Source organism: Halichoerus grypus, chromosome 3 (assembly GCF_964656455.1).
Source record: "Halichoerus grypus chromosome 3, mHalGry1.hap1.1, whole genome shotgun sequence".
Taxonomy (NCBI): Eukaryota; Metazoa; Chordata; class Mammalia; order Carnivora; family Phocidae; genus Halichoerus; species Halichoerus grypus.
In genome coordinates, this window is record NC_135714.1 from 149,853,037 (window position 1) to 149,997,215 (window position 144,179).

General features: G+C 42.8%; 1 protein-coding gene, 1 long non-coding RNA gene and 1 pseudogene across 2 annotated transcripts; 1 reads left to right on the forward strand and 2 right to left on the reverse strand.

Moving 5' to 3' along the window:
* Window positions 1–39,937: 39,937 nt before the first annotated feature.
* HAND2 (heart and neural crest derivatives expressed 2) lies at window positions 39,938–42,488 on the reverse strand. Its single transcript, XM_036075526.2, has 2 exons — window positions 41,863–42,488; window positions 39,938–40,487 (listed from the first exon to the last, which is right to left on the reverse strand). Exons 1-2 carry the CDS (start codon window positions 42,415–42,417, stop codon window positions 40,389–40,391), a joined length of 654 nt encoding a protein of 217 aa, XP_035931419.1. The 5' UTR covers window positions 42,418–42,488; the 3' UTR covers window positions 39,938–40,388.
* Window positions 42,489–43,538: 1,050 nt separating this feature from the next.
* On the forward strand, window positions 43,539–118,911 carry LOC118525026 (uncharacterized). Its single transcript, XR_013446190.1, has 6 exons — window positions 43,539–43,686; window positions 44,133–44,244; window positions 49,988–50,111; window positions 50,502–50,541; window positions 117,864–117,889; window positions 118,674–118,911. It is a non-coding gene; the product is annotated as an uncharacterized LOC118525026 (long non-coding RNA).
* Window positions 118,912–135,585: 16,674 nt separating this feature from the next.
* LOC118525018 (keratin, type II cytoskeletal 8 pseudogene) lies at window positions 135,586–137,037 on the reverse strand (annotated as a pseudogene).
* Window positions 137,038–144,179: the final 7,142 nt, after the last annotated feature.

Sequence of the window (144,179 nt, forward strand, 5' to 3'; positions counted from 1 at the left end):
TGATATTAATCTCAACACAGCTCTAACATCTTTACACAAGATGAAGCTCGACAGCAAAAGTTCAGAAACTTGGAAAAGTTCAGAAGACAGTTTGGGACATTAGCTTTTCTGAAATTCCAAATGAAGACAAACGAACTACGTTGCCCTGGATGGTTTCCCTTATTAATTAAGGGAGTCATTTGACAAAGGAAGCATATTTAAAATGACAAAATGAAACATAATTTTTTTCTCCTTCTTTGGTCAGTCTTTAAGATGCCAATTCTCGGTTAGTCAAAAGGCAATTGAGATGTCAAATACATTAGATTTTTGAAAAATCCCCCCTTACCACACATCACACACAGCACGCATTTGGGCTTTTTTACATCTTCAATTCTAATTGTTAATTATGATCACTGAGTATGCAAGACTGTTCTTTCACCATATGAAATAGCCTTGTTTCTGGTTAGTGGCAGAGCTGATTTTAGTGTCATTCTCAGAGGTAGGCTAAATGTCAGCCAAATTGGGACATTTAAGAGTGAGCAACAAATCAGCCCTGAAGCTGCATGACTTGAATGAGCATCCCCTCAGAGGCCCAGCCGAGGGCACGGCTGCGTCTTGGCAACCATGGCCCACGCGGGGAGTGGACAAGCGGGATTGTGCAACTTGGTAGGCTGTGCCGAGCACTCAGGGCATGCGCAGGAATTCGGCCTCCTAGGAATTAGAGGTGACCGTGGGAGAACATGAGGATGCGATTTTCCTGAATGCTCGCTCAAGAAATAAAAGCCATAGAGGGTCCTAAAACTCTAGCTCTAATCTGTTCTGAGTTAGCTGTGTAGAAACGGCTATCTGGGGACAGTGGAAGTCCAGAGGTATGTTCTATAGCAATCTAAAAACAGATAGACAACAGAAAGGATAAGCCACATTCTCATGTTGAAACACTGCAACTGCTTTCAATTAAGCAGGCCCTTTTGGAATCACATGCATTTTGTCAATAGTTCAGTTTTGCAAATGTTTGGCAATATGGTTTCATCTGACAAACTCTCAATAACGTATTTTTCCACTTTCTAAAGAAAGCACATGTAGAAAAGGGTGTCGAGTAACGTTAAAGAGTGTGTTTCAAAACCGTGGACACTAAGAAAACTAGTGCTGGTTCTCTCTCCAACTCTAACTCCTGCCATCCTGAGCCACGATTATAGGAGTCTAAAAACAATGCATGAGAAGATGGGGGAATGAAACAGAATGCCTGCCAAAAGGAGACAGAGCTAACAGCCGAGTGAACACAACCAACACAGGTTTTCCTAAAATCAGTGGGTTTAACTCGGACTGAGAGTTACTTTCATGTCTCTTTCATTTTACTGAGATGGACAACATCTATACACACACATACATTTCATCACCCACACTCCAATATCGACGCTGAAAACAACGTATACTGCACAAATTGCAGATTCATGCACGAGTGTTTACAGAAATTTAAAAAATAATCCAGTTACATTTCTGCTCCTACCAAAATTGTGCAATCTTTCTACACAACTCTGTTGACTTTCCTGGAGGAAAGAGAAGATTCCCACTGCTTCAAATTAAGGTCCACATATTAGCAGAGGAGTTATTGGTTATGACTGATGGGAAACAGATTGGGTATTCTTTCAATTAGAAATAAGTACATTCATTTTATAAATGGTTTGCCACAGGAAAGCAGGCATGTCAGACCTCAGGTGTACATTGCGATCGCTCTTCTACTCTTTCCTTAGAAATGCAGTAAAAACCACACCTAGTACTTTGAATGTTTTGATTTTGCAAGCAACACAATCTCCCAATTTCATCCTAAACCAACTGGCTGCTTTGATAGAGTTCAACCAGGACTGCACAAAGGACCAGGATCAAAAGAAGACAGTCTACCTCTTCATTTGAACTAAGTCAGTGTGAATTTATTTAAAACGTCAAACTTCATTTCTATAAAACAGGCTTGAAAAACAATATTGTTTGGTTAAGAAAGAGGTTAATGAGGAAAATGTAATCCCCACTCGAATGCCATTGGAATGCAAAGCCACATTTATTTGCATGTGTGGTATCTGTAAAAGGCCCAAGGAATTTTGTTTTTGGTGTTTTGAATTGTTTATAATGTATTCTCTTTTTATTCCATCTACTAACAATTCCCAGAAATGATGGAAATCAAAAGACAGAAAAATATAAATGCATTTGGCTTCTAAGAAAATTACCAGTTGCAACATCAGCTCTAGCCACAGTTCATAAAGCAGGTGATTATGGGGACAATAAAGAACAAGGTTATTAAATCAGAAAAAAAAAAAAAATCCCTCGAATCTTGCCAGTTCTGTGATAGTGTCTTAAAGTCTGACACTCCAAAATAGTCCATGCCAAAATTTGCAACAAAATTTCACTAAGGATGCTAATTTACAAGCATATAGTTTGGATATTCCAGGCTGCAAGACACAAAACACACTGGATAATTTCTTTGACCTTGTAATGTTTTATTACAGCATTTACCAAAGTGTCAAATAAAACAAATCTATTATTTTAAAATCAACACTGGAAAGGTCACTGACTTTTCAATAGACCAGTTTTTCATCACACTTTCAGATGATGTTCTTGCACATTTCAGGGTCAGGATCTGCTTCATTAAGAACACTGGGTTTCAAAACAAGCCCTTTTCCCTCAGGCCCAGCAGCCGGAGCAGAGCACTGTGCTGGGAGCCACAGGCCGTCAATTAACAATGAGCCAGGCCCTTGGAGCAAGGGATGTCTTGGCAGAAAGTCGGTCGTATTAACCTTCAAGCCTCGGTTCTCGTTTACCTTGGAGTTGCTTTCCTATCACAGCTATGTGCTAATAAATTACCTCTATTTAATGTAACCATTAGGATTACCATTATCTAAACTTATTTCAATGCCTTGATCTGTCACTTGAATGCTCCCCCACTTTCAAATATGCAAGAATACAAATGAGACAAAAATTAACATTTTTAAAAAAATTTTATTATGTTATGTTAGTCACCATACAATACATCATTTGTTTTTGATGTGGTGATCCACGATCCATTGTTTTCGTATAACGTAGGTACTGCATGGAGCACTGGGTGTTATACGAAAAATTAACATTTCTATGGCCTCTCTTGATATTTCTATTTCTGGCAAATTCTTTTAGAGACCTGGAGTGATAAAATTCTACAGTAACAAAATCCCTTCAGAAACCTCCAGTTCCCTTGCCTAAAGTTTTCCAGGGGTTGGATCTCCTTTGGAGTAACCCCTCCGGCCCCTGTGAGGGAGGAGGGGCGATTTGATTAGTGCCTTGGGAAGAAAGACCTGAGCACGCCCAGTCCAGCCCTTTGGGACCAAACTCTGGCCAGGACAAGAGGTGTGATATGTTAGGCTTCCAGAATGCCAGTTACTTCACAGAAGTAAGCTAACTAGTCCAGAATTAATATAAAAACATAAATGTTAGCAACATGTCCAGTCTGGATTCCGACAGCCCCGCTCCACCTTCTTCACTCTGCCTCTATCTGGAGCCACTTGTACACATCTGCATCATTGCTGACATGCGGTTAGAGGGACTAAGGACCAAAGACAGTCATTTCCACTCAGACATCATTGGGCCAGGGCCAGTCTCACGTGACCACAGCTGCAAGCCACAGAGTGGGTCTGTGTGTGCCTCCTGCAGTGGGCGGTACCATGTGTTTGTGAACAATGACAGTTACCAGAGCAATCAGTTCCTTCTGGACAAAAATTAGTTAAGTACATATATTCGGTCTCGTCTCTGCTCAAGAACTGATGAGTCAACGAATCAGCTCCTGAATAATATCTGCAGGGGCAGGGCCCTAAGGTGGGGTTTGGGCAACAAGGTGGGCAGAGGGGACGGCCCTACTCTGTGCTACAGCAGAAATTTGCAACATCCACTCAGCTCCCAGATCACACTGAGTGAAGCAGACTTGCCCAAGTAACTCATCATGCATTCTCAGGCTGGAAACTGAAACTCATTATCTTCCCTTAAATCGGTTATAACCTCATCATGGAGTGAGTGTCCAGATATTAGAGCACAGCACAGGACAGTAACAATCAAGTATCGAAATGGGCAGAGCAAACAGTCATTGAGCCTTAGTAAAATAATATTTGCCTGAACGCTCCAAAAATTGCTGTTTTCCCTGCTTTGCTGTGAAAATCAGAAGGGGGTACCAGCAGAAGTGAGGCTTTGTTGCGAGAGAGGCAGAACAAGATGACAGCGATTCAGCACGCTCATCTCTTCACCCTCCTGATTTCTGGATAGCAGGCAGGCTCGCTGGGATCAGGCTCCGCGCTCCCCAATTGCCCCCCGCTGAGGACAGTCATCTTACCACCTGCAGGGTCTCTACTACCCTCTCTGCCCACACAAATCCCGACCTCAAGTACGAAGCACCCAAACAGCCTCATTCCCTGGATCAGTCAGGGTTTAATACAGGAAAGAGAAGACAATCTAGATCTTTCGAGCTCAGAGGGATTTAATACAAGTTATCAAGTGGAAGGGTTGGAGGAGTAGAGTCAGGAGAAGCTGTCAGAGCCCCCATAACCACAAGGCTGATGACTAGACAGTGGACCATGGAATGCAGCCACTGCCCATACTCTGCCTTCCAGAGCCTTCTTGCGCACCCACAAGCTAAAGGAAGAGAGCGTGCTCCTCTTTTTTGCCTTTCAATCCTATGTGACTGCATTTCAGTATCAGAACCTAAAGTACACCTTGAATTCTAGCTGCAAAGGTGACTAGGAATTGGTTTTTACACTCCTAGGCCCTGTAATACACGGTGGTGGAGAAAATTAGGAGTGGAGAGCACATAGATAGTAACTAGCAGTCCTATGGGGACTCTATAGTGAATCACTTTTCTTCGTGGTCTGTCCAAGAATGAAGTGCCCGGAACCCATACTCTCCTGTGTCCCCCTCAAGATGGAGAGTCTCCAAACTAACCACTGAGAGCTGACATCGTTGCTGGAGTCACCCTCCTCCAGTTAGAATCCCCTGGCAGCCTTGAGTGTTGGTGGATTGGCTTTGGGGGAGGGGCTTGGGGGGGTTCATGGAATTAAGATGGCATTACAGAGTGTTTTCGTCTTGCCCTGCAAGCCACCTTCCTACTCCACACCCTTCTCAGAATTTCATGGAGCAGTGGTTCTCAAGGTCTGGTCCTGGGCCAGCAGCAGCAGCATCACTTGGGAACTTGTTAGAAAGGCAAATTCTTGGAGCACCTGGGTGGCTTAGTTGTTAAGCATCTGCCTTTGGCTCAGGTCACGGTCCCAGGGTCCTGGAATCGAGCCCCACATCGGCTCCCTGCCTAGCGGGGAGCCTGCTTCTCCCTCTCCCACTCCCCCTGCTTGTGTTCCCTCTCTCGCTGTCTCTCTTGCTGTCAAATAAATAAATAAAATATTTAAAAAAAAAAAAAAAGGCAAATTCTCAAGCCCCACCCCAGACCTTGTAAATCAAAACTAGATGCGGCACCCAGCAATCAGTGGTGTTAACAAGCCTCTCAGGTCACTCTGATGCATGCTAAAGTTTGAGAACAACTGCTATAGGGAATCAGACATTTCTGGAACAACAGAAAATGGAAAACAATGCCCGCTTGATTACTGGAGGCAAAAACAGCATATGTCTCAGCACAGAGCTCTAGTCAAGCTAAATGGAGCGTGTAGTAGGTCCCTCTCTTCCGAAGTCCAAAGCAACATCTCCCTAACCCGTGCTGACCACACGATGCAGGAACCCAAAGCCGTGACCAGCATGTTTCCAGGGAAGAGAAAAGAGGAAGGCCACACCCAAGCTGGGTCTTGGCTCACTAACAAGCTCTGGTATTTGGAGTGGGAAAGGGATGTCAACCCTTAGATGTCCTCCCTTAGGGCAGGCTGTACCTAGCAGGTCCACTTACCAGGAACTAGGAGAAGGAGCCAAAGGGAGCCATTGCCTTTAAACACAACATGACCTGGTTTCTAGTAAATATGTTCAATCGGCACCCTAAAACAGTGAGTGTAGTATCTGCTCTCTTCAACACTGAGACTGGGAAGAAGTGGAGGGACAAAAGCATTCCTTACCCCTCAACATCAATCATTAAGCTCCTAACTTGCTTCTCATGGTTCATGGCTATTCTACCTGCTCCTGTTAAGATAATGGGTCCCCATACCAAAGTATGTGACTCCAGCCATCCCTCCTCCCACCTTTTGGGAGACGGACCACCCTCCCACACCCAGTTTGAATAAGCAGCCTAATGCTTTGGTCTTTGCTCCAGGGTTCCTATGGTAATCTTCCTCTCTGAGGCCTGGGCTCCAGGTCTTTCTTTCTTGCTGGTCTTCTCCCTGGGGTCCTAGGCCTGACACAATCTCTAATCCAGTGTAACCTTCATAATCAGGAAAGAACCCACCATGTTGAGATTTTAAAATTGAATACCCTGGGGTTGGGGGACGGCTGGCTGAGTCAAGTAGAGCATGTGACTCTTGATCTCTGGGTTGTGAGTTCCAGCCCCACACCGGGCTTAGAGATTATTTAAAAAATAAAATAAATTTTTAATTAAAAACAGAGGCTTTCAAACTCCTTTTTAAAGGTAAACCATGATGAGAAAGACATTTTACCCTGTGATCCAGGACATAGGTACACAAAAATGGGGGAAAAACAATTTGTGAAAGAATACTTATTCTTTTCTATTTCATTAAAAAAAAGTACTGCTCAAATCCCACAGTGTCGATTTCATGAGTTACTAATGGTTAGCAACCTACAGTATGAGTAACACTGATTCGGAGCACACGCTGTAATAAACACACCACCAGCACCATATAAAAAGCAGCATTAATAGCACACTGTCATCATTATTAATGCTGCTGAGTGCTCTATGTGTTTGTATGTATGTTACTGTCATTTCAATTAAAATCTTAAAATTGCTATAGGCCATAATACCAACTCTACTCTTGGTGTTCCAGTGAATTTAAAAACAACAACAACAACAAACTTACTTTTATTGAATCATCTTAACTTCAAATATGGTGATGATTTGCAACAGCAGCTCATGCGTATGGCTAAATTTTCGTTACCGGATTAGTAGTTATTTTGTAAGTTTCAACATTTTTTATTCAGTGACGTTTGGTTTAGATCAAGTAAATCGATATACTCACATAATGGAGTTTCTCCCTTCTTCCTGTTAAATAACAGTAGTTCAAAGACTGGAAACATTTCAAGGATAAAAAAAATGGGGTTTGAAAATTGAAACGTGTGCCTTCCATAATAGACTCAGACCCTCAGCTGGCATACGAGGGAACCTCAAAGCCCTCCATTCACAGCTGGGAGGATTTCTACTCTTTTTTTTTTTAATAAACATGCACCTACTCTGTTACTTAGTAGTCGGTAGGCCACCACACACGACACCCAGAGACATGATCCTGCACCCATGGCTATGCGCACCCCGAGGCGCGAGCGCCCTCCCGGCCCCACGCGTCATCTGCTGCACAGACAGATACAGGATGCTGGCAGATTGGAACCGGCCTTAACCTCTCTCCTCGCTCTCCTTCCCCAAATCAAAAACCCACCGTAAACACCGCGAAGAGCCAGAAAACCTCATGGCTTTAATTATTTCCGTTCCCCAAGCTCCATGTGGCACACAGGACACCTCGTTTCCCTTTGGGCTTGCCGTCATGCTGAGAGGGGCGCGAAGAGAAAAGTACATGCCCCTTTCCGCAGAGCGGAGGGCGCAGAGCGAAAGCGCCAGCCTGAGGCTGTGCTCTTCCTCCATCTCTCCTCCCCACCCGGCGCGGCCAGGCGGATCCGCTGGCTCTCGCAGGGGTTGAGAGTTGGCGCCACCTGGCTTTTTAAGGAAGAACGGGATCAGGAGGTGGATGAGGTTGAAGAAGAGCCGGCGCGCTCCTCTGCACCGCGCGCCTGGGCGGCGTTTAGAAAGCCCTGGTGCGCCCCCCACTTCAAAGCCCCCAGGGCAGCCGGGCAGCTGGCAACTGCGCGCTACGGAAGGAGAGGCAATTACCCTGCCGGGAACTGAAAAGAACCGGGAACTGATGTGAGAATAGCGGATTCCACATTTAAGGCAGGTCCAATGTGCAGAAACAACTGTGGCAACGCAAAGCATTATACTTAAGCACGGGTCAGTTTACACCTTGGTCAGCTCCGGCTCGTTTGTAGCAATCACTTATTCTGTGCAAACTTCCCACGCCGACCCGTGGAAAAAGAAAGGAGACAGGAGAAAGGGCATCCGAGGGTTCTGATCTCCACTCGGTTGCAACATTGGGAAGAAGGCATGCTGTTAAACGAATCTTCGGTGTCTCCGTTTGTTCACGTGCAAAATGAGGAAAACAATGCCATCCGTCACTGCTCCAAGTGACCCATGTAAAAATAAAATGAAAACCTGCCGGGAATATGCTTCAATGTTACTGTTTGAGTAGGAAGGTACAGTAACAGTCATAGTAAAAATAGTAATGGGCTGTAATTACCCGTTCAGTGCTCTATAAATTTGCACTACTTGTATATGTGTCTTTGGATATAACGATTCCACAGAATGGTTGCTAATTGGAGGACACTGCTACAAACTGCTTTATCTAGAACCTGGGCTAGTTATCAAAAGTATTTATCCACCTATTCAGCAAGCCTTTTGAAGAGTGGAATCTAGAGAAAGGTGTGTTTGGAAACTGCTTTTCCATGTAACCATGAAGGTGCACAAACACAGACATATGGATGCATACAATAGGTGCACTTCAAGTGCACATGTGAAAATGTATACATGCATGGGAAACGTGGGTCTGTACTTATTATAACAATGACTGCGGTACAGCGCTACACAGTTTACAGAAGACTTGCATTCACTTTTCATTTAATCCTCACCATATCAGGGGGTGTTGTTAGTCCCCATCTTACAGATGAGAAGACTGAGGCTCAGAAAAATAACTTCCCCCAAATTTTGATGATATGAAGCTATGGAACCAGTCATTAATTCTAATTTTGGGTCATTCTCATATTCAGCAAACATGTGGATAAACCCTTACTGTGGGCCAGGCATGAAAGCCTTGTGGCCACAAAGATTAAAGATTTATTCCACTGCCCTCAAGGAACTCACATCGAGTGGAGAAGAGAAAGCAATTACAATCCTATAAAACTCTGTAAAACTCAGGAGAAAAACTCTGTAATCAGCCTGGGGCTTGGTGAAGGCTTCCAAGAAGAGAACACACAGGCTGAATCTTGAAGGACAAGCAGCAGGGTCTGATGAAGGAGGGAGCTGGGTACCAGGCAGAAAAACAACATGTGCAAAGACATAAAGGCAAAAACAAATAAACAAACAAAATCTCAATGCAGTCAATAGTAGGCATGAAGGGAAAGTGGTGAGAAAGGAGACTATAAAGAGCATTATACACTCAGCATTTGGGTTTTCCTGGTGTCTATGGGGAATGCATAAAAGATTTAAAGTAGGGCAATGACATGATCAAATTGCATTACATAAAGATCACTCCAGCTGCTGTGAGGACAGACTGGAGGGTATAATGTAGGAGAAATGATGGAACGATACAGGCAAAACTATTTGTCATTACTAAGGCAGGAGGTTGTGGGTGGAGGATTTGAGCTATTTAGGAGGAACTGGTGACAGTTGCCAGGTAGCTGGCCTCAGCTCCTGATTGGTGCTGGTGTGGCTCACAGAGACTAGTAGGAGAACAGACGCTGAGTATGCAACAGGGACTAGAAATCCAATCTGTTTTGAGCATAGTGGGTCTAACAAATCTAAGTCTGTCTACATGTAAATGACCTCCAATAGGCGGTTGGATATTCAGGTCTAGTATTCCGAAAAAAGGTCTGAATTGTAGACAAATACGTCGTTAACACCGAATGAAATCATAGGATGGTTAATAATAATTGCTAACATGCATTGAGTACTTGCTATATATCTGGCACTTTGGAAAGCACTTTTAGTAGATTTTCTCTCTTAATCCCCATAATGACTTCAGGAAGTCAGTATTATGATTATTGCTCAGGGAGAGGCTTTCACATAAGAAAAGGTCCAAAACAGGATCCTGAGGATGATGTTTAAGAGGAATGGCAGGAGACCTCTTTCTACAATATTGCACAGCTATAGCCACAAAGAACAATTTACATTATCAGCCGGATTTATTTATTTTAAAAATATTTTATTTATTTGCCAGAGAGACAGAGAGGGGACACAAACAGGGGGAGTGGCAGGCAGAGGGAGAAGCAGGCTCCCTGCCGAGCAAGGAGCCCAATGCGGGACTCGATCCCAGGACCCTGGAATCACGACCCCAGTCAAAGGCAGACACTTCACCAATGAGCCACCCAGGTGTCCCTACCAGCCAGATTTAAACACAAGAGGCGACATGTCGACCTCCAGTTGGCTGAATTTTCAGCTCCATCCTTTCTCTGCATGACTAGGACAACATCCTAGAGCGGCTGTCTGGACTGGGCAGCCCAATCCCATGCACCTAAGTCCCTGCTGAGGGAGATTCCCTCAAACCTGGTACTATGTGGGGTTCTTTTAGCCCCCAGGTCATCAAGGTTCCCAGCAGGAAGGTGAGAGAGGAAAAGACGGTTTCAGTGCAGAGAAACTTCCTATTGCACTCCATACCCAGGAAAAACACATCACAACTGCTCCTTCAAACACCCTGGATTCCAACCAGGCAGCATCAGGCTAGTCAAGGTCAACTTGGGCCAGGCAGGCAGGAGGGAGAATGTGCCCTAGACTTGATTTTCAATGTGGTAGACAGTTCCCCAAGTAATCTTATCACATCAAGAAGGTGCTCCCCCAAAGCAAGCAAGAACAGCTTTACTGTCTTATTCTTAATGGTGGATAATGTTAGCTCCTCCCTCAACTCACCCCCAACATTGATAATTTGGGAGTTTGTTGTGTGAGGGGAAAGGATCAGTTGAATAAAATTTTGAACACGGCCTTATTCTAACTATTATTTTGCCTCATTATTAAATCTGACTAGGGTTTATGTTGGATTCGAGACTGAAAACAAGTTAAGACTAGCTGCTATACTCCTCATTAGAGGAACCCTAACCTTTGTCCCAATGGGCCTTGAGGGCTCAAAGTCTCATGCAACAGAGCTGATAAACTTAAAGAACCACTGCCCAAGTAAAATGGTACTGACTTCCAGTTCTGCTTTAAATTCACCCTCCTGAACCCAAGACTGTTATATTCTGGCTAAGTTATTCCTGGTTTGAATGAGAAAGTGGGGCGGTGAATGTGGATGAATGGGTAGAAGGAAGCATCCTAAAGAACTGATCCATGCTGGAGGAGGTGGCGGGGGGGGGGGGGGGGCAGCGGAGCGGCCTAGCTTAGTCAGTAGAGCAGGCAACTCTCGATCTCAGGGTTGTGAGTTCAAGCCCCATGTTGGGTGTAGAGATTGCTTAAAAATGAAAAAAAAATCTTAAAAAAATTTTTTTAAAAAAACCTAATTGATCCACGCTCATCTAAACCTGCCGCAGAGACTGGTGGACCCCCATATCTGCAGTAACTCTCTTCAGGGAGTAGGAACTCTCTTCCTGAGCAGGAAGCTAACTAGGGCTCTCCAGCTGTGCAATGTGGGCATAGGGAAATCAGCTCTCTGGGCTCCAGGATGAAGGGGCAGAAGCATCTCTAAAGCACTTTGCAAGTTTAATATTCACTCAATACTAATACAAGAATAAGAAGGGTTCTAGCATTGACTCTTTTCCATCTGGTATGGGTAAGGGGTTCACTGTATGTTGATACATCAGAGAATATAAGAACAGAAATTGGATTTATGAACAGATCACCTAGATTAAAAATTAATATATATGTGTATATATTACCGACACATACACACGTGTGTACATATATACATATATGTATATATATAAAAGAGAGAGAGAGAAATAGATCCAGCAAAATTGACTGTTCAGGATATGCAGCAGGTTGATGGCAAAGCCAGGTCTAAAGTCCAGATTTTTGAACTACTTGTCAGGTAATTTGCCCACTGGTCTCTGTGTATAAGTCGTATAAGGCATCAGAACACTGGAAGATGTGATAAGATTCATGTTTAATCAGCTCCATGTGTGATGTATTTCCTTCCCCCACCATCATTAATATTGCATTAGAAAAAGCTGCAAGTTCTGGCGACAGCATGCTGCTTTTTAAATGGGAGCCCCAAGAATTTACCCCTGCTTTTAATACTAACCCTCCATGTAAATTTGCAGAAGGAGAGTATCATTTTTCAGAGGTGATGATAGGAATCCATTTAATGGGAGAAGCTAAAAGAAAGGAAATTATCCAGCTTGTCCTTCCCTTGAGGGTAATGTGAGGTAGTGAGCCTTGAGGCCACTAGGCATGGGAAAGAGGGCTCTTCCCCCAGCTCCACCCCAGCTGTGTGCCCTGAACAAGTAATTACCTTTCTGGGTCTCAGTTCATCTTCAGAGAAATTCAGAAGTTGAACTAGATCACATTAATGACCCCTGACATTCTGAGATTTCTTCTTGAGAAATTCCTGAAGCAAACTGCCGGAGCTTTTAGCCAGTTAGCTGTTCCCTGCCTCTCTCTGCTAAAAAATTTTAAAAACTGGGATAGTGGTCTACATAGTAACAGTAGTAGTAATAATAATAACAGCAGTTAAGAAGAAGAACTTTGCAACTAACTCTTGTTTAGACTTTAGTAAAAAAGTAGTTTGCAGGCTATTGCTTTCACTTAGTATGTTCAACATTCATTCAATAAATATTTAAGTGCCCCCTATTCGAGCACTGTACTAAGGGCCTGGGGATTCAGCCAGTGTAACTTGACCACATTAAGGAAGCACTAACAAGGAAACCTGCTTTTTGAGATATAATGCCAAAAGCGACCTACAGCCTCTGAATCTGATAATGCTTCACTCTGCCCCCGCGGGCTCTGGGTCCTGGGCGAGTCACGGCCTCCCCAGCCTGGCTTCTGCAGCCGGCCAGCCCATCTTCAAGGTTCCCGTTCTGGGCTACATTCAGTTCCTGAAAGGCCTCATTGATCGCCTCGGCACAGCCGCCAACTGCCTCCAGTGAACGCTCCACGTCCTAGGTAACCCGAGCCCGCGGCTCCCTCCCATTTGGGGAGAAAAAAAAAAAAGATGGGGGTGGTGGGATCGAAAAAGGAAAGGAGAAAAATACTGAGAAACATGTTTTGGCAGGCAAGGCCTTCGGAGACTACCATATGTGCTCCATATTGAGCAGCCCCTGGTCTTTGATGTTTTTTCTGAAAGTAAAGACATTACTCTTTCTCAAACTGTGCCTAAGTACTACAGACATTAAAACAATGAGGCCAGAACGAGCGGACCGGGCTCTAAGTGTTTAATTCGCCCTTCACCCAAGTGCTCGCCACCGGTTCGCTCCCCGGCGTGCACCCTGGCGCTGGCACGGCTGCCACCCCGTCCCGGCCCCATCCCCCCCGTTCAGGCCCGCGTTTGTCTGGATCCTAGCACACCTTCGCGCCAAGTTCGGAAGTAAGTACTTTCCCAAACGCCCGGCGCAAACTCCCCAGATGTTTCCTGCGTCACGGAAACGAGCCCAGGTTGGATCTGAGGCATTCTTACGACGGTGGGTCACGGGGCCCGCCCGGCGCCCGCGAGCCCGGCTCCCCCATGAGCTGCGGGGTGAGCCCGGGGGCCTCCCGCACCCCCCAGCGTTCGCTCTCACAGCGGCTCGCTGGGGAGAGGCCAACAAAGCGGGAAATTGGAGGGGTGAGCATTTTATTACTCGCAGAATTGTGAATCACAGCTGAAGAGCCCTAGTAAATTTACACTCTGATCTTTCGGGAGTTTATTAGTCACTCACGCGCCCATTGTAAATTCCTCCTTCTCTGTGACTCCCTCTACCCATGGCCAGACACCACGACGACCTTAAACGAGGGGCCTAAACCCACTCGGGGTCCCTCCGGGGAACGCGGAAGCCCCAGCGTGCCACCAGCGAGAGACCCAGAGGCGGGAAATTCCCCAGCGCGGGGTAGGAAGGTGGCGCGAACCCGGAACCCGCTCTCGCGCGACGCGCGGATTCGCCAACTGGGGTACCTCAAAGGTGGGCGGGACGAGGAGGGCTCACACGCGGGAAGAGCCGCGTCCGAGTTCCCGCTGCTTCCGGGTCTCAGCAAGCGCTTCCGGGGTGCGCGCCACGCGGCTGCTCTCTGCGCTTACGGATAATTACTAAAGGCCAAGGGGCCGCTTAACGCCAAGGGAGAACAGTAACGACTGTGGCCGATGATAAAGCCGGGGTGGGTGACACCAGGGCCCCCCTAAATAGTCGTAGTCAAGCCCCATGCTCGAGCACGTCCACATCTGCTCTCCGCCAACCAGAGAAGGGGATTTCCTGTAGGGGCTCGGAATGTCCCAGGATTGCGTGAAGCGGGGGGGGGGAACCAGAACGCCCACCTCAGCATCACGGTCCCACCCGTGGTCGCAGGGACTCGGACACGGCCCGCGGCGCCTCTACGCAGAAAAATTAGCTGGGTGCACGAGGAATGGCCCTTCTGTGCTCTGACTTCCAGGAGGGTCTCTGCTCCTGGTCATCTGGATTGAGTATGACTTAGTCGGGTGGGCTCAGCTGACCTCGACCCTCGAGGATGAGGAAAGGAACACTGCCAGGAAGAGGTCACAGTGATGCCGTGTCTGCAAATGGGACAGCTGGAGGGGGCTCCCTCGATGCCAAGATGAGGGTTAACCAGGAGGAATCGCTTGTGTTGGGACGCTGGGTTGAGATGTGAGAGCAGATCCTCGAGGTAATCTTGTATGTGAGCCTGAAATTAATTGAAAAGGCACAGGATACACATGTGCGTGCGCTTTTACTTACACTTGCTCTCAAATAATTGCCACCTTTCATTCGAAGCATCCGTTTTGTCAACCAGGATCTATTGTCTGAGCTCCTACTGTGTGCTCAGTATCTTTACCAGACCGTTTGGGAGATACAAGGCCACAGAAGACTAGGTTCTTGCTCGTGAACCTGGCTCAGGACTGGGAATTAGTGAAAGAGAAGGAGGTCGCCCATTAAAATTACTTCTTGTGCTGCACTTTTTTTTTCTGGAATGATTCAAGGGCACCCGGAGGAGAATATAATAATGTATTCTTGGACTTCAGGCTCAGCTTCCTTTTTCTGACCTTTCTTAACTCGGCTTTCCCTCCTCAAGAGATTTGGAATTCTCCTTAAGGAGGGTGTGTGGAGAAACTGCCAGCCCAGGTAAGTATGGGAGCCACATGGTCTCCTGAATGGAAAAAAGGAAATCATCTCCAAATGCAACCAGGCAGGTGGGGGTAGATCGAATCTGAAAGGGGATGGGAAGTCTGAACAACCCCCAAGGCAGCAGACTCCGTACCCAATGGTGAGGTGTGAGAAACAGTCAACATTTGGAGCAGTGGAGTCAGAAGAGTTTTGGCAGCTGTTAGATAACTTCCTGATCTACAATAAAGTTCATGTGACCGAGAGGATGTTTTCCGCAATTCCGTTGCCTGGCTACCTTCCTCTTTCTCCAAGTCTGCAAGTTTAAGAGATTTTTCTGGGTCCCAGTTGAATGGTGGTGCTGGCTGAATGCGTGCCCTGGAAGGGGTCCTGGCAGATGGCAACTGCTCAGGTTGGACAGGTGCAGTCCAAGTCTCACTGATTTGTTGCCTCCCCAGCTCTCACCTGCAAGGTGACATAGAGGCCCCCATTTTGGAATGGGGAACCCAGGTGCTCCCACCCCCCCTCCGTTTCCAGCCACCAATCTGTTTGTTGGACCCTATCCAGATAGTGCAAACTAAACATTTTCTTTTTTCTATGTAAAGTCCCAAGCGCCTTACTCAGCCCCGAGGTCCTCAGGCCAGAACAGCCAAGTTTCTGCAAGGCCATCTTCCATAATTAGTGCCTGACCACTATGGAAATATACACAAGACGTTTACTTTCTTTAGTGAAAAAAAAAAAAAAATGTAAAGGGAGCTCAGGAGCTCTTCAAGACTCCCTGGGAAGCATTGTTCATTGAGAGGGGCCCAGACACACCAACTTTGAACCTTCTTCCTCTGCCTGGGCAAAGGCTGGGAGAAGGGGTGGTATAGCCCAGGCCTGAGAGGCTTTCCACAGCCCAAATTCCTGGGTTCATCCTAGCAAAGGATCCTGCATGGCCAGTGCAGGCATCGCCGCCCCTCGGTCCCTGTGGCCAGCTAGTCCTCACATCCTTCCCACTCCCAGAACACTTAGTCAAGCACATGCGGACTGGCCCCCCAGGCAGGTGGGTAGCTGTGCTCCCCTGGCATCACAGGTCTGAATTTTTGCACGGATTCTGGCCTGCTTTGAGGGACCATCCTTTGGGTCTGTCAAATATGGGCTTCCCGGAAGTGTAGCTGGACGTTATTAGAACTAACTAAGGAGCAATAGCAAGAATATAAAACTCAAACCTTGCCACCAGAGTTGGAGAATGTAAATAGGGGCAAGATGGAGAATGCGCTGGTGAGATGCAGAGGGAAGGATTTGAAATTTGCAGAGTCGCCTAGTAGCTGGTGGGGGAGGGGGAGGGAGTCGATCAGCCTAGCAAGCCATACCTCCCGTGGGAAAGGGAGCTCTAAGTTTTGTCACATTTCTGGAGTTTCTATAGAGAAAATGCGTCCCCCCCCCCCAGGACAAATAAACGAATGCACAACGATGAGGATGATCAGGGCTAGGAATGGCACTTTCAAACCCCTTATTGGGCAAATGTCCTGGTTTTCAAAGGCAGAAACAAACTGTGAGGCCAAGTTGCTAGCTCGAGGTCACAAAACCAGTTAAGTCCAGAAGCCAGGACCCAACCCAGGTGTACCTGGCCAAGAAATGCACAAAGCACTTGCCTCTGACAGGGAGGTCAAGTGGGATCTTAGAGACCTAATTCTCCAGGAGTCTAGGATCTGTCCAAACTCCTGATGGATGTTGGGGGGTGGGGTTGGTCATCCTTAGCAAAGGAGAAACTTATCTTAAACCTACTGCTGGGGAGGAAGTAGGGGCAGTCTTCTTAAGTAGGCCAGGAGTGCCTCCCATTTTCTGCCAACCGTAAGCACTAATAGTCTAGTTGTTTCCTATAACTGCCTTCCAGCCCCATAAACTACAAACCCTGGAGCTCAGAGCCCACCTGCATGTACTTCTTCACGTGGCACAGAGTGGATACTGAAGAAGCAGCTATGGACTTGGTCAGTGGTGCAATCCCCTGGCTCATGGCTATCATGCTGAATCCAAGCTGTCCTGGTTTCTTCATTTGGATCCATTTCTTTTTGGTCTTGGCTTAAAAAATCAGTCTGGTCATTAATAACTGTAATAAGAGCACTCTGGCTCAAGTCACCTGGGGTGGCCTGGAGCCCAGAGGCTCCCCTGCGGTGCTGGGTGGCGGGCACTGGTGCCCCTCTGTATGGATGGGGGAGGGCCTCCACCTGACATACCCACACCTCCCAGGGCTTTTCTCACCTCACTCCCTGCTGCCATCTCCAGCTGTCCCTACCCACCGCCAGTGGGTAGAGCCCGGCTGGACACCGAACCCACTTGAATGTGCCCTTCCCAGGCAAAAACCCCCAGAGATTCTGAAGAAGGGAATTGGGTTCGAGAAACCAGTGGAGAAACCCGGTGGAGACAAATAAGCTTTAGCTTCAGTTGTTGGAAATTCAGGCAGAATTCCAAACACCCTTCCAATTTTGTGTACAAGTATTTTCCTTTTTCTTTCCCTCTCTTCCTACAGTTTCCTGTTTTTTTTAATACCTCTCTTCAATTTATTAATTTTTTTTTTTTTTTTTTTTTTAGAGTTTCCAGACTGCCAGTGTCTCTGAGAGGAGAGGAGATTTTATACCTGAGTCATGCCATTCTGGTCAGAGGAGGGAACACCAAGTTCAATTCAAATTGGCAACCTAATCCTAGTCCATGGTCAGTCTCTTCCAGTTGGTGTTCCTAAAGTCCAGTGTGGTGCCACTGGCCATAAGCCGCAGCAGAAACTATGGCAGAGTATGCTAGAGGAGAAATACATGAATGCAGTACAGCTTTCTTAACTTGATTTGTACTTGTCTGCCGTCTGCCTTGGTTGTCACCACTGAGCTAGAGAATCAATAGTTGTAAAATAAAACCAGGGGGAGGAGGCAGAGAGACTTAACTAGTTGGCACTTAGGAAATCACCATAGTCTCTCCCTCTCCCACCACAATGACTATAAAGTGAATTAATATACCCTGATAGTTCTTTTTTTTTTTTTAATCCTATTCAATGACCACTCATTTAGCTGCCTCCAGGTTTGGAAGAGTGCTCCAGGGGCAATTAAGGTCCAGAGGTCTTAGATTAACTGAAATTCAGGAAATGTACCTGATACCCCAGAAATTACCTTTCATGCCCAAAGTGAACAGAGAGCTCAACAGGAATGAATATAACTTTAGGGACTCTTTAAAACAATTTGTCCTGAATACCCACCTGGAATCTGTGTCCCATGCAGCAACTGACCAAAAGAGAAAAACGTGGTCATCTGGCTCCCTAATCCTCCTTGGTTGGGCCCAACATCAGGAGAGTAAAGAAGAAGGAAAATGGGGAAGTAAGTAGACATGGAGAGGATCTAGGCTAGGACTGTGTCTGTGTAAGAGAGGAAACAGAAAAGTTTCCCTAAGCAACTCCCAAACCACAGGCCTATGCACTCTCCTTCCTTGCTTTCTGACTTTGCCTGTTCTGTCTCAACCCTCCTACCTTCTGCAAATGCCTCAAATCCAAAATCTAAGGCATTTTCTCAAGAGTGTGAGCAAGCAGTCACCAGAAGCCTCTCTGTAGATGAAAAGTCCGTGATACCAAGAAGCAAATACTGAACCAGTGCTGAGAGGTGGGTGCACCAATAAGAATGTTTGGGTGGTGGAGCCCCTAGGGTTTCACTGCCAAAAGTTGAACCATGGGTTTCCAGAGCCCACACTCAGTCCTCCCCCAGCTTAGGGGTAGGTGGTCTCTTTTGCTCCCTGGACAAACTCTGGTCCTGACAAGTGGAGAAAGGTCTGAGGTGTCACTTGGAAGTTAGGAACCAAGGTAATTCCTTTCTTGGTCTCCCTGGGCTTCAAAGCCCTGGACTGAAGGGGAGTGCTTTGGGCTCAGTTTAGATGTTATTGGCAAGAACAGAAACTCAGGTCCAGTGAATCTGAGTTTAAGTCTTCTCAACCCTGGTGTGATGGGGCAAGAAAAGTGACTGCGAGGGACATATGTGTGACAGACTCTGGACTCCTCTGGTTGAGTAAGAGATTCCTGCTAACTTGGACTTCATCATGAACATTTTGGAGGAATAGGTATAGAGGTGCTACAGCTTAAAATGGTGTTCAAAGCTTCAATTCTTTAGAACTGGATTTTCCATCACTTAAATCACTCCCTGGGAATGTATATTAAAGGCTCATGGAAGACAGCTCATCTCCCTCTTCAAGGTCAACAAGAGACCTAGCCCAGGCTGCAGGACCTCTCATCATGTCATCAACTCTCAGGACATTGCTAGAAGCAAGAGCCTGGTAGTAAGGAAGCCTGGAGTTTGTTTGGATACACAGATCTATGGCTCTGGCCAGGTCCTCCCCCTCTCTACACCTGTTTCCTTGAAGGCACACACGGTTTGGAAATACTCCTCTTACAGTTTGTGAAGATTAAACATTATACAGCCTATAAAATGCTTGACAGTTAATAGGCTCTCATTAAAAGTAGTGCTTTCTCCCATGTTCTGGAAGTAGGGGCAGGCAGATTTTATTACTTCTCTTTATTTAAAAAAACATTTTTTTAAATTAAGTAAGCTCTATACCCAAGGTGGGGCTTGAACTCACTACCCCAAGATCAGGAGTCACATACTGTATGGACTGAGCCAGCCAGTCGCCCCTACCCCTCTTTTCTTGATGGAAGAACTGAGGAGAGAGGTCCTGGAGTAGCAGAGGACCACCCTTAACCTCCCTGACGTCTCAGATTAAGCCCCATGGCCACGGGCCTCAGTCCTGTGTGTCGGACTCTTAGTCCCTCCCCCCCCCCCCACAGTGTCTTCCAGGAGCCCAGGCCCAAGCCTAGGTGAGCGCCAGGACTGCGGTGCCTAGTGCACCAAATGGAGCCCAGTCTGCTCTAACTGGACTCTGAAAATCTCTTGTAGTGGTTGTAGGTCCCAGCGCAAGAGACTAAGTTCATTTGACAGCCAAAGGGCAAGCAACTCTTGGTGCAAAGAGTGGTGGCTTCCCCAGGCCAGCCTTGCTGCTTTGTCCTCTCCCGAGTGTTCATTACACTGACTGGGAACAGGAGTCTAATTTAATTTCCCCCACCCCCACCCCAGGCCCAGATTTATGGAGCAACCCCGGATTCTCAGAGCTGCTGCAAGGCTGCCCGATGGGGTGGGGGTGGGGGGAGCACTACGATTTGCTGTCTCAGAATCCCTTAATGCCCAAATGCTACCCGTTGGGCCTGGCGCTCCAGAACCAAGGGCCAGGAGGTGGTGCTTTTTATGCCGGACAGGCCTTACTCCTTGCTTAAGGCCAACGGACAAGACTTGTTCTTTAAAAAAACCGCCAATCTAGCCTCACACAATTACCAAAAGCCAGAACAGTCCCCAAATCTCCAGCCACCCCCCAAAACCGCCCCCACCACACCTGAGGGCCTCTAACCAGTGGCCACCCCCAGCACCACCTTACTAGGGTTTAGAAGTAGATCCCAGAGAGACGAGAAGAAGCCAACTACCCCACACGATGGGAGAGTAATATTCATTCCCATCACCGGGAGAAGGTGGATGATCTGCAGCGGTGGCGGGAGGGCTGGCTTGCTGCATGGAAGTATTTAGCAGGTTCAGTGCTATTACCGCCTAACAGGGTGCGAAAAGTAATATGAATGTGAAATAGTGTGGGAAAATGGAGAGGTTCCAAAGCAGGCAGCGAGGCTCCTTCGCCCTCTGGCCTGGACTTCCGAGTCCCCGCTGCCTCATGCGCGGCGCCAGGAGGCTCTGCTACTGGCCTGGGACCACTGAGAGAACTTGTGGGGCAGGAATTAAAGACCGAACGAGGGGGGCGGGGTGCAGAGAGACTACTACGGAAGGGGTGGGGGTGTTGGGGGTCAAGATGGCAGCATAGAGGAGAAACCCCAGTAAGTAAAGCCTTGAGGGCTCTCCCTTCCTCGCCGCCGAGGTCGACACTAGGCAGCTTCTTGGAACTTCACCACCTCTCTCCTAAACGTATGGAGAAAGACTGACTTTTTACTTGTTACTAATTTTATGAAACAACCTATCAATCGGCTGAGTAAAGCTGACAAGAGGTATGTGAGGGCTTTCTGCAGGAGGTGGGAGTGGAGGTGAAATGGCAAGGTCCTAGTTGATGGAAATTTCTCCAATCGATTCAGAACGCACAAACCCGACAAGCATCGCCACACTAGGTCCTGAAGACAAGGACTCCTCCTCGTGGTCCGACAATAATCCCCCCACCCTGGCACACGGAGGGGTTCAGACTTTTCTACCTTCCAGGCCTCAGCCCTCCCTAATTGCAGGACGCCCAAACCACAGACCGGCAAATGGGGGAGACAGACCACAGGCCCCGTCCCCGCGCTAGGTTGGTGCCCAAGCGACTTGTCCTGGGGCGATGGCAGCGCGCTCCAGGAAGACACTAGAGAAGACAGGGGTGTCCCCTGTACAGCGTCGAACTACCTCTCAACCCCCACTCCAACCCCCCCCCCACCACCCCCCGGAGCCGGGCTCTGGACCGTCGCCAGGTGTCTGTCCTCCAGACTCGAACCCTCTCTGCGACCACCAAGCAATGACTGCACGCAGGGCCCGGCTGGCTGGAGTAGCACTCGCGGCCCGGGAGGCCGAGGTGTGAATGCCTCCCTTTGGGATAGGTGCCACTGCACTTGGGCGCACTGTCAGTTTGGAAACGCTTCAGGCTCACATTTTCTGCGTTCAGGGCCTTGGTGCCGGAGAGAGAGCCGGCCTCCCTCTTGAGAAGGTTTCCCCAGACCAGACCGTTTCGGAGCAGTTGGGTGACGGTGTAGTTGGCCGCAGATGGTACCAGATTTGGAACAGACCCCTGGGATATTCTAATTCACCAGTACTAAGGCGTATTCAAGAACTGGTGGCCGCTGTCACCCTGGTTTTCTCATGCAAATCAATCGACGTGCTAATAAATCGAAGTTCCAGGATCTGATTTTGAGAGGGGCGCTAATGAAAGAGGAGGGTAGGTACGGGTGTGTGTGTGTGTGTGCGTGTGTGCGTGTGTGTGTGAGCGCGCAGGGACTGACAGAAGCAAACGCTCACGCGGCGGGAGGGTGGGCAAACACCAGGACGCGGGGGCCTCGTCCGCCCGCTAAAGCCTTCGCAAGTCTCCAACTCAGGCTTCTGTCTTCGAGGCCTGAAGCTCACGACTCGGGCCCCGCGTCCCTCCTCCCGGGAGCGGGAAGGACAGAATGCGGGGCTCGAGGTGGAGTCGTCGCCCGCGGCTCCAGCACATCGGCCCCCGGCCTCCTCCGAGGGCGCCGGCAGTGGGACCTGAGCTCGCACCTCCTCCCCCGGGCTCCGCGCGCCCCAGCCCTGCGCCTCCGGCCTGGCGGCGGCCGGCCAACTCGCCTTTCTTTCCTCCCTTCCCCCGTGAGCTCACTTCCTCCCCGCGCTGCTCCCTTGCGTCAACAGGAACGGGCTCCTGGGCCGGCCGAAGCCGCCGGGCGCACGGGACTCCGGCCGCGGCGCCTTCTCCGCGCCCCTGGACTTTTCTTGGGGCGACGTCCGTGGGCTGAGAGAAATCCTACTAGCAGGAAAGGAGAGGTCGAAACCTCTGCGAAGACAGGAAATGGCTTCATTCGTGGCCAAACTTAGAGCGCGGGCAGGAGCGCAGAGAGAGCGAGGCCTGGCCGGGGAGATCCATTGTGATACCCGCCTTGACTCGGGCCCAGCAGCCCGCGTCTCGCTGCTTTCTTTCTTTTTCTCCCCCGCCCCTTGTCCCCTTGTTTCTCCTTTAGTTTTCACATGTGTTAAAAAATTCATATGCAGACACGTTTAAAAAGCAATTTCGCATTTTAAAGTCGGCAGCAGCAGAGGGAGAATTACAAATAGGATTGGATTTAATTAGCTGGTAATTCTCCTCTCATGCCCCCATAATTAAACAGAGATTCTAGAGCTGCTTCAGGGCTCACAAGTGATTATTACAAGCATATTTTACATTTACATTAAAGTCCTGTCCCCGGGGTGTAATCCAAGATCTGGCTCCATTTATTCGGATTTCGAACCTGAGCGCTGAAGCCAGAACATTGCTCCCCAGCTATGTTGTGGGACGGCTTGTGGGGGCTGTTGTTTAGTTTCCTTGGCTGATTTTTAATTTTGTTCAGTTCTCTTTCCGGGACGTAAGGAAAGATAAACGAAGGCTGGGAGAGCCTCCAACCTCAGGTCCCACCGAGAACTCATGCCAAAAGAATTAAACAAAACAAAACAAACAAACAAACAAAAACCCACCCCTTTTAAAAGCGTGAAATTGTGCAAAGCTCAGAGCCACCTTGGTGTTTCCCCACCACACACACAGAGGGGGCACATCCAGCCCAAGTACGATCTTCAGCCCTGACAGCGGACCGGATCCGGTCACCCTACAGGGGGTCTCTGTTTCCCTATGGAGATCCGGAAGCCCCGTTTCGTGACTATTCAATCTCTCTACTCCCACGATCTCTTTCCCCCCATTTCATCTTCTTCTGTCGCGGTAAGGTACCAACCTTCCTCCCTCAACGATTCCCTGTGAATCGTCGCTAGTTCCCTAGCTGAGCCACAGCCTCTGTCCAGGGACGCAGCCCTCCCCGAACTCCAGAAAGGCACATGAAGAAGGCCTGGAACAGCGGTCTCCCAGGTACAGCGTAGAACTACCCCCCCCAACCCCAACCCAACCCTTGCGCGCTCACCTTGGGACTCCGCGGTGCTAGCTGTCCCCCACCCCGCCGCCACCGCCTGACAGTTTCCAGGCTCCAAGCGAAGCGCATGTCCGTGTTGTCACCAGATCCACGAAGGCTTTTGATGAGAGCTGCTTCCCTTTTGAAAACACCATTCCCTTTCCCCAAGAGAGAAGAATCTATTCTTCTGGACTGGTTTAAATACACACAAAGGAAAAGTACCTGTGTTGTGAAAACATCAGCCTTTAATAATTGTCTTGGAGTCGAGTAAAGACTTTCAGGAAATGATGGAGATAGGCCTGCTCAAGTAACCCATCCCCCAGATTGTCATTTCTCTGGCTACCTCTTCTCTTGCCTGGCCCTCTACATCATTTTTTCTTTTCTTAAAAACTGTTCTTACTGTGACCTCCCTCTTATTTATGTTTTTATCATAAACAAGATATCCCTGGAAATAACTACCTAACCAGAGGAGAGGAACTCACCACTCCCAGTGTCACTAATTAGTGGCACATGCTGGCTAGGTACCAGGAGCATCTTTGAGCCTGAATCTTCTCATCTGGAAAAAAATGGTTAGAACAGGTAAGCTCTAAAGGCCTATTTCCAGTCTTAAATTCAATACTTTTAAGAAAAAAAAACCACTTTTCTTCTTACTTCTGAACGATGTGTGTGTGTGTGTGTGTGTGTGTGTGTGTGTGTGTTTCCAGTAAATGTTCTGTCCAAGACGCAGATGAAGAGGACATTTTAGACTTCTCTAACAGTGCCCTCTTTGGCTCCTCCCAACCCAGCCTTTCTCTCTGGGCATGGAAAGAGAACACCAGGTATAGGTCTCCAGAACCCAGCCACCATCCAAGTCCACTTATGGTCACATGATTCATTAGGAACTTTAATCCTCACCTGACCTGGCCAATTCAAGCACCGCCAGGGAAACCCCGTAAAACCAGCCAAGAGGCTGGCCAACATATGCACGCACTAATTAGAGTTATTGTGGGCCTTTGGCTTCCAGTCTAATGAAAAGCTCCAGGGCTTCAGGGGGCAGAGGGTTTGGGGTCCTTTTCACCAACCAATGCCCTTTGGTCCTACAAGGGCATCAGTTGAACACAGTGGGTGATCTGAAAGCTAACCCCCTGCAAGCTAACCACAGCCACTAAGACTGAAAGCTGGCAGTGGGTCCCTAAGAGGGACAGGCAAGAATCTGTTCAAAGGAGATAAAGGGAATCAGCAGTGAGCTTTTCTTGTTATCACTGCATCTAGTTTTATTATGAGAGAGAGGAAGGAGAAGCCCAAAGTGAAAGAAGAGAAATTTTTAGCATTTATACACTTAGCAACCCTCTCCCTGAACACACACACACACACACACACACACACACACACACACACACACACGGGGCGGGGGGGGGGAGAGAGAGAGAGAGAGAGTAATGACTACAATTTATTTAAAAAAAAAAAAAAAGCTGAAGATACTTCCAACCCCATTTACAAGGATAAGGCGTGGTGAGGAGAAGCATGTGGGCTTGAGCCAATTTAGCAACCACAATTCTGGCCAGGTACCAGGAAGTCACAGAACACCCTAGATAGAACTGGTTTCATCCCGGGCAGGGGGCCCTGTGCCTGGTACTTTTCCTACAAGGGGTGTTCTCTTCTCCATCCACATCTGACTCCTCCATAGCGGATGGTCAAGGTCAGTCACTGCCAGCCAGCAAGACCTTTGAGGCTCTCTGAGAACCACACTGATATAACTGAAGGTGCACCCTGCTCTGTACAGGGAGCAATCAACTATAGCTTTATCTTCATCTCTCACTGAATTGTAAAGGACAAAATATCTAAGGTCTCTCAAGTCTACATATGCTTACTTATTACACTGCCAAACTTATCTGTTGTTTTTTAATACATGTGCATGTCCCAATCCCTTTCCCCATTATTTATAACCCATTCAAGATATCTGCAGGCTAGAACATGGCAAAACCTCCCTTATAGTAGGAGGAAATTTGTTACTTATTTGACGCTAACAGTGTAGTCCTTTCTAATTTGTGTTCCAATGTGTTTGCCTCAAAAAATGAGGAGCCACATCCCCACAACTCTAGAATGTTATAACCTCACTCTTTCTGCTTGCTTTTCTCCCTTCCCTTCTTCCCTGTTTCTTTATTCTTTGGACTCAGCCACAGAGAAAAAACAACCCAGTTTGGAGCTTTAGAAATCATTTGTTCTGCATGTGCCCCATCTTCTCTTTCCCAGATACTTTTAATTACAGTCAGGAGGCATCTTACACCCTGGCCAGATTGTATTTGGTGAGAGCCTCTTTTAAAATTCTTCAAAGCTTCCAGGGATCTCCCCCCACCGCCAAGCCCTCCAGACCAGCAAAATGGATACAAATGAAGTAACTTGCATCATGCTAGATCCATAGAGATTATATTCCTATTTGCTTTTCTGTGCATTAGGAAGCTCGAGAAGGATGTTCAAGAAATGAACAATGGGAGAAGCACCTGGACAGATACTGAAAGAGACTATTCACATGTACATTTTGCAGATTTTTGAACCATGAGAATTACTGCCTATTTAATCTGATCAGGATATATATGAGAGATGCTAGATGCTAACTATATTTAAGAGATAACATCACACATTAGGGAGGAGGATCTAAAGGAGATCTAGAAAAAACACATAATAAACTTTGTTTTGCTTAATTGGTCATAAGCTAGAACTATGACTAGAAAATAATATTTTATGCAGATTTATGCAGAAGTATAAAACTTTAGGTGAGACAAAATGCACACTACTCCTCTCTTCAAATATTTCTCTCCTATTCCCAGATGTGAATTTATGTCAGCTTAAAGCTATTTGCTACTCTAGTTAAGTCAGGTTTTACTGGGAACACAGACTTGCAGGACTGGCTGAGCCCTCTGTCCTAAGTACAAAGGTTAAGCGAGAACACAACTGTAAAAGGACTGATGTTTCCTAATAGACACTTGAAAATGGACAATTTTCCTCCTTTGTATGAGGAGGACAAGATCCTTCCCTAGAAATGGCTGCCCCTTGGTGGCTCCCCCTCCAAGCATATCCTTTCACTCCTCTGAGGGTGGGCTAAACGCTTTGCCCTAGGATGTCTGCCCTTTCCCTAAGCTTTAACCAGGTGCAAAAGTTTTTATTAGGCAAATTCTACTCAGGAAACAATGTTTTAAGCCTAAATCAAAAAAAGGAGGGTATAAATTCCTTTAGTGACGTTAACACAATCAACCCAATCCCCTCCCCCCGCCCCAGGTCATTAGATGGCCCTTGAATGCTAAAAAGACTTGGAAGTTCAAACTGCTGTGCCCTTTAAAAAATAAGCAAACAAACAACTCCACCCTACTAGGGGATGCTGCTCATCAGCTAACACTAGTGTTTACATCTCCTGCAGTTTTTCCTGTTGCATAGTCCCTGCTAGTAAACAACCTAAACCGATCTCATGGCAAAGGTCAAATTGCAAGATTACAGGAACTTTTTTAAAAAACTTTTATTTAGGGGCACCTGGGTGGTTCAGTCGGTTGAGTGTCTGCCTTTGGCTCAGGTCATGATCCCAGAGTCCTGGGATCAAGCCCCGCATCGGGCTCCCTACTTGATGGGAAGCCCGCTTCTCCCTCTCCCTCTCCCCACCCACCCCCGGTCTGGTTGTGCTCTCTCTCACTCTCTCAATCTCTCTCTCAAATAAATAAATAAAATCTTTAAAAAAAAAAACCCTCTTATTTAAAGCTATGCTCTAGGGGCACCTGGGTGGCTCAGTCGTTAAGTGTCTGCCTTCCGCTCAGGTCATGATCCTGGGGTCCTGGGATCGAGCCCCGTGTCAGGCTCCCTGCTCCGCAGGAAGCCTGCTTCTCCCTCTCCCACTCCCTCTGCTTGCGTTCCCTCTTTTGCTGTCTCTCTCTCTCTGTCAAATAAACAAACAAACAAATAAATAAATAAATAAAATCTTTAAAGAAAAATAAATGTATGGTATATAGAAAACCACACGGGGAATAATCTCAGTTCTACCCACTTGTGTTAATAAATCCTCCCCAAACACAAAATCAAATCACCTTTTCCCACGAAAACAGGTGGTTAACTATGTGATTTCCAAAGAGGTACTCGTATATTGGAAATTAGGAGAGATTTCAGAGGATGGATCAGGATAGAGAACTGATCAATGTTTGTGAAACCCCAAAAGGTGGCATTTGGGGAAATGGGGTGGCAGGAAGGAAAAGAAAGGGAGTTGAAAGAGCCCTTGGTTTCCCCAGCTGTTTGCAGAAGTTGAAACATATGGTGCCAGGGTTTTCCAAAGATGACAAGGGATAGAAAATAAAATTATTTTTTCCCCTAAGGCATGCCTTTCCCCCCAAATAAAGATACATCTTCAGGCTGGAGGCATTTTTTTCCTTCCAGAGGGAATGAGCAGAGGTCACTTAGAACCAATTCTCATCATTTCGTGAAAATAACAGTAATTATGGAAGCAACAGAAGTCAAGGTGTTCATGCTAAAAAACTTCAAGATCAGGCCTGGCCCGGAGTGGGGATATCCAAACCGGTTCTTCATATTTCACGTTTTATAGACAGAATTTTCCCTAAAGGATATACTTTCATTAGGTCATAAATGCACCAACAGAGGAGAGAGAGAGTAAGAGGGGCGTGTGTGTGTGTGTGTGTGTGTGTGTGTGCGCGCGCGCGCGCGCGCGCGCGCATCTGGCACGGGGGCGCGGGCGTGCGAGTCCGGCCACGATGAGAGGTAGGGTCCAGGGGCGGAGGTGTGTGACACCCCGAGGACAGAGTTCAGGGACGGTGACTTGAGACCAAACTCGGAGAGGCTTCCTAGGGCTTCTGCTTAGCCTTTTTAGTTCTTACATTTCCTTTGGGTTCCACCGAAGCGTCTAATTGCCCCCAGTCCAAGTACTTACTTGCCTAAAGGCCACAAGAAGGGGGATGAGGGAGAGAAACGTGTTTTTTCAAAAGTGTGTTAAAGATTTAACTCGGGAAAAACTTTTAGTTGGGGCCTCAGTACCTGAGCCTAGACGGCAGGGAAAGGGGTTGTCTGAAGACTTTAGCTTCTCGCTGGACCCCATTCCTGGACTGGAGAAGTTTACCTCTCTCAACACCCAAGGGATGCGACTTAGTGCTCTCAAAGGCGAATGCTCACCACGTCTGGGCTCCCTGTTGCCGCCAAGAGAGAAGGCTGCAGACAGGGAATCGCCCTCTCTCAGCTAGATAAGCCACGCTGGCTTCTTTCAGAGCATTTCTTGAAAGTGAGTCGGAGTTATGCAACCAGCATAATTAGCCTCTATCGAGTTCCGAAGAATATTTAAATCCACAGCACTGATTTCACACCTAGAAGTCGGTAGCAGTTTCGAAATTATTGTAAAACACCACCCGGATGATATATTGTCTGTCTAGGCCAGATTAGCAAGGCACGCGCGCATACTCTATGTTTAAATCACACCCTGAAAATGCGGAGATGTTTGGATAGGGATTTACACGTGACAGAGAAAAACTGGAACGATCCATTATTTCTCTTTTTTGATTACCTGTTTCTAAAGAAAGCACTGGCATCAAGGACGAGTTAGGTAATGTGAACTAAAAGGCACGCAGGTCGCCCAATCCCAATTCGTAGTTCAAGGAAAACTGCCTTTAACTGACACCGTGTATATTCCTCTGCTCCTCGCGAGCTGCCCCCAAGAGTATTTATTCCTAGGTAGGGCTGGAAACAAAACAACTAACCCGGTCTGCGGCGTAAGAGCGCACTCCAAGATGGACTGCAGGAGAAAGGCATTTTGACCCCGATGGAAATTAGTCATATTGACAGACGCCCGGGGAAGGTAAATTACCCAGCGCGCTGACGTTACGCAGAAGCGCGCCCTGTTGCGACTCCGCCGCGGCGCCCAGGGGCCAGAGGCTCCCAGTTGGATTCCCCAGATTCCGACAAAGCCCCGCTTTGCTTCTCTGGGCCTGGGATTTCAGCGTGAAGGCACGGAGAGAGCGGTGAAAAGGTGCTAGAGAGGAACAGGGCAAGAGAAAACCAAAAAAAGTAGTGGGAAAGAGAAGTGCTGCACCATAGCGCAGGCGAGCTGTGGAACCCAGAAGAAAACGAGTAAAATCCACAGGGGAGGGAGTGAAGGAGGAGGCGGGGGTGGGGGTGGTGGTGGGGGAAGAGGACCGCGCGGCTCAGGGCTCCCAGGTCCGCCACTTGGGAGGTCCCGGCCCCAATGCAGGCCGGGCCAAACGTCCCCCCGGGAGGCTCGCCGCTCGGGCGGGGTCACAATTACACCTCGGCTCCAGGCGAGGACTTAAAAACCAAGTGGCGGGGGCTGCAGTCTGGAAGCAAGGCCCTGCGGCCATCAGAGGGGGGCCGGGCCAGTGCGCAGGAACTTTTTACAAGGCGTATGGGTACAAGGGGGAAAAAAAAAAATCAAAATAAACCACTTTCATCCAGCGTGGGCCGTGAAAATAGAAGCTGCCTTATAAAGGGGGCGAGCGGGAGTTTTGAAATTTAGTGTGTGTTTTGCTTTTGTATAAAGAGTTTTGTGGTTTTACCTGATAACCTAGGGGGAACTGTGGGGGAAATAACTGCTAGATTTTTTTTTTTTTTTCCGGAAGAGGGCTGTAATAGGAATTCACAGGTTTCTCCCTAATCAGCTTGTGTCCCAGGACTGCAAACAACCGCATACATCCATATAGATCATTACAAACTGGGGACAAAAATAGTTGCGTGACCCGATTATTGTTGACGTAAAGTGGGATCCAGTGGTCCACCTTCTTTTTAAAAAAGTGAGTCTTGAAAACTGAGTCTGCAGAGGAGGCGGAATGGAAAACGTCAAATAGTGTAACATCTCATTTTACCAGAGACTGGACTGGAAGGCTTCTCAAGAGTAACCGGCTCAGGGCGCAAAGACCAGGCGAAATTCGCCCGGCCGCTGCAGTGAGGGCGTCCAGCCAAGCCCGGGCTCTGGCCCTTGGCTCAAAGAAAGGGACCCGACAGCCGGCCCCCTCCAGGGCAGGGCAGGGCTGGGGGTGGGGGGAGGCGGCTACCTCCTCCTGGACTTGGGCCTCACGTCTGCGGTATTTTTAGCTTTTCTCTCTGTTCCCTAGAGGCTCTTTTGTAAGCCGAATGGAGGCTCTCCAAACTGCCCTCACTGGGAGGGGGTGTGGGAGTAGGTGGAGGCGACTGCACGGGGATTTTGAAAGAAAAATTACTTACGTTTAAATTAAACCAAAACTCTCTAGGTTTTTGTCCTTACTGCCTTTTCTCTCTTTCGCTCCCCCCGCACCCCCGCCCCGGCCCAAGTCCGTGGGAACGCAAGTTCCATAATTAAGTGGACCATGGGGGTAAGGATGGGTGGGATCTAGATGTTCGAGCAGAATCAGAGTGTCGTGCGCCTTTCTTTCTGCCTTTCAATCCCGCTCTCCCGACCACTACTGCTCCCCCGGAGCCGGCCTAGGAACCCTCCGGAAAGGGAAGGGAGGAGGGGAGGAATCTCCGTTGCCTTCGAGGAAGCAGGGACACGCGGCATTTATTTTTTAAATAAAGGTTTAAAGTAAGTCCAAATGTTTTTGCAACGGAGTTTCGCACCCAGTGTGTGCCCAGAGTTGCGAAACTCGGGTCCCAGACTCACAAATGGACGGATGTTTATTGCATAGAAAGCCGGGTCTCGCTGCGCCCCCTCTCACCTTGGAGATGCCCTAGCCTAGCTTCCCAGCTGAGGCCGCAGCCGGGGCTTTCCCCATCCCGCTTCTCCCCATCCTGGACCAGGCTGGACCCCTGCTGGCTCCCATGGCTCGCCTTCACCCCACTTCCCGATCCCCGCAGACAGCCCCCGCCCACCCCCACTCCACCCCCTTCTCAGGCTCGGCGCTGCCCGTCGAAATTGCCCAGGCTGGCGGGATGGCGCTCCGGTCTGGAAAACTAGGGAGGCAAGCGGGAGCCAAGCGCCGGTGCTCTCTGCTTCCGCCTTAGGTTCAATTCAGCCCCCTCACAACCCCGCCCCACCGGGAGTGTTGGGCCTTGCGGTCCACCCCAGCTGCCTGGGGTGCTCCACGATGCCCCCACGTCCCGGACGCCGTGCCTCTACCCACCGGATTGCCTTCCGGGCCCCTCGGTGCTGTGTCGACGCCGCGGCGCTGTGGGTCCCGCGAACAGGAACCGCCAGGCAGCCGGGTAGCCCAGCGTGTCGAAGATGCTCAGAGGAGGAGGAAGTGCAGAGAAAAAAGAAGAGGAAGGAAAGGGGGGTGGGGACCTGACAGACACACAAGCACGCAAAACCAACTTTGGTGATGGACTTTTTCAGTTTCACACGGAGCGACCTGTAGTATCTGGAGAAGGTTTTTGAAGACGTTTAGGAGGGAGGGTGAGTTTTCTGCTGAGAAACTCAATCTGCCATACAGTAGCGGCCCCATCTGGGATCTGTCACTGCTGACAGCACCACAGGGCACAGACGTGATCTTCTGCACAGCCTGCACTCCCCGAAATACCCTCCTTAATCAAAGGATGTCTGCGCGCCGGAGCTCAGCTGACCGCGCCGGGAGCAGAACGGCCAGCGAATTCCACCCCCCCCCCCGCAGCCCCCTCCCCACGGACACAGCCGTGGCCCCTCTCCTCTAACCAGCACATTAATTAAAAGCGGAAAAGAGAGGCTGATGTCATTGCTCTCAGAAGATCATAAACGTAAAAGAGTCATCCTGTGAGAATCCCTGAAAATGACTTTAATGAATAATTTCAGAGACAGTTATGGCTTTGGGTAATTACTGAGCAAGAATATGAAAACCAGATTTGCAAAGCGAAGGCGATGGTCAGGCGGCCTGGCGGCCACTTTCTCGCATTAAAACCGCACCGGCTTTTCTTCACCGCCAAATTCTAGTTACAGACTTTGGATGCATTTTCTTCCTTAAAAATAAAAGCAACAAACACACATTTTTCTTTTGCTGCGTTTCTGCCTTATCCTAAAGACAAAACTGTCAGCTCAAAGCAACAACAGCCCATTTTAAATAGAAGTCAATCATGCACTGGCTTCAGTGGCCATTGGCTTCCATCTTTTCAGGAAGAAGGTATTAATGGCCACTTTGATTTAGAATGATGTCTCTTTGGCCTCTTCTCGAGGCAATGTACTTAATAAAGGTTGAAAACTCTTTCCGCCCCCTAAGTAAGAAACTGTTTGTTTTTAAATCCTTTCAGCTGGTGAAGCAGCAAACAAGTGAACAGCGAATGTCCCCACTTCTTACAGAAAAATCTGCAGGTCTCCCTGACTCTAGTTCTTGTTCCCCATGATGATTTGGTTCTACAATAAGGAAAGATATTTTGAAATACTCCATCTGGTCACAGGGAAGCATCAGGTGGGGTCTGGCTGTTCATAATTAGTTGTTCATTAAATATATTATTTGAGAAAACTGGCTTATTGGGGAAGAGATTGCTGAGTACCCGATCTTTTACATGAACGGCTTAGCTGCTTGCAAGCCTATCTCCTTTGCTTGGAAATATAAACTGGGATTCTCTGGGAGTGTGGCCCATATGGATTCATTCCATCTGATTCGAGTAAAAATTCATTTATGCTATATGCACAAAAGTATTGATAAAAAGTAATGTTTGCCTACATTGTTTTGAGCAATGCAGGTTTTTGTTGTTGTTACTTTTGAGTCTGTATCATTCAGAAAATTGCCTATTTGCCTGAGTAGACTCCATCATTAAGGAAGATCATGGAGAAGCCACTTACCAGCACTGTGGGAAACTACACTGTGCAGCTATTACCTGCCCCTCCCCCCTAAAAGCACAGTTAGGCCCCTCCTTCTCCAGTCATCAGATTCAGCTGTCTAAAGCCTTCTCTATTCCTAGCCCCCAAGCCCTCTCCACCACCCCAGCTCAATCTTTCCTTCCCCTTCTGCTGGGGATAAGGGTGGGTAAAAGAGGGAGTCCAGCTCTCTCAAATGTGACATTTTCACTGACTTAGGGGGAAATGGTCCTCATCCGTTCTAGATTACGTGAAGACACTTTGGAATTTGGAGTTTCGAGTTGCCTCAAAGAATCAAAGAGGGGTGAACATTTGGAAAATTTTCTCCACTGGATTTCCTGTTTATTTTTGATATCCCGGGCCCCCCAAATAGACCTTCTTGTCACTACATTCAAATCATGGGCCATGAATTCTTTGCCCTCTACCTAAGTTCACTGTAAACACTGGCTTGAGCTTTGCAACCTGTGTGGAAGTAAATAGCTTTTTCCGGGTTTGTTTTGAGTCCTTGCATTGCCCAATTAAATCGAGGTGTAGGACTGATTCATGGGATGGCCAGTTCTCTCCCTGTAGAGACTTTAAATAAGGCAGGCCTTGCCCTACCTCTCCCCCATCCTTGATGAAGCCATCCTCACCCCTAGGGTCCAGTGTTTCACAGTGGTGGTTGACAGAGTGCCAAGAATGTGGAATCAGCTGCAGTGGGTGTGTGTGGCCTCAGGCAGTGGTTCCTAAATCCTGGGGTGGGGGAGGGGAGAGCTTTTGGAAATTGAAGATTTCTTTTCTCCTACCTGACCTGCTGAATCAGGATTTCTCCTAAAGGTGGGGTGAAATGAGGGCTGAATTTATAATTTTATCAAGTTCTTCAGAGATTTTGGATAACCAGTGTGGTAAGCTCCAACCTAAAGTGTTCTGGAGTTGGATTCATCCCAGAGGTCAGGACAGTGCCCCAGGACGCCAGGACAGTGCCCCAGGACGCCAAAGTCGGAGGTCTGGAGTGTTCTCCCCCGGTCGAGGAATTCTACAAATATACCTAGCCTCTTTCTGCGCACTGAGATATAATGGGGGACAAGCGGATGCCAGTCATTCTTGTTTCAGCCAAGGAGCACTCCCACTGGGGAAAGGGGGAGGGTAGGCAGAAGAAGGTCTAGCGCCTCCGTTCCTTAGATCCATTGGGCTTTAATAACAGGTGCAAAGACAGAGGCTCGGAGAGAGGCCTGTTCTGTAATAAGCGTCTGCCCGGCCACCTCATTAGTCAGAAACTCCCACTGTTGAGGCCCGAGGGCTGTGGGGGCCAAGCGGGGGCCAGTGCGGGAAGAGCAGCACTAAGAGCCGCCTCCCTTGCCTCTCGCCTGCACGGGCACCGCGGCAAGGGCCGCAGCTGTTGGTGTAGGAGAGCAGCACCCTGGCGCTGGGCTAGAGGAGCGCCCGCAGGTCAGTCAGGGCCGGCTGTGCGAGGCTTTTCCAGGCTGAATGCACCAGGCGCAGCGAATTGGAAAATTTAAAGTGAGGAGGGGGCCAGTAGAAACTTTAAGCGGCCCCGCCTTACCTCAAACAAGAAAAACAAAAACGTCTTCTGGGCTAAAAATACATATTTACAAAGTCCCTGTGCGCAAGCAGGCGGCGCGTTCCAGCTGCCGGCCTGGCCCGGGGAGGACTTGGCCGCGCGGCCGCCGATTACACCCAGCTCGGCTGGGATGGCTCCGAGCCGTCTGCCCTGACGTCAGCGAGGCTCCGGGCCCCGCCGCTGCGAGATAGGCAGCGCGGCCGGGCGCGGGCGCGGCGCTAATCACTCCCAGATGTCCCTAATAGCGGAGATAAAGTCGGACGGAGCGGCCGGGAATAAATTTGTAATCAGGGCTCTACCATCTGATCATCAAAGCGGCCCAAATGCCAGGAGAATTTGAAGGGAATGTGTGTGTAGGGGGGTCACGTTTAGGGGAGAGGCGGGGGACGCGATCTTCGAAGGAAACTGACTTGGGCAGGGTGGAGCGAGAACAGGGAGAGAAGTCTAACTTCTGTGCGCGTGTAAGTCAGATACGCAGCGCACTTTAACTTCCACTAGCCTGACTGGCCGAAGCCGCTGAGCTGTTAAGGCCAGTTAGAGCCCGGCAGACAGTTGCGGTGCGGAGAGCACTCGCCGGGCAGAAGCTGGATGGCAAAGCTGCGCGCCCAGAGCTGCCCAGCCCCCGGAAACGTGCGACTGTTTCCTCTCCTGGACTTACCCCCTCTCCCCTCCTCCCCTTTCTAAACAGTTAAAAAATACTTCGTTCTCCCACATCCCCACCCCCTCCCCGCCACCCCGTAGACGTGAACCCTACAGCAAGGCTGAGCTTCCTCAGGAAGGGGGGGCTCCCTGGGCCCCGAGCAGGGGTCCTGGGCCCCAGTCTGAGGGCGGCTCCAAGGTCTTTCTCTTCGAGGGATCCGCGGGCTGCGACAGGCCAGGAGTCCAGTGCGTCGCGGAGACTTGTTAGTGCCACCTCCTCAAGCAGGGGTCTGGACCGTAGGAGTTGGGCTGGGTGGAGGGAAAGGGTTCCCTCAGGTCAACAGATCCAGGAAAGACAAGCAGAACCTAGGGTTCAGGTTTGGCCCTTTAGGACGCGTACGCCACAAGCCTCCTTTGCAGATCATCTCGGCTTGGCACCTACCACCAGTTCCTTTTCCAAATCCAGGCGCGTGGGTGGGACTCGCGCGCAGAGAGAACGCAAGGCGGCTGTGGAAGAGAAAATTGCGAGCCGCACACGCAGCGTTAGACACAGCATTTCTTTAAAGCTACACGAATAGCCGAGAGGTTTCCCGCGCTTTGCAGACCCGCAGTGCAAATGCAGTTCCGGCTATTGTGGCATCCTCGGACCAGTTTATTGTCCCCTGCACGCACACCTCAAGCGCTCGCAACTGGCCGGGGTTCTCTCTGCAAAGCTAAAGTCTCGGAAGTAGCTCACAAGTCTGTCTCCTTCCGCTCCCCGTGGCTTTGATTTTGAGCTCACTCTCACCCTAGGCACCCCTTCCAGCGAAATTGGCGTGCACACAACTCACCCTCCTGCTTCCTTAACAATCCGTGGGATACCAGCTCTGTGAACCTCACAGAGTAGAGGCATAGGCAAGGGGGAAGGGATCGAGCCACCCTCCACCCGCGACTCACGCACACTTGCTACCCTTCCTGGCGCCACCGCTGCCCCCACCTCATCGCGGGGACGACCAGGCCACCTGGTCCTAAGAAGGGCAGCCTAGGCCGGGAGGCCCACCCTTCCTAGGTGCCCGGACCTATTGGTTAGCCCACTCGGATGCTGGAGCTTCCCACCAAGCCTCCAGAGGGTGGGGAGGGATTTAGAAGGCAGGAAGAACCCCAAGTGATCTTGCTGTCTTCTTCTCATAGTTTCGACCTGAAAAAAGCTCTTAAAGCTGCCGTTATGTCCCAGCTGGGGGGCGAAAATCCTGGAAAATTGTGACTGGGAGCAAGGAGTGTTCTCAGGTCCCACTCTATTGAGCTTTCTAGGTTACTTCCCAAGAAGCTGAGAATGGGTCTGTAGGAACGAACACACACACACACACACACACACACTCACTCTCTCTCTCTCTCTCTCTCACACTCTCTCTCTCTCTCTCTCTCTCTCTCTCACACACACACACACACACACACACACACACACACACACACACAGCGGTCCAACCCTCTCCCGGCCGGTGCTCCAGGGTTATCAGGCGCTCGGCCTGCGCGGCGGTCTGGGGCCGGGCCCTGACAGCCAGATCTACCATCAATTTACCTTCCGCCGCCCCAGCTTCCCATTTAGCTTTTAACGTCAAATCCTGCATTTTTGTCGGCTCCGGCCTGTCTAGAGAGCTTGTGATTTCGCTGCAGGAGTGATTGCTTTTAACAAAATGGCAGCAACCACATTATCCGAGCAATTAAAACAGAGGCCTTTTAGCCGATCCCGCAAGGCAAGAGGTTGGAAACTTTCTTTCTTTCTTTTTCTTTTTCTTTTTTTTTTTTTAAGCACAGAAGAAAGGGAGTTAAAAGAGAAATAAATGTGTAGAAGAGAAAAGCATGGAAGCTCAGAAGAAATGCCGGCCCAGCACAACACTCACTTCCCGGGACTTGACAAGGTGGGGCAGGGATGTTGGGTGGCTGGGAATGTTCGAAAGGTTGGGATGTCCCCGGTGACTGCAGAGACAGATAATCTGGGGGTATCTTGCCACTTAGGGTGTGCATCCAGTTAGGGGTCCAGCCCCGTGGGGTGTCAGGTCTGCTGGATGTCTGGCCAGTTGGGATTTCACACAGGTTGGAACGTCGAGATGGTTGAGGTGTCAGGGCTGGTGCTGCTGGGCCAGAGGAAGCGGCTCGGCAGGCAGGAGAGAAGGCGGGCAGCGCCTGGCCCAGGCCAGACAAAGAGGACGAATTTCTGCAGCGCGGGTTTAAAAGCATGTGTGGCAGCAAGTTGCCCCATAGCGATGCTGCTGCCAGGCTCTTCTGGATCTCCTCTGCTGGTGTTTAACAAACCAGAGAAAGGGTTAGACCAGCAAAAGTGCACTAAGGCCCAGATGGTAAAGAAGACCAGCTACCCAAGGCAAGCACAGGCCCACATGCATGATGAAGGTAACTCCTCTTCAGTTCCTGGTTTAAAAACCACACCACCTCCACCACCACCCTCCACTATTTCAGTAAACTCTTTTCTTCTACCCCTGGGATATGAAGTCTTTCTCCCGATCAGATTAAAGGCAAGACGCAAAAGGCCGTTGGAGGCAGGAAAGGGAGAGAGCCACTCGGTCAAACCGACAGGAATCCCGAGAGTAATAGAAAATCAGGGCGCGCCTCCCTACGCCCCTCAGTGCTATAAACAAAGGCAAGTGTCTGTAAACACAGCCCGCGCCCACCACGTCGGCCCAGCGCCGCCTGACCCGAGGGGAGAAAGTTCAGATCGCTTTGGCCGAGTTGTTCTAACCCCTCGCCCTCGCGTTGTCAGCTGCCCGCAGAAGAAACCCGCAGAGCCACTCGCTCGTCTCTCCCCCAGCGCTTGCGAATTTGCCCGCTGCAGGCGGCAGGCTCAGAGTGGGCACCCGCGAGCCGTGGGAACCCCTGGGATATCAGGGGAGGGTCTGTGCCTGGAGCCGAGGTGCGAACATCACCCTGAGGATGGGTTCCAAGATGGAAACCCTCTGGCAAGTCTCCGTAACACCAGATTTATATACGTGGCATTTCATGAAACAAACCGCTTTTTAATACGTTTCACCTTTCTTCCTCCACCCCCCCACTCCCACTCTCCCCCCCCTCCCCGGCCTGCCGAGTCCTTTATGGCACTTCAGTTTCTCTGGTTCCTAGAGCAGGGATTCCGGCTCTAGCCAAGACTACGGGCAAAGGAGGCCTCAGGGACTTCCTTTCGGGATGTGCTGGGACTCCAGAAGACCAAACCTCAGACGGGGTGACGTCCCCGGCGGCTGGTAGCCGGGGGAGGGAGTCGCTTGTTCGGCTGGCCTGGGGCCGGGAAGACTTCAGACATCGCACAGTTAATATTGAGTTCCCTGTAGCTCCTTGTAAATCTAGCCCCCCCCACCCCCCTTTAAATCCTTGGTCGTGTTCGCGATTTCTTACTTGACGTAAAATTCCTTGTTACCTAATCATGGACTTTTTTCCCCAAAAGCTCTCCCCTCCCCCAAGGCCCCACTCAGATGAGACTCATCCTGATGGAGACTACAAGCAAAAAACTCCTCTTTTCCTCTTTTTTCTTTTCCCGGATGAAAGCCCTACATTTTGAATTAAAAACTGTGGACTATTTCCTGCGGCTGCAGTAACTCCTGGGATCCTCCTCCAATCTCCTCCACCTAAAACACGCTCCCCAAACAAAAACCAGTCCCCCACAGAATGGCATCTGGTTGATTTCGGGAAAACAAGAACACCTTTCCACCTTTCCAGCGAACTGCCAAGGCCTTTCTCTGGCCCCAGGTCCTCCTAATACTGACCACTCGGCCTACTCTGGGGCTGCGGTAGGGAGGGCAGCGGGAAGGAGACAGGTCTCTGATAGAGCCCAGGTCCTTTAGCAGGATTTTCACCAAGGTCACCTCCCTGTGAGGGCTGGAGCTCACGGTGAGGACTGATCGGAACTACTGACTCTTTCAAATAACGTTAGAGGCAATCATGATAATTTAGTTTACTTCTGAATATTTTAAATATTATGAAAACAAGTATAACAGTTTTGTTTTCAAAACTCTTTTGAGGTATCAACCATTAAAAGATTGGGGTTTTTTTTTGTAAAAAAAAAAAACACACAGTGGTTTATTGAATACTTACAACGTTTACACCTTCAATATTAATTAAATTCCACTTAGTTTTAGAGGACGGAAGTGCACAAAACAAGTAGCTGTTGGAAACATCTTCGAATAGGGAATGACCACAGATGATAAGACAGCACTAGATACCGACCCCAACGGAAATGTTAGCGGCCCCGTTTTCTGCTTTGAAATAAAACTTTATAATCCCCAGGAATATTTATATCCAAAGGCCAGGTATTAAAGATACACTTTACATACACACAATTGTCTGCTGTCTTTATCTGGAAGGGGTTGGGTAAGTGGGGAGGGGGCAACGCTGGTGCCTACACAGCCATGAGGGAACATTCACACAGAGAATCTACGAGACGCCGGGATCCCTTACCACGCAGGAGTGTCCTCTTCATATTAAAATATGGAATGCTTTTCTTCAAATATCCACTTTTTTTTTTTTTTTGGAGGGGGGAGGTGGGGAGCGGATGCCTCAAAGGGGGGGCAAAGAGAGGGGAGGCAAATTGCACATAAATAAACTGGATGATTCCAACTGCAAGAAGTCCTCAGAGCAGAGCGTGGAGAGCTTGCCCGGAGTCCTGGGTCGGCTTCCGGCTCCTGGGCCCTGGCTCACTCGCGCTCTCCTCCTCCTCCTCCTCCTCACTGCTTGAGCTCCAGGGCCCAGACGTGCTGCGGCCAGCCCGTCCGGCCTTTGGTTTTCTTGTCGTTGCTGCTCACTGTGCTTTTCAAGATTTCGTTCTGGGCAGAGGAGAGGTGAAGGGGAGAAAAGTGGAAAGAGAAATTCAGAAAGGAGACCTGGTTCCATGCGACCCCCGCACTTTTCAGGGGGGAAAGGAGACGTGAGAGAACGAGCAAGGGATGAGAGAGTAGGACGGTTTCAAGTCTTCACCTCTGCAGAAAAGCTACAAAGATTTGCACAGCCCTAGCTACTGCCCAGGCCTCCATGCCCCTGCAACGCTCAACTACCGTATAGGCAAACTTATAAACAACCAGCCGTTTCCAAGTCGTTTACGGAGGAGCCGGGGGCCTTTTCTCTGACTCCTGATGTAGGGGCGCGAGCGGGGGTCGGCACTAAATCTGGTTTCCGTTTTCAATCGCAATCCCAGGTTTGCACTCTAGGGAAGATGCGGATAAGTTCCCTGTGCCCTGGCCTGGGCTGGTGGGCAAGGGGCTCTCGGGCCCCCAACACGGCAGTGCCTCACCTCCGAGGCGTCTGAAATCCCTAGTTATTCGGGAGGTCACTCGATTATGCACAGACTAAAATGCCACAGGCCCCAAAGAAGAAAAATGAGACAAATGGGATTATTTTCCAGGCCCTTCATGGCAACAGTCCTGCTCCGACCACCACCAACCTATGGGCACTTGGTAGGAACTTAAGAAAACTAATTTTCAGTTATAGTTCCATGTTACTGTTAACAACAATAACAATGACCATATTAGTATTTACTGTTTGTCTTAAAGTGCTCACACAAATTAAAAAGAAATACCCATAAAGTCCACTAATCTGGGAAGTTACAGTTTAACCTCATCGCCAAAGAGAAACTGTAGGCATTTTGAAGTTAAAAGTACTTATTTTATGTTTACCTTTACGTCTTCTGAGCATTGTAATAATAACCACAAAACTCTCTTAAAATCAGTGGTGGCCTGGTTCTCCAGAGCGGGATAGGGATCAATAGTGAAATAATTGCTATCTAGCGCTTCTGGGCGATTATTTTAGAAATACCTGAAAGCAAGATAGGACTGAAGGCCAAATGAAGGCTCTAAGAGACATAGAATGATTGCGACAGTACAACTGGAAGATCAATGGGGACCCTGAGTCCGAAAAGAACGCCCGAAGTGCCGGTGGGAACAGCGATAACCCGGAGGGAAGATCACCAGCGCGAAGCATCCCTCTTAACCTCCTCCTCCTCCTTCTGCTGCTGACATCCCCCCCCCCCCCATCTCCTCAGCTTCTTGGGGAAACCATTCTCTCCATAACCTGGTTTAAACAACCATGGCTTCGGATGCAGCCAAAGAACTAGGGATGTCATTGCTCAGCCCAATCGGAGAGAGTCCGGTAGCACCGGTCCCCCGAACCCCACACCCCCTCTGCTCCCTGCCCTCTGGTACTGACCAGCTCCTTCTTCCTCTTCTCTTCTTTCACATCTGTCTTCTTGATCTCCGCCTTGAAGGCCTCCGCCTCGCCATTCTGGTCGTCCTTGGCCAGCAGGTCCATGAGGTAGGCGATGTAGCTGGTGGCCAGGCGCAGCGTCTTGATCTTGGAGAGTTTGGTGTCGGCGGGCACGTTGGGGATACACTCGCGCAGTTCGGCGAAGGCGCTGTTGATGCTCTGAGTCCTGCGCCGCTCCTTGCGGTTAGCGGTGCCCCGGCGCTTCACCGGGCGCGGCCCCCCTAGGCCCGGGGGCCCGGCGCCCGGCGGCACCCCCCCGTAATGGGAGTGGTCCAGGCCGGCGGCGCCGCTGGCGTACTCAGGGCTGTAGGACAGGGCCATGCTATAGTCGGGGGGCGACATCTCGGGGTGGCCGATGAGCCAGCCATGGAAGTAGGGGTTCTCCTCGTGGCTGCAGCGGCTGGCGGCGGCGGCAGCGGCGGCGGCGGCGGCGGCGGCGAACGGATAGCCCTCATGGTGCACCACCGGGTGGTGGGGGAAGCCCCCCACCAGACTCATATCGCCCTCCGCGCCCCTCCACGCGCCCCAGCGTGCGCGTAACCCCGCCGCGCCCTCGGCCGGGGCCCCTGCTTCGGCGCTGGGCGGCCTCCCCCACCCCCCACCCCCCAGCCCTCGGGCGCCCGGGCCCGCCCGGCAGCCGCAGAGGGGGCTGCTGCAGCCCGGGCCCCGGTGCCCCGCCTGGCCCGCCCGGCCCGCCTCAGCAGCCCTGCGGCCGCCGGCTCCCCATAGGGCGCGGCGAGCTGGTCCCGGCACCGTGCGCCCCTGGCCGCCGCCGCCGCAGCCGCCGCCGGCTCCCGCCTTGCTCCCCGGCCCGCGCGCCGGCTCCTGCTTCCCGGGCAGCTGCGGGGAGGCAGAATCCTCTCGTGCTCATGCAAAGGTGCCGGGGCTCCCGCGAGGCTGCTTTGCGGAGGCGCCGGGCTCCACCGCGGCCGCGATCCTGACACCGAAGCTAACTCGGAGTCCCAGGACGAGTCCGAGCCGCGGTTGGAAGAGCCGGCCCGGCTCTGCAGGGAGGCGGCGGGGTCGACTGCTCACTGTGAAGCTACCTCCATGCGACCCTCCCCTTCCCGCCCCTTCCCCTCCCCCCACCAGCCCGATCTGGGTTCTTGGGCGCTTATTGTTTTAATGAAATTTTTGGTTGTTGTTGTTTTGGTTCTTGAATGTGATTTTAGCAGCGAATAACGTGTCCTCACTCCTCTCGGGCTCCCTCGGAGGGTTTTCAGAGAGGTCTCAGTGCATCCATTTTCTCAGATCCTCTCCTTCTTTCAGGGGAAGGATCTGGGGGCCCTGCAGGCGCCTCGGAGCGCGAAAGCGGCGGCTCGGGTTCTCGGAGGGGTCTGCGCGGTGGCCGAGGGAGCTCCCGGGTGGCGGCGGCGGCGGCGGCGGCGGCGGCGGTTCTCCTGGGCTGGACGCCGTGAGGGGAGGAAGCGGATTTTCCCAGCAAGATCTCCATGTACAGCTACATCTTTAGGGCTGCTCGGGTTAATATATGTCGTCAGAGGCTCCTCACGCCAATCCCGGGGCGGCAGGGGCGGTGCCTCTCGCTCTCCGCAATAAAACTTTTTGATGTTCTCGTCGCTAATTGTCGAAGTCCTCTTCCAGGATTGGCTGCCCCTTCATAACCATGAGATAATTAAAACGGGGGGGGGGGCAGGGTTAAAAAAAACTTTTTTTATCAGCCAGAGGTTAATGCAAGTGTTTAGCAGATGCTTTACTATTAAATTATTTTTCCCCCCAAGTCTCAAATCTTGAAGAATCTCAAACCAGGTATAGTATCACTGTTTTCTTTTCTGGTTAAAAAAAAAGAAAAAAGGTGGAGGGGACGCAGATATCTCTTTTCGAAGTGTTTTTGTAGGTAACCGAGGCAAGAAAATAAGCAGGCAGCCTCGTGCCATTTTTGTGCGGGTGAGGGAGTGGGGGGCGAGAGCCGAGGCAGCGGGCAGCGGGTCCCCCCGGCAAAGGGGCGGCTGGGAGCCGGTCTTGTCTCCTCGCTGAGGCGGGCAGCGGGCGCGGCGGGGGTAAGGCGGCCGCTTTGACCCGGGCACAAGCTGGACATGCCCCTCTCGATGTCTCTTTACTTACCCGGCACGTTGCCCTGGCCGGGGCCATCTCAGGTGGCTCCTGTTATCGTGGCTGCTTTTGAAGATCGTGGTTGAGACCCCCGGACGAACGGTCAAGCCGATTGTAAATACTCTTATTTCCATATTCTTCAGGGACACCAGCCCCGGAGACGACCTTGGGCGATTTCAAAGCGCAGGCACCTCGATTCCCCGAATTTGTGGTGTGGCCGGTATCGGTGTTCCCCTGGTTTAACTAGCCTGTTTGGTAAGTAACTGAATATTTTTTACAGCGTGTTCAGAGCTTATTTTCCAGTTTTTATGAACAAACATATAAATATATCTCTGCATTCCTGCCTCTCCCATAAAAGCGGGCATCTGTGGAAAGCAGGTTTAGTTATCGGAGGGGAACCATTAAACAGCAGTTTAAGAGGCAGACCGGGAGGACGGCTCGTGGATGTTTAGACTGCTGGCCTTAGTGATCTTGAACGCATTATAACGGAAAATGGATCTCTCTTTGTAAGTCACCGGGCCGCAGGGCACCGGGGCCACAGCACCCGAGTGGCGTGAGCATTTTGAGAAAGCTGGAAGAGAGGCTGGGGCAGGGGATGAACAGTGGCGGGGAGCTGGAATCTCCCGGGGGCTTGGTTGGGAGTTGCGAAGGGAGACTGATGTGTAGATGAGGATTCGGTCTGATGGAGTTTGGTGTGGAAAAGGGTGTCAGCCAGGACCTCAGCGGCTGTAAATTAGAGGAAGCCTAGGGCAGAGTGTACGGAAGACCGCACGGGGCCGGGGCAGCCTGGGACTCGTCTCTGGGCCTGGCTGGGGTCACCCAGAGGATACCCTTGCCTCCACCTTGGTTATTGTCCTTTGGAAGCAGGCAGAGTCAGGCCCCAGGCCTCAAAGGGAGCCCCACCCCAAGGACTCGGTGAGGACAGTCTTTTTTTTCTCAGCCCGCTGGGCGCTTTCTGCGGGGTATGTGGTTGGGGTTGGAAGGCAAGGTCAGTGCGAATGGAAGGAGGGGTGGTGGGGGCTCCCAGGGCCTCTGCTGCAGGGGATTCAGGGCCAGCTCCACCGGCCACTACAGCCCTGGGCAGTAGCATTGAGAAATATTTTTTAGGTTTGCGGTGGCTGGGCGATAGGAGAGGGGAAAGAACTGAGAGAGGGGCATAGGCTCGCAAACCCAATGCGGGAGTCCATTCAGGGCGCATTCTGTCCCCTGGGCAAGGGGTCATTTTCCTTGGATGCCCCCAGCATAGCATCTTAAGGCAGAGAACAGGGTGTAGGGAGAAGCTGAAGTCGGATTTGTTGGTAAAGTGCCACTTGGGCATGGAACAAAATAGCGACCTAGAGCTTTCAACCCCCAACTTGGATGGATCTGCGATTTTAGTGCGAGTGGAACGTTTTAAAGCCCTCGCTCTTCAAGGAAAGAATATAGGTAGTGTGGTGGGGTTCTGTTTACATTTTCACCAGGGAGGCAAACCTTGAATGTGTAAATACTGGTAGTTCAATCCTCTGACATTTGATACTTAAAAAGAAAGAAAAAAAAAGTTTGTTTATAAGAACACATCTAGGCCTTGGAAGCAGGTAGACAAAGTTAAAATGGTTGCACCCCGGCTGGGAACAGATAACAATCCAGGGGAAGTAGTTGGTAGGCTGCTTTCAGACCCAGAGGGAGTTTTGGGAATTGAAAGGAAGAAGAGGCCAGGTGGAAGACTGAGTTGGGGACTGGGATGCTGTGTCCACCAGAGGCGAGTGGCCTCAGTGTCAAAGCCATCAGAATTTGCCACTTTCAGCCTTTCTCATGCTCTTTTAATTGAAACCAAAAATGGGCAAATCTCTTCATGGTTCCAGATATCATGGCAAGTGATAAAAGAGATGGAGAACATGGGACAGAAAAAAACTCATAAAAGATGCTAATTTGAACATCAGTCCTCACTGACAGTGTCATTATCAGTTAATTAAGGCTGTGCAAGGTCTAGGGCTTCATGTAGCTCAGAAAGCCAAGCCCCGAGACTACAGCCTTAGAAAGGCAGCTTGGAGGCAGGGGACAAATGGATGAACTCTAGTGTCCTTAGCTGTAGTTCTTGACTTGCAGAGGCCAGACTGGCTGAGTGCCACTCTGAATGCACAACCAAAGGAGTCCCCTTTTTTCTCTCAGTGTCCCCTTTTGTACATTTTGCTGCAGGTCCAGTGGGATGCTGGGCTAGTCTCTGCTTTGGAAGGCTGTGAGGCAGATGCCATATCCGGTTTGCCCCCAATTTAGATGGCTTGTACCTTCTGGGGGGTGGGGTGGGGTGGATAGTGATGGAAGGGAAATGCGGGCATGAATTTACCAGCTTTGATGGAGCCCAGGGACTGTGCTAGTGTGGACTCTGGTGCGCTGCCCCCTTAAGGGCATGTGTTCTGAGTACTTCAAGGGCCCAAGCATCTGAGATGATGCAGGCTGCAGGCCACCCTGGGTACCCGCAGGAGGAATCCTGGTGAGGGCATACTAACTTGCTTCTCCTTTTCCGAAGCCACGGGCAACCAGTCTTACCCAGGTGGGCAGCCCCGCGTTGGAGAAATGCTGTGATTCTATGTCCGGTCTTCCCTGTAGTTGATGGTAATATACCCACTGTACAGCGCATGACCTCTGCCTCCAGCTAAACAGAGCGAACCGGGTTCAACAATTTATTTTGCACCCATGTCTCTTGGCTCTTTCCCTTCACTCCCACCCCTTACCCTGGAAAAGACTCAAAAGAGCATGGGAGAGGCTAAGCACTCCCTTACAAACATTTTGGTCTTGTGAGATATTCCTTTTAAAATCAATCTGGTTTAAACTAAATATTTTTTTAAAAAACTTCAGTCTGTTTTTAGGGAAAATACAGATCTTTTTGAGGTATTTATTATTACAAAGGCAAGGGCAGTTTGTATCTCGTGTTTTGCTCATGAGAACTCAAAATAAACTGGACCTGAAAAGAACCAGGCCGGAGGGCCATAAACACACATTTTATGTTTACGGGAATTATGGCTCAATTCCCTTCATCGTTTTTCAAGTCTCATTTTACCTTATTTTCCTAACCAACATAGTAGAAGTGACTGAGCATTCCCTTACCTATCTATAATGCTCTTATATAAGGTGAACTCCAGAATGTTTGCTAAGAACTCCCGAAAGAACATCAAACCCAGAAGGTGGCAGAAAAAGCAATGTGTTCCTGAAGATGTAACCGCAGCCCCACCTGCTCCAAGGATGGTGCTTCTTATGACACCTTGATGGCTTTGCATTTTGTTTGGCCTGGGGTGGGATTGAGTCATTTTATATGCTAGCCACTTGGTCCCAGAACCTTTAGGACATATAGAACAAGGCACATTGAGTGGTGGCGAGGATCTCCTTCCCACTCGGGTTCTGTAGTCCCTCCCTTTCTGGTTTGCCTTTTGGGAAACAGTTGTCTATAGACAAGACAAGTGACAGTGGTTCCAGAAATGTGGTGATGCTCAAAGCACACACACTTCTACAAAGCAGACTCCGGTTTGATTGAACTCTTACGTCTGTTTCAAAAATGAAGGACAGGCAAAGTTGTCTTTGGCTCTTATGAGGTTTTATTTATTCTGAGCATTTTCCGTTTGCATTTCAGGGTGGGGGTGGGGTATTTGGTGAGTGATCCCTCTTCCCTCCTCTTTCCCATCCAGAGCAGATCTGTGGAGATGGGGGCGGGGAGGGGCTGATTGCTTATGACTCCGTCAGTCCAGTTTTTTTTTTTTTTCAGTCCAGTTTTGATTAGGAAACATTTAAGTCTGGGGAGAAAATTGGGACTTGCTTGATGCCTCCCTCCCCACCCCATTTAGCCTTTTTCCCCCCTTCCTTCTCTCCCTGCCCTTACCTCTTTCCCTCTCTCCCTCCCTTCCTCCCTTCTAATTTGCCTTTGAGCAATGCTTGGATTTCTGAGGTTTCTGATGTCACTGAACCTGAAACTGGTGAAGAATCAGATACTGGTTTATCTTTTAGTCCTTTAAGAAAAATATATTTTAAAAAAATTGATATATAATTGACATATCACATTGCGCAAGTTTAAGATGTACAATGTGTAAGAAAAATCTTAATATCCAGTACTACAAGCAGTGGGAATTTGCATTTTCTTCAAATAATCCATAAATGGATCTTCATACTAGCTGGCAGATGTGCTGCTGCTCTGGAGGGTTTTCATTGATAAGGGAGGACTAGATACTTTGCCAGGTATCCAAGCCAGTCTGTAAAGCTAAAACACTTATTCAGACTAAAGGGAACAAAAGATAATGTACGTGAAAGGACCACCCTAGAGGCAGCAGGATATGTACATGGGAGGTGGTTGTTATACTGGTCCTTAGAAGTAAGGTAGATCTGATCATTGCTACTTTCTAATAAAATATAGATAGAGCTTACAGCACAAGTGGCATGAAAAAATACATCCCACAGGATTTCTTTAACTCCTTTGTTTCAAGCAAATTACGTACATACTGGCAACATTTTCTTCCAAGCCAGAAAAAAAGCATTTAGCATTCAGGTGAGGAAATAATTGTAATTTTGCATACAGGGTCCATGGAAAAATAAATAGTAGTTAACTTTGACTAGTCTGTAATACAGTCTGGGGTTCAGAATAAAATACAAAAGCAAATGGCAACTTAAAATGTGCAACTTTGGATAAGCCATTCAAGTGACTGAAGGTTTTGTTTGTGACTTGAGGCCTCTGTGAATTCCCAGTTCTAACTGCCGGGTTGCTCACATTCCTAGGAAGTTCTGTTCTGAAGCCTCCTTTGCAAATTTGTGTGGACTTTTTTTTTTTTTTTTTTTAAGCCCTGGCAGTTTCTTCCAGACCTTTTCTACTTTATTCTAGGGCCTTTGCTTCTAGACAAGGGACTTGAGCCAGGATGGTTAGGTTTCAGGTTAACAAAAAGAAACCCTTTTATTGTCAATATTAATGGCAAACCTCGATTTTTACAAGGCTTAGGTTTAGCAGCCTGAGCAGATCAAAAGCAGCTTGGTTTGATTTCTCAATATTCTCTGGAGCTTAGACAATTAACTGCAATTTTGCTTCTAACAAAACAACACAAAAATGTTAGTTACAGAAATGTTAAATTTAGTCTTTCATTAAGAGTTTTACCTGTGTGCAGCATGTCAGAATCTAATAAATTTGTCCACTGAACCTGAGTTGAGTTTTGGTGGAAACCTCCTTAAGAAAATGCGTGAGCAGAGTGGCTTCATTTGCAATGCCACGAGCCTGTTTCAGTGTGTGCATTCCACCCTTGCCTTTCTGGCTGGGTAAGGATCCGGCAGACTGAGGTCCCCCCTGGTAATTTGGGTACACCGAGTCTCCAGTTAATGATAGATAATCAGCCTTTGGGTCATTCGGTCATTCTCTTATTACAAACCCCTCCTGCTCTCTCTGATCTCCTTTCAAACTAAATTTCACACAAACAAATAAAGCAAGACAGGGACAAGTTCTTTAAAAAAAAGAGGGAGAAATATTAGAAACTCCTGATACAGAACTCTAAACAAGGAAAGGCAAGCTAAAAGAGGATAGGAAAGAACATCTTATCAAAATGAACATGTTGTGTACAAAACATTAGAAGAAAAGGCTCTGGTTTCTGTTAAAGTGACAGAAAATTAAAATAAAAATAATTGCAGGCAGAGAAGTTATAATATAAACAGAGAAGGCAGGATGCTTGCTGGAAATGCGCAGCACTGGGAGGCTAATTTGTTGTTACAGATTATATATCTCCACCATGATAGGAGAGGCGCTACTTTGTTCTATTTTCCAGGAAAGAATGGCTTTCTTTTTAGTACTTGTATGAGTGCCCACTTAAATTAATACAGGCCAAAACCTCTAGGAACAAAAAATGGAATTGCATTCTGCTTGCGAAGCATCCAACTTCAAAAGAAGGAATTGGTTGCATACAAAAAAAAAAAAAAAAAAAAGGCAGAATTCCATTCAGAACACATTTAGAGCGTTCACTAAATCGGTATGACTGATGCTTTTTTGCTTTGCTGACAGAAGGTGCAGATCATTCTCGGGGAAGTACAACTGAAACCAGTCCTCCCCTGCCCTCTGGGGGCCTTCGTTTTCCCAGCCTACATCTGCTCCTGACTCCAGAAAGACAGACTTCAGATTGGCCAAGGTACATCTCTGACCAGATCCCTCTAAGAAAAACTCAGGAATTGTTCAGAACTCTGTTGAGAGCATCCCCAGTGCCATTTTCCTGCCCTGTCTTTGACAATCCCTTTTGGCCCAAGTCCAGGACTCCAGAGGGGTCAAGGTCTAGATGCTGGTGTCATCCCAAGCCCTGGGTTTTCAATCCTAAGAGAGATTGGAACTTTGGCTCAGGGCTTGATCAACTCGCAGTTCTCCAAGTTAGAGGGGCAGCCGGGAGATGGCAGCAGGTGGTGAAAGTGTGACTCCCAGATTGTCCCCAACCGTCTGTCTGGCATGCCTTGATTTGCCAGCATAGCTGGCAAACAATCCATCTCTCTCTCTTTTTAAAGAATCCACACTTCTTTGTTTCTTCTAGGCCCAGTTTAAATGCCGCCTCCTCCAGGAAGCCTTTCCAGGTATTGCTTTCCTTCTCTCTGCTCCCCCAAATCAAGTCCCCTTTCTGGCGCACCCCCTCATATTCTCTCTGATAGACCGCTGGGCACATACCTTTAACCTCTGGTGACTGTGGGTTCCTTGAGCCCCTAATCAACATACCCAGTAGGGGATTAAACAGCTTGTGTAAAAGGGTTGGCTTAGAGAAAACGGGTGAATTCCGCATACCCCAATTGCAACTGGATTGGTTTTATTTTGAAAGTGACTAGAGCTAGTAGAGGAGGTAGCCGGCTCATTAGGGAACAGACCTTCATCTCCAAACCCTCGGGAGAACCAGGGAATGCCTCCTCGGGATGGATCCGGCTGGCAATGGGTCTGTGTCAACCGGCCTTGGCTCAGAGAGTGGAAAACTCAGCCCGGGCCTGGCCTCCTCAGGTGGCCCCTCTCCACAACCTGAGCTCCGGAATCAGAGCTAGGCAGGCCGGACTCTCGGGCACCCAAATACTGGCTGCCTGATCTCGGACAAGATCGTCCATCTCCCTAAACCTTAGTTTCTTTATCTGAACAGTGGGTTAATGACACCGACCTCGAGGGTGTGTAGGGGAGATTAAATGAGATCAAGATGCACGCGAGAGCAAGACGCCTGACACACAGGCTGCGCTCAATAAATATGTATTTTGTCTTCCTGCCTCTTCGGTTTCTTCCCCTCCCTTACAGCCTCCTGGAGACCCAGCCCGAAGGTGATGGGCCGGGTGGCGGCGGAGGGCACCACTTGCCTCAGTGACCCGAGCCAAGCGCAACCGCGGCTCCGCGGGGATCGCAAGGGCCTCAGGCCTCGCAGGACCCTGGGCGTGGGAGAGTGAGATGCGGGCCTGTGGCGGCCGCCCGGGAAGGTTGGGGGCAAGGGGCGCGGCCAGAGCCGCCACCCCGGATTTTGGCCGCCGGCCCTCCGGCCACTGCGTTGGCTGCTGGGCCGCCCCCTCCACCCTGGTTAAGTTATCCTTTTGATCCCCATTCCCCCCCTCTCGGTGCCCGCCACCAAGGAGGCCGGTTTCCCGCAGCTCAGGCCCCGGGGAAGTCACCGCTCCGGGGCGGGATGGACCCCCAGCATCCCCGGCTGGTCTCCGACGGCTTTTCGCCCGAGGCGGGCAGGAAGGGGTTAACCGCGCCCTTTCCCCGCCCCCCCCCCCCCCCCCCCCCCGCCAACCCAATCCCGAGCCCTCGGCAGCGGGCGAAGGCCGCCGCTTCCCTCCTGAGGTCTCATTAGGGAAACCCTCACCGCTATTTTCAACATTTCCTCAATCAAGTGCCTTTAAATAGAGCTGCACAAACAAATTGGCGGCAAAAGCGTAGATCTTGTCACGATTGAGACCAATCCAATATTTCAGCCTTGTTTGCTTTGCAATTACGGGTTGGCTTGCGGCTGCGGTGCTACCGGGGCAAATCTGCAGCCGCCCGCTTTCTCCTCTGCACCCTCGGCGGGTGGAGGAAGCGACCCGCAGAGCCACTGGAGGGAGGAAGCGGGGTGGCGCTGGAGGAGGTGACGCGAGGGAGAGGCGGGCGGCGGAGCCCTTCCTAAACCCGCGTGCAAAGGGCGCGAGCAACGGTAAAGGAGACGGATTTCTCAGGTTCCCGGCCGAGCCACTGAGATATGTGCAGTAATAATAAAATGTGCAGTGCACATGCCGACAACGATGTTGTGTCCTTATCCAGCTCCTTTTCTCCTCCCGTCCCTTTCCCCCCACTTCTATCTCCATTACATTTTTCTTCAGTATTTGTTAGCGGGTACTGGTTTCCCCTTCTTTCTCGCTGTTAAACTGCTAGCATGATTTGTTATGTTTTCCATAGCTGCTGCTTCTTGTTTGACTTTTTGTACAAAGTCGCCTTAAATCGGCCGCAGGAAGACTAAAGCTCCAAGCCCTTTAGATGGGCTCCTGCAGGCGTGTGCAGGGCCCCCTGCCCTCCCTGCCTTCTTGCGGGATGGCTCTTCTGTGTACGTCGGCCGCTGGGTGCGTTCGGTCACCGCGCAGGCCAGCCTAGTTTGTATCAGCGGAATAGTAGTTAACTCAGATCAGGTCCTAAGCCTTGTATTTCACAGACAATTAAATCTCGGCTGCTGTTTAACAAAATTGTAATATTTACTCTGCTCTGTACTGCGGAGCACTTTTAAAGTCAAAAACAAATACATTTCAAAAAGAAAATATGATAATAAATCTCTTTTTATGGATTTTCTCTGCATAAGTGGAAACAACGTGATTTAAATCCCCACGCCCTGGCCCCCCCCCCGAGGCACAGCTGAGGTTATACAGATAACTGTCTTTTAACTCACATTCTTCACCGTCTGGGGGCAGGCACCTGCATTTGTTACATTCAGTTTAGTTTCTAAGATTTCACACAACCCGCATTGGCAAAAGCCGCAAGGATTTTGGAATAATTAGGTCTGGGATGTGAATGCTATTTTCACCATGATTCAAGAAAGGTGGACATGACTTGGGTCATTATTTTATGATTTCATATTACCTTATAAATGTCTACCCATTTTCCTCTCATGTTGACTTCTGAAGGAGGTGGGAAAGTTGAGGCAGAGAAATATTTTTATGAGACTCTGGGGATACATATTAAAATATACTTCTTTATTTTTTAAAAATGCGTAAGGTGTGGATGGACTTAACATTTGTTTGCTGGTGGTCATAAAATAAATTCATAGGTGTTCTAGTCAATTAGCAATCTCTTTTAAGATTTACATTTTTTTTTTGGTTTATAATCCCACCTGGATTGTAGCTTCATTCTTCTGGATCTCACTCCTATTGTAAAATTTTGGTTTTCAATTTTATTTAAAGCACACCTCAGAAATAATGGTTTCATAAAATTGTGCAATGTCAAAACCACAGAATAATATTTCAAGTTCATATGTCATGCGCACTCATGTATATCTCTCAAGAAATAGGAAGCAGTAGCAAGAAAGGGTACCATTTCATGAGAATTCTCTCTTCACCAAAAAAATTGGCCTGGCATATTATTCAATGCACAAATTATAATATTACTTTCATGTGTGTTAATCTGTTTAGTATTAAAACTGCTAGTGTCTTAATCATTAACATGTTTTACCACACTGCTTTCAAATGGGTGATCTCAGATAATTATGAAGATTTTGATGTTAATCCCATGTTAAGTGAACAACTATGAAAATAACCTTAAAGCATTATTATTCTTCTATAAACGCCAACAAACACAGTTGTAGAGGGAACATGATTACTTTTTATCTGGCATTACCCTATAAGGATATGGCTACATTCATTTCTCTTAAAATCAGAGCAGTTTTCAATTACTTTTTAACAGAATTTTTTTTTCAGCACAGCATTTTGCAGTATCTATAAACCACAACAACTTTGTACTGACAGATACATATTTTTTCAACATTGTTATTCATTAGCTTCCTTGCAAACTCACTAAAATAGAATAATATACAAAATATCAAAATATAGAGAACAATTATTAGGTCCTACATATTTATTTAGGTAAGCCAATGTTATTAAAATTAAAAACATGTGCCTGGCATAGAAATGTTTCTTTAAGGAATTCTTTTTTGGACACACAGTTATTATTTTTTAAACCAACTCAGATTTTCAAGTACTGATTTTTCACTCTAAACAGGCATTGCATTGTTTTAAACAGTAGCTCCTGGAACAATACCACTCTTAGTATTTTAGCCTTCCAAACAACAATTGGAATTGGATAAATGCTTTCAGCTGGGAGCACTTTCTTAATACCTTTGTAGGTAGTAGGATTCCCTATTTGTACGGGGTGACAAATGGACAGTGCAGTGGACAGACTGCTTACCCTTTACAGAATCTACCAGAAAATGGAGTTTTTCTATGAGATTGTTCGTGGTCCATCTAAAAGAAATTCTGTTCAAATGTGAAATCAGGGAAAATGAGCAAACGCTTTTTCTAACTACAGTTATGAAGTGATGACTGGAAGAGGGGGATGAAAAATATAAGACAGAAGGAATGCAGAAACATAAAATCTGAAAAAGACAATTTCCTTAGGCAGGATCTGGCTCTTTGTCTATCAACAGGAGAGTGATGAATTGGATCCATATAATCAAAGAGATTGTTTTTGTTTTCTTTAATTCAGTGATTTTTAAAAATAGATTTTTCACTGGATGAAGAAGCCCAAATAAAAAATATATGTAAATTCTTGTATATGGGAAAATGCTAGCTTCCATGATTTTTAAATATTGGTTTAAAATATAAGGACCTTTAATCCATTATACCATTGTTCTTTCTAAATGAATACATGTCAAAAAAGAACCTTGTGATAAATGAATACATGTCAAAAAGCAACGAATTTTTTCAAACTGGTGAAATATATCCATGAGATAATTTACATAATCTCCAACTTGCTGAGAAAAAATTTAAAAAACAACTTTTTTTCAGGAATAAACCAGGGAACTTTGTTATTATTCTGGGATAAATAAAGCAAGAAACTGCCTCCTTACATTCCTAGTAATTCTTTTGGTTTTTCCCAACATTGTTAAGCTCCATGCATCTTTTGCTTTTCGAGTAAAGATGATGTCAGCAATAAAATTACAGAATCTAATCAAGTGACTATTTTTGCTTTATTGCAAATATAGATTATATATGGGCTGTTGAAGTGTTTAGCTGTTTGAATGCTGAATTTTTCTTTTTTCAGATAGACTGATATTTAATGAAGTGTTTATGAAGATAAATATGATGGCTCATCAAAGGTAAAACAGCCATGGTAACAAAGCAGTATTTGAGTCCGTGAGGTGTGGGCTGCACTTTGTAAATTATAGTGTTTTTAAATCATGACCTAGGTATTTGCAATGAGGATATCTGGGAAGAGAACCTCAAGGGTCCTTAACATACACAAGCAAGAGCACACAATCCTGTAGAGGAGCTTGCCCTCAGAAGGATATTGCCATTCCTACCCCACAACGCCAGCCCCCACCCCTGCCATATTTCTACTTGCTATATTTTACTAAAAGTCCCAGAGGGGCACCTGGGTGGCTCAGTCGGTTAAGCATCTGCCTTTGGCTCAGGTCATGATCCCAGGGTCCTGAGATCCAGCCCCTCCTCAAGCTCCCTGCTCAGAGAGGAGTCTGCTTCTCCCTCTCCCTCTCCACTGCTCGTGCTCTCTCTGGCTTGCTCATGCTCTCGCTCTCAAATAAATAAATAAAATCTTAAAAAAAAAGTCACGGAATTAAGAGCGCCTGCAACCCAATGGGCTTTTCCCTCCTTAAATACTTTACTATCAAATGGTATTAATATAGCTACGTAATTATTGAAAGGTTCACTCAACTGTTCCTGTGTTTTGTTCTCATCGTTAGCTATCTAAATATGAGGAAACAACTGGATCATGCACTGAATTTTTCTCATTGCCTTGAATGCTAGTTTTAGCTTGCAGTCTCAGATACATTTGAGTAAATCGTAAGCCATGTATATTTTATTGTGTTATTGTTTATGCTCTGCTTCATGTCAGAAAGACTCTAAAGCTGTTTTTTTCCCACAATTGGTAAGATACATTTTTAAAAACTTATCAAAATAATCCCTGTAAATCTAATTATAATTGATTTTGACGCTTATTGCAAGATCAGTGATGTCTTCTGGCAAATATTTGATCTCAAGATGAAGCAAAGTCACACTTGAAATGAGACAAATTTTTGAAAATTAATTTTGAGAATGTTGTATTATTAAGAAATCATCGTCATAATACATGGAAATAAAGCTATGAATACTATGCATGTAAAGTAGCATAACCTTGTGACTGAGAGCAAGTCTCTGGACTGAGAGGCACAGTTCTGAATCCTGACTACAACACATAGCAACATGTGATCTTGGGAAAATGGCTCTTCTCTGCTTCAGTGACCACGGCCACAGAAGGTGGATAGTAAGTGTAGACCCTTACAGTGTCGTGATGAGCATTTTTTGAGACGATTCCCACAAGGCTCTTGGTTGAGGGCCTGGCATAGAGTAAATGCTTACTAAACAGTAGCTCTTCTCTTCAGCACAGCTCCACAGCATTAAAAAGTGGCATGCCACAGTTACCTTCCTGAGAACCACTAAGTGTGGAGATGTTGACAGCCCACAGATTTCATGGAGACTCGTGTGAGAAGCCTACACTGGCTTCCAGACCTCAGTGTTGACAGCGTAAAGGCAATGGCTTCTGTCTGTCTTTAGAGGCTCCAGAAAGGAATGGGGAGATGGACCTAGTGATAGCAACCTGCCAGATTGGCAGCGGAAATCTAGTTTCATGCCATCTAGCCCATGTGTAGTGTGGTCTGTTGGTGCCCAACACAACGGTCTAAACGGAGGAAAACGGCGCATTAAAGAAATGAAATATGCTAGGGCAATGGTCCCTCCCATTGTTTTAATTGTGCACTCTAACAGTAAGACATTTTAGGTATAGATCTATTTGCAAATTATAAATCTGCACTACTTTACTGATATATACATTATAAATCCATGTAAAAAATGAACTAAAAGAGGGCAAGGTTTAAGAAGACTTAAACAACAGGTGTAAATATTTTCAGGTGAGATAAATTCAGTTATCAGCAGTGGATGCAAATCCACCTTTTATATGGTCTTGGTCATTTAAAAATGCTTTTTCAGGGCACCTTGGGTGGCTCAGTTGTTAAGCAACTGCCTTCGGCTCAGGTCATGATCCCAGGGTCCTGCGATCGAGCCCCGCATCGGGCTCCCTGCTCTGCGGGAAGCTTGCTTCTCCCTCTCCCACTCCCCCTGCTTGTGTTCCCTCTCTCGCTGTGTCTCTCTCTGTTAAATAAATAAAATCTTAAAAATAAATGAATAAAAATGCTTTTTCATTAGCTTACTGTCTGATCTGTCTTCTCAACATTTCTGCCTTGTTGTGTGGCTGACTAAAGCTCTTCAGTAGGAGGGAGAGTGTCAGTTCTGCCATTTTCTTGATGGTTTATGCCCGTATTTGAATGATCTTTAATCTAAGTTTGTTGTAGGGGTTTTTGTAAAGCCCCCTGTCCATTTGGTGAAGGTTAGTTTAGCTAAAACTGGATTACATCATCTGCTTCCACCTACCTGAGCCAGATAAACCATCACACATCTCAGTCCATGTGAGTTCAAGCGGGGGCCACTGTCAACCCCTCCGTCGCTGAGATCTCCTCCTTCCCGAAGGATACCATGTGTGCCTCGGGCAACTTGACTAGGACCAAGCCAGGGTGTTGGTGAACTCATTTCTGATTATTTACATAAAAACAAATATAAAGAGAATTTCTGGGGCACCTGGGTGGCTCAGTTGGTTAAGCATCTGCCTGGGCTGGGGTCTTGGTCTTGGGGTCCTGGGATCGAGCCCCTGCTCAGCAGGGAGCCTGCTTCTACCTCTCCCTCTGCCCCTCCCCCCTGCTCGTGCTCTCTCTTTCTGTAGCTCTATCTCAATTAAATAAATACTTTAAAAAAAGAGAATTTCTAATGTGGTCTTCTTGCACCCCATTCTTTGGGGCACCACTGTCTCTGACTCAGACATAATTATGGTTCCTGGCATTTCTCTTCCTTAAGGTTCTACAGCAGAATGAATGAGACCCTTAGGTGCACTGGACTTTGTTTTTTATAATTTGCCTTACTCTGTTTGTGTAGCTCTTCACTGTTTGTGAATCACTTTCACATATTTCTTCACTTGAATTTAGCATCTCTTTAGGGGTGGTAAAGCAGTCTGATTCTGTCCATTCTAAAGATGGAAGAGATGAACCATCGGTGGCATTGACTGGAGAGGTGAAATAATTGCCCAAGTTCACACAGTTGGTAGGAGGAACTTGTTTTCTGAAAGCAATATCACGCTGTTTCTTATACATCATTCATTTTTAAAAAAAGATTTTATTCATTTATTTGAGAAAGAGAGTGAGAGAGAGCATGAGCAGGGGGAGGAGCAAAGGGAGAGGGAGAAGCAGACTCCCTGCTCAGCAGGGAGCCCAACGCGGGACTCGATTCCAGGACCCTGAGATGGTGACCTGAGCTAAAGGCAGACACTTAACGGACTAAGCCACCCAAGTCCCCATTGTTCCATCATCTTAACCGACTTTAGACTGTATTTATATTTGTCTGAACTGAGGGGAGAGGGAGCTGTACAACTCAACAGAAGCAATGGTTCTAGGTGGTGCTGGGAAAGGATTAAGAGGAAGCATGCCTATTGGGACACACAAGGATCAAATGGAATAATGTGGAGGAAAGGAATTAGCATTTATTGAACACTTATTTTACCCTGTGCTCTTTACACACACTATTCCTTTAATATACTTCTTAAAAGGGGTAGGTTTTTACATATAAGGAAATCGAAGTTCAGAGGTGTTAAAGTAATTTGTATCAAGTGCACAGGTTTTAAGTTGTGGGGTTGAAACCAAAGAGAGCTGACATTAAAAATATATACATTTTCAAAAAAAAAAAATATACATTTTCAGTACCCAGGTAATGTTAAAAGAACAAAATATGTTAAATTTGAAAGTCTTGTGAGCACTTTTTGTCCCAAATTGGATCTGTGGCTGTGGGTAAAAATCAACCACAACAACACCAAATGCTAGCAAGGATGCAGAGAAACTGGATCATTAAGACACTGCTGGTGGGAATGTAAAATGGTACAGCCTGTCTGGGAGACAGTTCGGCAGTTTCTTACAAAGTAAACATGTAACTACCATGTGATTCAGCAATTGCACTCCTGAGCATTTATCTCAGATAAATGATGACCTAGGTTTGCATGGAAACCTGTACATGAACGCTTAAGGCAGCTTATTCACGATAGCCTTAAACCGAAAACAACTCACAGATCCTTCAGTGGATAGACAAACTGTTAACCATTCTGTTGACAGGTAAGCATGTATTGCTGATCATGGTATATCCATACCATAGAATATATTCGGCAATAAAAAAAGGAATAAATTATCAATAAGCTCAAGAATCTGAATGAATCTCCCGAGAATTACACCAGGGGAAAAATACTAACCAGGACAAGTTATAGACTGTATGTTTCCATTTATGTAACATTCTTGAAAGGACAAAATTATAGAAGTGGAGAAGAGATTAGTGGTTACTAGAAGTTAAGGAGCAGTGGAAGGGAAGTGAGCGCAGCTATAGAAGGACAGCAAAAGGGATCCTTGTGGTTATGGAAATGTTCTGTATCTTAACTGTATTAATGTCCATATCCTGGTTGTGATGTTTTACTATAATTTTGCAGGATGTTACTACAGGAAGAAACTGGGTAAAGGGTGCAAGGGATCTCTATAATTAGTTACAACTGCATGAGAATCTATAATTACCTCAAAATAAGAAGCTTAATAAAAAAGTCGATTGACCTTTATTGACTTCCAGAACTTACCTGAAAATAGAGGAATGTTGGGAATGAGAATAGAAGTTGTGAACTTTATAAGAATTATTTTCAAGGCACCACGGAAACTGGGTCTGAATTTTTTCCTTCTGATTTTTATTATGGATTATAATGCATTCTTACTGCTATTCTGGGGAAGAAAAAAAATGCCACCTCTTCATCATAGGACTTTTATTTTGCAAACTATAGTGATTTTTTAGTTCATTAGGTGACTGATTCACACATTAGAAGATGAAACTAGACTGGTGCCTGGTTGGCTCAGTTGAAAGAGTATGTGACACTTGAGGTTGTGATTCGAGCCACATGTTGGGTGTAGAGATTACTAAAAAAAAAATAAACTTAAAAAAAAGAAGATAAAACTAGATTGCATTGGATCTGATTTTTTTAAGATTTTATTTTTAAGTAATCTGTATATCCAACATGAGGCTCAAAACCACAACCCGGAGATCAAGAGTTGCATGCTCTACCAATTGAGTCAGCCAGATGCCCCTGTCACATTTATTCTTAAAGTCAGAGAAGAGGTTTTTTCTTTCCTTTTTTTCTTTTTTTTAAGATTTATTTATTTAGGGCGCCTGGGTGGCTCAGTCAGTTGAGTGTCTGCCTTCGGCTCAGGTCATGATCCTGGAGTCGTAGGATGGAGCCCCCCTTTGGGCTCTCTGCTCGGTGGGGAGTCTGCTTCTTCCTCTGCCCCTTACCCCGATCCTGTTCTCTCTCTCTCTCTCTTTCACTCTCTCTCAAATAAATAAATAAAATTATTTGAGAGAGAGGGCACGTGCACAAGTGCACGCCCATGTGGGGGGCTGGCAGAGGGAGAGACTCTTCAAGAGACTCCCCGCTGAGCGCAGAGTCCTTCGTGGGGCTCCATCTCAGGATCCAAGAGACCGTGACCTGAGCCGCAACCAAGAGTAGGTTGCTCAACCGACTGAGTCACCCAGGCTCCCGGAGAGAAGAGTTTTCATTATCCTTCCTTTCTCTTTGTCCTTTTAAACTTGTTTGTCTTCTTTTCTCCATTATCCTACTCGAACTCATATTTTGCTATACTGTACTATTTAATCTAAAAACCAATAAGTGTACCTATTGTAGATGGAATTAGGAATATTGTTCTTAAAATGCAGAATATAACAATATATTGATTATACACACCGTACTGTATGCGTGCAGTATGCTTGGATGTTCTTATTTTTGGAGAGGTCTAGTGGAGATTCTAAGTGTAATTAAAAAAATCTAGTGATGGTTTGCTGAGAAGATAAAGTGGCAGCTGGATTCTCGAGAGTTGGTCTCGCGCTTCCGGGCCACCGGCACCGTGACGGGGCCCCTGCAAGCACCTGACAATGCCAGAGAGTGATGGAGTCATTGCCGAGGACTGCCGTCATGACAAATAGAGGTTAAATTGTGAGAATTTCAGGACATATTTTGGGGAAGGATTAAATAAATCAGTGGACTTGCTGACAGCAAATAGTATCTTTGAGTGGCTGATTTGAAACACAGCATCAGAGAATTGAGATGAATCCCAGGTGGTCTTTGGGAGCTGGAAAAAGTCCCAATGAGTTCGCCGACTTCCGCCTCGGCTTCATTTCAGCATCATTAAACAGTCTCTAAGTGATGGCTTATCAATTATCACCTTAAGAAAAGATTATGCTAAATACAATGGTGGAATTAAGGTACATTAATCCAACAAACATTATTTATAGTTCATTTAAATTAGTTCCCTCACTGCAGGGTTAGAAGGCCCTTGAACTGCTTCTTTATAGTATTTTCAATTCTATCACGGTGTTACTACAACATACCTTTTTCGAGGAATTTAAAGTGCATTAAATGCTTTCTTAACTGTCAGACTGAAGAAGAATTTTTTATTCTAACAGCTCATGTAAGCTCTTACTTATAATAGCGAATGATAAACTCTATTCAAGAATGCCATAGTCGGATGTTAAAATGAAGTCTTTCAACTCAACTAGCTCTCAGTTGGAATGAGAGATGTCAAAAAGGGTGATTGCTACCACACAGCCTGAAAAAAAAAAAGAATTGCGCTCCCCCCTCCCGCCCCCCGGGGCATTTCCAGTTGCTTGCTGGGAGGAAGTACCATGGGGGACAAAAACAATGAGACAGGTGAACGCCAGGCAACAGAAAGTCCTCACTGCATGTCTATATGAGGGAATTTAGCATGGTTGGCCCACCTCGATTTAGTGTTCTGTCAGAACAAATAGACAAAGAAAATACAAACAACAGAAACAATGAAAATCCCGAAACCCACAATAACACAACAAAAACTTTAATATGAACCTAAACAAAAATTGGGCTTTTATGAGGTTGACTCGAGGTCAGGAAAAGAATGGTAAACTTTTGAGAGGAAGAAAGAAATCATCAAAGCTGGGGGAAGCTCGGAGTGGGGTTTAATAGCAGCTATCATATTGCTCCCAAGCCTTGGCCATTCTGATGCAGCTGTTTTGTTTTAAGATGGTCCCATTCCTGTTCCACTAACAGAGCCTTCCACAGTGACCCGAGTGCACACATCCAGGCACTCGGGCCATTCTAGATAACCATAAACCCCTCAGAGAATTACTGCAGGGGCCGTGTAAATGGAAATGATGAAATCCAATATAGCATTTAGCTGAATCATTGTCTGAGGTTAAACCTAGTGAACAGTTAGCAATATTCGGAGTCTCCTTATACTTGTCAAAATTGCACTGATGGAATTTTGTGCAAATTATGCACATGAGGGGAAGTGATTTTTTTTCTTTTATGTTTAATATCAGTAGACTTTGGGTAGTAACTTGGATACAACTTTTTTTTTTTAATTATTAAGGACATGAGTGGTGATAGACTTCTCACTGGAGAATATTTTTAAACATTGCAAGACGTTAGGGCTTTAGGAGAAGTCATTTTATTGAGTGGTGAACTTTGTCTTCTCATTTGCAAAAGGAGGATGATTTATTACATGGGTGAACATTCTCACGGGGCAATGAGCACCTCTAGGATAGTGTAAAGTTCAGGAAGTTGGTCAAGGCCTTGTTCCACCCAACATCAAGAATTAGAGGTTGGTGGTGCCTGGCTGGCTCAGTCGGTAGAACATGCGACTCTTGATGTCAGGGTTGTGAGTTTGAGCCCCATGTTGGCTGTAGAGGTTACTTAAAAAAAATAGAAGTGGAAGTTGGAATAGTACTAGTAATAGTGATAATAATAATAATAATGGCACTTACTATATGTCAGTCCCTTTTCTAAGTACATTTCCCATATTATCTCATTTATTTTTCACAGTTACTAAGGTACAGTTATCCCTATTTGACAGATGAAAAACTGAGGCACACAGAAGTTACCAGGGTCACATAACTACTGAGTAACAGGAAGGAATGAAACCCTTGCAGCCTGGCTCTTGATTGTATTCTTCTATCCACTCTCATTCATTCATTTGCCACGTAATAATTGAGCATCTATTATGCTACAGGCATTGGGCTTTATGCCGCCAATCCTTTAGTGAATCCAGATGGATGCTTATCTTCTTTGAGCTTACAGTCTATTGGGCATGAAGCTAGTGACTTACTGTGTAAAGTACTTGATGTTATGAGAAAGCATTAGTCAATATTTGTATGGCACATTGATTTTGATATAAGCTCCTTAATAAAAATAGGTAGCCCAACTCCTCCCCCCACAATCTTGGTTGTCTTCTTCCTTCTCCTCCCCATCTGAGTGGATAGGAGGGTCAGCCAACTTAAATGTGAACCTTCAAAGTCAGGCACCTTCACTATACTCTGGTGTGTCTCAGGTCCCAGGCTAGGTGGGCGGGTTCCCCGCTGGGATAGAGCTGTGCCAGTAATAGTGGCAGTAGCGGTGGGATTTGGGGGCGGGGTGAATTTAGAATGCATTGCTATTAAGTAGCCTCCACGCCCAGCATGGAGCCCAACGTGGGGCTTGAACTCATGACCCTGAGATCAAGACCTGAGTTGAAATCAAGAGTCAGACACTTAACTGACAGAGCCACCCAGGCACCTTGAATGCATTGGTGTTAACCCATTCTTGGTTTGTTTTGATGGATAGCCATACAACTCTGGAATATGATTCTGGGTTCATCAATTTTGGGGTGGCCTCCACAGGGGATTTAGGAGAAAACTCTGAGGGTTCTGTTCTTTCATACAAAGGAAGGTCCAAGCTAGTTCTTCTAAAGATATAGTCACATTTATTATCTTCAAGTTCTGATATACTAATTTTGACTGCATCTTTTGGAAACCTTAAAACTATCTCTTCCTGGGATTCAAACTCAGAATTATGTGGAATAAATTACATGAGCCTCGTTTTTTAGACTTTTGTCTTGAATTCCATCTGGGATCTCTTCTAGGGTGCACCCTTTTGTGACTCTTGGGTCACAAAGTTCACATGATTGGGATTCATTAATTCATTCTTCCATAAGTGTTGATTGAATTCCTACTGTATGCAAGACCTAAAATAAATCCAACTTGAGATCCTGGAGTTCATATTTCCTTAAAAATTCTAAAGACAAAAATGCTAACTTTAGACTTATATGAGGATTTAGGATTAAAAGGAAATAAGTAAGTCATAGATTGTTCAGGAAACAATGATTTATTTTGCTCAGGAGGAGAATATTCAATTCTAAAATATACTGATATGTATAAACACATTTGGTAATAAAACAATGTAGTTTTTACGAGAACATATCTAATCATGAACACTGAGATCCAGCCTCTTCCAAATGTGTAAAATAAGTTAGAGTTTTATTCATACTAATGATAATGGGAGTGACATATGTGCATACAGTGAGTTCACGGTTGAAGGCCCTGCTGATTAGGATCTGTGTTCTGTGGTTTTTGTCACTTGTGTGTGTTTAAACCCTGTAGAATAGAATCTATCCCCATGTATTTGGTTTATGAAGAAAACCGGAAACATGATATTGAATTAATGATCCAGTTTCTCAAAAGGGGAGACTATTGGCCTAACACCTTCCTAAATTGTAGCTGTCAACGTGTTTAGTTTGGTTCTAATGGGAGCTGGGCTGGAGAAAGGAAAAGTTTTATAGGAAAGGTTATGTGATATTAATAAGAACCACATTCTGTTTGATGTTCTCTCAAATTGTATGTCTTTATCTTACTAAAAATTGAACCATCCCAAAATAATAAATCTTCCTTTTCTATGGCCCACAAATGATCAACATTTTGGATGATCAAAAAATTTTTGTCCTAAAGATACCCCCCCTACTAGCTCAGCTTTATTTTCTGGGGCTGATTTATAGCTAAGAGCACCACCTCATATTTTTTCAAGCATCAGAGTCATAATGTATTTTACAAATACCCAAAAGTGCTTAAAAATCCATGAACCTCTGTATTCCTATTTTTTTATTCTTTTATATGTATTCAAATTGCCTAAACAGATGGCTTCCTGTTTTTGAAAAAAAAAACTGCTAAGAATATTCACCTTAAGATGGAGAACTCGTAGGTTAAATTTCATTCTGGAGTGCACTTTTACAACCAAGTAATTAACCTTTGGAAATGAGAGTATTTGAGAAAAACAAGGGAAATCTTAACAAGATGATCTCCCAAACACTGGTTTGGTAGACATCTCAGAAGCAGAGATGCTCCAGGAGGTTAATAATGAAAGATGTGAAAATGTTTTACAAACATAGCTATTTTAATTTTCCAAACTTTCTTGTTGTCTCTCTTTATTACAATAGCCTTAAGAAATAACTACTTGAAGGAGTGTGTTTCATAATAACTATAGGAATTGGCACAAAAATTCTTGGTGGGAGGATGGAGGTCTTAACATTAGTCACTTTTAGTCAGTCCTATTTGTTGGGTGCTTACCACACACTGAGGTCTCTTCCATGCTTGTGAAGGGATACAGCAAATTATAACATGTAGAATCTGCCCTTTGAGCTTACAGTTTAGCTAGGCTGAAAAGGGCTGGATTCATGAAAAGTGAAAAGGAGAAATAGAAGGGATAGTAAATGGGGTGTTGAAGTAGTCTGTGATTGTTATCTGAGACTCTTTGTTAATAACACGAAGTTAAACCAACAAAAGGTCATTATGGGATGGAGTGAACAGTTACGAATTCCTCTCCTTGCAGCTTTCACTAAACCTTGAGAGAGAGAGACCAATTTTGGAAAGACAGAATTTGGGTACGTGAAGGCAGAAGAATACCCTAGATGGGAGAGAAGTTTCTTTTTGGAGCCAGACAGGGTTCAAATCTGGGTTCAAACCTTAGTTCCATTGTTTTGTAGATGTGTAATCTTGGAAAGTTACTCAGCTTTTCTAAGCATTTTGTTGAAAAATGGATATATTTTTAGGATTAAATGAGATCAAATATATAAAATGATACATAATAAGCACTCAATAAATGTTAATGCCCTTAGTTAGAGAGAACATCCTCAACAAGAAGGAGAGGGCCAGCTATGTTCGTGGAGCAACACGAACACTAGTGTGAGTCCTGGAGGGAAGGATTAAGTAAGAGAAGTGGAGTGAGATAATGTGGAAAGATAAATCAGGATCAGATTTAGTCACTCACTTGTTTCCTCATTCAATAATTTATTGAGCTCATTTTATATGGGAAGTCCTCTGCTAGGCATGGGGATGCGAAGACAAAGAAGACTTAGCCTTGAATTTCTTCTGGCTATCAGGGTAAGGAATTGGAGCTTTATGCTATGGGGAATTATATCTTTCAAAAGGGGGGAGCTGTACAATGGCATTTTTGGATGGCATTCTTGGCATATACTTCTTGTGACCCAAGATATGACTTTGGTTGTTGTCTCTTAGGGGTTGGGGGTTAATGCTGTGCCTGTGGTCTTGTTGACCAGGATCCTGATGGAAGAGTCCATTCAAATGAATGAGGAGGAAGAACTCCTTTTTTTAATTTATTATTATTTTTTATTAACATATAATGTATTATTTGTTTCAGGGGTACAGGTCTGTGATTCATCAGTCTTACACAATTCACAGTGCTCACCATAGCACATACCCTCCCCAATGTCCATCACCCAGCCACCCTATCCCTCCCACCCCCCTCCACTCCCAGCAACCCTCAGTTTGTTTCTTGAGATTAAGAGTCTCTTATGGTTTGTCTCCTCTCTGGTTTCATCTTGTTTCATTTTTCCCTCCCTTCCCCTATGATCCTCTGTCTTGTTTCTCAAATTCCACATATCAGTGAAATCATATGACAATTGTCTTTCTCTGATTGACTTATTTCACTCAGCATAATACCCTCTAGTTCCATCCACGTTGCTACAAATGGCAAGATTTCATTTTTGATGGCTGCATAATATTCCTCTGTGTGTGTGTGTGTGTGTGTGTGTGTGTGTGTGTGTGTGTGTGTACACACACCACATCTTCTTTATCCATTCATCTGTTGATGGACATCTAGGCTCTTTCCATAGTTTGGCTATTGTGGACATTGCTGCTATAAACATTGGGGTGCATGTGCCCCTTAGGATCACTACATTTGCATCTTTGGGGTAATTACCCAATAGTGCAATTGCTGGGTCATAGGGTAGCTCTATTTTCAACTTTTTGAGGAACCTCCATACTGTTTTCCAGAGTGGCTGCACCAGCTTGCATTCCCACCCACAGTGTAGGAGGGTTCCCCTTTCTCCGCATCCTCGCCAACATCAGTCGTTTCCTGACTTGTTAATTTTAACCATTCTGACTGGTGTGAGGTGGTATCTCATTGAGGTTTTGATTTGTATTTCTCTGATGCTGAGTGATGTTGAGCAATTTTTCATGTGTCTGTTGGCCATTTGGATGTTTTCTTTGCAGAAATGTCTGTTCATGTGTGGAGGAAGGACTTCTGAGTGGAACTTGATTTCATCCCTTGACGTAAAATCTTGGCAATGAAACTGTTCCTGTTGTACTTGTGGTTAAATTCCTCACTAATCTGGGATTTTCCACACTCAGTGAGTATTGCATTGGGTCTACAGTCATGGTGACCCTTAGAACTTGGCACCAGAGTAACAGTCTATTCAGGGCTAAGGAGAAACTGGATAATCTAGACTTAGTGACTTTCTCCATGATTGTATGTCCTATGAGTGGAAGTCCCCTCTCTGTTAGTAGATCTCTGTAACCAGAAGTCCTGTGACACACAAAACACGTGGACATTCAACCACAAGTTGTAGATTGGCTGAGTACAGATGTTTTCTTCACGAAGCTTTGGTTGGATACATAGCTTCTATGTCTTCTAATCACAGATTATTGGCTCATATTCTCACCTCTACCTCTGCCAACTATTCTTATCTCTATTTCCCCTTTTGGCCCAAGGCTCAGTGGAACACAAATCAGATGAGATGTGGAATCTTTTGCTTTCTGTGATCTCCTAGCACATTCTGGGTAACTACTATTTCAATGGCCAATTTCTTTATCTCAGGGTTGGTACCATATTGAATTGTGGTACAGAACTGAGATAAAATTCCTTTTAAGGTGATTATATTTTGGTTCTCAGCTTGGAAAATGCCACTGGGTCATGGGATCCAAGATATATAACTTATAAGAGGACATAATACCCCCTTTAGTACCTAAGCACCAGCTTTATGTCCATTATTGTATGTTATTTTATACCTGGCTTTGACACCCCCACACAGACATCTATCTACACAGTGTTCAAGCTTCACTTTTTGTGTGTGTGTGGCTGTTTAGCTCAGGTGGTTAGGGCATTGAGCTAATGAGAACAAGGTCACAGGTTCAATCTTTGTGTGGGCCAGCAAGGTTTGCTTTGTTCAGTGACCACAGGCCTGGTCCAGCCAGCTGTCTAGCATATGTCTGCCCCAGGTCATAAGAGGACATGGCAGGAGTGTGTGGATGGACAAGAGCAAATCCATCACCACCATTAGAGAAAGCCAAACCAAGCACGTGTCCTACTAATGGGGGTCAATAATGTCTCATTTAAACGAGGTTGACATTTTAATACCTCTTGCCAAGAAGGCCTTTTGAACACCAAATTTAAGCATTGTTGCTTTTTTGGTGTGAATTCATTTTTAATAAATGAAAGGCTGTTACAAGACATCAGATGATTATAGATTTCCAAATATAGATTAATGACTCGAATATCTAAATAGCTGGCTTAGTATTAAAAATAATTCAGTGTGGCTATTCAGTTACCTTCCTTTTTCCTTAAAACCTGTTTAAGCTAGTGAAATAAATAATTAGTTTTTTAGCGAGTGGTTGATAATCATTATCTTGTTTAAGAATGAAAACATTTATATTCGACTTTCTGATAATTAGACCATTAAAATGTTAGCAAGAAGCTGCTACAATTCTGTATTATTCAACATTTTGGCCATTACCCAGACCACACATCCCATCTTTCATTTCTAGGCAAACATGTTCCTCAAATTACTTCATTATTTAGCATCATGTCTTGGATCAAAATCTACTCCATTCCAAAGTGCTCTATCTCAGCTGTTTCCCCCAGCCAGGTCTTTATGAGCACTGAAAAGCCATTTGATATGGAAGAGGGGAGGGCAGAGTACAGATGGAAATTTGGCAAGAGAAGGATGGAGGATAATACATTGAAGATTTTCTGAAAATCCATTTATTATTAGACAAACACTAGAAGAATGATAATAGAAATATACATTTACAATTTTTTGGAACATGTAATACAATTCACAAGGTTAAAAATAAAAAATATAAAATGGTATGCTGTGAGAAGTTTTGCTACTTCCTCTGTCCCTCATGTACCCAATTCTATCTCCCTTGGATAGCCATTTTTACTAGTTTCTAGTGTACTGTTCTGGAGTTTTTTTATGCAACTATATCTTAAACCCTCCCCTCTTTTGATGCAAAGGTTAACACACTATAAACATTGTTCTTAATCTTGCTTTTTTCACTTACTGTATCATGGAGACCATTCTATAGATGAAGAATAGCCTCATTTTCTTCAGAGTTATATACTATCCTACTGAATGGTTGTACTATAACTTATTTGTCTAGTTACCTGTTGATGGACTTCGATGTAGTTTCCGGTATTTTCTATTTCGGACACCAATGGAATAAATTATTTCGGAATGCATTACATAGAAAGCATTCTTATTCTCTTTTTAACATTTGCATATTATCCATTGAACGGATATATCATAATTTATTTATCTAGTCCCCTATTGGTGGACATTGAGTTTCCAATCTTTTATTTTTTATAGACAGTATTGTAATGAATAACTTTACACATGTATTATCTAATATATGTGCAAGTACCTATGTAGAATTAATCTGTAGAAGTTGGATTTTAAAGTAAAAATGGAAATTTTAATGAAGTCAATGTTATAAAAAACTTATATTATACGATTCACTATTTTCATTTTCCAAGTTACCTCTATGCCTAAGTCATTTTTTCCTGGTTGTAGAATATAAATTATTTTGCTTTTACACTTGACATTATAGTATAGACATTTAAAGGATATGGATTCTAGAGCTATAGCAAGAGTTAAAGAATTGAGGGAACTCCAACAGAGAAGGAACTTTAGTGGCTTGGGGGTTATGGTTGTCTCTTAGGCAGTGTCAGGGCCATACAACAAATTTAAATTTAGAAGTCTCTGTAGCCTAGTTAAGATTATGTACATAAGAAGTATGAGCCCATGATAATTGCATGAGTGAAATGTTTGGTTGTGAAAAATACTTTTCATTTATGGATAATTTTTAGATACTCTTAGCTTTGGGAATGGTGGGGAAAAACCCTTCTGTCACTGAGTTGGAAATTTTGTGAGAAAACATGTTAGTGCTAATAATGATTAATATTGTCATATGCCATTTCAAGAATGTACTATATCCAGGTAATTCTATTTGATATCCAATTAAGTATGAAATGAAGAATTCTTTTTTTTAAAGATTTATTTATTTGAGAGAGAGAGAGAGAGAGGGTGAGAGACAGCACAATTTGGGCAAAGGGCAGAGGGAGAAGCAGACTCCCCGCTGAGCAAGGAGCCTGATGTGGGACTAGATCCTGGAACTCTGGGATCATGACCTGAGCTGAAGGCAGACGCTTAACTGACTGAGCTATGCAGATGCCCCTGAAATGAAGAATTCTAACATTTATTTTAAATGACAAAATAAGAAGGAGAAAAGAAGGTAAAATTCAGGGAATGTGGCCAAAGAACATTTTCCTGAGTACTTCTCAAACTGCTCTGTACATGAACAACGTATCATTGTAGTTAACATTGTTGTTGGGCATTTCTTGTTATGTGTGACCTTTAAAGAGAGGGAATTTAAGAAAGTCATTGTGTTAGGACAGTGTATTTTTGGGCAATAGCAATAGGGTTCGCTATAGGGTTTTCATTTATTCAGAAATCCATTTATTCAATACACTTATTCACCTATCCCCTGTCATATTCCATACTTATTTGTGTATAATCATCGTGCTAAAACTCTGGAAAATACCTTACAGTCTTGTAAGAGAATTAAGAAATGGACAGGGTAGATTGAAACCATTTAAGTACTTTAAGAATGACATAAAATGCTATGGCAGTTCCAAAGAGGAAGACATTTCTTTCTTTTCTTTCTTTCTTTCTTTCTTTCTTTCTTTCTTTCTTTCTTTCTTTCTTTCTTTCTTTCTTTTTTCTTTCTTTCTTCTTTCTTTCTTTCTTCTTTCTTTCTTTCTTTTTAAGATTTATTTATTTATTTTGAGAGAGAGAGAGAAAGAGAGAGACAGAGAGAGTGGGGGGGAGGGGTGGAGGGGAAGGGGCAGAGGGAGAGAGTCTTTCAAGCAGCAAACCCCTCCCCCCCCGAGGGAGGAACCTGAGGCAGGGCTTGATCCCACAAACCATGAGATCAAGACCTGAGCTGAAACCAAGAGTTAGGCACTTATTGAGCCACCTGACACCCTGAAAGACATTACTTTCAATAGTCAAGAGACAGTGGCATTTGTCCTGGAGAAAAGACAATTGGAGTAACAAAAATGCAATGTAAGATTTTACTGACGATGCAGTGATTTATTCAGTCTACATTGACTGGATAAACTGTCATTTGCTGATGCACTGAGCTAGCTGCCCACCTTTCCTTAGTCCTGGGGCTGATACTTCACACACTTGCATAATTTGGCTCCATGTGGTCCGGTGGGGACGGATGGACTGTTTAAGGTGTTTCTCCAGATGCACGCAAGGGGCAGACTGCCTCAGGTGTAGCTCATGACCCAAAGACTCTTCTTTCATGGTTGATACTATCCCCTCATTTTTAGCATGTGTTTTGGTGAGCTTAGCTAGCACCTTCTCAGGCTGTCCCAGTCTCAGCAGATTCACCATGAAACTAGCATATTTGGTAGAATTGAGGCAAGGAGCACAGTCCCAGGCTGCCTAAGCACTCTCCCGATGCAGCCTCTTTAAACCATCCAATCCTGGCCCCTCTTGCTACAAGCTGTCATGGCTGCATCTGAAATAGTTCTTTTGAGCTTTGCCAAAAATAACTCTGGAAAGGGTCTTGATGAATTTGGACCTAGGGAGGGGCTTGGGAAGAAAGAGAAAACATTCTCAGTGGAAGAAACACGACAAGCAAAGGTATGCACACAGGAAATTGCCAAGTGTGAGGGGGAGGGAGGGGGAATTTAAACGGGAATGGTGGATCTTAGGCTCTGGTTTTTCAGCTTACTGCTCTAATGGTAACATTTGTTGCTATGTTTTTTCAAGAGAAAGGAGCATTAGTGATTGTCATTTAAGAAATGTACACGTTGGGGCGCCTGGGTGGCTCAGTCAGTTAAGCGTCTGCCTTCGGCTCAGGTCATGATCCCAGGGTTCTGGGATCGAGCCCCGCATTGGGCTCCCTGCTCAGCGGGAAGCCTGCTTCTCCCTCTCCCACTCCCCCTGCTTGTGTTCCCTCTCTCGCTGTGTCTCTCTCTGTCAAAGAAATAAATAAAATCTTAAAAAAAAAAAAAAAGAAATGTACACGTTGCATTTGTAATGTATGAATTGCTTTCAGGATTAAAGCTGGCAATGAGATGAGAGTAATATACTTAAAGTTAATTGGATTCATTGGTAACCACTGGAAGGACAACTACAATATTTATTATCACTCTAGATCTGATTTGTTCAATTAAACTTTTGGCAATGATGGAAATGTTCCATATCGGTGCTAATACAGTGGTCACTAGTCACAAATGGCTATTGAACACTTGAATGGGGCTAATGCAGATGAGCAACTGAATTATTTGTGTTTGATTTTAGTTAATTTAAATTTAAATGGCCACATTTGAAACTAGTGGCAGTTGTACTGGACAGTGGAGCGCTAAATAGTTCTTGGGTATTCTGAACACGTAGAATCATAGCATTTTTTTAAAAAAGATTTATTTATTTATTTATTTGAGAGAGAGAGAGAGAGAGAGGGAGCGAGCATGTGGTGGGGGAGGGGCCGAGGGAGAGGGAGAGAGAGAATCCTAACCGGACTCCCCACTGAGAGGGGAGCCTGATGCGGGACTTGATTCCACAAAATGGGGATCATGACCTGAGTTGAAATCAAGAGTTTGAGGCCCAACCGACTGTGCCACCCAGGCGCCTCAGAATCATAGCATTTAAGAGCTGGAATAAACCTTATCATTTACCTAGTCTGGCACTTTGATTTTACAGATGAGGAAACCAAAGCAACCAGAAAGTGAAACATTTTGTCCAAGGGCACATGGGTAGTGATGAGCAGCTGGAACCTGACCTGATTCCTCGTCTCCCAGTTTATCGGACTCTGACCCCACCATTCTGCCTTCCCATTTATGACAGTCGGACTGCAACTGCACATAGCTAAAGATGGTTGATTGGTAAATGAGAAAGTGAGGTCAAGCGTAGTCCTTCAAATCAAGCAACCAAAAAATATGTGCTGAGCATGGTGCTAGGCACTGAGGTCAGGGAGGAGATTGTTGGGGTAGGGAGCTGAAAAATGGCATAAGGAACCTACAATTAATTTGAGAAAACAGGAAGTGTGTGAGTGTGTGTGTGTGTGTGTTTGTACCTGTCATTGTACAAGGTAGCCTACATGAGCTAGGTGAGCAAAACCCCAGACAGGGCTATGAACATTTAGGGAGTCCACCTTGGGTGGGTAGAGTTTCAGGGACAAGACCTGCTCTATATTAAAGTCTCTAACACAGGGGGTAAAAGACGACATTAATGTCTTTCAAACCTAACAGTGGTTGACGTGAAACACATTTCTGATTCATAGTTGTTTTTGTATTCTTGCATTTTGTATTAATTATACATGTTCATTTGTGACCACAACCAGAATGAGTAGCTTAAGATTGTTCCTGGAGGTTTAAAATGTAAAAGGAAAGTGGTTTGTTTCAAGATTATTTTCCTATAGAATGATAATTATATATAAGTGTTTGGTGTTAAGGCTGTGTTGTTAGATCACAGAAAGGCAAATAATCATAAAAGACTGTATATCTGAATTGGGAGAAAAGTTTTGGCCGTTATTATCTTGTAGGCATAGCTGGGAGATCAGATCCTCACTTGGCTTAATGTAGTACTGCACGACAACATTGCTAAATTTTTTTTTTCCTTTGGTAGGCAAAACAAATGAGACCCGAGTGCTCATAGAACATTCCAAAGAGTCAACAAAGAGAAATGGAAAGTATTAGAAATATTATTGTGTTTGGAAGGCAGGCATAAACGTACGTAAAATGGAGAATGAAAAATCATCTATTATCTGAAGTTGAAGTCCACATTATGGATGTTTTTTAACATTTTTTGTTTGTCTGATTTTATGAAGGTTACATGTGCTTCTTGTATTTAGCTAGGAAAATAAAGAGGAGATGAAAATGCAAATAAAAATCACTTTTAATTTCACTCAGAGATGGCTATTGTTATTCCCTGTTTTCCTATTTTGCCAACATCTAGTTTTAACTGTTGAGGTAGTTACTATTGTAGAAAGCTGTGGATCCTAACTTTTCACTTCCCCTTAATTGAGTTTTGGATGGGGAATTTTTTGAGTGAAGAGCTTTTACTAGGGAAGCCTCTGCAGCATTTCTGCCCTGCAGGTCTTTAAGGATGTTAATAAATTATGTCTTGTAATCAGTTGTTAATGACTTCCCAAAGTTTTCTTTGTTGGCGTGCTTTGGTAAGTGGGTTAAATAATCTGGCTTGGTATCTCACTCATTGACCAGCGGTTGATATGAACCATCCATCAATCTGCACAAAGTGTTTCTTGAATCACCAGAGGCTGACAATTTAGAAAACATTAAATGTCTTCAATTGGCAGGGCCCTGAAATGTCCGCACCGTGCCCCACCCCCCCGCCCCTGGTCTCCTTGGCTTATAGAGATCTGATCTGGTCTGTGGGGTTTCTGGAGTGGACTTCAAGAGCCATCTCTCTCCAATGAAACAAACTTATGTAATTACGTTGTATTTATTACATGGACGTTTCCCATTTCCATGTAAGTGGCTGAAAATAATTTCACCTGCTGTTGTGTTCAGTCCCCAGAAGGGATCCCTGATTTGGCAATTTGGCAATTTTTTAGTGCTTTTTTTTTTTTTCTTGCTGCAAATGATCTATTAGAAATATTGCTAAAAATGTTTTATCCAAGTTGGATAATCTAAAATGATACTCAGTACTTACTAATCTTGAACTTTATAAATTAGTTTCTCATCCTCAGAGGAATTTTTTTAAGATGCTGTTTCCTGCGCAATTATTGCCTCCTTTGATCTCACACTACATTTGGTCTTTCAGATAAGAGAGACCAATAATTCCTCAGCTATAACTTTAGCAACACAGATAACTATCATGCATTGTGTGACATGCAATTCATTATTCGGTTGTGGATAACCACCATGGTCCTGTATTAAATGTTTTACAGCTCATCTCTTCATGGCTCCCTGAGTTAATATAACACTTATGACTATTTTAAGGTCCAGGAGCAATAAAACAACTCTTTATAAAATGGCATATAATATTTAAATTAAAACATTTTAAGACCTCTTAGAGGAAGAAAATAGCATTGTGAAGTAAATCTCCATATGTAGCTTAGTTATTTTATTTTATTTTATCCAATAAAGGGACCTCCTTTCTTTGATGTGTCTAGTAATTCTCATTACTGCCTTCTGGATAAACTAGATAAGTGTGTCAAAGCAAGATTCAGCCTTCAGAAATCTTATGATCAGCCTTTACTGATGTTCCATCAGCCTTCTTTATCCATTTAATAATGTATTGTTGAGTTATTTGGCCTGCATAAAGACCTCTTTGGAATGTAACAGAAAACAAAAGATTGGTTCAAGATCTGATCACGTATTTACAGACAATCTTCCTACAGTTTTCCGTTTGCCAAATCACGAATTGGCAGTCTGGAGATGGCTGGAAGAGCAGTTTCCTAATTTTGAGTGTTTGGCAAGCTGGAGTTCCACCTGCTAAAATCAAACAGTGTAGAGATTGTTATCCAGTGGGAACATTTGCAACTTTCTGTTTGGGGCTCCATAAAGCAGACTGCATTACTGTGCTGGAAAAATGTAACTTGCTGTTCGTTTGAGTATTAATCTATCAAAATATTTCCTGGACTTCTTTTACAGACAAACAAAAGAGCTATTATACATTTACCATCAGAAAGTTCTTAGTTCATATTGATATTTTTAATTCCTTAATTGAATGGTTTTACTTCCTAGCTTAATGTAGACATTATTTTCAGATTATTAGTGAACTAAGAAAAAGTTAATTTGTAAGTTGAATTGGATTTTTGTTGCAAACTGAAAAGCCTTTTTGTAGCCCAAGAGCACTTTTTTCCTGGACTCTGATTCTCCCCACCACCACTTTGCCAGCACTCCTCTGCTCTCAAACAAGGGTCTCCCATTTCTTCATTTCTACTCCTCTTCAGGGAAGTGGCTACCTGTCAAATACGATGTGCTCACTCTTTAGGATGCATTGGTTTCTAAACATTCTAGGAGGGGTGGGGATGTTCAAAAGTGATGAGAACTGAAGTTTCTTACTAAAGTAAAGTTTTCTGGCATATCAGGATAAAAATCTGGTCACTGGACCACATAAATTTGAACCCACTCAAAAAGACTTTTATATTATTTTTTCTGAAAAAAATCATGTGAGATGACAATATACAGTAAATCATTTTATAATTTAGTATACAATTCCAGAACAAGTGCTTAATTTTTTTTTCCCCAGTGATTCTGGAGCTGTATTTTTTTCTTCTTTTTGTGTAAAATTTTTAACAGAGGAAGTTCAAAGTTTGTTTAAATTTAAAAACAAATTTTTCAAGAAAGGTGGACTTAAAAAACTAGTCTGGACTAATTCCTACCTTAAAAACACAAAATAGGAATTGTTTTGAATTTTGCTGTTCTTCCTTCCTCTTACTCAAATCTAATTTGTCTCTGTATGTGTGTGTGCGTGTGTGCGTTTACTATTAAAAACAAGAAACTTTAATGGAGGGAATGACATAGTGAATAAGACATGTCTACACAAACAAAATTGAGGGTCATTAATAATTATTAGGTGAATTTGGACTATATAGAACAACATGATGGTTGACTGATCATGGTACCAAATTCCAATTCCTTCAACAATAATTTTTTAAATTCTGAAGATAAATCTTTACTTCATCTATGTGAATCCCACTTAAAGTATCTAGAACTGGGCACTACCAATATGAACAAACTGAGCTGACCTAGGAAGGTTTTGTCAGAATAAAATTCTCTACTTGATAATGACCTTTTCACAACCCCTTTCTTTGCTCCTGCCCCCGTGGACTGTTTGCCTGGGTGAGCTCTCAGCTGAAATGGAAATGGCAAGAATTTTAGAATCAAAAGACCCCAGTTCAGAGTCTTATAGTTTTGGGACTTTGCTGAAGTCATGCAGTTTCCCTGAGACACATTGTTTCTTATATAAAAGGAGTTAGGGGCGCCTGTGTGGCTCTGTTGGTTGAGCATCTGACTTTTGTTCAGGTCATGATCTCGGGGTCCAGGGATCGAGCTCTGCATCCAGCCCTGTGTAGGGCTCCACACTTAGTAGGGAGTCTGCTTGTCCCTCTCCTTCAGCCCCTCTCCCCTGCTCGTGCTCTCTCTCTTTCTCTCTCAAATAAATAAATAAAATCTATTAAAAAAAGGAGTTGGGGCACCTGGGTGGCTTAGTTGGTTAAACATCTGCCTTCAGCTCAGGTCATGATCCCAGCGTCCTGGGATCAAGCACCAGGTTGGGCTCCCTGCTCAGCGGGGAGTCTGCTTGTCCCTCTCCTTCAGCCCCTCTCCCCTGCTCGTGCTCTCTCTCTTTCTCTCTCAAATAAATAAATAAAATCTATTAAAAAAAGGAGTTGGGGCACCTGGGTGGCTTAGTTGGTTAAACATCTGCCTTCAGCTCAGGTCATGATCCCAGCGTCCTGGGATCAAGCACCGGGTTGGGCTCCCTGCTCAGCGGGGAGTCTGCTTGTCTCTCTCCTTCTCCCCCCGCTCGTGCTCTTTCTCTCTCTCAAATAAATACAATTAAAAAAATAAAAATAAAAATAAAAAAGGAGTTAATAACATCACCTACCTCACAGGTAGGTAAAAAAATGGCGAGTAAACAAATTGAATATGTGAAAGTGCCTAATAATTCCTGACACATGGTAAGTACTCAGTACATTTCATTTTCACAGAATATAAAGGATTAGTTATTACTGATTAAATACTGAGCTATTTTTTGCAACATGGCATCAATCTTGTATCTTGAGGTTATCTCATTAGTCGTCAATGTAGCCCCAAAACAGGTATCTAGGTTATTGTTTATGTGTGTCATCTGATTGTACTTGAATGAAAAAAGGAATAGATGGTACACCTCTTTTCAAACTTAGTGGAGAGGAGCTTGGCTGCCCTCAGCACTTTCTTTCTGGAGATCTTGATGTATGTCTAATTCCTTGCCTTGCAGAGGCTATTCGAACATTTTTTTGTGGACCCTCGGGCGCCTCATGCAGCCTTCCCACACCACCACATATCCATAATCCTCAGCACAACCAGAAATTCATTTCTTTTCCAAAATTACAGTAAATCTTAAAGACCTGGGAGATGGAAAGAGCTGGAGTAGAGAAATGGCTGCTTCCTTTTGTTTGCCTGGCCAGCCAGTGTTTACCATTCCCCTCTGAGAGCTTTAAGAGGCCCCCAGTAGGGTCCTCATGACCTCTGACATCCCCTTGGTCCTCTTTGTGGTAGGAAAGGCTCTACCTTCTATTTGAAAATCACTCCTGTGGTACATCCAAAGCCCTAAAGAGGAAATGGCTATATCAAGGGCAGACACTGTTCTTGTTTGGAGGTTGTTCGACATCTCGAATGGCGTGCCCATTAGGCGTCCTAGGGGAGGCTGAGAATCCCACGCTCCAGCCGCTTGAGCTATATAACCCTATGTCTGTGGTGGGCAATTCTTTAAGGGATAAAGCTCTGCGACCTTGAGATCTTTTGCCTTTTCCATCTCTGCTGGCCACTCCATTTATGTAATTGTTAAGGGGGAGGTGCCTGGAATCAAGTAACCTTTGCCATGTTGTGTGACCTCTAGTTTTACTTTCTTTTTTTTTCTAAATTTTTAAAAACATTTTTTAAAAAAGATTTTTTTTATTTATTTGACAGAGAGAGAGAGACAGCAAGAGAGGGAACACAAGCAGGGGGAGTGGGAGAGGGAGAAGCAGGCTTCCTGCCGAGCAGGGAGCCCGATGCGGGGCTCGATCCCAGGACCCTGGGATCATGACCTGAGCGGAAGGCAGACACTTAACCGACTGAGCCACCCAGGCGCCCCTAGTTTTACTTTCATTATTTAAGGGGGCATAATAGTAATAGGTACCTCACAGAGCTCTGTGAACATTCAGGGAGATGAGAGGCTGTGACACTGGGCACATGGTAGGTGCTCAAATGCCTGCACTTTACTACTACTAATAACAGTTCTAACAAAGACGATGAGGGCTTCAGAATCGTGTGCCTTCTCATGGTTGAGCAAAGACAAATGATGTGATGGAGACAAAGGATGAACCTCCCCACCCTGGTTCTGCTAGTCTCTGCCTTTGGCATGGCAGGCCCTACACTTGTCCCAGGGGTTGAAACCACTAGAGGTTCAAACATTTGCAGGGAGCCCCGCCTGGGGGGGAGGTGGTCGAGAGTGGCAGGATTTTCTTCATTGGTTTCTCAATGAGCCATAACTCTTTCAGATTCACTGCTCACATATGGCCTCCAAGCAGATCTGGCAGTTTCCATCCACGATGCTGGCTGGGAGAGGGAGGGTCTGGAAAACTCATAAAAGCAGACTGAGTGGTAAAGGAAAATCAATCTTCTCCTGCTTTGGACCAAGTTGATGAGAATCATTCTCCCTGATTCTCCATAAATTGGAACAAGGCTTAGGACACTAATCCTACTGTAATACCATTTGAAGACGAACACTGACATTTGTGACATTTAAATAACAGTTCAGGTCTGCTATTAAACTGGGGCCTCCAACTGTTTAACCTTTGCCCTTGTGTACTATTACCCTTCGTCTAGTGCATGCAAATGCATTTATTAATGCATTTCAGCTTTCTGATGACACATGCTTATTTAGTGTTGCTGGATACATTGCATAATGTGAACTACACTGCACCAAATACCAAATTTATCTTAAAACTTTTAAATATGATATATTCCAAAGCTTTCTCTCAGATTGCTTTTATACAGTTAAAGCTAAATAAAAAGTTGAGGCAATTATCCAGAAATTTTCCTGTGGGTGGAAGAAAGTGGATTTCCTGAAATGAAATTATCTAGGGAAATCTGAAGTCATTCATTCATTCAACAAAGTGTCTTAAGTATATTTTATGTGTCACATAGAGTGTTAGATCCAAAATAAGAAAGATGTGCCTCCTGACGTTAAAGAACTGTATCTATGTGAGTTTATGGACCTGCTCACATAATTCTACACCTTAATTTATATGTCTCTTACCTTAGTCTTTGCTTAATTGCACAGATGAAATCTTTACTGGTTTCAAAAGAGAAGTTTCTCAGGCACCTGGATGGCTCAGTTGGTTAAGCATTGGACTCTTGATTTCAGCTCAGGTCGTGATCTCAAGGTGGTGAGATTGAGCCCTGTGTCAGGCTCTGCGCTCAGTGCAGAGTCCGCTTGAGATTCTCTCTCTCCATCTCCCTCTGCCCCTCCCCATCCTACTCTCTCAAATAAGTAAATCTAAAAAAAAAAAAAAGCAGTTTCTCTTTTAGTTTGAATGAATTAGAGGCTGGAGGGTATAGATCTTTCCCACTCAGATATGATATTTTTATAAAGATAGTGTTGGTATTAAAGTTAGGAATAACCTTTTCATCTCTTGGCTGTTTTCCTAAACAGGAGGAAACATTTCCTGTTGTATTCTTTATCACCACATGCCAATTTCTGAGTATTAGCAGATCGGCTCCGTATCTGACAGAAACGTGAATTGGGTTACTTTACTATTAAGGTCATTTTGATGTCTGAGATTCTAGTTTGGCTTAATATTAACTTAGTCCCAACCTGATTGGCACCTGACAGACCCGTGCTGGATGACGGGTTCTGCCAGTTTCGAGATGGTGTGAAATTCAGCAAGACGCTTAACTTCACAAGCCTCAGTTTCCTCATCCATAAAATGGGCTAATAATACTCACCTTGCTGAGTTGTTGGGAAGATCTGAGAAAATAATTCTGGGAAGATAGCCAACATAGAGCGTGGTACCCCACAGCCCTTGTTCTGTTCTCTGTGCTTTAGAGAGCCCCCCACCTCATCCCAGCCCTTCTCCAGCTCTGCAGCTTGTGACAGCCCAAGCCTTTCCTTTCTAGGTCAGTGGTTGTAAACTGGGAGCGATTTTGTCCCTAAGGAGATATTTGGCCATGTCAGGGGATTGTTTTGGTTGTTACAATTTGGGGGCAGGGGTTGCCAGTTGCATTTAGTAGGTAGAGGCCAGAGATGCTGCTAAACATCCTATAATGCCCAGGAAAACCTCCTCCTTACCTTCCACAACAAAGACTTATCCAGGGCTAAGTGTCCATAGTCTCAAGCTTGAGAAACTTTGCTCTAGATTCCTAGGACCCTGAAATTCTCTCCCTAAACAGTCCACTTCCAGGGTCTGTGCTTCTCATCAGCTGGGTAAAAGGGGTGGCTATTTGCAAGGGATGTGGGCTAAATGTGGATGTGCGGGATGGGGCGTCCACACCGGCTTGTCCACACCACCATGTTTCAGTGTGGAAGTCCGAGGAGTCTGAGCATTCTAAACTGGAACCTGGCCTTCTAAGTCGTTATGAAGGTATTATTTGTCAAGGTCAGAGAATAAAATATATTTTATTTAACAGTGAGCTTGATCTACAACTTTAAATATTTACACATGTAATACGTGGGCCTTTGTTTGTGCTCTTGCTCTGGGTCCCACAAATGTTGGGATGGGCATGCCAGTGAGACTTCCAAAACAGCAGCATTCCCTCTCGGTGGCTGGGCTCACCCGGGCTCCATCTTTCAGGCTCAGTTTTAAGAATTCACCTTCATGAAGGCAGATGATGCCTGGATGGCTCTCCTGCCACATGCATCATATGCTGAGGCTCAGCACATTTCTTCCGATTGCTGGTTTGTTCCAGAGTTTGTGATCCTTTTTTGTAGCTGAGATATTTATGGTGACCATCCTCCCAGTGACCTCTATTCCTGAGAACTTCACTTCAGCGCAGGCATGGGCCTCTGGCAGATGTGTTAGGATCATCTGATCCAAGCAAAGCCCTTCCGGATCCTTTCCAGGGAATCAGTTTCTGCAAATGGCTGTAAACATGAGAGCCACGGCTGGACAGCCTTCTCCCACCACGAAGAGAGGCAGTAGGTACAGAAAGGAAGAGATTGAGAGACACAGAGGTCTCCCTGGGTCCTGGATGCTTTTCCAGCCTTGGAAAGATGTCTGGGTTCCATCAGATACCTCAGTTTCTTCCAAGAAATTATCTAGTTTGCTTAAACTGGATTGAGTTGGTTTCTGTTATGTGTAACCATGAAGGCCTCGACTAAGACCCCATCTTTCAAGTTCATCTTGTGGTAACGTGCCCCAAATTTCAGCACCTTACTTGCACAAATCTGGCCTTGTTCTTGCCAGTCCACTGACTGGCAACGTGGAGGGTGGAGCCCACTGCTGGATGTCAAATTTTGCCTGTCCCTTATCATTTACAGGTGAGGATTGACTCCCAGGAGCTGTCCAACATCAGTGGATCGGTTTGGTTCTGGAGTCCCTCTCCTACCTGCAAGAAACAAGTCCATTAGGCCAGGTCCTTCAGTGTGATGCTCCCTATCCTCTAGAAATTTGCAGCGTAAAGCCATGTCCACATGCTTCCAAAAATCCAGGTCAAATTCCCTGAGCAAATGGATAATGCCTTTGCAAAGTTCATGAACGATAGGTAAGGAAACAAGTTTTCCCCTGAACACGTGCAGTTTATTGGATGTAATCTTGGATCCATACCATCTTGGAAGAGCTGGTAGGCGAACATGCAAGTGTATTAAGATGCCAGGACAGGGGCCTAGCTCAGAGGACAGGGGTAGAGTTGTGGTTGGAGTATGCGTGCTAGTGAGTGAGTGTGTCAAACTGCTCCTTTCCGAGGTCTTTATGTATGTTTTTTCACTTCATCCTCATTATAACTACATGTCGTAGGTATTTAATTACCTCCATTTATACAGATAAGAAAACTGAAGTTCCTGTTAATGATGAAGGTGAAGTTTGAACTCAGGTCTTTCTGATTCCACAGGTACGAGGGTAGTAGTAAGGAACCCAAGTCGGGAGGTACAGAAACCAGTGGTTTTCTTGTAGAAGAGAAATGTAGAAAGAGAAATAGGAGTGACTATTTTTTTAAACTGTTTGTGTGTGTGTTTTTTTTTAAAGATTTTATTTATTTATTTGACAGAGAGAGAGAGATAGCGAGAGCAGGAACACAAACAGGGGGAGTGGGAGAGGGAGAAGCAGGCTTCCCACGGAGTGGGGAGCCCGATGCGGGGCTTGATCCCAGGACCCTGGGATCATGACCGGAGCCGAAGACAGATGCTTAACGACTGAGCCACCCAGGCACCCCATAAACTGTTTGTGTTATACAAAAAATAGATTCTAAGAAATCACGTAGGAATTCTGTTATGTTATATAACAATTTGGGACACTTCTTATTTCTTTCTGTTCACCTGAGGATTTAGGCCAGCTTCCACAAGAAGCTGCTGGTTCATTAGTTCAGCCAAATATTTGTTAAGGGCCAAAAAGTCAGAATGGCTTTTAGATGTAGTGTAGTTAAGACAATTAAATGACAGGATTGCTCACTTTTCCTTCTGCTCTTTTTTTTTTTTTTTTTTTAAGATTTTATTTATTTATTTGAGAAGGAGAGAGAGAGAGTAACTGAGAGCACAAGAGCAGGGGGAGAGAGAAGCAGACTCCTCACTGAGCAGGGAGCCCAGGACACTGGAATCACGACCTGAGCCAAAGGCAGACACTTAACCAACTGAGCCACCCAGGTGCCCCTTTCCCTTCTCTTCTTGCTGATCTTCTTTTAGTTTCCTCCCTGGAGTTTGCCGTCTTTTTCTTCTTATTTTTATCCATGCCACTCAATCAATGTCTGCCAGATTATTTGGATAGATTTGTCTGAAGTTTTCTTTTGTATAGACTCAGGATGGTTGTCTGGCTTATCTGATCATCTATGCTAATATTATTAAGATGACTAACAACAACAAGAACAACAAACAAATTCCACAAATCAATTCCTTGACCTCCTAAACATTCTATTTATATGTTTCCAGGCTTAGCCTGGCCATAATTTTAAATTCAAGAACTAGCCCCAATTATAGATCTGCATATAAAAAAGATGTTTAGAATAAGTTTATCATGATCCAGAGAATTTGATGCCAACAGTTTTCTGACTTAATTTTATTTATTTGTAAAATTCCCGGTCAAATGGACATATCCAGGATTTGTTCAAACAGGAAAGTCTTACTATAATTGTTGAGTAGTTAGATTTTTTTTTCAAAATTACTTTGCCATGTATTTTAATCAATAACCAGCAAAATCTAAAGCCCTACAAATTCTACCGGTTATGGGAAAAAAGTAAAGGACTAATTAAAGACCCATGTCCACAGTAGAAAAAAAATGATGAATCTTTTCATCACTCAGCAGTCTGGGATGCTCCAAATACATTGTTTTTTTTCCCCTCTTGGAGTTATTTATTGGCCAGAGGGGAGGGTGGACAGAACTTCTTTGAAGTTAAACATCTTGCTTGGATGAGCAGATATGTTGCATCAAATCAAAGTAATAAAAAGACAAAATGCTTTATTAAATCTTCTTTATCACTATATTGTGCTCCAATAGGATGATCTAATTAAAGGCACAGTTAAGCCTCTTTTCATCTGAAGAGTTCAGAAGCTTTCATTATTAAAAGGTTTGCACAGAAACAAATACATTGTTGTATTGCTTCCAAGTTTCTCAGTGATGCCTCCTTCCTGTTTTGCTCTAATTGTTATGGATGGCTTGGCTGCCACTTCATGGTTTGATGCTAATTAGTCCTTTTCATCTTCAAAGTACCTGTATGACATTAACATGACTAACATTTGTAATACCACTCTGAGGTAGGCACTGGAAGCGCTATATTCTTTCTGGAGATATAGAAACAAAAGAAAATAATTTAAAGGGGTATTTATTTGGATGCTGATGATGAGCACTTTGCTTTCTGGTTCTGAGCTCCCAAATGCCTAAGCTGGCTCCTTCCTTACCTTTGTACCTGTCCCTGCACAGCTCTGTCAGATGCTGCCAATTCATTCTGCATAACGTGAGATTTTTTCCAAGTAATCTATCTAACCACCATCATCACCATGAGAAAAATGTATACAAATCAGGGAGAACTCAATTAGTGATTGCCCCTCAGTTGGATTCTCTCTAGGTCTGCTTGATTTAACAAGCATTCATGAGATACGGGCTCATGTTTTAATTTAATCCCTCTATAATGTATAATATCATTCTTGCACAAAACTTCATTCAGGTTGGACTAAATGGGATCCAAAACCAGCAGCTGATATAGGTCTTAATTGGCCAGTCAAATTGTTTCATAATTTTCATTTTTGAATTTGCAAATTTTTGTAGTGAAGTTCGTGCTTCCTAGATCATCATAGACCCCACTGCCCTCTATTGCTTTCCCCAGAGTTGAATCTGTGTGATTTATATTACTTGCCTAACTGGTGAAGCCTTTGAGTTTACTGACTAAACAGGGAAGGGGAGGATTGTCTTATTTTCCCCACACCAAGGCAAATTTGGTAGGCTGGCAAAATTGGTAAATGGCTGAATTTCTTGGATATCACATCACCCCTGCCCAAAGATGATCTCTCTCCTTTCCCTGTTGAATTCTTATTCGTTTATTTCATTTAGCCTTCTCAGGGGAAAATAATCTAATAAAGGAATCCACACTGAATTATAAATGACTGGCACCAGCTTGATGTTTTACCCCTCTAGAGCTACTAAGAGTTTAAAAGAGGATGGTAACCACACCTCCGTCTCTGGTATCTGCCAAGCCAACAGAATTTTTTTTTTTAATAACGGCATGATTGGAATCTCTCAAGTCACATTATATACTTATGATTATTGACTTTTACACTGTGAGTATATTAAGCAAGTTCTACGCAAAAGCCTCTGGTTTTTTTTTTTTTTTTTTTTTATTCAGATTTCTATGTCAGAATCTAAAACATTGGAAGAAATCAACAAGGAAATGCTGAAAAGTAAATCTAAAACATTGCTTATTTATTTAGGCTTCTCTCTGTAGTAAAGCAAGAACAGGAAGAGAATGTTCTGGAGTAGAGGTTGCAATGGAAGCCAGGCAGACTCTCTTACTCTCTTACTCAGAGGGGAAATTTTTATTTCCCCTCTGAATCTGATGCTGACCTGCCTGGCCCTGCAAGTTTCAGACACAGATAGCAGAGATTTCCAGCCATGATGAACGATCTTGGACAGAGGAGCCGGGCGGGTAACAGCCACTATTAGTGAGAAGTAGGAAGCGTTCCAGTTGGGACCCATCCCAGCATGGACCTGCAGGCCTGCGAGGTGACACCTGGGGCACAGCCTGACTGTGTCACTCTCCCGTGCCGTCGGTAGCTGCACTTTCCACTCTAACTTGACCTTAGTTGAATTAACACAACCTGTGTCCTAGAAGGACCGGGCAGTGCAAAAGCACAACAGCCGGATGAACCAGGTGTTACTCAGCCATAAAAAAGAATGAAATCTTGCCAATCGCAGCAGCGTGGATGGACCTAGAGGGTATTATGCTAAGTGAAATAAATCAGACAGAGAAAGAGAAATACATATGATTTCACTTATATGTGGAATCTGAAAAGCAAATGAACAAAGGAACAAAAAATAGAAATAGGCTTGTAAATACAGAGGACAAGATGGTGGTGGCCAGAGGGGAGGGGTTTGAGGGTTGGACAAAATAGGTGAAGGGGATTAAGAAGTAGAAACTTCTAGTTATAAAATAAACAACTCACAGGGATGAAAAATACAGTATAGGGAATACAATCAATAATACTGTAATAATATTGTATCATGGTAGATGGTGACTACATTTGTTGTGGTGAGCGTTGTGTAATGTATAAAATTGTTGAATCACTAATATAACCGAAACTAATATAACATTGTATGTCAACTATACTTCAATAATAAAAAAAATAAATTATGTTAATGGAAGAACTTCCATTACCTTTCTCAAATAATTGTATCCAGAGAGAAATTATAACTTAACTATTAAGAACATAGACTCTGGAGCCAAACCTACTGGATTAGTTGTGAGACCTTGGGCAAGTTACTTAACTGTTCTATCCCTCAGTTTTCTTATCTGTAAAATGGGTCTGAAAATAACACCTGGGTCATCAGGCTATTGTAAGGATTAAATGAAGTAACATATGTAACGTAATTAGAACAGGGCCTGGCACAGTGCTATATGAATGCGGTTATTATTCATTTAATTAGTAAACATTTATTAAGAGTTTTTATTATTTAACATCTATTAATACACATCAACTTTCTATATTATTATTATCTTTTACGGAAAATGATTTTTCTATTTTACTGATTTATTTTATTTTATTATTTTTCCCAGCTTTACTGAGGTGTGATTGACAAATACAAATTGTATATATTTCGGCCGTACAGTGTGATTTTTTAAAAAAGGTGTACAATGTGATGATTTAATATGCATATATATTGTGAAATGATTACCATAGTTGAGTTAATTAACATATTCATTATCGCACACACTTACTATTTTTTTGTGTGTACAGTGGGAAAATTTAAGATCTACTCTTCTAGCAGATTTCAAGTATACAGTACAGTATCACTAACTATAATCACCATGCTGTACATTATATCCCCAGAAATTATCCATCTTACAACTGAAAGTTTGTATCCTTCACCAACATTTCCCCATTTCCCCTGCCTCCCAGGGAAATAATTCTTTAAGGAAGTAAATCTGATTACAAATTCTCACTACTTTACGCCCCACAGTGAAGGTCAGGCTTTGAAGAGTTAAAACCTAATGAAAATGTGCTCGTACCTGGTAAAATTCTTGGTAAGAACACTTTTTTCATTTAAAGGGCAGCATCTGGACTTTAGTAAGCAAATACGCAATAAAATATTATTTTGACCTTTTTAAAAAGTTGATCTTTATTTTATTCAAATGGTAAAAATATTCCAAAGAATGAAGTTCCACAGTTGGATGGCATTTTGCCATTATTTGGCGAAATGTTTATGTGCAAATAATGCTTTTACATTTCATATTTTGTACAAAGAAAATTAAAGCATAAGCTGACAGAATCACCTAGAGTAAAAAAATCAGAGATCTGACTTAGGCTCACCAAACACAGGAATCCGATTTGAAAATACCCTTTTTAGTGGAGAAATGGCTGAATTTTGTTTGCTAGCATAAGGGTCAAAGATCTTAGGATAGATTATTTGGCTGTTCTAGCCACATCTCTCCCTCTCTGACCGGTGTCAAGCAAAACCCAGGGATCATTTTATAACCTCACTCACTGCAGCAAAGACCTTGGTGAGTACATCTATGTTGTTTCCCATCTGAGGCGGCTAATTTCTAAAGCTCAAAGTGGACTTTGTCAGAAATACAAAATTATTTCCCGAATGCAAAGGCTTTTAAAAAAACAAACTAGGGCATTTATAATAAACCTCTGTCACGCGCACGCGCGCGTGTGTGCGTGTGTGCGTGCGCGCGCGCGCGCGTGTGTGTGTGTGTGTGTGTGTGTGTGTGTGTCCAACTTCCCTTTTATTAGTCTCCAGTCCCTTTTAGGTGAAGCCTAACAGTGTGGAGTCCTTGGGAGCTGCACAACAGCGGAAAGGGGCCAGACCCTCCCTCTTCTTCCTCTCCGGGGGTAGACATGCGATTTAGATTTGGGCAGTTGGACACTGTCTTCTGGGTCTTTGAATCTTGAGCAGGTGAGGAGGCAGGCAAGGACAGATGAAGGCGCATTCTGGGAGGGGCAATGGGATTGGAGCAGCCTGCTCTGCCTGCCTGTTCCTCGGGTTCTGGCTCCTCAGCTCTGTCGGACTGCTGGGTTTCTTTTTTTTTTTTTTTTTTTTTAAAGATTTTATTTATTTGTCAGAGAGAGAGACAGAGAGTGCCCATAAGCAGGGGGAGTGGCAGGCAGAGGCAGAGGGAGAAGCAGGCTTCCCGCTGAGCAGGGAGCCCAACGTGGGACTTGATTCCAGGACCCTGGGATCATGACCTGAGCCAAAGGCAGATGCTTAACCGACTGAGCCACTCAGGTGTCCCCGGACCCCTGGGTTTCTGACTCTTTTCCCAGACTGGTCCTCCAGCCTCCTCTCAACTTTGCAAGCCTCCATATACTTCCATTCAATCTCCTTCTCCACAGTTTTTTTTTTTTTTTTTACCTTATGATAATCAGAGGAGGTTTCTATTTCATGCAAATAAGAACTTTCATTGATGCAACAATCTTTTCAAGGCCTAGGTGGAAACAATTGCCAATCTTTTACACTGAATTATCGGTCTAACCAACGGTAACCAGCCTGAAGTCGACTTACTTTTAAAGAATGTTTTATGGAATCTATTAGCTATTGTGAAACTGGATCAGTGATATGCTTCTGTATGACTGCACGGATACTCTTTTGCCCAAATGTATTTTGGTTTGGCAGTCGTCCCTAATCAGCCAGCGATGGCTGATCTTATCTCAGCTGCTATTTTGGAACTGGAATTTTGACGTTATTAGCATATGAGCTATGCTACTGTCTTGGGGAGATGGGTTAAGGTAAATCAACAGATGTGTAATTGGTTTCAATACTGTGCTTTCCAAAAGTGAAATGTCTGCAGTGGTGTTATTAGCTGAGATACTGTAGATAGTTTTACATGTCAGGAACAATTAACACGCGTCCTGTGGGTCTGATTACTGGTGTTAAGGAAGTTCTGCTCTGAATAAACCCCAAAGCAAAGCCTCCAGGAAAGTTAAAGGTCCCTGTTCCACCATTAAAATGGGAAAGTAATGTGCCTTTTTTTGATTGACTATAAACTTTGACTCGTGGGACTTTGTTCTTAAAGGTGAAAACAAACATGAGTAGGAGGCAAGTTACTTTCCTTAAAAATTCTTAAAACTTTAGTTGAAGCCCTTTATCAGAGAATTTCTCAAAATAAAACTAAATCATTATTACCTTATGATTATCCAGGGGAAAAAAAAAAAAAAAACAAGCTAAAAAGCCAAAGTGGACATTTTCCTTAAAATACTGCACAAAAGAAATTTTATATGTTTAGGCCATTGCCCAGAAGAGTGATAAATTTGATATTTGATATGTGAAACTGTTGTAGGAATAGCATAAGGAGTTGTATTTATAAAAGATTTTAAGAGTAATTAAATGATAGAAAGTGAATTTATGAGACATCCTGATTATTACATATGGTAGATCTTTGAAATATAAAAGTAATTAGGTGAGATTCACATGCACACAGTAAATTAAAGGTATTACTAGTAATGTCCAATAATATGCATATTCTCAATTACATGGGAGTAGAGAGATGGCCGAGTCAAGGCATAAATCATGCCTTCTGTCCCAGCTTCTTCACTAACCAAGTGACTAACATGAGGCCAAGTTGGCTCAAATGTAAAGTGAAGAACGTGGACGGTAGGAGTTCAAGCTACCTATCAGCTCTGAGATTTCATGATCCTAAAATTATGTTTAATTCCTCTTTTTTTTTTTAGTCATTAGATTATGTTTCTCTTCTCTCTGGATGAAGGAGAAAAGAAGTAGAAAGAAATGTGATGTCAAAGTAGGCCGTATAATCCCAAATGCCTGGCGCTGGAACGGATTTGGCAACGAAGAAACCCCTAGTTCATATGCTCTCAGTCCAAGAAAGAGAGCTGGGGCAGGTGTTCTACTAGTGACCATCAGCCAAGACAAAGAATTAAGTCTTCCTGCCCCAGGGAAATCCGGGTGTCAAGTGCTGGACTGAAGAAGCGGTTTCTGCCTCTGTCACAAACAACCCCATGGCTTTGGACAGATGCTGCCGCCTTTGCCCGTGCCTTATCTTCAAAAGAGGAGCTAGGAATAGACGGTCAACATTTTTTCCAGCTCTCCTAGTCTTAGATTCAAAGAAAGCCATGTTTTGGGTATCAAGTAATGATCCGCTTTTTCTGCTAATTTGAGGTTCGAAGTGTTCTTTATTTTGCCTGAAATACTATCACTCCAAGCTGCAAGGTAGAGATAGCTCCAAAACTGAGACTAATTTCTTTCCATTTTAAATTAGAGCAGGCGCATTTGGGACTTTTCCTTGAATGAAGGAAATAAAAGAACAAGGCACATGGTCAGAAAAACTGTAAAGCTGTGGGAAGATAGAGAGATTAGACATTTTTCTATCAAAGGCAAGAAAGCTGTAAGAGGAAAGTGGGGAAAAAAAAAGAGTAAGAGCGAGCGAGCAAGCACAGGGGATGAAGTGGGGGAGGAAGGAGGAAATAGAAGGAGCGCAGCCCCTCCCGGGCCAGCCGGGCTTTGAAGTAAGGCCAGAGCTGCAGCAGAGGATTGTGGGATAGGAGGTCAAGAGAAAAAGTAGATGGGGACCCTTTGTTCAGAGGTTAATAGTTATGTGTCAGAAGTGCTTTATCAGAGTAAAAGGCCCTGTGCATTTTTAGATACTTTTTTTAGAGGAGAAACCCAATTCCGTGGAAGTTTCCCAAGGTCCTTAAGAAAGAACCATTGGTTTCTAACCTAAAAAAAAAAAATGTTCTGCAATCAGAGGCTCTGTTTTAATTAGAAATAACCAATTGTGGAAAAGGCCTGGTGTTTCATATTTAAAATTATCCCCAAACAAAATGATTTTGTTTTTATTTGGGGGCCCACGAGCAGCTGAGAGGGAGCCAGAGAGCCTTTTAATTGCTCACCGGCATCTGCACGGTTTCTGCAAGTTCAGCGCCATGCAGCACTGTAGATTATGAATGAGGGAGAGAGCCCCAGCTCCTGGGCATCCTAATTCCGAGGCTATTCCAGCCAAAGGTCAAAATGGAGGTAAATTCAAGTTTGCTTTGGCAGGACCTGAATACCTTCTTATTCAGATAGCAGAGCCCACGAATGTGCAAAATCAGCAGAGGCTACCAGGGAAGCATTAAGAAAGTTTATTGAAAGTGTCGGAGACAGTAGCGCAGTGGCATTTCCTCGAATGAGTTATCTGAAGTGCTTGAAATCAGTAGTTCCAGGGAGTTACATATATATATATATTTGCTAAACAAGAAGGCCACACAGTTTCCTTCAGGTTTGGCAGGTTTCTTTGTGTGCAAGTGATGTGGTCAAGCTTTTATTTGCATAGCTCTCCTCAAACGTGCGGTCACGCAGCCCTCTTGGATGATTAAGAGGGCTCACAGGAAACCTCCACCTCTGACTGTTTAACTTACCAGGACTTTTAAAAGCAAGGCTGATAAAGCTCATAAATTTATCACGTCTCTAGCAGTTGATGACACTCACCAAGTCCATATCTGATACTCTTCAGTTCTGTGCATTTGTGAAGCCGGGTCACTGATGACAAATCTAATGCAGAACGATCAAGTCATAACTAACCTTTAAGTGTTTCCTTGAAGGTTAAGACCAGAGGATCTGAATAAAAAGTAGCAGGATCCTTGCTCTGATCTTTTTCTGACATTTCCCAAATCTGCAAGGCAGAGGGCACGGTGCAGGTTGGAACATAAACTGTTCCATACTCTGAACCCTCACTGAGGAGGACAGCAGACTTGGTTTTTGCAGCAGGGAAAGGAATAAACACACACACGCACACACACACACACACACACACACACACACTATGCAACTAATATTTGATTTGACTCTAGATTTATTTTTAATAACCTTGTTAAACACACTTATCTGCAAAGAAGACTCAAGTGCACAGATGTAATTGATTAGAATATAATCACAGAATGCTGAAGTGCAAATTTCTTTTGTTTGATGTTGGGTGTTTCTTTGTTGTTGTTCTCTCATTTTCTAGGCCCTTGCAGTACAGTTGTTATAAAACAACTGATTTAATACATCTCAGCATTATAAAAATTGTTTAATCCATGGAAAAGGATAGCATTTCCTCCTCTTTTAATTGTTGGTCGAAATTTCAAATAGAATGCAATGTTTTATATATATGATGACAGGCAAACTGCATGTTTCTTATAGGATGGATGGTTAGTAGTCCTTGTATAACCAATATCATTCTCTGAAAAAGCAGGTCAAGTAATGCTAGACTCAGTAATAGCTGTGGGTACCTTGAGCACGTCTCAAATCAATAATGACAGAGGTAGCCTGATAGCAATTTATGAACCACAGTCCTCTTGGGAAACATATTTCAAACCATAACTTCATCTAAACTGTTTATCGGCTAAGCTTGCTCAAATGTATGAAGTGTCAAAAAGTTTCTTTGACATTAGGCTTGTTATTGTCCTTTGATTTATGTACCCAAGCAAAACGTAGTAAATAAAAAGATTGTTTGGTGGTTTGGTATTTGAAGGAAATGATTAGAAACATTCGCCAATGCTATTCATTTTATATGTTTTCTTTTTCTTTCCAAATAAAAAAAAAAAAAGTATTTCCGTCCGGTGAGTGACTTCACAGTAATGGAACCTTGAATGATCATTAAAGTAAGCAGAAAAGCCAGTGGAGTTGCCATGAAATATTCAGAAAACTCTGAACTAAATGTGTGATGTTCATATAAAGCATCTGTCCCTCTCCTTGAATTGTGCATGCCCAACCATTCACAAAATGTCCAGTTTGAGGTACACTTGTGGTAAATCTGACTTATTAAAAACGTGGTCGTCATATCTTAGTTTTTGTGGAAACTTCCACATGGAAAATTCAAAGGACTATTCTTTTGAAAAGCATCCTTCAAGAAAATTCTTGGGTATACACAAAACATTTTTATTTGCTTAGGAATGGAAATATTGACTTCTTAGGATTTTTTGATGATGGAATATTATAGATGTATAAAAGGCATCAAAAGGCAAACTATAAGACAAATTCTTTGAACAGCACTTCATTTAAATGTTTTAGTCCAGGATTTTGCATTTTATTTCAGCTTGAGGCTTTCCATTCTTATAATTCCTTAAGCAGATTTTCATATTAGGCAACTCTATGGGTGGAATGTATAAAAAACACGTAAACATAAGATTATAAAAGTTGGCCAGGGATTCCAAAGGATTGCATTATGGGTTTTTTTTAAGATTTTATTTATTTATTTGACAGAGAGAGACACAGCGAGAGAGGGAACACAAGCAGGGGGAGTGGGAGAGGAAGAAGCAGGCTTCCCGCTGAGCAGGGAGCCCAATGCGGGCCCGATCCCAGGACTCTGGGATCATGACCTGAGCCGAAGGCAGATGCTTAACAATTGAGCCACCCAGGCGCCCCAGCATTATGGGTTTTAAAAAGATGAACTTTTAAACAGTTTTTACATTGATATGAATGGAATTCACTCACACCTTAAAGGGAAACAAGAAACCTATGGGAGATGGACACATTTTAATGCAAAGATTGCTTAAATGAACACTATTTCTGTTTCTAATGTCTCTTTCTTTGAGCGGTTAACACTAAGTTGATGGGCACCATAAAAATAAAGTCACAGACACAGGACAAATGAGGACACAGATATCTATACCAGCATGGTTAACTTGTTAGCGAATCTGTTTCCTTGAAAACAGGATACAGTGAATCTGGGTATATTTAATGGAAAGTGGCCACATTTACTGGAGAATTAGGAGAAAACACTCCCCATTGGAGTCAGAAGTTCTGATCTGCTATCCTTCAAAGAAAGACTGTTTCCTAGGCTGGCCAATATTCCTATGGAGCAACCTATGCCTATTGATAAGTTATCGGATTCCTCTCCGGAATCAGCTGGTCAGGAAGGATACAGAGGGGAGGGAGAGGAAGGGAGAAGGGATTGTGATAGGGGCTCTGTCTGATCGCCAAGGTAGGAAGGGGGTGGAGGACTGAGCAAGGAAGAATAAGAGAGGAGAGAGATAGGAAAGAGAACAGGAAAAGAAGGGAAAGAAATCGAACAGAAACAAAAGAAAACAAAGCAGGAAGATGATAGCTAGATAGAAAAAAAAAAAAAAGCATTTTGCAAATGGAATCTCCTTCCTGACCTCCAGGCTCTTTAGAACAGGGATTCCTAACCTGGATCTCACAGACTTCCCCAGGCCTGCGAACCCACTGTGAAATTGTATGCGTGTTTTGTAAGGATGGGTATGTGCATTTTTTTTCTGGAGAAAGTGTTCTTTTCTCTTATCTGCTTCTGCAAGGGATTCCTAGATTTAACAAAACCCAAGAGCTGCTACTTTAGTGGGATCTTGTGCACCCTGTAAAGATATTTGTCTTTTAAGGAGTCAGAATGCTTGGGATGGACTGTCGATTGTCAAAGAATGTTAGTTTCTAGTATTAAAAGTTGTGTGGTCTGAGGTTATTCATTTTTTCAAGACCTTTAGCAGGCTAGCTATTCAGTCAAATACCATTACTTGACTATTTGCATGAAGTTGTCAGTGTTCTTCAAATTGTGTGTCCTGGGAGAGTGGACAAACAGTGCTGCCCAGAGCAAAGGGTATTAATTTGGAGGCAGATATTTCTGGGACACAGATACTGTATGGAATGCTAATTAACAGTATGAAACTGGACTGGTAACATCTGCTCCTTAACTATCTTCCTCTATAAATGAAGATGATGATGATGATGATGATGACTTTAATAGGGCTGTTATAGAGGTGACCAGAAATGTAATACTGGCTGACGTTTATTGGGTGCTTACTACTTCCGTGCGCTGTGACAAACATCTCTGTGCTTTATACAACTTAATCTTTCCGACAATTTTTATGAGATTGCTATTATGTTTTCATTTTATAGATGGGGAAATTGAAGCAGAGAAGTCAAAAATTTGCTCAAGATCATGAAAGTAATAAATGGTGGAGCCAAATATTAACAACACAGAAGCCAACAGGTGTTGGCGAAGATGCAGAGAAAGGGGAACCCTCTTGCACTGTTGGTGGGAATGCGAGCTGGTGCAGCCACTCTGGAAAACAGTATGGAGGTTCCTCAAAAAGCTAAAAATAGAACTACCTGGTGATCCAGCAATTGTACTACTAGGTATTTACCAAAAGGGTAAAAAATACACATTTGAAGGAGTACATGCACGCTGATGTTTATAGCAGCATTATCAGCAATAGCCAAACTATGGAAAGAGCCCAAATGTCCATTGACTGATGAATGAATAAAGAAGAGGTGGACCACACACACACACACACACACACACTACTATGCCATCAGAAAGAATACTACTCGGCCATCAGAAAGAATGAAATCTTGCCATTTGCAATGAAGTGGATGGAACTAGAGTGTATTATACTGAGCGAAATAAGTCAACCAGAGAAAGACAAATACCATATGATTTCACTCATGTGGAATTTAAGAAACAAAATGGATGAACATATGGGAGGGGGAGAAAGAGAGAAAGAGGGAAACAAATCAGGAGAGACTCTTAACGATAGAGAACAAACTGAGGGTTGATGGAGGGAGGTGGGTGGGGATGGGCTTGATGGGGGATGGGTATTGAGGAGGGCGCTTGTGATGATGAGCACTGGACTCTACTCTTGAAACCAATATTAAACTGTCTCAACTAACTAGAACTTAAATTAAAAAAAAATTAAAAAAATAAATGGTGGAGCCAGTAGGTGAACGCAGTATGGGCCATGCAAGTCCGTAGCCCATGCTCTTGGGCCATTAGACCAAAGCAGTGCACCTGTGGGGCGGTTGCTGAGCCCCTGCTGCTGCGGCTGATGGGAGAGGAGCCTGTTCCTTCTGTGGAGTGGTTCCCATGGCACTGCTTGCACGGAAGCTGCTCCTATATCAGAAATACGTATTGTTACCTTATTTCCTTCCATGTTGAACATTATCCTCTTCTGTTATGACTTGTTCTTCTCTTCTCCCCTTCAGATGACTTCCTGGGTTCTTGTGGTTCTGTAATCTAGGGGAGAAAGGATGACAACAATTTGATGTGAATTTCAGAAGAAAACTAATTTTCCATCACCTATCCAAAGTTGTTTCCCAGAAGCTCTGGGAGAAGTTGCATCTCCCCAGATACCTGGTTTTCTATCAGAATGAGATCAAATGCTCTAAAGTATCATCTCAGCATGGTAGACTCCACCTACCATACGCACCATAAAAACAAACAAACAAACAAACAAACAAAAAGCCCTTGGAGATGTAGCATCTTTCTTCTTTTAGCTAGCCAACTTCTTGTAGACAATTACATAATGTTAAGTTGGCATCATATTATTTGGTATTTTACATTTAAAGAAAGTTCAGTATTTTTCCTCTTTTGGAATGTTTTCCTTTTTTTCCTGAGGAATCTGGGTATTCATTGATGTGTTTTGTGTACTTAAATCCTAGAAAAGCATACATGTAAAATGTAGGTTTCTTTTTCTCATAATCAAATTCCCTTTTTTTTTTTGTTCTTTCTTAGTGCTATTCATCAACAAAATGGTCAACATTGGTCTTAAAAGAATCTTATTAACCAGATTTTTGGAAGATTTGGGAAGATATGTCCTGTTGAAAGAGAACCTTTTTTTTCCCTCCCTCTTCTAGGAGGAAGGACACATATGGAAGGCCTTAGCTTATCTTTAGTGCCTCATACACCATTCTGGACTTCACGGAAAGGCCACTGAATGGGATTAGGCCCTAGAGATAGCATGTCAATCATCAAGAGGGATGAGCTAGAGCATCCTTTAATTTTTTCCTTTGGGTCACATGTGAAAAACAATTTACCAGCATTGATGAGTGTTATTAACAATGAGATAGGATATAGTCTCACCCACCCCCATGGGCGTGCTTAAAAATAGAATAGCTATCTTTTCTCCTGAATGATTTAAATGTAGCTCTGGGGAGGTGGCTTGGTAGATATCTTAAAGGAATTTTCTCTTTCTATGCTCTAGTGTAAGGTTTAAGTCCTCAACTCCCTATATTTCCCAACTTTAATCAAAGATCTGAGTACTTTTATTTTTCCTAAAGCTCAGACTGAAGTTTTAAAAAATCAAGTAAGTCTTTGTTTTCCACTGAGTGGTTAAGTAGATGCATTCTCTGGCTTTCTACCCTCACAGCCTATGGTAGCTGATAAGCATCCCTGGGATTTTTATTTTTATTTTTTTAAGTATTTTATTTATTTATTTGAGAGAGAGAGAGCACAAGCTGGGGGGACAGCCAGCAGAGGGAGGAGGCAGGCTCCCCGCTGAGCAGGGAGCCCGATGTGGAACTTGATCCCAGGACCCTAGGATCCTGACTTGAGCTGAAGGCAGATGCTGAACCGACTGAGCCACCCACGTGCCCCATCCCTGGGATTTTTAAAATAAAGCACCCTTCGCATATTTCTTATTCTAAATGAAATTTTATTCATTTCCAAACATCACCTTTTAAAATCCAAGGAAATAATGGTGCCTCACTACCTTGCAAAGCTTTTTGGCCTTCGTGTCAAAAATAAGCAATTTTGGGGCACCTGGGTGGCTCAGTCGTTAAGTGCCTGCCTTAGGCTCAGGTCATGATCCCAGGGTCCTGGGATCGAGTCCCACATCAGGCTCCCTGATCAGCGGGAAGCCTGCTTCTCCCTCTACCACGCCCCCTGCTTGTGTTCCCTCTCTCTCTGTGTCTCTCTCTGTCAAATAAATAAATAAATAAATAAATAAATAAATAAATAAATAAAATCTTAAAAGAAAAAAAACAATTTTTAGGAAGAGAGTTTACAAATGAGCTCTTGATTCATCAGGAGCAGTTTTTCATTGTAAGTACACCAGGTCTTCCCAGTTTGAGACCGGGCATGAATAATTCTTCTCTAGGCTCTGGAAAGGCCAGGTGTGAGGTTTCCTGACCTGTTATTCCCTTAACATCATCTCTCCCTCACCTCCCTCCTTCTCAGAAGCAGTGGGCAGCAATGGGCTACAAAACTGGTTTTCAGTGGTGCCTGGTGGAACCTTAATTCCTTCCTGTCAGCACATCCCTAGGCCTCTCTCCTGGTTAGGATAACGACTGGATAAGCAGTTGAACTTCTGGGTCGTTTTCCAAATGAAATTCAACCTCTAGACCTTTTGAGGCTTACCCGGTCTTCCTCACTAGCCTAAGATGAGTTTGGAATGAATTTTTACTTAATGGATTCTATTTGTGGGTGGGAGAGGTAATGATTGCTTTGCTCAGAGTCATGAGCCTAACTTCAAATCAGGGAAAAGAGCCAAGCAGGCCTGTGAGAGTAGATGTGAACCCGAGGAAGGTGTGCCTGAGGAGGTGCTGGGAAGATTCTGATCAGCTGTTGAAGGGAGACACTGAATGTCACGTGACAGAGGTCACCTCTTAACGTCAGGGTTATGTTTGAGTGGTGATTTAAAAAATGATGTAGCTGACGAAGAAATATGAAAAGCACGGCTTTGCAATATCGTGAAATGGACATGCAATATTCAGGATAAATGACTGAGTATTGATTAGCCAGCTCAGAGGCTCTAAGACATTAAAAATGGAATTTGTAGTAGTAGTACTCTGGGGAAGTGGGCTGTGCTTCCTGCTGGTTTGTTGCAAGGAATTTTCTTTTGGGAAAATCCTGTTGAATTCCATGACTTGTGAATCTGGTTCTAGGGACTGTAAGTCTTATAAGAAAAGAGAACTATTTTATTTTATTTTTTATTTTTTTAAAGATTTTATTTATTTATGTGTGAGAGAGAGACAGAGAGAGAGAGAGAGAGAAGCAGGGGCATGGGCAGAGGGAGAGAGAGAAGGAGACTCCTTGCTGAGCAGGGAGCTTGATGAGGGGCTCAATCCTGGAACCCTGAGATCATGACCTGAGCCAAAGACGGACGCTTAACCAACTGAGCCACCCAGGTGCCCCAGAAAAGAGAACTATTTTACCAAGATACCAAGATATCTTTAAAAATTCTCATTTTTAGCACAGCTACCTTTTATTAAAAGAAATCGTTACGGTTCTATTTGTCCAAGTTACTGTTTTCAAACTGGGGCTAAAATGAGGGTGAAGCCAGTGTGGCTCCTGTCATGGCCCTATTTTATACCACACGCTTTGTTTGTACCACGGGCTGTGTGCCTATATATTGATCTTAGCAATGTTCTCAATAATGGAGAGAATACATTAAAATTTGGCAATAATACTCCTTCGAACTAAGTCAGTTCTTCTTTGAAGACGAAACTTGTTTCTCACGACAGAAAAATGTTATCGCTAAGAACTCCTTCAACAACAAACAATTATATAGGAATATACCTTCTACAATTGGTGAAATTATCAAGAGGTATAAGATTTCGTCTTATCCTCCTAAAGGTTATGGTCTAGTCAGGCACACAAGACAGAGAGATGGAATATGATGACTTGTTATATGTGGTAGCATAAGCTAAGTGCCAAGTGAGCCATACTGACAAGCAGCACTCCAGGAAGACCAAGGGCTCTTTAGATTAGACAGGTGGATAAACATGGGACTTGAACAAAGGCTTAAACTGAGGGGGGACCTGTTCGCAGAGGAGGGAAGTAGATCATTCAGGTAGTTGGGGTAGATTTTTTTTTTTTTGCAATTATTAACTTCTTTTCTTTCCTGTAGTAGGATTATACACTCCTGTTAATTGCAGTGTGATTTGTAATGTCCACTCAGAGGGGAAGTATATGTTCTTGGTCTATTAATGTTGGGCTTGCCAATGCGACTTGCTTTGACCATGAAATATGAGTAAATCCTGACATATGCCACATCAGAGCAGAAGCTTTAAATGTGACTGCCTGTTTTGCTTCTGTTTTCTGCCAGGACCACAGTCTGTCCCAGAGAGTGGCTTCTTCTTGGGTGTGGGTTCCAGAATGAAGTGACACATAGAACAGAGTTGGAACCTGGAGCAGAACTGAAGCCCAGGGAAAGCCAACCTGTAATATGAATGAGAAATAAATATATGTTGTTGTAATCCAGAGATCTGGGGGCTTGTTTGTTACTACCGTGCAGCTGACCAATACAGGGAGGGATCACAACTTGAGCAAATGAATGGAGACAGAAAGCTACATGGATGTGGGGCAGTAAAAGAAAATCTACTTTGGTCTAGTCAAGGGATTTGTGTAGGAGAAAAATTAAAAAAAAAAAAAAAGAGTTTGGGCCATGTTAAGGAAGCCTCGAATAACAGATTAAGAACACTGACCTTGTTCTAAAGGCAGTGAGAAAGCACTAAAGATTTTGAGTGCAGGCACAAAGGAACAAAGGGAGAATTTGGGGAATATTTGTCCAACAGCAGTGTTAAGATAAAATGGAAAGTGGCAAAGAAACATATACTTAGGGTGCCTGGGTGGCTCAGTCATTAGGTGTCTGCCTTCGGCTCAGGTCATGATCCCAGGGTCCTGGGATCGAGCCCCACATCGGGCTCCCTGCTCAGCGGGGTGTCTGTTTCTCCCTCTCCCATTCCCCCTGCTTGTGTTCCTTCTCTCGCTGTCTGTCAAATAAATAAATAAATAAATCTTAAAAAAAAAAAAAAAAACATGTTCTTAAGCACGTGCTTTAAAAATGTTTCTGAATAGGGGTGCTTGGCTGGCTCAGTCAGTAGAACATGTGACTCTTGATCTCAGGGCCGCTGGTTCAAGTACCACATTGGGTGTAGAGCCTACTTAAAAAAACATTTCTGAAGAAAAATGATTATTTTGTTAGGAGAGGGTGGAGTTCATATTTCCACATATAAAAGTGCAAGGAGGGGCGCCTGGGTGGGTCAGTCAGTTAGGCATCTGCCTTCGGCTCAGGTCGTGATTCCAGGGTCCTGGGATGGATCCCTGAGTCGGGCTCCCTGCTCCGCGTGGAGTCTGCTTCTCCCTCTCTCTCTGTCTCTACCCCAGCTTGTGCTCTCTTTCTCTCTCCCTTGGTCTTGCTCTCTCAAATAAATAAATAAAATCTTAAAAAAAAAAAAAGCGCAAGGAAAACAAATCAAATGGGCAAAGCAACTTTAAGGTAGAAAAGAATTGATACACCCAAGATAGCCCAAATGTTTTCTTAGGCCAGGGAAGCAGGACAATCTGCTCTGATTTGCTGACATCTTTGTCATGCTGTTGCTTCATGTAACTACATTAACTGCCTGAGGCCGAAGCCTTCTTCATAATTCAAGTTTGTCCCTTCTCTTTGTCCAAAAATTCCAACTGGCCTGCAATCGTTTTCTTTGTCTGCAGATCTGTTATTAATGTTCTGCTCACTCTGGTATATATATCCTGTGAAATCATGAAGTGGAAGAGAAGTATTTAAGGCACAGAAAACCCGTAGGCTTCCTGGTCTGTAATTGGTACACGCAGAAACTATAAAACTTCAGCACGAGTGATCTTTACCACACATATGAACTAGGATGAAAGTTGACATGAAGGGTGGCTATCTGGTATTCCGCAATAACATGAAGTTTACCTGCTTTTTATTTTGCTCAACACTTCACCTGCTTTGGGTCCACTCAGGAGTATCTTTCATATCTAAGCAGGACAAGTTTTTACATGGATTGGATGAACTATCTTGCATTTTCCCAGGTGATGTGTCATTTGATGAATTAGTTTATTGAGGGCAGATAACAGACTCATGCACACAACAACACAGAACGAAGAAGGTCATCTAAACCTTGCAATCCTCACCTGTGCCCAGATGTGAGTTTCTCCCATTTTGAATTCCTCAATAGAGTTTTCTCTCTGGGTTGCCCTGAGACATTTTTACTCACCCTGATCACAGTGTTTGCCTCAAATCTCATAAAGCCTGGCGTGTTACTGCTGTTCTGCAAGTCTCCTGCTTTGCGAATGACAAGGTTTAATGAATTGGGAATATCTACGCACATTGCATTCACTTAAAAAGGGAAAAATCCTTTTAAACAGCTATAGCCACAGAAATTCAATTTCGTTTATTTAGGAGGAAATGAGAAACCTGAATTGTAGGAGTGGAGTCTTACAATCTCTCAGACTGATAAAAACATGGTTTGGGGGATGGTTGGAACAGCAAGGAATTGCTTCAGCCGAAATTATTTTCGCAAGCACATTTCCAAACCTACGATCATGTTTTGATAAGAAAAATCCCTTTTCTCCACAAGTTCTCAGGTCTCACTCATTGGCCCCTCACCCTCAATTCTGGAATCTATGTCAGGCTGTTATGTGGCTCAGTTCTTGGTGATATGTTTTCAATTTGAGTCAACTTGATGAGAGAAAAATTACTAAAAAGTGGGAATGAGCTGTGAGGTGAATAGGGTTTTCCTATCAAAGTGGAGGTATTTTTAAAAGCATTTATTATTTCAAACTAAAACATTTATAGAAAGCCATGAGTGTGAAGTGTATGGTTACCAGTTGCGGCTTGCCGTATTGAAAACTTCAAGTTCAGAGGAAATATTTACTGAGGCTCTGGCTAGCAAGTAGTTTGTTCATGGGAATAATTTGGTCCAGAAGGCATGTCAGTTTAAAACAATAGTTTACTAACATAGTAGTAACAGGCAGTTAGGATTCATAAATGTTGCCATGATTGAGATGTAATTTGGGGGTCTTAGATGGAAGCAATTCTGTTTTTAACAGAACAGAACTTAAAGGCTGTATGGCTAGGTCTTACACATGACATGAATGTCAGAAGTGAGAAAATAAGCCCTCCATTTTCAGTATTTTATGGGCTCTGATGTAATATGGTTATTTTCTTCTGTGTTGAAAATGATGAACATCGTTTTTGGCACATTTGTTCCATAGTAAAGAAGTATTTAGCTTACAAGTGAAAAAGTCTGGCTTTGACTGTGGATTAAAGAGATGTTGTAGAGCTAAGTTTACTTTTGCAGGAAAGGTCAGTTTTGCATGACGTTTTCTGGAAATTTGGTTTTGGAATGTAAAAAATTCTCTTGTCATGTGAATTCTGGAGATCTGAGGGAAATATGTTTAATCACATTTGGTGAGAACATTCCTTTTTGTGTGACTTTTTAATAAGCTCACAGCACTTTTTCTTATTCAATTTTATGCCATGGGGTTCATTCTACAACAATGCATATCGTGTATTGTCGAATAAAGAGCAGGTTGCAGGGGGACCCGCGTGGCGCAGCCACATAAGCGTCTGAATCTTGGTTTCAGCTCAGGTTGTGATCTCAGGGTCGTGAGATCAAGCCCTGGGTTTGCCTCCTTGCTCGGTGCGGAGTCTGCTTGGATTTCTCTCCCTCTCCCTCTGCCCCTCCTGCTCGTGCTCTCTCCATCTCTCTCTCTAAAATAAATAAATAAATCTTAAAAAAAAAAAAGAGCAGGATGCAAACAGTATTGTTGGTATATTATCTTATATACACGTAAAATTGTGTGTGTATGTGTGCATGTGTATAAAAAGAAAGGTATCTGGAAGGTTGTTAATATTTAACTCTGGGTGGTGGGTTTTAGATGATTATTATTTTTTTGTATAGTTTTTTAAGAGCGCTTGGTTTTCTTTTGTTATTATGAAATATGCCATACATTTGAAAGAGGACATATGTATAGTTTAAAGAAGAATAATATAATGAATACCCACAGTCCAGCTAAAAAATAGGATGTTACTTTATCTTGGCCTTCCTTCTGCCCCTGCCTCTTTCATGGAGGCAATTACTTGCCTGAATTTTGCATTTTGAACTAATCATTTCTTTGCTTTTCTGTATGGGTTCGCCACTTATAAATGTATCCATAAGCCATATATAGAGCTTATTTTCATTGCTTTGAACTTTAAATAAATGGAGCCATACTGGATATATTCCTCTGTAACTTCCTTTTTCTTTTTCTTTTTGTTTTTTGTTTTTGAGATTTATCCATGTTGATGTGTGCCGTTGATTTTTTTTCTTTGAGAGTGGATAATATCAACACAAAAAATGAATTCAGTGAGAGTCATTTTGAAAAGAAAAATCTCGTATTGATCTTTAGAAATCTATGTGGCTGAAGGAGTGCTGAATTATCATGCTCCTGTGAGCTGAAAATTGTTTTTTTTACCGTTCTTATATGTTTATCTGTAGATGGTGTCTATAGCTGCTCACAGGATGTGATTTCAGGGATCCCCGGCTGTGCATCACAATGGAGAAATACCTCCCAAATCGTGTCATTTACCATCTGACATGAATGAGTATAGCCAGTAATCTCCTTGAGCAGGTGTTGAGGGGCAGAGGGAAGGAATAGTTCTAGACCTTGAGATGTTTGGAAGATGGGCTTCAGTGGGACATTTAAATGAGGCCCCCTGGCATCGCACCGACCACTGAGAACACAGTGAGAGACAATAGCAGGTGTGTGAGCTACAGAGAAAGGAGGTGGAAAGGCAAACTTTTACCTCCTTTATAACGTTGCCCATGTGTAGTGACAAGCACTTTTTGAGTACCTAGTGTGTAAGGCTCCGTGCCAGGCATTTTCAACTCAAAATATAGCTAAGACCCAGTCCCTGCCTTTTATTTTTTTCATTTTTTAAATTTAAATTCAATTAGCCAACATAGAGTAGTGTTTCAGACGTAGTGTTCAATAATGTAGTGTGCAATAATTCATCACTTGCATATAACACCCAGTGCTCATCACATCACATGCCCTCCTTAATGCCCCTCACCCAGTTACTCCAACCCCCACCCTCTCCCCTCCAGCAACTGCTCAGTTTGTTTCCTAGAGTTAAGAGTCTCTCATGGTTTTTCTTCCTCTCTGATGACCCCCATTCAGTTTTCCCTCCCTTCCTCTATGATCCCCTGTACTTTCTTATATTCCACATATGAATGAAACCATCTGATTGACTGATTTTGCTCAGCTTAATACCCTCTAGTTCCATCCATGTTGATGTAAATGGTAGGTATTCATCCTTTCTGATGGCTGAGTATTTAAAGAATTGTCTTTAAAACAGCAACAATCTTTGTACCATGTCCCAGAGAGCACAAAAGAATTGACTGACTGCCTCGGGGGCATCAATGAGGAGGCCATGCTGTGCTGAGACTCGAAGGAAGACAAGTCTGGTGGGCAAGGAAGGAGAGGTCATTCCTAACTGAGGAAGGGCATTTACAGAGGATAGGGATATGGGGACGCCGACTCCGGGAAACTGCTAGTACATATGGCTCGAGTATAGGGTCTGTTCTCCACCACTAATGTGATGGTTCTAGAATCTGGCCATGTCACCCACCTAACTGAAATCACTCTCTGCTTCTCTAGCACTAAGCTTTGCATGGCACATGATATTTGCCCCTGGGCTCAGTCCTCCTCTCCTTCCTTTTCCCTTTCTGCATCACAGCTTCCTCATCTACAAAAACAGAGAAGTACATCAGGTTACCTAAACTCAGCTCTGCTTCTTTCCACAGAAAGCCTGACAGCAACCACCACTTGCTAACTGGAGAATGAGTATTTCATCTAAGAAAGAGAAGATTTCTCTTCATTGCTGCAGTTGAATAATAGAATTCCAGAAACACCCAGGTTCCAGTGAATGTAGATGATCTGCCCATGAAAGTCCAAGTCCAGGGGTATATGAGGACACCAAGTAATCACTTACCAAATATTTGAGTACCTACTCTGAGCGAGACACTATATGGCCATTTTTCCATGTGCTCTACTGAAGAATCACAGAAAGGAGAAATTCCCATCCCTCTCCCACCGCCAGCTTCCAAATCAGCCTTCCTATAATTTGACTCTGCTGCCTAGGAAATCCATACAAAGCTCATCAGCCCTGTAACTAACCAGAGCAGGCAGCGACAAAGGAAAGTAATCATGAGCACAGATGGATTGAACTATAGATGTTGGAGTCTGCACTTTCCTCCAGAAACCAATAGTTTCTTTTTCCTCTCCAGTTTTTCCTTTTATGGCCAGGTTTAATGTTATCAACCTAGAATTTCTGATACTCCAGAGAAAACCCTATGAGATGTTGCATGTTGCTCTTAGACCCCATTCCCTTGAACACCCCCAAAGCCTCTCTTGGATCCCTCACAAAGGGAAGGCTGCTGAATTGCAGCAAGCTTTGTGTTTTAAGCTATCTATCTCCCTGTTTCTTTCCAGGTCTCCTCTAGGACAGATACATTCAGGGGAATAAATAAGAACGTCTCTATTGCTACCATCTTGGTCCGAGCCATCGTATATCTCACCTAGTTACTGTAGTATTTTCCTAACTGGTTTGCCCGCTTCTATCCTTGACTCTCTTTCAGTCCACTCTCAACAAAACAGGTGGAATGATCTATTAAAACGTCATTCCTCTGTTAAAACACTTTAAGCTAGTCTGCCTACTTTCCCTCCTTGCCCTCCACTGTCCCCTCCTCCATTTCTCTTACTCAGTCTCCTACTGCTCCCCTTGCTTACTATATATGTGACATCCCAGCCTCGTTTCTGTTTCTCCAACACAGCTGTTTCTCCAGGCACCCTCTCACCTCAGGGCATTTGCACTTGCCGTGCTTTCCCTCTGCCTGGTCCACTCTACCCCCATATCTGGCTCATTCCCTCACCGCCAGCAGGTCCATACTCGAATAATACATTCTTGATGAGGATTACCCTGGCTGGCTGCTTTATGTGAAATTATAATTCCCAGGCCCTGTGTTTCCTACTTTCCTTCCTTTCCTTATTTTTCTTTATAGTACTCCTTGTCATCTAAAATATTATGTATTTTACATTTTTCCTTTGCCTATTCTGTGTCTCCCTCCACTAGAATATAAGCTCTGCAAACTTTTTGTCTGTTTTCACATTACTGTATTCGTTGTCACATAGTATGTTGTGTTTGTGTGTAATAAATGAATGAGTGTGTAAAAATAAAGGATTATGGCTACCTTCTATTACTTTTCTTAGAATACTTTAGTTCCCATCTAGAATTTAGTTAGAACCACACTGGGTTTTCACTTGAGTGAAAACATTTACACATGGTGTTTTCTTTTTATGTCCCACAACATTCACTATTTGAATTTTGTCTTTTCCCAGCTGAAGAGTATAATATATTGAGGGCAAGGTTAATCATTTCTGACTGTTCTCACATTTTGGAAAAGAGTCATTTGTGTTAGAAAGTGAAAAATTTTTAAGCTTTCAAGAAATATTTTTTCTTTTTTTTTTTTTAAGAGTTTATTGATTTATTTAAGAGAAAGAGAGCTTCAGCCCAAGAGGGGGAAGGGGCAGAGGGAGAGGGAGAAGCAGGCTCCCCCCTGAGCAGGGAGCCTGACATGGGGTTCAATTCCAGGACCCCGAGATCATGACCTGAGCCGAAGGCAGACGCTTAAGTGATTGAGCCACCCAGGCGCCCCAAGAAATATTCTCTTTGAGGAAATGGCTCAGAAATAACATTTGTTTGTTTGTTTGTTTATTTATTTGAAATAGCTTTTAAATATAGCTTTGTGTGATCTACACATTCAGTGAAAAGACACCTTTGAGAAGCAAGACTTATTGTTAGGTTAAGGCAACTTTTACAGTTGAGGTGGGTGATCACATTTCTATCCCAATTCTTCATCTTGAACTTCAGATTTTTGAGGGAACATTTGGGTCAGGTGGTGAACAAGTGCATAGATTCCCTTAACTTCTTTAACTTAAGTCAGGGGGTAAGAAGAGAGTTTTCTTTGCAGAAAGAAGATGGAGGGGGGTGTCAACAGATCTGTCCTGCCACTTGTTTTTACAAAGTTGTACTGGGACACAGCCACACCCACTTGCCTACGTGCTGTCTCTGGGTATCGTCTCTGCTGTCTGGCCCTGTACAGAAAAGCCACAGATCCTTTGTGGATCCCTGACGTTAGAGCATAACCTATTCAAGCTGGGGAGGCCAGCCAAAAGGCAGGGAGCCATACAGAGGAGGATAAGACAAAGGTGTCAGACAAGCCACAGAATGGCTACTCTGTTCTTAATTAATTAATAGGTAATCACATTTTCTCAATTTGTGCAATTGCTCAGTCCTGTTACATTATTTATAAATATAAATTTTCTGAGTAAAACCACATATCCTCATTGATTTATTGAAACTCAGAACTGCTTTTTATTTTTATTTTTTTAAAGATTTTATTTATTTGTCAGAGAGAGAGAGAGAGCGAGAGCACACAAACAGGGAAGGGGCAGGCAGAGCAGGCAGACGGAGAAGAAGGCTCCCCGCTGAGCATGGAGCCTGATGCAGGACTCGATCCCAGGACCCTGGGATCATGACCTGAGCCAGGGGTGGACATTTAACCGACTGAGCCACCCAGGCGTCCCCAGAACTGCTTTTTAAAATTTTGGATTGTTTTTCAAGTAATAGGACTCTAGGGGCGCCTGGGTGGCTCAATGGGTTAAGCATCTGCCTTCGGCTCAGGTCATGATCTCAGGGTCCTGGGATCAAGCCCCGAGTCCAGCCCCGCGTCGGGCTCTCTGCTCAGCAGGGAGTCTGCTTCTCCCTCTCCCTCTGTGCTCCTGTGCCCTCTCTCTCTCTCTCTCAAATAAATAAAATCTTTAAAAAAAAGTAATAGTGACTCTTGCCCCTAATTTGCAATTCTTTTATAGCTTTTTTTTTTAGATCAAATATTATTCTGTAAGCAACACAGCTTTTTATAACACAAATTACACTCTAATATATGTTTTATATGTGTCTCTTAACATATGATTGAAATTTGTTATATGTAAGTTAACCCTATTGCAGTGATTAGTCTTAATGAAATTATCTCTTTAAACATTAACTACTTCACAATGGAATATTAGGTAGCATTAATGCTGTAGTTAATTTGGTCACCCAGTCAGGTTACATAAAAAAAAAAAGACTTAGTTTTTGGATTTTCTTGAAACACGGACAGCACCTCTGCATTTAATATTGTATTTTATTTCTGATATATCAAGATAGATTGTATTGAAATGCCATTGAGATGTGTGATAAATATTAAAATTAAGAACTGCGTTTAACATTCGAGAAGCTTTCAGAATGTGTATTTGCATTTGGAAAGCTCCAGGAATGCTCTACTTGGAAGATATATCATCTGTTTAAATGAATGAGGTTGGTATAATAGAGACTAGGTGTCAAATCAAGCCTTCCAATATTTGTTGGGAAATAAGACATGTGACATTTTTAGCACTAAATACAACTCTAGTGGTCTGAAAACGTTAGGTGTCTCTGCAAACATATTATAATCAGATTAACTTAGGCACTGTGGCAAAAAGTAGACTTCTGTCTTAAATATATAGCCATTAAATCAGAAATAGTTCATCTGGCACTGCATAGTTGCCATAAATTCTATCGTTCAGTCCAAAAGCAATAATAAAAACAAATCTATTTATGGAGACTTACGTGGGCCAGGCACTGTTCTATGGCCTCCCAGGAATTATATCACTTGTTCTTCACAGCAACCTTCTTCTGTATGTTTTGCTGATGAAGAAACTGAGGTTTAAGTAACTTCTCAAGAACACAGAGAGGATGTGATGATGCTTGACCGACCCAGGTAATCTGTCCAATCCTGAAGTCTGGCTCTTAACCTCTGCAGTGTAGCACTGCTCTAGAGAGGTGTGATCTAGATTATAGATTATGGAGAAATACTTAAATAGATCCTCTTTTCTTATCTGTTTTATGTCCTGTGACTTGGTTAAAAATACTGTTCTTTCCAGGGTGCCTGGTGGCTCAGTCAGTTAGGCGTCTTGACTTTGGCTCAGGTCATGATCTCAGGGTCCTGGGATTGAGCCCCTCCTGTTGAGCCCCTCTTGTAGAACCCCTCCTGTCAAGCCCCACCTGGAGCCCCAACCTCAGTGGGGAGCCTGCTTGTCCCTCTCCCTCTGCCCCCTCCTCCCTTTCGTACTCTCTCTCTCTAATAAATAAAATCTTAAAAAAAACACTGTTCTTTCCTATCCTCTGTTATTTCCTGCACCCTTCAACCCTGTGTCCCTTACATTTACATACTTTATTGCCTTTTAGAGAAGAGTCTTATAAGTGAAATTAAAAATCATGTCCTCCAAACATTATGGTTATCTTTCTCTTATTTATCTTTTCCCTAGTTTCTTAAATATGATGCTGTAAATCTCACCTATCATCCCTGCCTCAAAAGGTGCTTTCTCATTAAAAGAAAGAAAAACAGAGCCATTCCAGGGTTGTTCCAGACAGCTGTATTATGTTGAGATGACTTAGGTCTGGAAGGTGTTCATTCTACTGGACATTTCTGGAAACAAATATTTTAGCTTGATTTATGGTGCTGAAATAATTATTGTTATTTTACGGATTCCACATACTTCCATTGGAAGAACATTTGGAAAGCATCTTCCAATTGTCTAGGCACCATTCCCTGCCCTGAATTATTTCAATTTAATTAAACCATGTGGTATTTTGTGTCAATAAATAATGCTTGTAAACAGACTTGAAGGTGAAAAGTACAATTTAGCAGGACATGTTACTGATATGAGGCCATCAGCCCGGATATGTCAAGTAATCTACAAGCACATTCTTTGTACACTTTTATGTAGAGCCAATTATTATGGTATCTAGACACCATCTGGATCACACCCCCTCTCTTCATGGTCATGTGAAATTTTAGGACTTTGCGGGAAGAACCTATGTTGTTTCATGCTGACCTTTTTTTAAGATTTATTTATTTATCTGAGAGAGAGAGAGAGAGAGCTCATGCACACAGAGGGAGAGGGAGAGGGAGAGGGAGAGGGAGAGGGAGAGGGAGAAGCAGGCTCCCAATAAGCAGGGAGCCTGATGCGGGGCTTGATTCCAGGACCCTGGCATCATGACCTGAGCCAAGAGGGCCACTCAGGTGCCCCTCATGCTGACTTCTTTTCTCCCTCTCCCAGCTTCTAGATTTTGTCTGCTGAATGAGCAATTATTATGTAGCATCTGGAAGTTGAAGAGTGTAGTCTCATTGCCTGTTCAATGTACATCTGACTAAAATTTCCACTTCTGCCTTTGGAAGGATAAGGAGGAAAGGAGGAGAAGTTTTGGGCAAGCGGTTAATAAATTCAGCAAAGCTTGCTTAATTACTTCAATAATCAATGAATTATTATTGACTAATAGTCTACCTTGTTCCAGAGAAGACTTGAGGATATACATGCATCTATAAAATAAGATTAAACGTATGCATGAATAGAAAGTCAAGACCAGAGTAAATATAATGTGAAGGTCAAAGCTGGGGAGAATTAGAATAGAACCATTCACACCCATGTGAGTACAGCCAAGTTCAATTTGGCTCTGAACTTCCTGTGACTAATATGGAAAGGGAAACATAATTGATAAAGTCTAAATTTAATTCACTGAAAAGAAACTATGCCAATATTGCAGTGCTTTTTTCCTCATTATTTTGAGCATCAAAGTCATGTGGGACAGAGCTTTTATCAGTCGCATCTTGCTGTGTTGGTCATTGTTAGGGAAGTGGATTGATTCTTTCCTGCTACAGATCATAACTAAATGTATTATTGCATTAGCTCAAATGTCACCTAGAAGAAACAAATTTCTCTCACAATGTATTTTTTATTTATTATTATTATTTTTTTTTACAATGTAGTGAATTTAGGCCTGGGCTATAATTAACTCACTTGGCAGAATCTGGCTTGCTCATTCTTAGTTCAGTTATAAGGACCTACTCCAGTTGCCATGTAGAACTACCTAGAACCATTCATATCTTTCTCTGTATTTCCCCCTGTGTATTCTTGTTTCTAGGCCTCTATTCAGTCTGGGGTCTCTGCCTCAAATATGCCTGTTAGAAATTGCAAAGGGTATGATATTTTACCCTGCTTGCAAGCTAGCAAGTTAACTGCCATAGTTTCACGACTCAGCAAATAGCAGTAGCCAGAGCATGAGCTTGGTGGTTTGCATTACAAGACAGGAACCCTGACCTTAAGGAACCTGAATATTTTAATCTTTATGGGCAATAAGAATGCCTGCTCCTTTGCCCTGGAGAAAGACATTCTCTCTATCTTCCAAGGTGGTTAGCTAGAGACTCTTAATCTCAGGAAACAAACTGAGGGTTGCTGGAGCGGTGGGGGGGTGGGAGGGATGGGGTGGCTGGGTGATAGACACTGGGGAGGGTATGTGCTATGGTGAGCGCTGTGAAATGTATAAGATTGATGAATCACAGACCTGTACCCCTGAAACAAATAATACATTATACGTTAATAAAAAATATTAAAAAAAATACAAACATCCTTGAAAAGATAGTTTGGAACGATGACAGTGCATCTACTTGCAAGAAATGCAGAAATGTGATGGACCCAGGAAGAATGGTTTCTCAACACTACTTCACTCTTTTATATCTTCTTAAATACCATCCATCCCTGAAAAATCAACATTTTAAGGGCTACCTTATTTCAGCCTTCTTGGTTCCTACATTTTAGTGAAATGTTACCTCTCAGAAATCTCTGGGAACTTCCATTATAATTATGATACCTATCAGGATTTTAAAATTAATCTTCTAACATACACTTCCCTGTTTCTAGTGGTTTCATGTAAATCAACAGTTTTTTTTCTTTCCTTAGCGAGGTTCTAAGGCCTTTGAGAGCAGGAACTACTTTTTGAAGCTTATTTGGTACCCACTACAGTATTCAATATTAGAGATGGTATTAGAGAATGTATAGGAGGAATATGAGAAAAGGCCACAGTTAGAAAGGTCCATGGTAATAAAATGATAAATAATTGTCCATAATTTCCCATCTGTCATGCTTTAGTGACCAAAGAAACAGAATTCCTAACTAAGAATCTGAAAGTTTTTATGATTTCATAGCCATAGCATGTCAGGATTCTACAGTCAACCCTTGGCTTGATTTTACTGCAGTATTAATCTTGGTGTGTTACTGAATTGTGTTGATTTATCTCTAATTCAACATAAGGAATGGCAGGGACGCTCAAGAGACAAGTCTGGCTCTGTTTTTATCCAAAAGCTTCTTGGGTAAACAGGGCCATACAATGTGCAGAAGACAGGTGGCGGGAGGTAGAAGGGAAAATTCTGACGTGGCATAATCCATGTAGATACTAATTAATAAGGAGTAAGTCCGTATTTATGGAAAACTAACTAGATATCTGCACTGAGCTTGGCAGCTTGCTTCTGGCACAGAAGCAGAGAATGACACAGAACGTATATTTGAAATAATTTGTCAACCTAAGTAAATAGTTTTCTTTTTTTTTTCTGCATAACTCTCTCTTTCAAAAAAAAAAAAAAAACCCACAAAATATGTTTTAAAATGGAAATAAAAGGCTCCTTGACACAACATGATTTTGTAGATGTGTGAGAAGCATTATAGTCCAGTGCAAAGCATAGGCTTTGAGGCTGGGTTAAAATAAGTACCGTACTACTTATTCACTAAGTGAGTCAGGTTATATTACATGTGTTTGCTGAGTTGTCTTATCACGGGCACATACATTTGGACCCTGGAATGATCCTTTTCATGATTACTAAGTAATTGACTCATAACAATGATTCAAGGCTGGAAAAGTGGGGAGATGATTAAAGAAGAATTAAAAAGGCCAGTGTTAGGCAGGCGGGCTGGCGGGGATGAATGAGTAGAACACAGCGCATCTTTAGGGCAATGAAATCTTCTGCATGGTAAATTTTGGTGGATACATGAAATCACACATTTATTCAAACCCATGTATACCACCAAGAGTGAATCCTAATGTAAACTATGGACTCTATGGGTGTGAATCCTAATGTAAACTCTGGGTGATTATGATGTGTCAATGTGGGCTCATCAGTTGTAACAAATGCAGCACTGTGGGGGCGGGTGTTGATAATGGGGGCCTGCATGTATATGTGTGGGGGAGGGTAGATGGGAGATCTCTGTACCTTCTGTTGAGTTTTGCCTAGAACCTAAAATTGCTCTAAAAATAGTCTATTGAAAAAAAGATCTCTTAGAGGCATCCCTAAGCAGCAAATAACCAAAGGGACCTGGGAAGGTTTTAACTATGAGCGAGGGTACCCACCAGGTCTCGGGACTGGAGGGAACAAAGATGACTGCTCTTTGGTGGGTTGTCCTGACTAGCGATGGGTTAAATTGAGAATTTCAATCTCCAGAGCCATGGAAAAAAATTTTAAATTTTGGAACCTTACCAATCTTTGTAAATTTCCCACGCTAAAATAGACAACTTACAAAATTACCTGTGATGTACTTTAGAGGCTTTGTCTGAGTTTCAACTTGGCTTTCCATATTTTTTGCTTGCTTTTTAGACATTCCCATTACAAGGTATAAAATAGGAATTATAATGTAGGGAGCAATAGTTTCTTTGTCAAATTGAAATAAAGTAATTGGTAGCTTTCCAAGATAGTCTGAAGGGGGTAAGTTACATTTATGTGATCTAAATCCTATGGTTAAATGCACCGGGATTAACATCTGTTAAAAGAATTGTGCTTGGCATGCAGGTGTTTCAATATTTGCATTTTGTATGTGTTTCAGAAACAGCCTCTGAGAAAAACATTTATGTAACAATCTGGTGGTTTTATTGTTTAAATCTGTCAGGACAGTCATTTTGTTACTCGGACTTTGTGACCCTCTTGCAAGCTGTAAACTATTTAACGAAGTGAATATATTGAGAAAGATGACAGAGTTTCAAACTTCGGGGGGGAAAGAGTATTATATGAGAAGAATCAGCTTCCTCCCCCTGGAGACTGTGCCTAATATGTGAACAGCAAAAACAATTACATTGGTGATTTCAGGAAGTCCAATAAATTCCATTGCACAGTCCTACCTTTGAAATATTACATCACTCCGCAAAAGCTTAGGCTCATATATTAGCTGAAATGAACTAATCATGAATTAATTACCATTGGTTCAGTTTTGTGAATGGAGTGCAGGGGTAAGGCTCTGGTTTCCCTGCGGCCAGTGCCTCGGGGTTTAACGACGCCCGCACTTCAGTCTCCCTGTGCCCGGGCGTATGTGGGGGGCACTCGGCAGCTACTCATTTCAGCAGTCCTGCTGATCACCTCTCATTGCGGTGATTGACTTAATCATTCTGTAATCCACATGGTTAAAATAAATTGTGCTCCGGTCGTTTGTTTTGTAGGCGAAGTGGGGGAAATAAATGCAGCGTTTCTCTAGAGATTTGTGGGTTAAACTCAAAGAAAATAGAGGAATCAATTGGTTTCACACACTGCCAGATTAAACCTCAAGCAAATTAAAACTGGGTAAAAGTTGAATTGCAAGTGATTTCAGCTTTATAAACTCCACACATGGCTATGATAGCACACGATGGCTCACATCGGCTTAACTACTTTTTAAGTGCTTTCAATGTCTTCAGGGTACATGAGTATCCAGTGGGACACAATGTTTTGTGTATAAATAGCCACTAGTTTTGAATGTTAATATCTGCCCCGTGGCTTGTTCTCACACAATTTCCTTGCTTTTTAACTTCTAGATTCTAGTTCAGGGTTATTTCAGGCCAGTTTGGAAATTCACCCAGGAAGTTTCAATTGGTGTAGATTTCAGATACATTATTGCTTCAGGTAATTGTCTCCAAGAGCCACTGGGTAGGGTGTATGTGGAGCTGTCTTTAGAATTTTGTTTCATAGCTTCTGGAAGAGTCAGCACTTCTCCAGGGTTAGAACAGCCATCTACTGTATTTTCTTTACTTAATAACAATACTTCTCCCACTTTCTGTGGCCAGTCCCATTAATTCTACCTTATTCATATCTCTCCTTTGATAGTTTCCAGATTTGGGATTGTACGGACCAGCAAAATCTCCAGAAAGTTCTGGGGGGAACCTGTGTTGATGGTCAAGAAAACTTTTTGTCAATTATGGACAAGAAACAAATACTTTTATCATTTAATAAATGAGAGTACATTTTAACACCAAAAGTTAAGAAAGGTCTACTGTATGAATGAAGAACAGTGCTTTAAATTTCGTCAATTTAATTTATGCAGAAGTCAGTTCATTATCTTATTTTTCTCATGTGGGTGACAGCTTTGTCGTGGACTGACATCCAGCAGAAGAATGTAGAGAATTATTGAAAAATTTCCCCAAATTGCTTTGGGATGCCTGGTGGCTCAGTCGGAAGAGCATGCAACTCTTGATTTGGGGGTCATGAGTTTGAGCCCCTGTTGGGTGTAGAGATTACTTAAATAAATGAGTAAATAAAACCTGTTTAAAAAGTTAAAAAAATAAAATAAAAAAATGGCTTTGGCTTAGAATCAGGAGACCTGGGTTAGGGGTCAGACACAATTCCGAGTTAGCTATTGGATTCTCTCTGAGCTTCTCCAGTGGGACAAGGGGATGATAACCCTAGTCTGGCTTTTCTCACAGGTTATTATGAAATTCATGTGGAAAAATGTGTGCAAAAGTGTGTTTGAGCCATAAAGCACAATGAAAATAAGGTGGTTTCAGTGTAAATTTATGCAAGATTATGACGAGGTTCTAGAATCCTACAACTGGGCTTAGCCTCAGGAATCATCTGAGCAATCACTTCACAGCCTTTCCATTTTCCGTGGCAACACAAGCCATTTCTGGTCTCTCATGGGTAAAGTATATAATTTTTTAATTGAACTGGTTTAGATACTTTCCTGTAGCGTCCACCTACTGGTACCTGTTTCTTGAAGAAAGAAATGCTCTTCTTTCTCCTCTGTGATGGCACTTGAGAAAAGTAAAGGGATTTAATTCCTGAGATTTTATTATTTTTTTTCCAGGCCAAATATCTCTAATTTCTTTCATCATTTCTCATATGGAAAGATCCCAAGTCTCATTGTCATTCTGTCTTGCTTCTCCCGTCTCTCAGTGGAACTAAAGACGGACCATTGTATTTTGCAGGTGCACTGTAGTGAGCACAGAGAAAGGTAAGGTATCAAACTCCCTATTTAACACATTGCACGGCTAGCAATACAGCTGAAGGTTGTGAGCAAGATTGTCCCTGGGTCATCGTCCTCGAACTTCTCTGGATGTTGTCTTCTCTGCTTCCCTCAGACTCTGCATGTTCCTGCCTTCACTCTTAGCACGTTCTATTTAATTATATGTTGTTTGTTTTTCTGAGAATGGCATTTATTTATTTTATTTACTATATTTAAAATCGATTAATTGACATATAGTGTATTATCAGTTTCAGAGGTAGAATTTAATGATTTATCAGTTGCATATAACACCCAGTGCTCATGACATCACGTGCCCTCCTTAATGCCCGTCACCCAGTTACCCCATCTCCCCACCTTCTCTTCAGCAACCCTGTTTGTTTCTTATAGTTAAGAGTCTCTTATGGTTTGTCTCCCTCTCTGATTTCGTCTTATTTTATTTTTCCCTCTCTTCCTCATGTTCATCTGTTTTGTTTCTTAAATTCCACATATGAGTGAAATCATATATTTGTTTTTTTCTGACTTACTTTGCTTAGCATAATACCCTTTAGTTTCATCCAGGTCGTTGTAAATGGTAAGATGAATGGATAAAGAAGATGTGGTATATATATAAAATGGAATATTATTTAGCCATTAATTATATGTTAATATGCCTCTATCCTCTAGTATCCTTTAGTATCTCCTTTGGAACAGGGTCGTTATCTTTTTCATTTTTGTGCTCTCATTACACAGTAGATTCTTATTTTTAAAAATATTTTATTTATTTATTTGACAGAGAGAGAACACAAGCAGGGGGAGTGGGAGAGGGAGAAGCAGACTTCCCACCGAGCAGGGAGCCCGACGTGGAGCTGGATCCCAGGACCCTGGGATCATGACCTGAGCTGAAAGCGGACGCGTATCAACTGAGCCACCCATGCGCCCTACACAGTAGATTCTTAATAAATGTTTTACTCCACTGAACGTGGGTCTTTTTCTTGGCAGCCACATGATTCTGTTTATAAATATTAAGCTGACAGCCCAAATCTTCACATCTTTTTTTTATTGGGGTCACTGATAAGTCATATGTTTCCTATTTTTTTAGTTGCTTACTTTCTCTGGTGTCAAGAGGAAAACCTTCTAAAAAGTTAATTTTATCTTGTTAATTTAGCCCTGTACTCAGTGGGTCTAGTAACTGAGTGCAAGTCTGATTTTTAATTTCTTAAATGATTTTAAATCCAGGTAATACATGTATAAGGAATTCAGTTCAAAGGGCACGAAATGTGTGTGCCGTATAAAGGAAGTCTCTTTTCTGTTTGTCACAGAGCCAGCCAGTCATTTCTCTTCTCTGGAAGAAATTGTTACCTGTTTTCTTGTGCATTCCTTAGAAATAGTTTGCACACACACACACACACACACACAAATACACACACAAATACACATTTTAAAATATATTTACATTATTCTACATGGTGCTTTTATTTATTTTTTTGTCCAGCTTTATTGAGAAGTTGTTCACAAATTAAATTGTATATATTTAAAGTGTATAATGTGATGATTTGATACACATATACATTGTGAAATAATTACCAACATCAAGATAATTAACATATACATTGTCTACCATAATTAACTCTCTTTTCTTTTTTTCTTTGTGGTGAAATCCCATAAAATCTACTCTCAGCAAATTTCATGTACACAATACTATATTATTACCTACTTTTCCCTTACCACAGCCCCTGGCAACCACCACCCTGTTTTTATGAAATCAGCTTTATTATTATTATTATTTTTTAAGATTCCACATATAAGTGATACCATACAGTATTTGTATTTCTCTGTCTGGTTTATTTCACTTAGCATAATTCCCTCCGAGTTTATCCATGTTGTCTCAAATAGCAAGAATTCATTCTTTTTTGTGGTCGAATAATATTCCATTATATATATATATACACATATATATTATACATACTATATATGTATATACATTATATATATTATATATACATACCTATATATGTGTGTGTGTGTGTATATACCACATTTTTTAAATCCATGCATCTACTGATGGACACTTCGGTTGTTTCCATATTTTTAGGTACTGTGAATAATGCTGCAAAGAACATGGGAGTTCATATGTCTCTTCAGTACAGTGCTTCTATTTCCTTTGAGTATATTTTCGAGAGTGGGATTGCTGAATCATATGGTAATTCTATTTTTTTAATTTTTCGAGGAACCTCCATAGCGTTTTCCACAATGGGAATTTACATTCCTACCAACAGTGTACAACGGTTCCCTTTTTTCTGCCTCCTTGCCAACATTTGTTATCTCTTATTTTTTTGATAAAAATAGTTATTCTAACAGGTGGGAGATGATATCTTATTAATGTTTTGATTTTCATTTCCCTGATAATTAATGATGCTGAGCATCTTTTTAATGTACCTTTGGCCATTTATATGTCTTCTTTGGAAAAATGTCTATTCAGCTCCTTTGACCATTTTTAATTGGTTGTTTTTTTTTAATTTTTATTTTTTTGCTATTGAGTTGTATGAGTTTCTTACGTATATTGGATATTTACCCCGATATATGGTTTGTAAATAAATATTTTTCCCATTCCATAGGTTGCCTCTTAAATTTATTGATTGTTTCCTTTGCTATAAAGAAGCTTTTTAGTTTGATGTAGTTCTATAAAGAAGCTTTTTAGTTTGATGTAGTTATTATTTTGATAAAAATAGTTATTCTAACAGGTGGGAGATGATATCTTATTGATGTTTTGATTTTCATTTCCCTGATAATTAATGATGCTGAGCATCTTTTTCATGTACCTTTGGCCATTTATATGTCTTCTTTGGAAAAATGTCTATTCAGCTCCTTTGACCATTTTTAATTGGTTGTTTTTTTTATTTTTATTTTTTTGCTATTGAGTTGTATGGGTTTCTTATGTATATTGGATATTTACCCTGATATATGGTTTGTAAATAAATATTTTTCCCATTCCATAGGTTGCCTCTTAAATTTATTGATTGTTTCCTTTGCTATAAAGTAGCTTTTCAGTTTGATGTAGTACTTTATTTAGCTTTTGATGCTTGTGCTTTTGGCATCTTACCTGAAAATTATTGCCAAAACCAATGTCAAGGAATTTTTGTCTGTGTTTTCTTCTAGGAGTTTTACAGTTTCAGATCTTACATCTAACTCTTTCATCCATTTTGAGTTAATTTTGGTGAGTTGTATAGCATAAGGGTCCAGTTTCATTCTTTTGCATGTGGGATATCCAGTTTTCTCAACACCTTTTATTAATGAGACTATTCTTTCCCCATTTTGTGTTCTCCGTGCCCTTGTCAAAGATTAGTTGACTGTATATGTGTAGGTTTATTTTTGGCCTCTCTATTCTGTACCGTTGGTCTGTATGTATGTTTTTTATGCCAGTACCATGCTGTTTTGATGATTACCATAGCTATGTAATATAGTTTGAAATCAGGAAATGTGATACCCCCAGCTTTGTTCTTTTTTAAGATTGCTTTGGCTATTTGTGGCCTTTTGTGAGTCCATACAAATTTTAGAATAGTTTTTTTTTTTTTTATTTCTGAGAAACATGACATTAGAATTTTGATAGTGATTGCACTGAATCGGTAGATGGCTTTGGATAGTATGGACATTTTAACAATATTAATTCTTCCAAACCATGAGCCTGGAATATTTTCCATTTGTTTGTGTTCTTCAATTTCTTTTTTCAATGTCTTATAAATATTTTTAGTGAACAGGTTTTTCACCACCTTGGTCAAATTTATTCCTAAGTATTTTACTGTTCTTATACTTTTATAAATGAGATTGCATTGTTAATAATTCATTGTTAGTGTGCAGAAACATAATTGATTTCTGTATGTTGATTTTGTATCCTGAAACTTTATTAAATTTATTATCTGTAACAGTTTTTTGGTGGAGTCTTTTGGGTTTTCTATATATAAGATCATGCCATCTGCAAACAGATAATTTTACTTCTTCCTTTCCATTTTGCCTGCCTTTTATTTCTTTTTTCTTTCTTTCTTTCTTTCTTTCTTTTTTTTTTTTTTTGCCTAATTGCTGTATCTAGCATCTAGTACTATGTCGAATGGAAGTGGTGGGAGTGGGCGTCCTTCTATTTTTCCTGATCTTAGTAAAAGGGCTTTTAACTTTTCACTATTAGGTTGTTAGCTATGGGCTTATTATGATTGGCCTTTACTATGTTGATGTACATTCTTTCTATAACTAATTTGTTGAGATTTTTTATCATGAAAAGATGTTGAATTTTGTCAAATGCTTTTTCTGCCTCTATTGAGATGATTATATGATTTTATATAATGAAATGAATTTTCTTAATGTGGTGTCTCAATTTACTGATTTATGTATGTTGAAATATTCCTGCATCTCAAGGATAAATCCCACTTGATTTCAGTGTATGGTCGTCTTAATATGCTGTTGAATTCGGTTTGCTAGTATTTTGTTGAGGATTTTTTCATCCATGTTCATCAGGGCTATTGGCCCATAATTTTTTTTTTCTTACAGTGTCCTTGTCTGGTTTTGGTATCAGGATAATGTTGGTCTCATAAAATGAGTTTGGATGTATTCTTTCCTCTTCAATTTTTTGGAAGAGTTTGAAAAATATTGTTATTAATTCTTCTTTAACTATTTGGTAGACTTCATCAGTGAAGCCATCTTGTCCTGGTCTTTTATTTGTTGGAAGTTCTCTATTACCAATTCAATCTCCTTACTTGCTATTGGTCTGTTCAGATTTTCTATTTCTTCATGATGCAGTCTTGGTAAGTTGTATGTCTCTAGTAATTTATCCATTTCTTCTAAGTTGTCCAAATTATTGGTATATAATTGTTCATAGTAGTCTCTTATGATCCATTGTATTTTTGTGGTATCAGTTGTAATGTCTTGTCTTTCATTTATAATTTCATTTATTTGATTCATCTTTTCTCTTTCTAGCTAAAGCTTTGTCAATTTTGTTTATCTTTTCACAAAACCAACTCTTAGCTTTGTTGTTATTTTCTATTGTTTTTCTAGCCTCAATTTAATTTAGTTCTGCTCTAAACTTTATTATTTCCTTCCTTCTGCTGTTATTGGTCTTCCTTTGTTCTTTTTTTTCCTTAGTTCCTGGATATGTAATCTTAGATTGATCTTAGATTGCTTATTAGAGATCTTTTTTTCTAAATGAGGTATAATTGACATGTAATATTGTATTAATTTCAGATGTTCAATACGATGATTCCATATTTGTATACACTGTGAAATGACCATGACAGTAGATCTGACTTCCCCGTCATCATATAAAGTACATAATATGCAATACAATATTGTTAAATATAGTCAGCATGCTGTACATACAATCCCCATGACTTATTTATTTTATGACCTGAAGTTTGTACCTCTTAACTCCTTCTCCTATTTGCCCACCCCATGACCCTCATCCCCTCTGACAACCACCAATTTGTTCCGCATCTACGGGTTTTGTTCTGTTTATTTTGTGTTTTAGATTCCACATATAACTAAAATCATATGGTATTTGCCTCTCTGTCTGATTTATTTCACTTGGCATAATACCCTCAAGGTCCATCCATGTTGTTGCAAATGGAAGATTTTATTCTTTTTTATGGTTGAGTAGTATATCATGGTATGTGTGCACCACATATTCTTAACCCATTCATCCAATGGACACTTTTGTTATTTCCATATCTTGACTATTGTAAATAATGCTGCAATGAACATGAGAGTGCATATATATCTCTTTGAATTAGTGTTTTTTTATTTTCTCTGGATACATACCCAGAAGTAGAATTACTAGATCATATAGCCTTACAACTGAGTTGAGTCTCTCATAGACAGCATAGAGATGGGTCTTGTTTTTGTTGTTGTTGTTGCCATGTCTTTCGATTGGAGAATTTAGTCCACATACATTTAGGGTAATTATAAATTTGTAGGTACATACTTATTGCCATTTATTAATTGTTCTTTTCTTTTTTGTTGAGATAGACCTGTAATATTATGAGCTTCCCTCTTAGAACTGCTTTTGCTGCATCCCATAGATTTTGATGAGGTATTGACCAGAGTTCTTTTTTGTATTTTGTAAACTGTATTGTTTTTAAAATTTCAACTTCTAATTAGTCATTGCTAATGTATACAAATAAAATATTGTATCCTGAAACTTTGTTAAATTCACTTATTGGTTCTAATAGTTATTTTTGTTTTTTGAAATTTCTGAAGGATTTTCTATGTAATCCTTTTGTTTACAAATAGAGGCAACTTTTCTTTTCCAGTTTGGAGACCTTTTATTTCTTTCACTTATCATATTGAACTGGCTTTAATTACCAGTATAATGCTGAATAGATAGTAAGGGGGGCATCACTGCCTTTTTCCTATCTTAGGGAGAAAGCTTTCAGTCTTTCTCCATTAAGTATTATATTAGCTGTAAGTATTCTATAGAACTATAAGTTTTCAAGTTGAGGAAGTTCCCTTTGAGTCCCTCTTTGCTAAGAGTTTTTAGCAGATATGCTTATTTAATTTTTGTCAAATATTCTTTCTGAATTTGTTGAGATGATCATATGATTTTTACTTTTTAGTCTGTGAATGTGCTGAATTACATTGATTGATATGTGAATGTTAAATCACATAAAACACAAAAAATGTTTTCCTTGAATGAACCCTATTTGGTCATGTTTTATTATCTTTTTATATATTATTGGATTTAATTTACTAAAATTTTATTTAGAAAAATTTTTTAAAGATTTTATTTATTTATTTGAGAGAGAGAGCGCGCAAGCGGAGGCAGAGGAGGGGCAGAGGGAGAGGGAGAAACAGACTTTCCGCCGAGCAAGGAGCCTGACATGGGGCTCTATCCCAGAACCCTGGGATCATGACCCAACCGAAGGCTGACACTTAATGGACTGATACACCCAGGCGCCCCTTATTTAGAATTTTTGCATCTATGTGCATGTAGGATATTGGTTTATGGATTTCTTTTATTATAATGTCAGTCTGGGTTTCATGCCAGAGAACTTCTGGTCTCATGCAATAAGTTGGAAAGTATTACCTCCTATGCAGTTTTGTGGAAGATTTTGTGTAGAATTGATACCATTTTTTTCTTAAGTACTTGGTTGAATTCTCCAGTGAAACCATCTGAGCCTGAAGCTTTTGTTGATTTGTTTGTGGGATGTTTTTAATTACAAATTCAATTTATTTAATAGTCTATTTAGGTTAGTATTTATTCTTGAGTAAATTTGGATAGATTGTGTCTTTAAATTTTTTTTTTTTTTTTGAGATTTTTATTTATTTGCGAGAGAGAGAATGAGAGACAGAGAGCATGAGAGGGAGGAGGGTCAGAGGGAGAAGCAGACTCCCTGCCGAGCAGGGAGCCCGATGTGGGACTCGATCCCGGGACTCCAGGATCATGACCTGAGCCGAAGGCAGTCGCTTAACCAACTGAGCCACCCAGGCGCCCCTAGATTGTGTCTTTAAAGAAATATGTTTATTTAATCTAAATTGCCAAATGTTGGCATAATGTTCTTAATATTTTCTTATTTTCCTCTAATATCTGATGTCATCTCTACCATTCCTGATATTGGTAATTTGTGTCTTCTCCCTTTCCTTCTCCTGGTAGTCCAGCTAGCAATTTATCAATTTTATTTATTTTTTTTAAAGGAGCAGCTTTTTTAATTAATCTTTTCATTGATTTTCTATATTTTATTCTATTGATTTCTAGTTTGATTTTTTTTATTATTTCATCTCTTCTACCTTGTATTTATTTGTCTTTTTGTTTCTAGCTTCTTTCTTTTTTTTTTTTTAAGATTTTATTTTTAAGTAATCTCTATACCCAGTGTGGGGCTTGAACACACAACCCCGAGATTAAGAGTCTCATGCTCTACTGACTGAACCAGCTAGGCACCCCTCTAGTTTCTTAAGGTAGAAGTTGAGGTCATCCTTCTGAGGTCTTTCCTCTGTTCTGAGATAAATAAACCCCTCTAAATATTAGCTGCCAAATTTTAAAATGTTGTGTTTTCACCAACATAATTACTAATTTCCCTTTTTATTTTTTTTGACCCATGGTTTATTTAACATTGTGTTGTTTAGTTTCAATATACTTGAGATCATTTTCCTGATAATTGATTTCTTAGCTATTTTTATTGTGCTCAGAGTAAATACTTTGTATGATTTGGGTCTTTTTAAATTTTATAGAGACACGTTCTGTGATCTAAAATATGGTATACCCTCTGAAACAAATAATACATTATATGTTAAAAAAAAAAAAAGAAGAAGATAGCACGAAGGGAAAAATGAAGGGGGGGAAATAGGAGGGGGAGATGAACCATGAGAGACTATGGACTCTGAGAAACAAACTGAGGGCTCTAGAGGGGAGGGGGGTGGGGGGATAGGTTAGCCTGGTGATGGGTATTAAAGAGGGCACATACTGCATGGAGCACTGGGTGTTATACGCAAACAATGAATCATGGAACACTACATCAAAAACTAATGATGTAATGTATGGTGATTAACATAACATAATAAAATAAAAAAATAGAATAAAATATGGTATACCTTGGAAAATGTTTCATATGCTGTTGAAAAAAATGTGTATTCTAGTGTAGTGTTGGATAGGTTGTTCTGAAAATATCAATTAGGTCAAATTATTTGATAGTGTTCTTTAACTCTTTTATATCCTTATTTTCTGTTTAATGGTTCTATCAATTATTGAGATTGTTGAAATCTATGACTATATTTGTGAATTTGTCTTTTTTTATTACAGTCATAACAGTTTTTATTTCATGTGTTTTGATGTTCTGCTATTATTTACTCATTATGAATTGACCTTTTTATCATGAAATAATCTGTATCTTTGATGATATTCCGTGCTTTGAAATCTACTTTGTTCTATATAATGTAGGTGTTTCATATTTTGATTTCTGTTAACATAGTGTATCTTTTCTTATTCTTTTAACTTTAATCAATTTGTGTTTATATTTAATTTTTTGATAGACAATACCCAGAATTGAGTATTACTTTTTATTTTTTTTATCTGATCTGACAACCACTGTCTTTAACTCGTGTTTGTAGGCCATTAACATTTAACATGATTATTGGTATGGTGGAGTTTAAATCTTGGTATTTGTTTTCTATTTGTTCTATCTTTTCCTTATTCTCCTTTTCATCTTTTTTTATGTTTTCTTTTAGATTAGTTGAATATTTTGTTGTTCTATTTTATTTTTGTTGTTGTTTTATTAGGAAGAACTCTTTTTTAAATTTTTTTTTTTTTTTAAGATTTTATTTATTTGCGAGAGACAGAATGAGAGACAGAGAGCATGAGAGGGAGGAGGGTCAGAGGGAGAAGCAGACTCCCCGCTGAGCAGGGATCCCGACGTGGGACTCGATCCCGGGACTCCAGGATCATGACCTGAGCTGAAGGCAGTCGCTCAACCAACTGAGCCAACCAGGCGCCCAGGAAGAACTCTTTGTTGTGTTATTTTAGTGGTTGCTTTGGTGTTTGTCGTAAACATCTTTAACTTATCACATTCTAACTTCTAGTGGTATTATACTGATTTATATACTGTATAAAACCCTTACCACAGTATACTCTTGTTTTCTCCTCCCAGCCTTTCTGTCATTGTCATATATTTTATTTCTATATATGTTACAAACTCCACAGTACATTATTGCTTTATATAGTCAATTATCTTTAAAGACACATAGCTAATAAGAAAAAATATTTGAAAAACATGAGCCTTCGGCTCAGGTCATGATTCCAGGGTTTTGGGATAGGGCCCCGCATCGGGCTCCCTGCTCAGTGGGAAGCCTGCTTCTCCCTCTCCCAGTCCCCCTGCTTGTGTTCCCTCTCTCACTGTGTCTCTTTCTGTCAAATAAATAAATAAAATCTTAAAAAAAAAAAAAAACTCTTGTATGCTTTATTATACATGTAGGTTACAAGTGATTATACTTTCTGTTTAGAATCCTGTTGATGTTAGGCATCCAAGACACCCTTATTTTTGGTCTTTAGGATTTAGCTAGGCTAAATCCTCATCTATATTTTATTTTTACCCACTATGTAAAATAAACAATAAAAGCAGGTAAAAATAAACAACAAAGGCAGCAATGACAAGGACATGAAGTAATCCCAAGGCCAAATGCACCTTGAAATTTATTTATGGATATCAGAGAGATTCTCTATCCTATAAACTTGCTTTAGTAAATACATATTCAAAGGAGTACATGAACCTGGATGTTGATAACAGCATTATCAACAACAGCCAAACTATGGAAAGAGCCCAAATGTCCATCGACTGATGAATGGATAAAGAAGATGTGGTGTATATATACAATGGACTACTACTCTGCCATTAAAAAGAATGAAATCTTGGGACACCTGGGTGGCTCAGTTGATTAAGCTATTGCCTTCGGCTCAGGTCATGATCCCAGAGTCCCAGGATCAAGTCCCGCATCAAGCTCCCAGCTCAGCAGGGAGTCTGCTTCTCCCCCTGACCCTCTCCCTTCTCATGTTCTCTCTCACTCTCTCTCTCTTTCAAATAAATAAATAAAATTTTTTAAAAAAAAGAATGAAATCTTGTCATTTGCAACAACGTGGATAGAGCTGGAGTGTATTATGCTAAGTGAAATTAGTCAATCAGAGAAAGACAAATACCATTATATGAAATACCATACCAAAGGAATTTAAGAAACAAAATGGATGAATATACGGGAGGGGGAAAAAAAGAGAAGGAGGGAAACAAATTACGAGAGAATCTTACCAATAGAGAACAAACTGATGGAAGGAGGTGGGTGGGCGATGGGATAGTTGGGTGATAGGTATTAAGGAGGGCACTTGTTATGGTGAGCACTGGGTGTTGTATGTAAGTGATGAACCACTGAACTCTACTCTTGAAACCAATATTGAGCTGGATGTCAATTAACTGGAACTTAAATAAAAATCAATCAATCAATCAATCAATCAATAAATTTGCTTTAGTCATGGTATGGGATTTATATACAGGTCATATAAGATGAAAACTGCTAAAATAGAAAAATCTCCTTCCTAAAATCTGTTTCATATTCTCTGATTTTTATATTTCCATGAATAGCATGATTATTTTTAGTCATCTACATAGGCTCAAAGCCTTGGAATGCTTTATTCATTTCCCTCTATACTTTAATCAATCATCTATTATAGCTGCCTTTCACTGAGCATCTAGTATTTGCCAAAAATCATTGTTATCATCCAAATTTCATAATGTCTTATAGAGTAGATATTATTATTCTTATTTTCCCAATGAGAAAAAATGGAACATAAAGAAGTTATACTGGTGACTCTGCATCATTAAGTTTATAAAAAAGAGCCAGAATTCAGAGCCAGGTTTATTTGTCTCCTGAGCCCATTTTTTTTTTTTTTTTTTCTACTAGAGTAAGCTATCTCTGTCAGGGCACACTATTATTCTCTAGGGAGTTTTCCTCCTGAAAAAAATTTATTATTATTATTTTTTAAGTTTCAGAGACACAGATTAGTCATAATCCTTGGTTCACAACATTTTCGTCATCAGTTCATTTATAGCCACCTTTTACTCATTTATTTGTTCTTCTGCTTTGAAATAGTAATAATGATAATAATTAAATGAACTACCACCCAACATGAAAGAGAGGACCTTGACAATAACTTACATCTACTCACTGGCTCTTTTATTAATCTTCTTTCAATTCCTACTGCCACTACATGACTTATAAATCTAGATATCTCAGCTTCGAGCTATATAAATTGCCTCATATTTGACTCATATCCATTTTTTTTAAAGGTTTATTTATTTTAAGGAGAGAGAGAGAAAAAGAGGGAGCATGAGCAGGAGTGGGGGGAGGGGCAGAGGGAGAGGAAGAGAGAATCTCAAGCAGACTCCCCCCTGAGCATGGAGCCCAACAGGGGCTGGATCTCACAACCCTGAGATCATGACCTGAGCCAAAATCAAGAGCTGGACGCTTAACTGACTAAGCCACCCACATACCCTGACTCGTCCAATTTTTTTCCTTCAATCCTTTCTAAACATCTCTTGATATTTGATTGATATTATTAAAATACAACTCTCTTTACATCATTATCTTGTTCAAATCTTTTACTCTTTCCCCAGGATTTCTTAGCCTGCCTTTGAAGACCTCTAAGTTTTGACATCAACCTACGCTCTAGTTATATCTCATAGTGTTTTTGTATGTTCTAGACAACCAAAGTGTTTGTGCTTCTCAGACAATCCTCCCCCCCATGTTTTTATTCTTAGCACCTCAAGCCATTCTCTTTGCTTGTAAGCCAATCTCTGATAATTTAGTTATGTGTTTCATGAAGTTTTTCTTGATTCTCGCAACTAGAGGTAAACACTGAACTACATGAATCACTCACATACTTGTGTCTATCACATGGTTCTTCTTGCCTACTAACTCATGCTACAACAATTTGTCTTCTTGTTTTATTTCCATTAATGGATTGTAAGCTCTTAAGGGATGGGGATTATTTAAAATTTATTTTTGTATTTCTCATCAGTGCAGTCATTTACTTTGGTTTTCCCTTACTTGTGGGATGGATGGATATCCATTAACCTCAGTTGTTTAGCAACAACGAATTACTTCTATATTTTTTATTCTCAAAACCTTTTTTCTTCTGCTTTTCATGACTCACTGCTCCTCCCTATCTGTACATTGGTGGTGGTGGAAGTTTAGTGGGGGTGGGAGAAGTGAAGGTAAGGGAAGGAGGAAAGGAAATACCCAATAAATACAGCTATGTCATAGTCTCCAAGAGATGGATCTACAAGGAAGTGATGTAAGCACATTGACAGGTAAGAATATGACAATATCACTTATTTCAAGGGTAAGGAGTGGCTGGAATGGAAATTAGATCAAGAAAAGGGGCGCCTGGGTGGCTCAGTCATTAAGCATCTGCCTTCAGCTCAGGTCATGATCCCAGGGTCCTGGGATCCAGCCCTGTGTTGGGCTCCCTGCTCAGCGGAAAGCCTGCTTCTTCCTCTCCCACTCCCCCTGGTTGTGTTCCTTCTCTCGCTGTGTCTCTCTCTGTCAAATAAATAAAAATCTTAAAAAAAAAAAAAAAGAAAAACAAGGTGGGTAGGGGGGTCCAATTTCATATCCTGCCTCGTGCTATTTCTGGAGCATCCTAGTTGACTAGTCATTCTCACTACATTAAATAATAATACCTTGCCCTTGAATAGCATATTATAATGTAATTCACATTACTGCTACTTTAAAGATGAGGAAAGGGGCGCCTGGGTGGCTCAGCGGTTAAGCGTCTGCCTTCGGCTCAGGTCATGATCCCAGGGTCCTGGAACCAAGTCCCGTATGGGGCTCCCTGCTCAGCTCTCTCCCTCTGCTGCAAACCCTGCTTATGTGCTCTTTCTCTTTCTTTCTCAAATAAATAAATTGAATAAAAAAAATGAAGAAACTAGATTGATGCAGTTTCTTTATTTTATTTTTTCTTTAATTATTTTATTTACTGTTAGTAGTACTTTTCTCCTCGCCTGAAAGAATGTAGGGACTTTTGAGAGGCAGGAGAGGGATGACATCTCTAAATATGTCTGAACGGGAACACTGATGGAGGGAACTCTCCCCCTGTTTGACATGGTGCTGTCCTAACCATCCACTTTCATGCACTGAAATACAGTTCCTAAGGTTCTTTAACATTTATAATCCATTTTCTGGCTTCTTGCAGGGCTCCAAACGTCGCTGCCCTTTCGGTGCTCTTGGCTTCCTGGGCTGCAGTTTGGGTCAGGGTCCTCGCCTTGCCAGTCTCCATGTTCGGAGCCCCCAAGCGGTGGCAGACAAATTATGCCTATTTCACCCTGTGAATTCTAGTTTTCTCGGATCTATTTCACTGAAGTTGCTAAGAAGGACCAGGTCTTTCACACATTTATTCCTGAGGAAATGCCCTTCATGAAAACACCATAGAGTCATAATTCCATTTGCTCTTCACGTTGGGTGGAAACTTGCTGGGTAAAGCCCTGAGGAAAGAGGGAGGAAAGGGGGGAGAGGAATGGAGGGAGCAAGGGAGGGTGGGAAGGAGGAAGAGAGAAGGGGGGGGAAGAGCAAGAGAATGAGGAGAGAGACAGAGGGTGTGTTGGGGGGAGCTTTATTTTTAGCTTGACTCCTAAATCAGGGCACACAGGAAACAGCTGCCAATGTACGTGACCTTGAAGTCTAGGGGAGTCCCGTCAATGTTGCTAAGTTGTTCAGAGTTTCTGTGGCATTGCTTTTATTTTATTTTTTTTTTAAAGATTTTATTTATTTATTTGACAGAGAGAGACACAGCGAGAGAGGGAACACAAGCAGGGGGAGTGGGAGAGGGAGAAGCAGGCTTCCCGCTGAGCAGGGAGCCCAACGTGGGGCTCGATCCCAGGACCCCGGGATCATGACCTGAGCTGAAGGCAGATGCTTAATGACTGAGCCACCCAGGCACCCCGTGGCATTGCTTTTAAAATATCACCTACAGGTTGAATGTACTTACGAAAAATTCCAGGAAAAAAAGTTATTCCCAATAAGTTTTTTGTTGCGGTGGTGATGAGGGGTGTGTGTTATTGATCTTATAATAGAAATAATGACTTTAAACCAGGTTTTCTAAGAAAATTAATGACGGCCCCAAGTTAATGGGCTTCAGCCAATCTCCCAGTCAGCCATTAATCCCCAGGAAATGCCCTGGGCCTTGATCATTATTGCGTAAATAATACAAAAGTGGGTAGAGTTCTCTTGTCAGACGGGAAGCATACATTGCCCTTGTCTTTGGGACTCCTTTTATGGTAGTAAGAGTAACCTATTAGGGAGGAAAACTGTTAACAATTTTGTTACCAATGCAAATATATAGTTTTGTTTAAACAAAATTATTAAATAAAATATTAAGCAACTCGAGCTCTGTATGTTTGAGGAAGAAGTAATGGAGGACTCCAAGCTCAGAATTCTTAGCTGTAGTTACAGCCATGAGTGACGTAAAATACAGAGCCAAATATTGAATTGAGAATAATGCAATTACTGTCATATTAGATATTTCAAGTTAAAATCAGGGTTAAAGTAACACGTAATTGACTTCTTTAATGGTTGCAAACAAAAGATGGTACTGAAATTTACTTTTAAAATTAGGACCTTATATTCTAATAAAAATATCTTGAGGAACTACACTTCACAAGTTTTCAAATAAATATCATGATGGATGGGGATATTTTTCTTATCTTAAAATATCAAAGGACTTTCATAGTCCTTTTCGTGGCTTATTTTGCATTCCAGGATCTTCAAGAAGGCAAATAGTAAAATGAAAAACATGTGTGGAAAATTAGTATAGCAGTTGCCCTTGACTGCCAAAGGAGATGCTACTGAGGTAAAAAGATCTTCGAGGGGATTTTCCTATTTTGAACAGAGATGTCCACGCATATTGTTATCCCACGACCCAAATTCAGGTGTAGAACTTTACATGAAGTTTCTCAATAAACGTTTTCAGAATGAATAAACATACCTTAAATGTCTTAAAATGTCAGTTATATCTCAGCAAAGCTGGAAAAAAAACCAAATTAAAAAAATGCCCCTCCTTGCCCTAAGAGTTTTTTGTGTATTTGGAAGATTAACTCTTTTTAAAATTTTTTAAAGTTTATTTATTTATTTATTTTAGTAATCTCTACACCCAACATGGGGCTCAAACTCACGACCCCGAGATCTAGAGTCACATGCTCTTCTGAGTGAGCCATCCAGGCACCCCAGATTAGCTCTTTATCTTTGATATATGTTGTTTGTGTTTTCTCCTACATTGGCATTTATCTTTTTTCTCTTACATTTTTTCTTTTTCCAAATGACTATCCATTTGTCACAACACTATGAGAAAGTCCATCTTATCCTCACAGGTGTGAAATGCTATCTCAATTATATTCCAAATTTCCGTATGTAGTTGTATTTATTTTTAAACTTTCTTTTCTGTTGTATTAGTCTGGCTGTTTATTCATATGTCATGTTTTGATATGTAGGAGAGCTAATTACCTCCCCCTTAGGGGCTTTTCTCTTGTTTTGTTGCACTAGCTAGTAAGTCCGATATTGTATTAAATAGTTAAAAGAATAGCAGGCTTTTTTGCCTTGTTCTGGATCTTAGTGGAAATGCTTCTAGTGTTTACCTAATAAATAGTATGCTGGCTTTAGGATTGAGGTTAATTTATTTTATCAATTTAAAGAAAAATCCATGGCTTTCTATTTTACAAAATGTCTTATCAGAAATGAATTTTGAATTTAGTTGCATTTTTTTCAATGTCCTTGTCATTAGTCAAGTAATTTTTAAAAATCTTTTAAGATGGTGATCGTAGTAATGGATTTCTTAATATCAAATCACTCTTGCGTTCTTGTAATCAACTTGGTCATGAATATATTAATTTTTTAAATATGCTGTTGGATTCTAGTCCCTAATATTTTGTTTAAGATTTTTTGCCTCAGTATTCCAAAGTAAGATTGGTTTCTGTTTTTCTTTACCATACTATTTTATCAGGTTTATGTATTGATACTTTTTTTTGTAATAATACTTTTGGAAATGTCTATGTTTAAAAAAATTTGTGTGGTTTTAGATCATCTAGTCTTTAAAAGTTTGGCTGAACTCCCCTGTGAAACTATCTGCACATGGTAATGTTTGAGGGCAAGTTCTCTACTTCTTTGAAATTTAATCCAAGTTTTTTTAATATAAATAAGAAATCTGTATTTGGATCTGTAATAGGAGAGCACTGGCCCCCCAAATATCCATGCCTTAATCCCCAGAACCTGTGATTATGTTATGTACATGGGAGAAAGGACTCTGCAGGTGTGAATAAGGGTAGGGACTTCTAGGTGGGGAGATTAATTTGAACGGCTTACTCTTTTGAGAATTTAAAAGTGAGTAACTTTTTCTCATGGGTCGGAGAGACACAATGTGAGAGAAACTTGACCTGCATCACGGTTGCTGGCTTTGAAGATGGAATAAGGGACCATGAGCCCAGGAATATGGATGGCTTCTGGAAGCAGGGGAAAAGCCCTCAACCGACAGCCAGTAAGAAAACAGAGACCTTGGTCATACACCCACAAGGAAACAAATTCTACCAACATAGGAAGAAGACAGCAACAAATTCTCTTCTAGAACCTCCATGAAAGGAAACAGCCTGCTGACACCTTGATTTTAGTTCAGTGAGAGCCATATTGGATTTTTGACCTAAGAACTATAAAATAATAAATATGTGGTGTTTTAAGCCACTAAGTTTGTGGTAGCATTTTATGGCAGTGATAGAAAACTAATACTTATCTGGACAGAGAAAGTCAAATTTCATAAATGTATTTTATATGGAATTGATTGTTTTAGCTAGGTTTTCACATTAATTTTCATAGAATTACACAGTATGGACTCATGATTTTCAAAATTTTCTCAATTTATTTCTCCTTTCTTATTTGTTAGGTTGTGTATTTGTACTTTGTTTTTCTTTTGCGGGGTGGGGGGTGGTTGGCAGAGCCATCTGAGGTTTTATTTGGGAAAAGGCACTTTTAATTGGAGGCATGGGCAAGAGGGGGTATCCAGGGCAATAGACGCCCCCCAAGCGTAGGCTGAGGACTGGGGCTGAGCCTCAGGTGGGTCTCCTGTTCCCGATGTTCCCCCACACAGCTCCTTCCCCCAGAGGCTCTATGGTAGTCACAGGAACGAGGAGGCTGGGAGGGACCACTGCTATTCACATCCGAGACAGCTTGGACACCAGCTTCCCAGTGCAGGTCTCGATCATCTTCACAGCCATGGCCTCGGAGGAGCTGACACAGCTAAAGGAACTGGCGCCCCTGCTAGAGCCGAAGCTGGACAGGAAGGAGCTCAGGCCATAGTTGAAGTCAGGCTCATGAGGACCCTGTAGGCTGAGTTCAGCCCACCCGAGTAGCTGCTGTTGGTCTTAGTATGGATATTCAAATTCTGCATCCCAGACCCCAGCTGGCTCTCTCGTCCTCCAGCAGCTTGCGGTAGGTGGTGATCTCAATGTCCAGGGCCAGCTTGATGTTCATGAGCTCCTGGTACTCGTGCAGCCGCCGCACCGTATCCTGCTTGGCTCGCTGCAGGGCAGCCTCCCCATCGGCCACCTTGGCATTGGCTTCCTTAACAGCCAGCTCCTGGCTCTTCTCAACATCAGCGGCGGCGACCTTCAGTGAAGCCCTCTTGCCTTTGAGGCCCTGGATCTCACCCTGGAGTTGGCTGATCTTCCGGTTCATCACGGAAATCTCTGTCTTTGTGCTACCGAGGTCATCCCCAGGCTTCCCAGACAATGCCTGCAGCTCCTTGTACTTGATCTGGTACATGGTCTCGGCCTTAGCCCAGCTGTGGTTGGTGATGTCCTTGACCTCGGCGATGATGCTGTCCAGGTCCAGAGAGCTGCTGTTGTCCATGGACAGCACCACGGACGTGTCCAAGATGTGGGACTGCAGCTCACAGATCTCCTCTTCCTAAGCTGCCTTAAGAAGCTGATCTCGTTTGTCAGCCCTTCCCGGAGGGATTCCAGCTCTACTTTGTTCAGGTAAGCTTTGTCCACATCTTTCTTGATGTGGACAAATTCATTCTCCACATCTGCACACTCTTTGATCTCCTCCTTGTACTTACTTTTGAAGTCCTCCACCAGCTCCTGCCTGTGGCCAAGCTCCACCTCCTGCTTCCGCTTCTCCTGGTCCGATGTGTTTAGCTGCTGCCGAAGGTTGTTGATGGAGCTCTCCAACATGCGGTCCACGTGGCTCCCAGCAGTGTTCTGCTGCTGTAGGAGGCTCCGCTTGGTCTCCAGAATTTTGTTCTGCTGCTCCAGGTGCCGCACCTTGTCGATGGAGGCAAACTTGTTGAGGGTCTTGATCTGCTCTTCTCCTGAGTGTTGCTCAGCCTGGATGTTGGGGTCTGCTTCCAGCTTAAGGGGGCTCAAAAGGCTCTGGCTCACTGAGACAGCTGTGATGTCCCCCATTGCCCTGGCCCTGCTGTAGCCCCTGACCATACTCAGGCTGGTGTCCAGACCACCCCAGAAGCTGCTGCTGCTGCCCACTTGGGAGAAGGCTGAGGAGCAGATGCGGGATCCAGGTGCTCTGGGGTGCCAGCGGCTGCTGAAAGCCTGGGGGCAGGAGGTGAACACCTCCTAGGACTTCTGGGTCACCGTGATGGACATGGTGGAGGCTGGAGTGGAGGCCAGGAAGCTGAACCTGACAGAGGTTTGAGGAGGAGCCGAGAAGCGACTTCTTGGTGGGGATCTCTTTTTCTTTGATTAAGTTAGCCATGTTTTTGGTTTTGGCTACTTTTAAGTCTTCTGAAGCAGCAGTCTTGGATGAGAGGGCAAAAGGCCCTATCTTTATCTGATCTTTGCCACTAGACTGGCCCCATTCTCGGTGATGTTTTCAAGAGGACTGGGTCAGTCTTATCTCCTGCTAAATCTGCCTTTACAAAAATATCTAATAATTCTCTTAGACTAGTCTCTCTTGCCGGACTGCTAACTTTGGCAAGGAAAAGCCAGTTCTCACCAATATTTTGAGAGTTTTTTCCCAGGTGGACTCTCTCATAGGCTCTATCTGCATGTGATTTGTATTGTAAGATATTATAGTCTACAGCTAATCAAATAGCACAGTTAATCACATAATCTACCATGGCATGACAAGGATCACCAACTTTGTAGCCTGCAGGATCTGTTTTCTTGCTGCTCACCAGTTGACCACAAAATTAGTATTTCATATCTTAAGTTGTGTTAAGGTAGCTCCATGTCTAGGTAGCAACTCTGTGGTTGGATATTACCTGTTCACAATATAACAAGTACGATAACAGTGACTTGGAAAAAATAAAAGTGTATTTGTCTCTCTTACAATAATTCAAGCATAAGCAGTCCAGGGCTATGCTATGATAACTTTGTTACCTTTTCTTGCTCTGTAATAGTCCCTTAAACTTGTTCTGGCCTGTGTGGCTGCCTATGGCTTAAACTAACTACTACTCTTAGGTTCCAGGCCTGAGGATTGCACACTTCACTTCCGCTTATATTTAGTTGGCAGAATTTAGCCACATTCCTGCATTCCTACCTGTAAGGCAGAATGCAAAATACAGTGTTTATTCTCAGTGTCAGTTTGTCCAGAGGAAACACAAAGAGAATCTCACACCTACAAAAGGGGAGAATGGATAGTGAGGCCTATATGGCATATGCCGTATCCTTTTTCTCATGATCTTTTCCCCCATTTTTTTTTCCTTTAAAAAGTGAGGATTTTTTCTTTTTTAATTTCAAGGCTTAAACATTTCCCCCATAGTAAGTCCTTATATTGAGAGGAATTTAAACTAGTGTGCTCTTTATATAGTTTTTAGGTTTTTTCCCTCCAATGAAAATAGCCTTTTCATCATCTATTTTATATATAATAGTAATCACTGTTTAAAAAAAATCAGCCAATGAAAGAGAAAGGAAATATCCAAAGTTTTTGCACATTGAGGAAAAATACCATCAATGTTTTGATGACTACTCTTTCATTTACCATTTTTAGAAACATAAACAGATACTCCTTTTCCCAAAGATTTTATCCAAAGATGGTCATATAATAATTCTACTTTTACTTTATAAGTTTTTAAAAAATGCAATTTTCTTTTTTGTTCATTGCCTCTTCTTCCGCCAACTGAATAACCCTAGGAATCAGGGTGACCAACTTGGTATGTATCTTGGCTTACTTCAATTTATGGTCATATGATTATATGCATTTGCGTATTTACATATATTCACACACATTTATAGTTGTATATATATTCAAATATTTTTGGCATTGTTTGGTTTAGAAAAGTGGGATAATATATATATTTCTCTGCCTCTTACCTTTCTCACTTAACAGCATATTGTGGAAATCTTTTTAATCATTGATTATAGATTGATAAAATTCCTTGTAACTGCTGCATGTTATCTCATGGTATGGTTTTGCCACAACTTATTAAAAATGTTTACCCATTAGTAGACATTCAATTCCCGCCCCCCCCTTATTTTGTTCCTGCCTTAAAAAAACTGCATTAACTATCCTTATCTACTAGTATTTCATTTCTATGGTATAGATTACCAGTAACAGAGATGTTGATTTGAAAAGTGTATGTATTTTCTATTTTAGCAGATATTACCAGACTGCTTTTCCAAAAGGCGGTAACAAGTCATCCCTCCTCCCGCATACTTCCCTATGTCTCCATCAGCAATAGGTGTACCGCTGTTTTAAATCTTACCAATATCAATGTGTTACCTACTGCTACCTTAAATTTTCATTTTGTAATCATTGAGATTGTGTGCACATATATATTTATTTATTGTGTATATTGTATATCTGTATTTATTTAATTAAAAAGGAGACACAGACTTATTTTAAATTCCTCTTGGAAATTCAAAGTCCGTGACTGCTGTAGCTATATGTAATCGATGTACATATTATGGATGTCAAAATCAAATACATGCATTTGATTGTAATAGATAATTTTCCCCTCACAGTATTATGTTTCTCTTAAATCTTTAGGAGTCTGTAGGCTGCTATATAAATGGTCTGAGTGCCAGGTGAATTTTTTTAATGTAATGATATACAAAATTGTAGCTACTTGTTTCTATGGGATAGAGACAGAAACTGTGAAATAAACTTGGTTGTTCTTGTGGCATTTTAAACAAGCAAAAAAAGTTAAACTGTCTATAAAGACACTGCATTTATAAGTTTTATTATTAAATCCACCACTGCTTTGCTGACTAATAAAATGGAAAATGTGTGCTTTTATAGGTTTATAAAAAGGCAAGCTATAGTTTCATGAAAAATATCTTCCACCGATTGAATACAGGTGGCTGCTTGTTTAGACTTTGAAGACGTAAAGACTTAGGCTAGATGTCTGAAAAAGGTAATATGGCACAATAAAAAAAAAAATCTTCCTTTCTTTGCTCATCAATCCTTTGGGTATTCCATGTCAAATAAACGCTACAACAATTTATAGTAAAAGTACACAGTGGAAGTGCCAACGTTTAACACTCCTTAGGACTGGAGACCTGCCAGATTTTTCACACCAATATTTAATGTGAACTAAAATGTCTTTTCCATTGGAAGTGTGAGAAGGCGCTTGCTTTCCTATATTTGGCAACACGCTTATGTGAAGTATAAAGTCAAATGCCCGTGATGTTCTCTTTACTTCAACCCTGATAAATTGTGTTCATTTGTTTAAGTGCATGTGGCAGCTTTAGTGTTCCAACTATAAATTTTGGTTAACTTCTATTGACATGCTGTATTAAACTTAAGAAAAACAAATTACACTTCACCCGTTTTAATTGACTAAATGTGTCAAAAACACAGTAAGTGTAACACAAAAGGTCAGAGTCTTCGTCTACACTGTAATGGGTGTCATGGCAGGGATCCAACTTTTCTTGTACATTTCATTTTTCATGAAGCTTTAGGACAAGGCATACATTTAACATTCACTTCCACTTCTCATTTGTACTTCAAAGTTTATCGTAGGCTGTGTGACTACCAAGAACACTTTTCTCTCCTGCTATTTAAAGTTCTCTTCGCATTGACGTGTGTGCCCAGAGGATACTGATGTTCTCCTGTAAACAAGGCCTTGAGAATGGACTTTGGCATCCTGAGGAACGCAGTGCTGATTTATAGCACACCCATAGATCCCTGCAACACTCCCTGGGAAAGACCTGGTTTACATATCTAGTCCCTGCTTCCATGACCAAGCAAGCAAACACGGGGTCAGGCGCCAGATTAAACTTGGCATCCTGGGTTTCCTTGGGATCTGATGAACGTTACCAATTTTAATTCTTTTGCTCGATGGCCAATCGTTTATATCAATCTTTATTCCTTCAGTAATGTATTAGCTTGATGCCTGATGATTAAATAATAGTAATTACACTCTCTCCCACCTGCTGCCACCACCCTCTCTTTTTTTCTAGTTACCCCTTGGTGTCGTGTCTTTTCAGTTCCTGTCGCAAAATTAGCTCCTTTTCAGGGGTTCAAACATTAGTTTCCAGTGTGAATTTATGTCTGGAAAAAAATCAAAATGGGGCAGGAGCTTACAAAGTATTATGCTGCGTATTGGAGAAAACAGAGATTCTAAATCTTAAAGTTTATTCCATTTTCATCACTATTTGTAAGCATCTTGTTGCTTAGTACATGCGTTACCGCCAAGAAACCACAAGTTTTATGTTGGCAATAATAGGAGACTATTTGTTCTGCTCTGATCAGTTTAGGGGTGGAAAAAATAACAGTCGTTCTTATCCAAGAAGCTCAGAGACAGCCCCATGGAGTCCAATAAAGGGTTTCAATTCTCCTTAAAAAAAGGAAGAGACCCACCCTTCCCCCCATCCCAGGGGATCACTATTATCATGAAGATTCCCTGAGAGTGAGTCTGGTTCTAAATTACAGTTGGCAAACTTTCCGTGAAGGGCCAGAGCTGGAAACTTTTAAGCCCTGAAGTCCATGTGATCCCAGTCACAGTTACTCAATCCTCAATCCTGCCGTTGGCAGCATAGCCATCAATATTATGTAAATGAATGAATGTGGCCATGTTCTAATAAATGTTTATGGACAATGAGATTTGAATATCATATAAATTTGATGTGTCATGCAATAGCTTCTTCTTACTTTTTCCCAACCACTTAAGAATGTAAACCATTTTTAGCTTTGGGGCTGTGCAAAACCAGTTGGCTGGTTGGATCTGGCTTGAGGGCCTCAGCATGCCAACCCTGAATCTAAAATAATATTAATTTCTAAAAGGCTCAAGAAATTTAAAGGAAGTTGTTTTTTTTTCTTTGAGAGAGAGAGAGAGAGCGAGAGTGAGCGAGAGCGCATGTGCGTGTGCGTGAGCTAGGGGTGGGGTGGGGCAGAGGGAAAGGAAGAGAGAGAATCTCAAGCAGACTCTGCTGAGCACGGAGATAATGCAGGGTTCAATCCTACGATCCTGAGATCATGACTTGAGCCGAAATCAAGAGTTGGTGGCTTAACCAACTGAGCCACCCAGGTACCCCAGGAAGTTTTCTTTTCCAATAATGTTGCTCTAGTCTTTTTGTACCTGCAGCATTCTCTTTTGTACAAGGAGAGTTTCTCTCCCTTCCCTCATTTTTTTGTTCAGATGATAAATACATTGGTATTTTGGAGTCCAGTCTAATGGGAATTAGGTATAGCAAATGCTGTTGATGCCTTGTCCGTATCTGTTACGTACCCACCATTCCCCTGCCCCTCCACTCTGCTACTCTGTGCAACAGGCATGTGAAATTCCGTAGAAGATCTTCTCTGACACTGGAGTGCATTTGGTCCACAGGTACGGCGTGCTGGGAGTGCTGAGGCATTAAGGCCCCTTGGGAGTAGCTCTTGGGCAATGTCCGATAGAATTGGAGGGTAAATATCCCTAGCTTGGGATATCTCTGAGGCATATTCTACATTGTCTCCCTGGGTTCTTCAGTGGGATTGGAGCTCCAGTTGCTAACAGCTGTAACCTGCTTGAATAAATACCCTTTATTGGCCTCCTTCCTTTCTCTATTTCAATTCCCTACTTCTTTCCTGGTGCTTCTGAGGATTACCTCCCAAATAAACCACTTGCTTGCTAGATTCTCAAGAAATTGCCTATACTTGAATTCAAAACCAGCCTTTTGTGATGAAGACCACTGGCTTAGGTTATAAATGTTAAGTCCTTGCTTCCTTCTCTTGGGTTGAGGCAGAGCTTGCCATCTGTCCTTCAAGTATGGCAAGGATTTTCTCTTCTCCTCTTTTGTCTTCAGCCAAAGGGAAGATATCACAACTATGGGCCATCTGCATGACTGCTGATCAAGTAGCATTCCAAGAAGTGGTATGCTGTTTCCACCCAGGTCATAGTGATTGTCGTGCCCTGTACAGTATGACACATGACACAAGAAAATAGGTCAGAGGGGACATTGTGTATTCTCCACCTCCTCCCCTGTACCCATCCCATAAATATATCAGACAAAGACTATCTCTTTTGACAGCTCACTTTCTTGTTTCCATTTTGAAGTGCAGAATTGGGATGAATTAAAATGACATGGTCTCTTTGAAATCCAAATCCTGGATAAATTCTCTCCGCATCTAATCTACAATAGATTTCCTTACTGCCCCCTATATTCTGACCTGTCTGTTCACAGTTCTTTCAAAGCATCTATGTTTTATGGTGCTGGGACCATTATTCCCAGTTATTCCTACTATTATTCCTAGTTATTTCAAACAACAATTATTTTTATCAAAATTCTTAGAAGTAGTTATTTTTTTCCCCTGATAATCCTCTATATCTTTCTTTTTTAAGATTTTATTTATTTATTTGACAGAGAGAGACAGAGGGAGAGAGGGAACACAAGCAGGGGGAGTGGGAGAGGGAGAAGCAGACCTCCCGCTGAGCAGGGAGCCTGATGCGGGGCTCGATCCCAGGACCCTGGGATCCTGACCTGAGCCGAAGGCAGACGCTTAATGACTGAGCCACCCAGGCGCCCCTCTCTATATATTTTTCATTAGCAGGAAGCATGGATATGATTTGGTAGTATTCCTCCTACTGGCTCCTGTTTTTGAGAGGTTCAACACTTTCACCACTTGCAGTGTAAGTGGAGAAAGAATAGGGATGACCAGAAGCCTTTTTAGGGTAAAATTTTCATGAGGAAAGAGGTACAAAGTGGATATATGCAAAGGAGAGACACTAGGATTCTTTTTATAGCAGCAGAGTGTGGTGGTGGTAAAAGCACCAAGAATGTTAAAGACAGAATTGATAAGATGGAAAACTATTTGAGACAGACGGAAATAGAAGCAAATTTATATATTGACCAAAAGTTTGTACTTTTGATAGAAGGCTCTACTACTACTTCAATGCCAGTTTTTAAAAAACGCATGTTTCAATGGATAATTATTGTCATATTAACTCCTGATCCCTATGAATATTAAATCAATGTCTACTGGGAGCAAGAATATCGTAGGTAGCATGGAGGATGAGGTGAAAGGCTAAGATGAGACTAAGGAAGACCAGAGACAGACCAGGAATTATACCTTTAAGGGCATACTTACACACTTCAAAATGAAATAGATGCATTCATATAGTTTAGGACTTGACTTTGAATCTACGCTGAGTTAAGATAGCCAGTTTGGTTTAGAAGTTAATCAAAATGATTCAGGAAAGAAAAAGACAGTTAAAAACAGCCCCCTGATGTTTGCAAATGACATATCTGATAAAAGGTTAATATCCAAAATATATAAAGGACTTATAAAACTCAGCACCCAAAAACCAAAAAAATCCAGTGAAAAAATGGGCAGAAGACATGAATAGACATTTTCCCAAAGAAGA

Coding starts and splice junctions, on each gene's coding strand:
- HAND2 (XM_036075526.2), bottom strand. CDS start 42,417: ATGAGTCTGGTGGGGGGCTTCCCCCACCACCCGGTGGTGCACCATGAG. Junction 40,488..41,862: donor AGAAGAGGAAGAAGGAGCTG/GTCAGTACCAGA, acceptor TCCTCTGCCCAG/AACGAAATCTTGAAAAGCAC.